The sequence below is a fragment of the Sebastes fasciatus genome, chromosome 10 (genome assembly GCF_043250625.1).
Source record: "Sebastes fasciatus isolate fSebFas1 chromosome 10, fSebFas1.pri, whole genome shotgun sequence".
Lineage (NCBI taxonomy): Eukaryota > Metazoa > Chordata > Actinopteri > Perciformes > Sebastidae > Sebastes > Sebastes fasciatus.
This window is the reverse complement of record NC_133804.1, coordinates 11,198,976-11,320,871: the sequence shown is the minus strand read 5'-3', so window position 1 is coordinate 11,320,871 and position 121,896 is coordinate 11,198,976. Positions and strand designations below refer to the sequence as shown.

The 121,896-nt window shown below is 41.2% G+C and overlaps 1 long non-coding RNA gene across 1 annotated transcript; it reads left to right on the top strand.

Annotated features, from left to right (window-relative positions):
• Positions 1-2,580: 2,580 nt before the first annotated feature.
• Positions 2,581-56,884, top strand: LOC141775100 (uncharacterized). The gene is made up of 4 exons (XR_012595554.1): positions 2,581-2,650; positions 10,316-10,517; positions 55,229-55,276; positions 56,394-56,884. It is a non-coding gene; the product is annotated as an uncharacterized LOC141775100 (long non-coding RNA).
• Positions 56,885-121,896: the final 65,012 nt, after the last annotated feature.

The following is a 121,896-nucleotide window of genomic DNA, read 5'->3' as shown; positions in this document are numbered from 1 at the left end:
TCATCATCATCATCAATATCAATCAATCCTAACAGTATGATTATTCCCGCAGATATCCAGGAAGACAACAGAGGTTTATGTGGTAGTCGATACATTGTGTGTTTGCAGCCCTCATGTATACAAAAGTCTGTTTTTGTTTCTTTCCTTCCCTGTCAGGATAGGATGATATGAAGATGTTAAGATTCTGTGAGTAACACGGACTGCTGTAAGGAGAAAAAAAAATATTATGACAGATACTAGGACTGTGTTCCCTGACAACGTGTTATGCATTTTATATATAAAATCCTCCTCGAGTGTCACAGCAGGACTGGAGATTCTACAAATCTAGTTCTACAGCTGGATTGTTGAATAATTGCTGAAGCACCATTTGTATTAGCGGCGCAGAGTGCCCTCTTAAACCTAGGCTCCGACTCTCAGACAGCCGCTTTAAGAGAGTCACGCCATGAAGGTCATCACTAATTCAACACTCTGCACCCTGACCAAGCAACAAAAATGTCCCCAAGAAAGAAAAGGAAGACTCTGTTTAACATATTTAATACCAACCGTGTGTGCGCGGATCTAATCACGGCCATTCTCTTTGAAACCCTAGAAAATGGTAATTAATTTTTCATGGTGTGAATTAGAATCCTAATTTGGAAATGTGAGATCAAAAGAAACAATTTCAATGGCTGGCTAGTGGAAGTAATCCTTAGTGGCCAAGGACAAGAGGCTGTGGTGTTCAAGATATCCCCAGTGGCAGCTTCACAGCAGAATGCAAAGGGGGATTTACTAGTTTTTGCTGAATCACATTAATAAACCATGTACCTATTAAGCCATAACAACATTCATAGGAGGAATGAGTCATGCTTATTTTTGCATTTTTATTTATTCTTTAAAAGCGCCTGCTTTTTTAAATAACTCTGAATTCCTATTGGTCAATGCACATACCCATATATTGTACTACATGTTTGACAAGTAGCTAAATGAGCAGTACATTGCAATAGGAGCAATTGCATTAGGTCGGGATCAGTTCTGCAGGCTGCATGGAAAGGTCGCCGAGGTTGTGAATCACAGAGGAATCCTAATCAGGCCTTGTTGCAACTCTAATTAATTACAGCCCAGAGGGCAAGAGATCACACAGAGACCTACAAGCTAGCACACATGCAAACACAGACTCACACACACGCAAAAAGGAAAACTGAATCCTTGGATTGTCTTACACTGCTATGCACATATCAGTCTGTGATGTTGAATCATTCAAAGAGTAAGTTGATGACGTGTAACTTAAAGCAGCAGTAGGTAGAATTGAAGCAAATATGATTAATTTTTTTCTGATTTTTATAAAATGTTCACTATATCCTGACAGTAGTGCATGAGACAGGTAATCTGAAAAAGAAATATCATGTGCCTCTGTGTCCTCCGGTGTCCTCCGATGCTCCTAACGGCATCTGCAAGATTTCACAGACCGGAGGAAAACAACCAATCAGAACCGAGCTGGAGCCTTGCCGTCTCTGAGCAGCTGTCAATCACTCACAAACTCCGATCAAACAGTCAAACTAGGCAGCGCTGATCAAATATGAATCAATATTCAGTTAGTGTAATGTCTATTTCTCACCTCAAATGTTTTCAGAAACATCTTGTAGTGTACTGTTTAGCTGTAAAATGAGAAAGTTAACTCCAGCTGCTGGACGGTGCTTGGTACTTCCTCAACTGATCTCAACATGGCTGCCGTGTTACAAACTTTCTCATTTTACAGCTTTGATCAGACTACGTGAGTGATGAGTGACTGACAGCTGCCTCTGTTGAATGAACAGCCAATAGGAATGCTCTCTGTCTGAAATGACCTGCCATGAGGAGCCATGAGGAGGTGCAGAAGTCTAGTTATATCTCAGAACAATTAAATTACAATATGCTGAAAGGTTATTATGGAATTTTCGGCCCAACGATGCCAAAAACATTCTGCCTAGTGCAGCTTCAACCTTATATTCCACTACTTCCCCTCAGCTTGCTGCCTCAGTAAGAAATGTCCTGTGTTTCCAGATAATGACTTTTGACAATATCCGAGCACTTGCCTGGACTTGTTGCGTCCAGCTGTTTTATGTGTGGGCAGCAGCAGCAGCAGCAAGACAGCTAAAGTTTGCACTTGAGAAACCATGAGAGTCACTGTTGCTGGTAATCAATTCAGAAATCAATGCCAGTATCTGTCAGTGTGATTTTCATCGGGCAAAACAGTGAGTCCAGAGAGAAATGTTTCCTATCAAATTCGAAGAACTGACACTAATACTTGACATTTTCAGATATATTTCTTTGTATTAGGTTAACTCCTGTCATTGCTGCCGGCCATGGAAAATGTCAACATGATGTCGCATCAACTAGCTAACAATAAACAGGCTACACCATCAAACAACAAAATAGAACCAGAAATGGACTGCTAACAGCAGCTCTTTAAAGGATAGTTAGACATTTTGGGAAATGCTTGTCTGCTTTCTTATTGAGTTAGATCAATGCCACACTCATGCAAGCAAAAAATATAAGTCTAGTTGATTGTCACATTCATTAGATCTCCTCCCTAGAGGGCGCTGTTAAAACATGTTGGTATTGACATTTTCAGAATTGGGGTCAGAGTTCACCTACAGGGTCAGGATGCAGGAGTAAGACACATGAAATTGAGGTGAGAGGACTTTTAATGTTTTTCATGTCAAAATCTAAATATCTAGCTCCTCTGTGTTTCTCTTCCAGACTTTTACACACTGGGTTTATAATAAAACAAGAGAGGAGAGCTATAGTTTAGATAGGTTAACTAGCTAGCTTAGGGTGACCATATTGTCAGAAAATTCGGACTTTCTACAACAGGTGGTGTTGGCTGTCAAAACTAAAAGCCAATGAGCTCTTTGATCAGGCACGAGCCAGGCGTTTCCCATAATGCCCTGGGTCTTGCAGTTGGTGTAGAGCAACTGCGGCACCTAGCTCTAAAAACTGCGATCGCCTCGATCTCATGAGGTTATCGTTGCCCACGTGTGCATGGCGTCAGAGCAAGTCGCCATCAAGTCGGACACAAATCTAACCGGCATGCATTGCGCAGCGATTACCGGTGATCAATTCTGCGCAGGCCTGGCTCATCTCGAACGAGCCTAATATTACAGTATCACATTCCCTACTTTCACCCCCTTTAATCACAGGGCTATCCCCCTGATGACTCACTGACAGTTTGGGAGTCCTGTAGAGAGTTTTCCTCAGAGGAAACTTATTGTGGACTACAGAAATTATTTTTCAACTTCAGTCTTGAACCTGAACATCATGTTGCTCGCTACAGCCACTATAATTAAAACTGTGGAGCTCAGACGACATTTTGGCCAGGATGGCGACACCGTCCATGTGAAAGGGTAATTAGCAGAGGAACTGTGTAGAATATTTAATCAAAACGACACGTTCGATGTGCGCATAAGCACGGAGGGTTCTGTGGTTCAAAATTGCACAAAATGTAACTAGCGGATCTGTTGTGTCTGTGTGTAATAGTGGCTTGACAGCGCGCAACATCAGTGTACACTATGCTTGCTCTCTGTATACTTATCTTGTGCACACAAATTAATGAATGAGTGGGACAGAATATGATAAACGTCTATGTAAGTATGATATTGTTATCATTTCTTTAAATTGTGGTGAAAACCGTGTGGTTACCGTATGCTTCTAGGCAGATTTTGTTAACTTCGAACAGAGCCAGGCTAGCTGTTTCCCCCTGTTTCCAGTCTTTATGCTAAGCTAAGCTAACTGTTGCCTGGCTGCAGATTCACATTTACTGGACAAATGTGAGAGTGGTATCAAACTTCTCAACTCTTGGTAAGAAAGCAAATTTCCCTTTTCCTAAATGTCACACTATTGCTTTAACAATTGGGGTTTCATTTTACATGACTCCTTAAAATTACCACTGACCACATATAGCCTATTCTAGCCCTGGATAAAAGACTTAACTCTGCAATATAATATGATGGCACATATTGACCACATTTTGAAAAAAACTTTTCAGAAAGGTTATTGTCTGCTTTAATATTGGATAGAGGAGAATGGTTGGTTGTCATATTTGGTTGTCACATTCATTAGATCTCCTCCCTAGAGGGCGCTGTTAAAAAATGATGGTACTGACATTTTCAGAATTGGGGTCAGAAGTCACCTATAGCTACAGGGTCATTTAAGGAGTAAGACATTTGGCATTAAGGTGAGAGGGCTTTTAGTGTTTTTCATGTCAAAATGTACATAAACAGCTCTTCTGTGTTTCTCATCTAGGCTTTTACACAATGGGTTTATAATAAAACAATTATCACCATTAAAAGGCTTGAGGAGAGAGCTATAGTTTAGATAGTTTAGCAAACTAGGCTACAACATGTGGTTGTTAGCTTAGTCTCTAGGAAAACAGCCCAGTTGGGGATGCTTGTCATTCTCTTCTGGGTTGGTTGTCACATGTAACTGATGGTGAGTGACGGATGAGGTGAGTATTATTATATAAGGATAAAAAATGCACTTATAGGAATGATTGTTCCTCTTTATGTTCTCTCAATGCAGGAGATGTGTGGTTGTTGCATTTCAGTTCAACTATTTAATTCATTTTTAAATAAGTAAGTAAGACTTTATTTATATAGCACATTTCATACAGGAGTTGCAGTTCAAAGTGCTTTACATAAAATAAATTAAAAAAAAAAAAACAAGCAGCAAGAGCAGTGCATGGAGTCAACAAAATCATGATAAAAATAATAAAACATTTTAGAACAGTAGAAATAGTAAAATATAAATAGTGCAGGATAAAATTCGTAGTGCAAGTTACAGAGAAAATGCGCTGGTAAAAAGATAGGTTTTAAGATGTCTTTTAAAAATGTCTAGCGTGTTTGCTTCCCTAATGTTTATGGGTAGTGCGTTCCATAATTTTGGGGCATAGTTGACAAAGGCCGCATCACCAATCTTCTTACGACTGCTTCTGGTGACCTCTAATAGACCTGCATCTGATGATCGCAGTGTTCTCGCTGGTGTGTAGTTTGTAAGGGAGTTAGCAATGTAGCTAGGTCCTTGTCCATTTAGTGCTTTGTATGTGAGGAGGAGGACCTTGAAGTCAATTCTGAAAGTAACAGGTAGCCAGTGTAAAGTAGCTAGGACAGGACTGATGTGTTCTCTCCTCTTAGTTTTTGTTAATAATCTAGCTGCAGAGTTTTGAATGAGCTGGAGTCTTCCAGTGGTTTTCTTGGGAAGACCAGCGAAGAGTGCATTACAGTAGTCCAACCGGCTGGATATGAAAGCATGAATTAGCTTCTCAGCATCATTTTGTTTTATGAATGATCGTACCTTCGCTATGTTCCTGAGGTGAAAGAAAGCTGTTTTGGTCACTTTGTTAATGTGGGAGTTGAAATTCAAATCTGCGTCCAGGATGACACCGAGACTTGTCACCTCAGGTTTAAGCCAGGCGGTTAAACCTCCGAGATTCGTGGTTAGCATCTCTCTTTTAGATTTGGGGCCGATAAGTAGAACTTCTGTTTTGTCCTCATTTAATTTGAGAAAGTTATTGTTCATCCATTTGTTTATTGCCAACAAGCAGTTTGTAATGGAATTTATGGCTGTCGCATCATTAGGTTCAGCTGATATATACAATTGTGTGTCATCCGCGTAGCTATGGAAATCAATATTATGTTCTCTGATGATGTCACCAAGTGGTAACATATAAAGAGAAAAGAGTGATGGACCTAAGCAGCTCCCTTGTGCAACCCCGTAGCAGTTTTCATGTTTCTTAGACATATGGTCTCCTAGGCTAACATAAAACTTCCTTCCTCTGATATATGTTTTGATCCAGTTCAGTACACTATCAGTGAGCCCAATAAGCTTTTCAAGTCTATTGATTAGGATGTCGTGATCAATGATATCAAATGCCGCACTAAGATCTAACAGGATAAGGATAGATACTTTATTTGCATCAGAGTTAAGTCTGAGGTCGCTAATTATTTTGGTGAGAGCAGTTTCAGTACTGTGATATTTTCTGAAACCTGACTGAGAGACTTCCAAGATATTATTTTCTTCAAGAAAGGAATTTAATTGGACTAATACTATTTTTTCCAATACTTTACTAATAAAAGGTAGATTTGATATCGGTCTGTAGTTTGCTAGTATACTGGTATCCAATTTGGGTTTCTTTAATAAGGGCTTTACAACAGCTGTTTTAAAAGCATCTGGAAAAACGCCAGTTTTAAGGGATGTGTTTATAATGTGTAGGACCGGACCTGAGACACTATCAAACACTCGCTTAAAGAATGTTGTGGGTATAGGATCGATATCTGATGTTGTAGAGTTACATTCACTGACAGTTTTGGAAAGTTCACCTAGTGTGATACATGTAAAAGTGCTCATGGTTACATTGCGGGATCTACTGATGTCAGTTTCACCTCCACTAGTAGTGATACTAGCTCTGATTGAAGTTATTTTGTTCATGAAGAATAGGGCAAGCTCTTCACACTTAGCTGCTGAGGATAGTGGGGGGACAGGAACAGTGTTTAGCAGCTGGTCAATGGTGGAAAAAAGAACTCTGGAATTTCCGGCGTGTTCTGTAATAATGCTGGAAAAATAATCTTTCCTTGCTAGACGGATGGTTTTGTTATAGGTAGATAGTGCATCTTTATAGATGTCGTGGTGGATAGTGATCTTTGTTTTTCTCCATTTTCTCTCTGCTGCGCGGCATTTTCTTTTCTTTTCACTAACATTTTTATTTCTCAGCCATGGGGAGGTTCTGCTTGTAAACTTCTTTTTGGTTTTCAGTGGAGCTACAGAGTTTAACACAGATGATAGTGCATCATTGAGGTTCTCTACCATTTCATTCAGAGAGCATTCATGACTAGTTGGCTCATATAGAGCAATCTGCTCTGCAAATTTTGCTGTAGCGTCATCATCTAGATGTCTTCTTTGGACTAAGAATTCTGTTGTGGTTTCTGTTAAGGTGATTTCCACATCAAAAAGTATACAGTGATGGTCAGAGAGGGGTAGATCAGTTATTGAAATATTATTGATGTTTAGTCCAGTTGTTATTACTAGGTCTAGTGTGTTTCCGTGCCGGTGTGTTGGATCTGTAATGTGTTGAGTCAGATCGAAACTGTCGAGGAGATTTAAAAGCTCAATAGTTCTTGGGTCTGCTTTTTTATTTACGTGGATATTTAGTTCTCCGTTTAGAACTACTTTGTCATATCCAGTGACACATAGTGATAATAGTTCAGAGAATTCTTGTATGAATATTGGCGAGTGCTTGGGTGGCCGGTATATAATAACAAGCAGTATTGATTCAGTTTTGAGCTCTATAGCAAGATATTCAAATGATGTAAATTCACCTAGCTCAGTGATTTTGAACAACAGTTTAGATGAGAAAATAGCTGCGACTCCTCCACCTCTTTTTGATTTCCTAGAAACTTGGTGGAAGCTGTAATCAGGCGGACACGCTTCTATCAGTGTTGCTGTTGCCGTGTCATCGTTTAGCCAAGTTTCTGTTAGACAGATGCAATCTAAGTTGTTTTCTTTGACCAGATCGTTAACTAGAAAGGTTTTGTTATTTAGAGATCTGACATTAAGAAGGGCCAGTTTCATCTGTGGGGTATTAATAGATAAAACAGGAGGAGATATATTTGTAACATGGATAGTTTTCAGACTTCTAGGACGAGTTTCAGGTTTATAACCACGCATTTTACCATGCCATTTGCTGTTTATGATGACCGGTATGTTTAATGAAATAGCATGGTGGCTGTCCTAACGTTGCTTTTCTTCAGGCTGAAAGTCCATAACACTGAGTTCAAGGTGGCTTGCTATCAGAGGGGAATTTGTTGAGGAGGTGAGGGACTGTGCAGGGCTCGTGTCCTTGCAGGAGGTTGTTTGAGTGTTCTGTTCTGTTCCATGGGAGGAGGTTTGGGATGAGTAAGTCAACTTAGACACAGCAGGGGTAGGGAGTGATGCTTGATTCTGGCTGTTTGAGGTGGTCGAGAGCGCGTGACTTATGTTTGCTGTTAGTAGCCTAGACCCTCTATGGTTTGGGTGGAGTCCATCAGCTTGAAAACGGTCTGCACAGTTCCAAAAGACGTTGAAGTTGTCAATAAATCTCCGTTTGTGTGTAAAACAGACAGATGCCAGCCATGTGTTGAAAGACAGGAGTCGACTGAAGGCTTCTTTTCCTCTGCGAAAACATGCAATCGGTCCACTGATGGATACATCTTGATAGCTGTTTAGTGTGTTCAGTAGCTGGGTGAAATGTTTTTTAAGTATCTCAGTGCCAGTTTTTTTTGTGCAGGATGTCAAACGAGCCAGTGTGGATGATAATCTTGGTATTGTTTGGTTTATTGTTGAGGATTGTTTTTATCTCTGACGACAGTTCCTCAACAGATGTGTTGCTAAGGCAGAGGTTTTCTGTCTTTGGCAGTTTAACATGTTCTGTCATGGCATCTCCAATCAAGACAGTGGCCATCCGTGGGTTGTTTGGGTTAGCACTGATAGCACCCTGTGCTGGACCATGGTTAGCCCCTGTGCCAATGCTAGCTGTATTAGCTTCTATCTGTTGGCTAGTGCTAGCAGCGTTAGCTCCTCTGAGTGCTAGTGGGCTATGAGTAGCCTCTGCACTTATGCTAGTAGAGTTAGCATACCTTAGTCTTGGACAGTCCTGTGGTACTGTTGTCTGATCAGGCTGGATAAGGGGTCGAAGAGTGCCCCGAGTGGTCCGAGAGGGGCTTGGAGTGAAATGGGGGACTCCTGGGCGCAGCAGATGAGGACGTGTCGGTGTTGAGTAGCTACCGTCACGGTGTGTCGGGGATCCGGGCCCTTTATACTCGTTAGCAGCGCGGCTAGCACTCCTGTGCCTTTTCGCCTTGGGTGTGGAGAGTTGTTCATCTTGGAGAGTCCCCAGTGGTTCGAATCTATTTCCGAGCGGGACAGGAAAAGAGGCGATGCGGGAAGAGTTTCTGCCTCGCTTTTTCCGTTTGTTGTCCTGGGTGTTAATCCATTTTCCGGGAGCGGGCCATGCCTCATCTGGTCCACTGGCCGGTGGGGAGAAAGCCGGCCTCAAGGGTGGCTCATTTGCCTGTAGCTTAGCCTCCGGGCTATTAGATAGCATGGAGTCAATAAAGTCTTCGGTCTCTCTGATCTCTATGAGGGTTTTGACTCTTAGCTCCAGTTCGGCTATCATCCGAGTGAGTTTTTCGCAGTCTGTACAAGCCATAGTCGCTGTGGCTCAGGTGGTGCATTTTTAAGATTGTCTCCATTTTATATTTTTCCACATTGAAATAACCTATGGAAAACCAACCCCATAGTGTTTGACAAACAACTCCAAGATGGGGATGGTTGTCACAAGTGCGCAAGACATATTTAACAGTCCCTATCTTGTGAACAGAATAAGCTTAAGTAGATTCCTCCCTTACACTTTAGGCTTCCATTACACATTGAAAGGGAATCTATAAAGGACACAGTTTTTGAGGGATTCAAATGAGAGTAAGAAGTGTGACGACCAACCCCGTTCTCCCCTACTGCACTTGTGTTTGTGGCAGCGGCATTAGAAGGCCATGTGTGTGTGGGAGCTCTGATTAGCAGCGGGGAGGCCAGCCAGAGGCTTCCAGGGCAGCTCTGTTTGCAAACAGAGAGAAGAGCAAGGGCAAGCCAAAGCTGGAGATCACAGGGCTGTGTGTGTGTGTGTGTGTGTGTGTGTGTGTGTGTGTGTGTGTGTGTGTGTGTGTGTGTGTGTGTGTGTGTGTGTGTGTGTGTGTGTGTGCGTGCATGCATAATGGCACTTTTTTGTAAATTTGACAGCGATGAGTAAAACCTTGCTGACTCAAATTCTGGAAGTCACGTCCAGATCATCATGTGCTGTAAAAATGGTGATCTTTGGCAGGCCCAAGATCAAAATGGACTGATCAAAAAAACAAAAAAAACAATGATGGTGATAAATCATTGACTAACAAAAAGGATGTCCACTGTGAATATGTTAACCTTGAGTTTAACATTTTTGCTAATGTGCTGAGTAGGTGAAAAACACTGACTTAACTTCAATAATGCCAAGTTCTCAAACTCATACTGATGCAGAGTACATATTTTCCTAATCGATTTGGGAGCAAATCCTCCACTGGAGGCAAACAGGACTTTAGTATTCATGGGGGCATGTGTGCCTCTCACTATGTTAATAATGCTGTCTTCAGACAGGCTCAGGCTATAATGAGGATTTGCGAATTCAAATCACAGTCTGCTACATATGTCAATGACATCAATATACCGCAGCTCGAGCTCTAACAGTTTCCTCTCCATTTCTGACACATGCCGACTTCTTGACCCTTCCCACCCCAACAAGGAGGCAGTGAGGAAGTTATCGCTGCTCCCATCAGATAATGACAAGATGACGACAAGATGATGACTGGCCTCTGGCCCCGGCTTCGTGGTTTACAGGAGAGCTGTTGGCGAGCAAAGGGCACAAAAGGAGAAGAAATAGAGAGGAAAATGGAGAGCACTACTGCTACTTGTCAACATATCAGCAAAGTGTGACGCAAGCACAGGTCGGTGGAATTCAATTCCCTCCACTTCTCCAAAATGCAATCTTATTTTTTAAATGTCTATTCCGGGTTTTCTGCACGGCTTTTTAACTGTGTTTTCCTACAATGAGACCCAATCTCTGCTTTAACTATGTTTAATAAATGTTTAATTGGATGGGTACATGAGAGTCAATCTACTTTAGCCAGCCCGCTCTCTGTGTATTGAACAGTAAGTGTTTATGTAAATGAGCGCTGGCTAGCAACTCTCCCTCTGGTCTGGTCTCAATGGATGCTATTTATTCACATGAAAAAAAAGGGAGTTTCGAAAGGCATTGTTTTTACATGTGCAAATTGTGTTTTTTTTTTTAAACTGTGGTATTAGCATGTTAGGTGCATGAAAACCTCTCTCCCTCATCTTAAGTGCACTTTCTCATATACTCCATATCATCATTATACAAAAGACTACCGAGCCGCAGTGTTTATTTGCTGCAACATCCCTAGGTCTCTCTTTAAGCTTCCCAAGCTACTCCTCTCTTTTACACTTCTAAATAGTTACTTTGAAGAATGAACTTCAGGTCATTATAGCCAAAGTACTTGATTAATTAAGTAGTTAAAGGAGAAAGCGCAGAGCAATGGTTTGCTGCCTTTTGGTCAACACTTGTTTGCTGCTGTTTATTAAAAAGGATCCTTTGGGTGAGGAGACCTCTTAAATGGGGTTAGAGCTTGTTGAAAGCAGCGTTTTCGCGGTGAATAATTGGATTGCGGCTCCGAGCGTGCGTGCGTTTAAGTGTTGGGATCGAACAGCGCCTGGGGTGTGTTTACCTGCGACGGCTCCATCCCCTCCCTCCCCCTCTCCTATCCTTCTTTTCTCCCTCCCACCATCCATCGCTCCTCTCTCCCCCTCTCTAATCAGTCTGATAAAGGATATCCTCTGCAGTCCCCCAGCCATAGCTCTGCAGCAACAGATTAGGCAGTCTGCACGTACGCACACACATCGTCGGCTGCGGGGGAGACGGTGGGCCGCTGGAAATGGCCAGGCAGAGGCAGAAAGAATTACAGATGGACAATGGTACAAGCAGCGGGCTGCAGATGTCAAGTGCACCTACACAGACACACGGATTGGTGATTTTATTCTCCTCTTCCCATACAATAAAATACACACACTCAGCATGCATTGCACATGCAGAACATTCACACCGACATATACACACTAGACTAGACTTAAAAAACTCTCAGACTTGAAGTACTAGCTAACAAGCAGGAGTGAGTGGCTCTGACAAATTGGTGTGTGCTGATGAATTTGTGCGTGCGTACTTTGGCTAACAACACTTGGAGTAATGAGCAGGTTGCCCCTAAAGTAACCTCTGCACGCTGAGTTACAGAGATGGATGCTGCCTCGGACGGACGCGGCGAAAGCACATGCTTCCACATTAGTAAGTTCGCAGAGGATGATGAAAGGACTTTCTATTTGAAAGCACGACCGGAATCCTCTCGGGGTCATGACAAATACCCTGGACTTTTATGTGATCACTCCAGCACTGGGCTATTTGTGTGCCTATAAACAGGGCCGAGTATACAGAGTAGAGCAGAAGAGCTCGTTCAATGGCTTTTACTATGCTAGGGATGTTGTGTGGAGACTGTTTGCTCATCTACAAATGGCGCGCGAGATGCCAAGTCACAAACATTAGTAGATGGTGTTGCTGATTTCAGACACGCTTTTTATTTACTCTGAGCATGAAATTGCACCACTCAAGCTGTTTGCGGCACTAGAGCTTCTGATTTTGTAACCTCCTGGTGGCACTCGGAGGCCTCCCAACCCATTGTTCCCAAAATACACTGCTGCCTCCGTGGCAAACCCATCATGCTTTACTTTGCAATGGCTTTTATAACTTCACGGAACAGGGCAGCGGAGAATACTTTACAGCGACGTCTGGCTAAGGCTGCACGTTCATTAAACGCACCAGCTTGCCGGTTTATGCGATTCTTTATCAAAACAATGAATGCAGGCATATTCTTTGCGAGGTATTTATATTGGACAATGCTTGTTCACTCAAAATACACTGTTGGCTCCCAAGTGAGACAAGGCTTGCTCTGTGAATCCGCTTGTGCATCATTGTGCCCTCATTTAGCCTTCCCCTGTTTGCTGAATGGAAGCTGTTACAAGCCCGGATTCTCACAAGCAATTGGCTTAAATCACACAACTTTTATGACCCGGCTTCCCACCCTGACACACCAGACTGAGTAAGATGACATGCTTTATAATTGGAGAAACGCTGCACCCGATTCACCTCTCGTAGCGTAGTAACTTGTGACTGTAGGAGGCTTTAGATTTACAGTTGATGGAGTTGTTAAAACACGAGTCGGTGGTGTCTTTAAAGCTGAGGGAGGCAGGTTGGAGCAAATATGATTTAAAAAAAGTTATCTTATAAAACGGTCACTATATCCTGAAAATAGTGCATGAGACAGGTAATCTTAAAAAAATTATGTGCCTCTGTGTCCTCCAGTGCTCCTGATGGCGTCTGCAAGATTTCACAGACTGGAGGAAAACAACCAATCAGAGCTGATCTGGAGCCTTGCCGTCTCTGAGCAGCTGTCAATCACTCACAAACTCCGATCAAACAATCAAACTAGGCAGCGCTGATCAAATATGAATCAATATTCTGTTACTAAAATGCCTATTTCTCACCTCTAATGTTAACAGAAACATCTTGTAGTGTACTGTTTAGCTGTAAAATTAGAAAGTTTGTGACCCAGCAGACATGTTGAGATCAGTTGAGGAAATACTAACTACCGCCCACCAGCAAGCTTTCTCATTTTACAGCTAAACAGTCCACTACAAGATGTTTCTGAAAACATTTGAGGCAAGAAATAGGCATTACAGTAACAGAATATTGATTCATATTTGATCAGTACTCACTAGTTTGACCATTTGATCGGAGTTTGAGAGTGATTGACAGCTGCCTCCGTTGAATGAACAGCCAATAGGAACGCTCTCTCTCTGAAATGACCTGTGATTGGCCAAATGTCTCCTGTCATGTGCTAGATTTGCCTGAAAACAGAGCCATGAGGAGGTGCAGAAGTCTATTTTTCTCTCAGAACACTTGAATTACAATATGCTGAAAGGTTATTATGGATTTTTTGGCCAATGATGCCAAAAATATCCTGCCTACTGCTGCTTTAATGCATGCTGTAAGGCTGTTTGTGCCGTGTGATGCTCCTATTACAACATGACACAAAGGAACACACTGATTCACAGTTTTGGCAGTGTTGGTCCGGCTCTCCTTGACCGCTGGTTTATGTAAGCAATAAAAGCGTGCCATAGCTGTTAAAAGTCAGAGGTTGTCATTATTTAGAAAGTTACCCTGAAACAAAGAGCAGGTTATTTGAGCTGAACAAAAACATCCTGGGACACGGAGTGAAACCAAGCTGAGAAGGAAAGTTTTTGTTGTCGATACCGGCGAAATTGGAAATGTACAATTACAGAATCATGTGGAGAAAGGTTAAACCTCTGTAGCATCAGGAGGGTGCATTTCTCCTGTGAGCGCACCCGCATTTACGCTCGCATTCGCTTTAATAAGTTCCTGAACTTCATCAAGACACGCGGCATGGCGCCATTATCTGCGCCCAGAGAGCCACGCAGGGCCCCAGTAGCTGATGGGATTAAGGAACAAAGGGAATCGTGGGATTAGTGGGGTACTGCAGAGGTAGCGGAGTCTGGAAGGCAACCATTTTGTTTACCTTTGTCTTTATTCTTTTATTCCATCTCCTCTATGCTGTGTTGTGACTCGCTGTCGGGGGGCGGGCGGAGAGTGATATCTTGTTTGGCTCCTGACAGCACCACTTGGAGAGGAAAATGAAAAGAGATGGTGATAACACGGAGACTCACACATTCACACACACCTCCCGCCGGCCTGTCCACCCCACGCTGTTCATAGGGCAATTCAGGCCTTGCAATTTAGGGCGAGTTAAAGTGGAGGGAAAAGCCTAAAATAGTGAGGCAAGGCGAAAGAGAGGGAAAGAGGAGGAAAAAAAAGGAGACCTGGGGAGTGATTGGTGGAATGGGTGAGGGACAGATGTAATTTTCAGGCAGCGGCAGGGAAGTGATGTAATTTTCCAGGATGCAATTTGTGTGTGTGAGTGTTTGTCTGTGAGGTGTGTGATGCGGGACAATGCAGATGCTAAAGTAGCACACAAACAAAACATCTCATTTTGGCACTTACATTTTTTTTTCTGGGAGACAAAAATTGATGTAAGTTTTTGTGATATAATGGCCACTTTCAAAATAAAAGGCGAGCTTTTCATCTTGTGTGTAGGCGTAACTAGTTTGGTCGCAAACACATTTGTCCCCAGACTATGTTAAATGAGCTTTCACCGAAAGATTGATGATTGTCAAGTAACTAATATTTTCCCTTTTTTCATCTTAACAACCCGGTGATAAAACAACATGCTCAGCAACCGTAATCTCCCGCAAATGAGTTTGAAATTTCGGGAAGGACACAATTGATATCGCTATCAATGTGAATTGTGACTTTTATTTTGCTTTCTCTGTTGGACTCGCCAAACTAATGTTGTGCTGGGACAACATTGTTTGATGCATTATGCTCCTGGCTGTCTTGGTAGACAATTAGTCTGACAGATGAATTAAAGAATACGAGGCCATTTTCTGCAGGAGACGAATCCCTCCTGCTGAAGCACATATCCATTTATGGGGGGGCCTATTTTCATATCATAGGAAGGAGAAACATTAAAATTTTAGCGTTTGGTAATTGAACGGTTTAATGGCAGCACTCTGAAAGTGAATCAAGGACATCTTTGTTTTTCAATTTGAACTTTAGATGCAAACTTTGAAAGCAATGACAATGGACAAAAAGTCATTTTAAAGGAAAAGGCTGCATTTTTCTTAAAGGGCCAGTGTGTAGCATTTAGGGGGATCTATTAGCAGAAATGGAATATAATATTCATAACTATGTTTTCATGAGTGTATAATCACCGGAAACTAAGAATCATTGTGTTCTCTTGAGCTTAGAATGAGCCCTTCATATCTACATAGGGAGCGGGTCCTCTTCACGGAGTTCACCATGTTGTTCTGCTATGTTTCTACAGTAGATCAGAACGGACAAAGCAAACACTGGCTCTAGAGAGAGCCTTTTATCTTTTTTGCCTTCCTTTTTGACGTTACCTGAAGGCCACCGTAGTTCTCCAACATGCTTGTGAAACTGCGGTAACGTGAGCCGTGCAGTGCAAAAACCGTGATACCGCCAGCCGACGCCTGACTTCCGTTGCTCCTAAAGTAGTGTTGTTATGGTAAGGATGGCCTCTGAGCGAAGTGAACGGCGTTACTATGGTTTTGCACTCGTTGGCTCTTGGAAAGGGAGGAGTGAATAGAGGGGTACCCACTAGATGCCGCCAAATCTTACACAGTGTCCCTTTAAATCCCATTAAAAGACCAATGATACATATATTCTACTAATAAGTATAGAGCGGTGCAGGGATGATGTATTTTCGTAGGCCAACCTGGAAGTTAGAATCGCACGGGTTCCCTCGACAAAAAGCCAACGGGATTTTTCCATTGTGTTTTGGATTATTGCAGAAAACAAGCTCTGTTGCAAACAAACGTTTATGATACGTACACGTTTTGTTCCGTAAAATAATCTCCACAAATAACCACCACTTTTATGATTTTTGAAGCGTAAATGCAATCGCCAGAAGTAAAAAGCTAATGTTAGGCTATAAATAAGCTACACCACGGTTGCATGAGCGCGAGTAAACACAACAAAGCTGTAAAGGCGGACAAGTCGACGTGATGACGTTTAGTAATCTCTTAAATTTGTGTTAACCACAGACCTATTTCAAGCATCTAACCAAAAACCCATTGAAAAAAAACACTGATTTTGAGACAAGGGAACCGGAAGTGTTAAAACTAATTTCCAGGTTTTAGGACTCATTCCTGCACCACTCTATTTCCTGTAAAGCTAATGTCAATATGGCTAATGTGTTAACAAACAGTTAACTGTTTATTCAGCAGACGCTGAGCAACATTAGCATTGATTTTGAGTCATGTTGAGTCGAATTTTAAGTGCGATATTCACTCTCTATTTTGGTCTCCACTAACTACAGAGGGCTTAAAGACACTAAGATGCTCCGTAGAGCTGAGGGGAACAGGAGATCATTTTGGGATTCTTACTGAATTTATTTGCAGTTATATTATAAACATACAACTTCCTTCTATACAGTTATTTATGATTCCCAGAAATGTATTTTTATTATTTATTTATTGCGAAGATTTTTAATTTTTAATCTTGTACTTTTATTGTTCTGCACCTACCCATATGCCACCTACTGTGTTCCCTCTGTCAATGATGATTGTGCAGTATGAATGTGTGTATATGTTTCGGTGGACTGCAGAAACTGAATTGCCCTTCGGGGATAAATAAAGCTCTCTGTATCTGTATCTGTATCTGTATCCATAACCATCACTAAACTGTCAAATGTTACAACCTTCATCCCATCTGGATATTCCCTTCTTGTCCACCCAGTTCACTCTCCAATCTTTGATTAAAATCAGGATTTAAGGCGTTTGTCATGTTTAATTCCTTCCTCTATAACCATGACTGATGGTGTTGAAATACTCCAAACAAAGCTGGTGATGTCATGCGGTCACCATAAACATGTCAGGGCCGGCCCCCGTTGTTGAACTGTCCTTTTACCTCATCCTTCTCTCATTATGCAGACAGCAGGTCAGCCGTGAGGTTAGAGGGTGTCAGAAGGAAAAGACAGATTCTGCTGGTTACACCTCCTGCTGGTCCGTGCATTAAACGGGCTTGATAAGCTTTATTGGGCTGTGTCATCATGTGACTAGTGAGTAGTTGATTTAATAAATCCTGTAGCCAGAGGTTACAGTGAAAGGCAGATGTATTATAAAAGCCACTCATAATCCGCTCAGATAATTGGGTACTTTAAAATAAGACCTCATAACCAATCAGGGATATAACCAATTTTTAAAGGTGTAAACACGCAGGTCATGACCTCCATGAAATCACAAAATCTATGTAGCCGAGCAGATTTTATTTGAGCATTCACCTGAAGATAAGACGGCGTTTATTGGTTCCTCTCGTGACCTCCTCGTCCTTGTGAATCTCGACGGGACTGTTAGTGTCTTGATGGAAGGTTACCCCTCCTAGTATAAAACACTCTCGCTTCTGCAACAACAACTTTATAGAACACCTGTGGGAGCGGGATTTTATGAGCTCGTCGGCTGCATGATTTTACATTTTCCAGTTGGCAAAGTGACATATGCTGCAGGAAACAAACAACGAGTCCTCGAGTCATCCGCGCCTCACGAGCCGCATGCAGATGGCTGCAGTCAGTCATGTTGGTCCATACCAAAACGCTGTGACCTTTATTGTCCTACTAAGATGATAAAAAAGGAACATACATTAAAATGGTCGTCTTGAACCATGGGGCCAATCCTCGTGAAGAATATTTGACGATTCTGCATTAATGCATCATTACATTTTTGCCGTAATCAAAGTCAAAACGACGAGTCAACAACAGTTCTCCGTATACGTGTTAATGCTCAATTATAGCACTCTTTTTTTAAGAGCCTCCAATAACTACGCCCATTAGCATGCATTTTGCATAACCAAGCTGGCGGAGGCTGACTTAGAAGAGCCGTAGTTATATATCTCCTTGCGGCGGAGCTCCTCGATTCTTTTGGGGGCAGTTGGAATTCTGCAGGAGCCCAGTTTTCATTTTCATGGCTGCATTTACATGCTGTCCTACTGTCTGCCCCTTTGAGTTATATTAGGGGGCTTTATCACCTGAAATAAAGCAGAGATAAATGTTGCTGAGAACGTGTAAAACACCGCTCTACAGTATGTGTGTGCATTGTGTGCGTGCGGGCAGGCACGCGTACGGCTATGTGTGTGTGTGTGTGTGTTATTTAATGCTCTAAATCTTGAGCCTGTATATGTGTGTGTGTAAACTATGAGCATTCTGCAGACTCGGCTTCTCACGCCGTTCTCGCGGTTCTGCTGAGGATGCGCTTTCCGCTCGGGGCTGCAGGAGGTCACTGTCTGACAGAGCGCGCACACACACACACACACAAGCACACACACACATACGCGTTTGCCCACGTTTGTACCGTTCCTGACATATGACACACATGTATGGATCCAGCTGCCAGTAAAAGAAGTCCATTCCCCTGGTGACATTTACCTGGGGTTACCAGAAATCATTAGTTAAGGTCAGTTTTATAACTTCTGAATAAGGAGGAGGGGATAACAGACTTGACTCCATCTATACCACTCCAGTGGGCTGTACTGTATAGCTGTATAGAAACATGTGTGGGTGCACTGAGTGAAAATGTCCTCTGAAATAGATCTGGCACATTTGATGAACGCTGTGTGGAATATATCTCTAGAAATACACCTCTTATGCTCAAATAGAACCACACGTATACAATTTGAAATTTGAAAACAGTTTCTCACTGTACTGTACCCCCTGTGTTAAGGCCCTGGATTCTGTTTGCCTGCACCTATGGTATCTTTGTTATCTTGTTTGTACTTAAACAGTTCTCTCAGACTTGAGCTCCTTCATTTGGGGATGTTTTGGCGAACTTTTGAATTCCTCCTGAGAGGCTGACTCCGCTCCCTCTGAAAAAAAAAAAAAAAAACTCTAGAGAATAACAGGGAGAAATCAAAGCGCTCTGCTCAGAAATATATGGTAAATACAAACACAATTGTGTGTTGTGTGTTTACATGTTTGCAGCTGAGAGGTAATAAGTACCAGTGGAGGGATTTAGAGGAGGCTGATGCACAAAAAATACAACTAAATTGCATTCTCAGTTATGTTTGGAAGGAAACGTATTTCGACGCGGATTACGATTGTCTTTTACATATCACAAATACCTTTGTAATGGTATGTGTCCACAGGGGCGTTTTTGGACACGACGGATCGGCTCGCTTCCCAGCATTGGACATTTGATGGGCTACTACTAGACACAAGGCACTGGGCACCTGATTAGATGAACACTTTAAGTCTTGGGCTGCTGCTCCCAGCTATCATACCGGAACCAATATGGTGGCTCATTGTATTACGAAAATAGTTCACAGAAATGTGTTTAGGTGAAAAATAAGCCACGCAGTTGCTGAATTTGTCTTTATTTTAGATCAACAGCGTTTAGTTTAAAAGTTTCTCGGGAGCTTCCAGAGGCGGCGAGTTGTGTCGGGTGCCCCTGATTTGCATAAAGTAGCCTAGACCTCAACTTTATGCGAATGAGGAGCAGCCAATATGATGTCATTAGTTGCGTTTTTGTTTTGGTTCAATGTCGTAGTCATTTTAAGCCAAACCATGATGTTTTTTTATTATAGGGTTGTCAAAGTTTAAGCGATAATACCGTGTTAACGCAAATTTGTTTTAACGCCACTAATTTCTTTAACGCAATCGTTATTTAAGAGGTTTTAGCGAGCTCAGTTTTAGAGTTAGAGTGAAGATACTGGTATCATATGAAACGAGAAAACGTAAGGAAACCATTGATACCAACCATGGGGGCTAAATAACGCTCCAAAGTTACGCTAAATTTTAGCAAGGAAAAACTGGCATGGCCATTTTCAAAGGGGTCCCGTGACCTCTGACCTCAAGATATGTGAATGAAAATGGGTTCTCTGGGTACCCACGAGTCTCCCCTTTACAGACATGCCCACTTTATGATAATCACATGCAGTTTGGTGCAAGTCATAGTCAAGTCAGCACACTGACACACTGACAGCTGTTGTTGCTTGTCGGGCTTGAGTTTGCAATGTTATGATTTGAGCATATATTTTATGCTAAATGCAGTACCTGTGAGGGTTTCTGGACAATATCTGTCATTGTTTTGTGTTGTTAATTGATTTCCGATAATAAATATATACAAACATTTGCATAATGCAGCATATTTGCCCACTCCCATGTTGATAAGAGTATTAAATACTTGACAAATCTCCCTTTAAGGTACATTTTGAAGAGATAAAAAATGTGCGATTAACTATGGACTATCATGCGATTAATCGCGATTAAATATTTGAATCGATTGACGTTTTTTGAGAGATGAGATTTTTTTACTAAACCTAACCCAGTAGTTTTGTTGCGTATTTGTTTTGTTTTGTTTCAATTTACAATGTTAATCACGTATTTAAAACTGTTTAAAACTGCGACCGTAATCCGGGAGAAAATATGTTTCCCTCAAAATGTATTTTGGTTATGCAGTTTTGTTGTATGGGAACATCCTTTTGTGGGAGACAGGGTTGAGCACAGAGGCCTTTCTGAATAATTATTTTCTGAATATCTTGCTATATTCCTCATAGGAAAGAAGAAGAGGGCTGCACGGTGGTGCAGTGGTTAGCACTGGCGCCTCACAGCTAGAGGGTTGCAGGTTCGAATTCGGCTTGGGACCCTTCTGTGTGGAGTTTGCATGTTCTTCCTGTGTTGGCGTGGGTTTTCTCCGGGTACTCCGGTTTCCTCCCACAGTCCAAAGACATGCAGGTTAATTGTGGACTCTAAATTGCCCGTAGGTGTGAGTGTGAGCGTGAATGGTTGTCTGTCTCTATGTCAGCCCTGCGATGGACTGGCGACCTGTCCAGGGTGTACCCTGCCTTCGCCCAATGTCGGCTGGGATCGGCTCCAGCCCCCCCGCGACCCCTAACGGGATAAGCGGTTGCAGATGGATGGATGAAGGAAAGAAGAAGAAAAATCACTTCACCTTTTTCATTCTATGTACACAAGCTTAATTTCGCACAATATATCTACTTACAATAGAGCTTCCACTGACTTGGGATTCAGTGAAGCTACGGTGCATAGCAATGAGGAAGTGCGTGCACAAAAGAAACCCCAACCTTTACAGCTCACAGACCCAAATGCCTTCATCAGAAAAGAAGCCTCATTGGCTCACTTAGAATCAGTTGACGGGAAGGGACAGAAATATTCTGATCATGTACCACTGGCGTAAGTTATTTCTTGCTCTCTCCCCCCTTTTTTCTCTGTGATCCACGTCTCAACATGACCGGACTGGAGTGTTCGTGCTGATTCATAAGTGGTTAACTGAGGACTGCAGAGGATCACCAGTCATTTAATGACACGCCATGAAACAACACCAGGACATAATTCAATATTACAGCGCAATCCAATTTAATCATACCTGGGGGGTAATTGATGTGGTAGGCAGTGAAACAGCGACACAAGTAAAATCCAATAAAGAAAGTAGAAGTAATGATAAAGTATCATTCTTAACAGCCTTGTCTAAAACATATTGTCTCTACTGTGCTTTCTGCCCACACATATGCACAAATGTCTGCACCTACAAGTACAAGAACAGAGAGCTTTACTATTGAAAACAGGAGTCCTTGCAATTCTTCACTTCTGATGCAAACATACTTTATTCTGATCCAGCACTGGCGAGCATAAGACGCTGTTCGTTTGCCAAGCTGTGCAGAGCTGAGTAGACTGTGAACCCTTTGCCAAGCCACGCAAGACAGGATTGGACTAGACCGGACTGGTTTCCCTTGTCGTGTCGCTGGAAGCCCACATGTATTATTTGGGGAACTAGGAACGGATACAGGCAGGTAGTACGCTGGCTATGCAAGCTTTAGGCTGTGAAGAGAGGCTTCTTCTTCTTCTTCTCTACTCAGCACTTCCTGAGGCCCGTGGAAAACAAACTTTGTTCCAGTCCAACACAAAAGAGATTTCCTTTCTGTCAGCACAATTCCCTGTTTTCGTTGGGTCTGAAATAGCCTTTCAATGGTTACACACACATTCTATTATCTATCATGCCACCGCACGGCGTACATTCGTGCTCATGTCATTCTAAGTGTACACATGGAGTGATGTGAAGATGTGTTCCAGAAAATGAAACCGGGATTGAGAAACAACAAGCAGTAAGATTCAGGGAGTTCTGCTATTTGGGCGGAGGAGAAACATTAGTAAGGGCTCAGGGAGGTGATGGAGAGGATGATTGAGGAATTGAAGGGATTTCTCAGTGTGTTCCTGCCTGAGTCCTCCCTGTGGTGAGTGGAATAAACACTTCAAAACCGCACATTTAAATGATTTGATAATTATACGGTGAGAGTCCTAATTAAGGTAACAAATCCTGAATATTAATGTCAAAATTTAACTTCACATTGAGTTGAACATTAAGTCCTGCGATTAAAAAAGCCCCACTTTCAATGTGTAGTGAGCTCCAACACTGCTGCCTGATATGTTTAGATTTCAAATCAGGGCTCCTACTTTATTGTTATGCATCAAAATGATGCCAGTAAGTGGTGCTGTGACGTTGATAAGGCTTGGTGGTGGACGTTCAGCAATAAACATGCACAGATGGAAAGTGCTCCCTCAGGCTTGATTTTACTTAGTAATGCTTACTTTGACACACACAAACTGTGTAATTCACAATTCTAAAGATGCGGGAGTGTCACTGAAACTTAAATAAAACAAGACAAAGTGTGTTCAGACAGAGATGGAAGCAAATTTTTGCCCTCTATGTGTCATTTGTGTCATTTTGACTGCTGGGCACCGTTTGTGCATTCTGTGTTTATTCGCCTCAAACAGCCAATGTACCAACTGTACAGACGTTAGCTCAAAGCTAACTTGCAACAGTGTGGGAGTGTGTGTGTGTGTGTGTGTGTGTGTGTGTGTGTGTGTGTGTGTGTGTGTGTGTGTGTGTGTGTGTGTGTGTGTGTGTGTGTGTGTGTGTGTGTGTGTGTGTGTGTGTTCAGCTCAGACTCTGACTGAACTCAGCCCTCACCAGACACTCCAGCTCTCTCTGTTATTTATTTCCCTTCAGTCTCTCCTTTCCCCCCTCGTCTCTGTATGTTTATGAAGCAGATTCATAAAAGCCCTGGGATAGGTGGAACATTTTGATCGAATTTGAAACACTTTGAACTTGCGCGGTCACATCATTTGCACATCCCCGGGCGACTTTGTGTCTAATCGTGTCGTTCCGTTGACTTTGTATGCATTGCCTCAAAAAAATTGCCTTGCATTCTGTTTGAACCCAAAATGTTCTCATCTCAACTTGTCACATACTGTCGCTTTGTCATGCCCCTTGACGTCCCGCCCCTTGACGTCACGCTATTTTCATCATCAAAACCATTATAGTTACCCTTGGCGTCACTTTAGGATTAGGTAACAAAACCACTATAGTTGGGTTTAAGAAAGAAATACATGGTTGGGTTTAAAACTACTACGTTTGTACACTGATAATGACACTGGATGTTGCTGATTGTAACATCACATGACGCACGGGACACGTGCAGTGGTCAGTGGTCTCCTGGATGAAAGTGCTGTGATTGTTGGACCCTCCCGCCTGTCCAGTGTGTCTTTTTCGCTCTTTAAACTATTGCCACGGATGGATTTACATTATAGTTAATAGAACGCCCGGTGCATTTCATACCGGCGCTAAAGGGTGCTGTGTGCGGCGGTACCGAAACGCCGACAGCCGTGACAAAGCCTTGGTAAGCCTCGGTAACGCCCTGGGAATGAGAACGGGCTGTTAGGCTGTATATAAGAAGTGGACTTAGTCACAGTGACGTCACCTATTGGTTTGTGGACTGACGTTTTGAAGCCTCGAGTTCGGCATTTTGACCGTCACCATCTTGGTTTTTGGCCTTCTCCATCTTGGTTCTTTGCAACCAGAAGTGACACAAGAGGGTGGAGCTAAGCACAACCGAACGCCGAATAAGACATTTTTCGGTGACCAAAAAAGTTATAATTAACTTTCATGTACTGAAAACACACTGTGAAAGGGTTAAAGTTCTAAGACGAAAACACGGACAACAACAAGACCGGACAACGCCGTGGTAGCGACCTGTCAATCACAAGGTAGCCACGCCCTAAAGCATCCCCTGCTTTATGGTCTATTTGACTCTAAATGGGACCATAATTTACTAAATGAACATCATGCTGTATTGAAGAAGACTTGAAACTAGCGATTGAGACCATAAACTCATGTTTACTGAGGCAATAAATCAAGTGAGAAGTAGGCTCATTTTCTCATAGACTTCTATACAATGGCACATGAATGTCTGTACAATTTCATGGTAATCCATATAGTTGAGATATTTTAGTGGTGGACCCAACGACCGTCATTACCATCCCTGTAGATCCAGCCAAGGCTAAAAATGCAAATTGCTCATACATCTTTAAATACAGTTTGTTTGTTTGTTTTGTCTATCTGCCTGTATATATCTCTACTCCATATAGCATTTATTCACAGGACTTTGACTAAAATGCTAATCACCCTGCAGTACACACTTTGAAAGAGATATCTGCATCATAAACACATAGATACCCAACGGACCGCAGACACCACGGACATGAACTTTGGGAAAAAACAAGTGGATTCTCTCTAAAATTGATCCAAATAAAATGAAACAATTGAGAGGTTATTGTGAGGACACTGGTGAATTCAGCGCTTTTTGTTCTTTTTAGCGGTTTATGTCAACTCTTTTGTACAGCTATCCCTGCAAGTAGTTTGTCCAGGGGAGTTTTCATATTTTATTCACATCAAGACAACATCTGCTAGTTTTTTTTTTTTGTTTTCACAGGAAGGAGTGAGAAAAGAATATCTTGCAAACTATGTTTCGAGATATCTGGAGAGTTGAAGTGTCTGCATGCATTTATCAAGTTTGTCAAACTTGCCACAGTACTCCACGAGGGTAGTTTGCTTGGTGTTCTCACTGAGCTACAATGTCACCCTGATAAATTAATTGTCTGCATTCCTTATGCAGAGACAGAGAGAAGGGAATGAGTCGAGTGAACAGTAGGGGACAGTAATTGGAGCCCAGAGTTATTGATTTAGCGAGAGTATCGCTACGGGAGACCTACGGCCAAGATGAGTTGTCTGTAAAACTCTGATTAGCATTTACTGTGCTAATAGCAGGCTTACTATAATCATGTTTTTATTTCCCTCACTATCTCTCCACACTTTTATTCTTCCTCCCCTCTTTCCTTTTGACTCCTCTCCACTCACATAATGTACAGTAAGTACTTTTCGACTTCCTCTTCCTTGTCCACCTCCCACCTCACGTTTTCTCTGTGCCCTTTATCTTGCTGCCTTCAGCTGAAGCCAACACCCCACAGAACCTTTCTGCTCTCCCACCCTGTGTGTCTAATTCCCTCGGGACTACTGAGAGCATATATGCTTGCGAGGGTGCACACACTTCTTCCAGCAGCAGTACAGTCATGTTTCTCTCCCTGGGCCCGAAGCCAAAGGCCAGCGCCGGTGTTTTACAACGAACTACCGCGGAGGAGCCGGTGGAACTGCAGCGACGGCACTTTCCCACCACGAGTCCCTGGCCTCCTCGCCGCTCCCCTCCAGCCCCGCAGCCCCCCTGGGGATCCGCGGAGATAAGGATTGAACATCTCCGGATGCCACTTTGCATAAATGTTTAATAGCAGGGAAAACATTAACATCAGTAATTAAAGCAGTAATTTAAGCTTAGACGCCATCAACAGGCGAGCTACTTCCACGCTGGAATAACACCACTGAAACACAGTAATTAGCTTTGCGTTGATTGGACGGGAGACTGGGTTCACAGAATGCCTGCTTGTGTGTGTGTGTGTATGTATGTGTGCACTTTTCTACATCTGCATGCACATTACAAAGGAGGGCGTACTTTCCGTGTTTGCTTACCCCCCTCGCAGGACAGCGTTTTGCAAATAGCTCGCGCTTGCACTCGATCCACGATTGATCTGCTGCTCCCCGCATGGCCGCGCTCGAGATTGATTGCGTGCGACCGTGTGCACATACACAGCCGCTGCGTGCATGCATGTGTGTCGAATGGCATTTGACATTGGTTTGGACAGTGTTTAACATTGGCCCGAGGAGGTCAAATATTGTCTAGGACTTCCCTAAGGAAGCTGATGTTGTCCTATGTCATCATCCATGTCCTGCGATCCTCCCCCCCCCCCCCCTCTAATTCCCCCTAAACTCTAGACTCTAACCTTTCTATCTGTCTGGGACCTCTGGGACAGTACCCTGCATTCTTTTTCATTAAAGTGCTATGATAGCAATATGGCTGTAAGGGGGGATGATATGTTTTGCTTTTTTCCACTGGCATCAAAAATCGTTAGGAGTGCAAGGAGGTCAGCCTGGCTCGTATCTGGCTTTTAATGGCTCCTTAAAGCTAAGCCCCAGGGATGGGGCACACACACATGCACTTACACGCACACACACACACACAAACTGCAGGGTGTCTGAAACCAAGCCAAGACCTTGCTCTCATCTCCCCTCTCTCTTTATTTCGCTCTTTTTTGTCTCATTCTCTCCCTCTCTCTAGCCAAATAGCTGCAGCCTTTGATGTATTGCAAAAGACTATTGCCGGAGCATCAGCGCTATTGTATGATTCTAACTCATCCTTGGCTCCAGTTGAATCTGCACTCATGATTGTTTCTTTCTCAATTCCATTCAATCTTTTTCCTTGTCATTCCGAAGCACGCATTTGTCTCCTTCAAGGTGTATTTCTATCAGAAATTCTTATTCATACATCAACGCGGCTGAACTTTTGACCTTTGACCTTTCATAAAAGAGCACTTTTCACTTGTGGCGGCACCCCGCCGCTTCTTCTCAGTATGCTGATAGAGTTTCTGTGCGGTTTAATTAAGCGTATTGAGTTTGCATCAGCAGTGGGGTGTTATATGGCCAGCTGGATACGCACACACACACTCGCATAAATACGAGCACATGCTCGCAAACACACATTCCCGCTCTGCCATGCGCACTCCCTATCCATCCCAGCTGACAGCTTGTTAATTGCCAGGGGGTTAACTGGAAGTGGTGGTGTAATTGCATCAGAGTTTTAATTTACCCTGGCCTCTTATTTATTTACCTAGCTGTAGATTTTAAAGCAGCATTAATCGTCCGGGTGCGTCAGGACAAAGTGGGGGATCGACAGGCTGGATGTCGGTCCAGATTCGGGCCAGACAACCTGTAGATTGTTCACTTAGACTTCGCAAGAAGGAATTACCTGCACTGGGATGAAATCTAACACAGCGCTGTGTACTTTCAAGGTGGAATATTTAAAGCTTATTGAAAAAAAAAGATAATAATTGAGTCACTGTGATGTTCTTCAAGGCTTCAGGGTCTTTTCTTCCCATACAGTGTTTTATAATCTATGGCAGTGATGGATGACTGGCCTCTGCATGGCTGTCTTATTACCAATGCTTTGTGCAGCACGACTACTCTGAAAAATACTGAATGTTGCTGCTTATGAGGCCTTGATGCTTGAATACGTGGCATTTTACAACTACACTGACTTATTTTTTTCCCCCTTTGCTTTTTTTCGCGACTGACCTCGGGGTAACGGCAAAGCGGGAAGGCCTCGGTGATCAAATTTGACAGGGACGAATCTTAAAAGTGCTGCTGCAGACTAACCTTTAGTTCAAGGCTCTGAGATGGAAGAGGGTTGGAGACACTTGAATACCTATGAACACACACTTGAGAAGAATGTCATCTCCTTGATCTATTTGACCAAGCTGGCTTTGAAAAACGACTGGATTAATTAGAAAATTAGAAAATGTGTTCGAGTTAGGACTTCTTTTTTATGTTGAAGGGTTTCTTTGTATCTGTGTGTTTGTGTGTGTGTGTGTGTATAGCTGTGTGTGAGTTATTCGTGTTTGTTCACATTGTACGTCAGAATGACACTGGGTGAAGAATGTCAGGAAATGGGATAAATTCCCAGAAGCAATCCAAACCAAATCTGCAGCTTGATGCCTTTATCTATCCAACCCCCTACGAGACCCCAACACACACACACACACACACACACACACTCTCCCCTATGAGCCCATCCATCCATCTCCTTGACATGATTGTTCCTCTCTTGTTACTTTATGTTCTAATCCATCAGCTATGAGTAAAACGGCAATTACACCCGGCCATCGATGCAGCCAGCAGACAGAGTCAGAATTATGGCATGGTGCATTACTGCAAATTGCTATTAAAGTTCCTTTTTTCCCTCTAGAGCATGGGGAGCAAGTGGAGAGTAATGGACACTCATAATAAGGCACATCATTAGGATAGATTTAGTCATCTCACGGTTTTAATTGCAGCTTGCAAATTTTCAATACATCCAAAGAGTATCCTGCAGAGTTTGAGTTGTGGTTTTCCTCTTCCTGCCCACTTTGGAGTCCGAGTTCTCAATTTGTCTTAACCGACTGTGCTGCTTCTGCCTACTTTTATCACTACTTTCTCTTTTTTTCCTTATCGTTTTAACCGCATATTTTCCCATGAAGTTATTTGCAGTCAACCAACAGCAGCTGGGGTGCATCGTTGCCAATTTTTACAAACTGACTGTTAATGATCTCATCTAGACTAATGTGCGCTAAAAGGTGAAACTGCAACATGAAATATGGCTTCAGCTCTTGATACATCAGAGTGATACATGAATCTCTGCAAGAACAGTCCCGAATTCAATTACTTAACGAGCAACAGAATAACCTACCAGCGTCATGCGTAGATGGTATACGGTAAAGAAATAAAAAAAAAGGAGAGTGATAGAGGATAGACGGAGAGAAAGGTGAAGTGATGAGCGGTGTCCTATAAGCCAGTGCTCGAGGAGATGGATGGTGTGTGTGTGGGTGGAGTTGTCCTTGGTGTGGTGCTGATTGTGTATGAGGTGGTGCTCAGCAGGACAGATGGTGCTAGTGGGCAGATGAGTGAATAATGATGTTTCACCACAGTGCAGTAATTACCTGCTCCTAGGCCCGCATGGCCGCATGCAAGCGTGCATATGGGTGCTCGCAAACACACAAACATCCACGCATGTCCTCATGAATCTTCACATACATATACTGTACAACATAAATACTAACATTTACTGACAACGCCGCTCTTGGGATTCATCGAGAGACATATCTGATGCAACGCTCTGCGATGCACTCGGTGTGGTGAAGATTTAAGCACATGTTTTATATCAAGCTAAATCTATGCACCTGCATGTGAAATCACCGCAATGAAATACGAGTGTATGGTGATTTTCATACCCACAGGACTCGGATATGTTGGGGTACTTAATGAATCCTACAGTTGGAATTTGGTGTCTATAAAAGTAATCTGTAATACAGTCATGTATATCACATTCTTTACAACCTCAGGGACTACCAATCCAAACATCATAATCACCTGACATGAATCTGAGTTTGGATCTATAAGGTCTTATTTGTGTTTACAATGTGGTGATTTCAGTTTCAATTTGATGGATGCAGTTTCTAATTTTGATTATAATTAGGGCTGTCAATCGATTCAAAAAGTTAATCATGATTAATCGCAAATACATCACACATATTTTATCTGTTCAAAATGTACCTTAAAGGGAGATTTGTCAAGTATTCAATACTCTTATCAACATGGGAGTGGACAAATATGCTGATTTATGAAAATGTATGTATATATTTATTATTGGAAATCAATTAACACAAAACAATGTCAAATAATGTCCAGAAACCCTCACAGGTACTGCATTCAGCATAGCAAATATTCTCAAATTATAACATGGCAAACTGCAGCCCAACAGTCAACAACAGCTGTCAGTGTGTCAGTGTGCTGACTTGACTATGACTTGCCCCAAACTGCATGTGATTATCATAAAGTGGGCATGTCTGTAAAGAGGAGACTCGTGGGTACCCATAGAACTCATTTTCATTCACATATCTTGAGGTCAGAGGTCAAGGGACCCCTTTTGAAAATGGCCATGGCAGTTTTTCCGCTACACAATTTAGCACAAGTTTGGAGCGTTATTTAGCCTCCTTCGCGACAAGCTAGTATTACATGGTTGATTCCTTAGGTCTCCTACTGGTTGGTTGGGGAAAAATGGTAACATAAAATTTCTAAATAATTTTTGATACTTGTCAAGACATTATTGCGTCAATAAAGTTGTTGGTATCGGAGTGTGATGGGCCTGTGCTCTTTGCACTTAAGTCATATACAATAAGTGTATGCATGGCAAACCATAGATAAAAGACATGTTCTATAAAAGCCCAGAAAACTAAATATATATTCCATGATGGGGATTTCTACTCAACTCGGCTTTCGGGGATTGCAAATATAGTTCACAACAACCCAATTCTCTTAATATTGACATATAAACAACAAAATACTGGAGACTAGACATTTCTTTCTTTCCCTTTTTAAAGCTGCTGTAATCAATATTTTTTTTACAATCAAATAACTGTGTGTATGTGAAAGGAGTCGCCTCACAGTGATGAATCCAGACATAATTATCACCCGACTCTGCAGTTCCCCTCAGCATATGGAGCATTTCAAGTCCTAATAACTTATTATTTTTGGTTTTATGACCCGCAACTTTACTGTTTTGATTCATTCTCACCACTCTCATCAGCGTCATTTCCAGCAGCAGCAGGCAGATGTTTTCAGTAAAAAAAGCTCTAATAAATCTAATGAACCTTCTCAGCACCAAAGAGCTGAGAGACAAAGTTAGCGACTAGCTGGTGAACACAGTGGAGCATTTAGCGGCTAAAGAGCCAGATATTTCCCAAGTGAATATTAGACTTACATTTATCAGTTCACACATGACTTCAAATGACTGCTAATGTTGCTCCATCTCTGCTTTAGTTAGCCATATTGGATTAAAGGAACAGTGTGTAGCATTTAGGTGGATCTATTAGCAGAAATGGAATATAATATTCATAACTGTTTTCATTAGTGTATAATCACCTGAAACTAAGGATGATTGTGTTTTCGTTACCTTAGAATGAGCCGTTGATATAAACATAGGGCGCAGGTCCTCTTCACGGAGTCTGCCATGTTGCACCTCCATGTTTCCACATTAAATCAGAACGGACAAATCAAACACTGGCTCTAGCGAGAGCCTTTTGCATTTCTGCGTTACCTGAAGGTCACCGTAGATCTCCGACACACTTGTGAAACTGCGGTAACGTGAGCCTCAGAGTGCAAAACCATGGTACCGCCAGCCGCCGTCTGACTTCCGTTGCTCCTAAAGTAGTGTTATTATGGTAAAGATGGCCTCTGAGCGAAGCGAACAACATTACCACGGTTTTGCACTCTGCGGCTCACGTTACCACAGTCTTGGAAAGGGAGGAGTGAGCGGAGGGGTACTCAGTTGGTTGCAATCTGCAACCACACTGCTAAATACCGCCAAATCCTACAAACTGTGCCTTTAAATAGTGATGAATATGAATAATGTGTTTACAGCATATTTCCCCCTGAAAAAAAATCAGTTTATGCAGGTTTAAAGAATATTTTTGGCCCCTTTAAAAATGTATTTTAACATATAATAGCAAAAAAAAGAAACATCTCTTTTGCCATTAGCTCTTGACAAGGTATCCATACTTGAGCAACTTGTAATTCTCTTTGAAGAAGAGCACTTCGAAGGTCAGTTCATGTGCAAAACAGCATTTATTTTGTGAAAGTTAGATTGCAGAAAAGTTAAACTGGTGGCGGATGAGAAAGATGGACTTGTGGTATGTGATGCATTTTATTGCCCTGCCACACACACAGTCTATGGTAAGACTACCAAACAGACTATTTTGTGCTGCTGGACTCATTGGGAAAAACTCCCGGAGTTTCAGACGAACCAGTCGTGCCCTGCTCCTCAATAGAGCCAGTCTTCTCTACCCTGTGTGTTGTCCTGGGTACCGATGGATTTAGTTTTATCAAGAATAAGCTTTACTTTATTTATTTACTTGTTTACTGACTTACTTACTGGGGCACAGCAAAATATTACTGTTGCCCCAATAAATGGGGTCTAACAGCACCCTGGGCAAAGACGCACACAATGGATATTTCCCTAAATGATTAATGCTCAACCATCTTAACTTAATATAACAGTTTTTTTAAGAGGCACCAAAGTGTGTCAGATTGCCAAGGGTCACGCTGACTATCAACCTTGCCAGGCACCTTTTCAGCTGCAGAGGCATTCTGTCCTTGAGGTGTAGAACTATTGTACCATGCTGTAATAAGCTTATATTATTTACCCTGTTGTGTAGTCTGCACTAATGGCTTGTTGTGGCTTCTTTATATTTGATGTTGTTTGCATATTCTCTCTGAAATCTCAACTTCCTGTCAGCTCATTTGCATATAGTTATTGTTGTCGCTTGACACTCTGGGGATTTGTCAGTTTTATATTCTTTTGACATGTAAACCACTGTTTATAAAATGTTTATTAACTGTACTATAGATTGAAAAAACACTGGTGCATAATGAAAACGGGTCAGTTGAGTTTTATTTTCATCTCACATGTGTTTTTTAACGATCAATACTTTGGGCATACACATTACTAGACACCAGCTGACTGACTTTTATGGCTGATAAAATATTTAAGGTAGTTGCTGCAGCATTTTATTCCCAGGTGCTATTATGTGGAATTTTTAATAAATCTCTCGGTTGAGCTGGATTTAAGAGTCTCCCCTTAATCCAACCCTGCAAAGATTCTGCCTTATTCACATGATTGTGTTCAAATATCAGTTTCCATACCCTTTGAAGAGTACTCTGTTTCGAAATTGAACAAAATAGAAGTTTGAATAAGCTCTAGAGCTCGGAGTGGCATGACCTCGTCCATTGCTGTGAAACACTAAGTTTAAAAAGTTTTGGTCTAAAACAGGTAAATTTTTTTGAAAATATTTAAAGCTACATTCAGTATTTATGTATTTGCACAAAACCAAGAGTTAAAAATTGCACTAATCAATATTTTTTTTATATTAAAGTTTCTCTATACGATATCCTGAGCATTAATATAACAGCAAACAACTATTTGCTATGTAAAGATATAGAGGGGTAATGTCTACCTGAGCAGAGAATGAAGTCACTCTCCCTCTGTGTGTGTTGTAGTCAGAGCTGCTCCATGCTTTATTGACATCGCCTGGCCGCCCTGTGTGATTTGAGTGCATGTGAGTGGCCGCCTTGCACTGCTCTCATACAGCCAATGGAGCTGTTGCGGAAGCGTAGCACCCACCCTCTGGTTCCCCCCCATGTTTACACTGTTAGCTTTGTCAGTAGTGTTGCCGTTGTTTTCACTGTTAGCACCATTAGCTGCGAGCCGCTGGCTCAGCCGTCACCATGTTGAGAGCCATGTAGAGTCAATGGAAATGCTCCCAATCTCGCATTTAGAACCTTTAACAATTCATCCAATGACTAGAAAGGGTGCTGCTCGTAGTTACGAACTGACAGTATTATCACCCAACTCCGCAATTCCCCTGGAGAGTTTAATCATCTTTTAGCTCATTGTTTTGGTTTTGTGGCCCACAGCTTTACAGTTTTGGTTTAGTCAACCTCATTTCTCGCAGGCAGCTATTTTCAGTGAAAAAGTTCTGATAAAGCCGACGTATAGTACCTGCCGAGCACCGAATGGCAGACACGCAAAGTTAGCACCTAGCTAAGTAACTAATCTTCTGACATCTGATCTAATCAGCTTGAACACACCTTGGAATTCATCAAAAGTCATAAAATCATTTTTTTGCAACATTTAGGAATATTAAGTGCCTGTTTGGCGGCCATTTTGAAAAATGTCTACCACTGCCCTCAGGGTCCAAATTAGCAGCGCCCCGATATCTACCCATATCATATCATATAAACCTACATCTCTGACAAATGTATTGCTTTTATCACAGTTGTTACGAATATTTCAGCTTAGCTGTCCAACTAAAGGTACATAGCGTAGCATTTAGCAGCTAAAGAGGCAGATATTTTCCTCAGTAGTTGGTAGAGACCAAAACAGAGCTAAAAGGACAGTGAATACTGGAGTTGTACTTGACTAATATTGCTCTGCTGGATGTAAATAGGCAACTGTTCGCTAACAATAAGGACATAATATGTCAATGCTGGGTTTACTGCTTGCTGCCCAGCCCCCAAGTGGAATAAAACAAATCAATTCATGCTTTAGAAAACAGCAAAAACAATGGCCAATCCACTGTCATGTCACTATTTGAATATGGTGATGCGACTGCAATATCTCTCATCCTGTAAAGCCAGTAATTACAGCACCAGATCCCAGGACTGGTTAGTCTACGATACTCCACATGCAAATGCACCTATGCACCTCACATCTACAGTAGAGATGCGAAGGAGCATATCACTCGCAGGTCACTAGTTAGCTATTCTACATTCTGCAGCTGTCGTCCCTCGGTCCAGACAGAAACCACTTCATCAAAATCAGCTGCTGGAAAGTCACACAAATTACCCACAGGAACCTACTACGGAGCTTGAAATAGCAATCAATTTCACTGCTATCACAGCTGATGTCATAATGGTAAACACCGCTGTGCATAGCTTATGCTAATGGCTGGGAGAGGGAGGAGGAGAGAGATGGTCCTTGGGTGATAATGTCCTTTATTGTGGTTGGTTAAGTGATGAGTGCTGGTGTGAGACGCCAAATAGATTTGCCCTTGGGACACGACAGTAGACTCTCATCAGTAGATCACTCGTAATAGTGATCTATACACCTGTTATAGATCATAGGATGATGGCTTTCTATTGCAATGCATAGAAAAGACCTCAGGGGCTTTTTCTTCAGAACATCTTAAAGACAACAGATGGGATCATGTTAACACTTTAATGTGCCTTTGTAGAGTTCTAACGCGAGCAATTACCGTCATGTACCGAGAAAAAACTTAGTTTTTTTTAAATCTCTCATCATTATGATTAAATGCTTCCATCTCACATCATTAACAAGGTCTCTCGCTTTCATGGCTCTTTGTAAGTTTTGTTGGCTGCAGTGATCTAATAGGATTTTGAATCTTTGCCAGTTCAGGCTCAGCATATGAAAAGAGGAGTAGGTAAAATGCAATTCAGGCTTGTTGTTTCTTCTCTCACAAGATTTTTGGAAATGAGAAAATGAAATCGGGCTGTCGGGATGTTTGTGATTAGGCTTAAATGGGGATGAAACAATGTGAGACTCTGAGCCTGCAGAGGCAACGACCTGTCAACAAGCTAGGCTTGCCGAGCACAGCTGCAGCCTCCTCTGATCCTCCCCCACCTCTCTCCCTGTCTCCTCTCACTCTCAGGGGGGATGTATCCTCATCTCAAAGGCTATACTGCGTCACTCACTCGACACATGCTATTTTCAGGAGGAAGAAAAGTTGCTAGTTTGTTCCTCCCTCTGATTTCCGCCTCTTTTCATCTTCACTCTCTCATCCCCTGTGGGCTGTGTAGCGTCGGTGGACTTGTTGCAGATATACCATATATGCTCTCGTCAACACAACAGACCCAACTTACATTATATCTTCTAGGAGCATCACAGAAAGCTCCCAGGAAGATACCTAAAGGCAGTGCGCCTCTGTAGCCGCTGAGCTGCTTGAGTGCAGTGGTTTGTTGGATAAAAGTGAGTGTACCACCTGCGTTTAAGGCAAAAGCAGCGGCGTACATTTATCCACTCTTGACAGTATTTTTATTCCTATACCTGTTCTTAACTACAAGTGTAAACTCGTATAAACTCAGATACTTTTCTACAATCAGGCACACAATCATGTGCTACAGATGTGAAAGAAAGAGTGTTTTAAAATTGATTTCTTTTGCAGTTACCCTAAAGTAGATCTTTTGTTAATGCCTCAAAATCTTAAAGTGGATTTCCAGCTGCTCCCTCAGGTTTACTTGTCTTCTTTTATTTGTCAAAAAGCTCCCCAAAGTCTTCTTTTTTTTTTGCTTTGAAACAAACACATGAGCAGGGACACATACACACTAACAGGTGGGACATGCATGGGAAAATAGAGAATGGAGGGAGGCTGGGAAAGTGCGGTACAGGTGTGTGTGTGTGTGTGTGTGTGTGTGTGTGTGACTGAGCCTCTTCCTGGACTGATCTGTAACTAAAGTGGCAGGTCTGATCTTGTAAAGGTCATCCATGACATCAGGGCTCGGCTGCTTTGGGCTTGATGCGTATTGGTGCTGATAGCTGCACCACTGGTGAAAACTCTGTCCTCTCTTTCTGTCTCTCTTTCCTTCCTTTTCTTTCATTCTCCTACTCACACACACACACACACACACACACACACGAATAAGGGCACGAGCATGTGCATAAGCAAGCCTCAGGTATTTAGTGTATATCTGAAAAGGTCAGTCCCACTCATTCACTCTCTTTACTGACCAGTGGGAGTGTGCGATAAAAGCTTTCATGATGTCCTGCCATGCAGGAGGAAGAGTGTGTGTTGGTTTTTGATTATGGCTGTTGTGTGAATGTGTGTGTGGCATTCAGGGTCCTTTCATTGGAACAAGATTTTGGAAAGGAACAAGTCAGGACAAAGTCAACACAAGCACAGTTACGCTAATAGAGATTTGGACCTTTCATAAGCCACATCATTCTTGTAAATACACTTTTTCCATTTCTTGCTGAGAGTTAGATGAGAAGGGTCATACGGCTCAAATAGTGGTTTAGTTAGTACCAGGCTTTTATTTGGAACCAGTTCATATTAGAGTTTTATTTCTAGTTTCCCCTGTTCTGTATTCACTGTCATGTTGCATTTCCACAACACTAATTCCATCAGCACAACAGAGTCATGTCATACTCACCACTCTGCTGACCTCAGTTTCTTTTCTCCAACAGAAATACATTCTTTATTCATGAATGAATTCCAGTCCTTTCGCTTTCCGTTTCTCCCGATCAATTTTGAGCTACCATGAATGCAACCCCTCACTTCCAGACGATTTTTTTTCCAGTCTGCCTTTTATTAGTAGGCTTTTAGTGTGAAATATTTCACAGGAAGTGATAAAGAGAAGAGGGAATATGGCGGATATGGCGTCGGAGCAAGATTCGGAGAGCGGAATAGGAAATGAGGACACAAGCGGAAGACAACTGAGTAGAAGCGCTGCTGGGTCTTTGTGGTAATCACATACAGGTGCTCTTTGGATCCTTTAGGTGTACTGTGCTTATTCAATCTTGTGAAGGGCTCATTGCATGGGTGGAATATGATCTCAAAAAAGTACGAAATGCAATTTTTGAAGGAGACTTGCATTTTGTACGTTTTTGAGATTATATACCAACCATGCAATGAGCCCTTCACAAGAATGAACACGAGAGGATTGGACAATAAAAGAGTTATAACTGTAGTGATTCCAGTCAGTCAGTTAGAAAGAAGAGGTGTGCTGTGTTGGGATGATTGCTGACAAGATTTTCAAGGAGCCACATGTGGTTGGAAAGTTTGTTGAAGGGAAAATTGTAGTTTTACGATTGGTCAGGATCGCAAGAAGTGGAAGGGTGATCATTGAGTGTGTGTTGAAGTAACAGCGGGCTAGAGCCGAGAAAATTCGATGAGAATGGACAAGAGAGGGTTTTGGCATTTATTGCATGGTGATAAATTGTGCTCTGGAAATTCAAGGCGAGTCGGAAAAGGATTAAGATGATGCTGCACGCTGCCAGGAGACATTTGTACGCTGTTGACATAACTGGAGAAGACCTAGATATTACACTGAGGAAAGGTTTTGTAACAACTCAAGCAACTGGGGCTGGGTAATGGAGTGGACAATGTTGTGACTCGTGAATGGGATCACTTTTGGTGGACACTGTAAATAGTTTACACTGAGAAACTGTAGGTGGCGGTAAGCAACTCCTGGATGGCAACCGCTATGAAACTCAACAGAAGAAGAAGAAGAAGAAAATGTTAAGTTTAATTTACAACAGCTTGATGCTGATTGGGAAAATCAGAAATGTGAAAAAAGGGAATTAATAGGTGGATGAAACAGAAACTCCGAGCAGTAAAGTGTTGAGTAGGACCTATGGCATGGCTCTGTTGTTGTACTGATGGAATTAGTGCCCTGGAAATGTAGATAATGCTTAACCTATACCATGTGAGTACTGTTGTTGTAGGCTATAGGTAATTTCACCCTCCTCTATATTTCTTTTTACCTGGCCTTTAATAAGTGGCTGGCCTTTATTTGGCTGGCCCTGTCCAAAAGTTAAAAAATCTGCCACTTGTTGCCTTGTGTTCAAATAGGAAGGATAGAGCCAGGTTAGCTGTTTCCAAGCTAAGCTAACTAGCTCCAGCTTCACATTAAAGGTGCTATTGTTAGCAAATTAATCACACATTTTGTATCTGTTTAAAATGTACCTTAAAGGGAGTTTTGTCAAGTATTTAATACTCTTATCAACATGGGAGTGGGCAACTATGCTTGCTTTATGCAAATGTATGTATATATTTATTATTGGAAATCAATTAACAACACAAAACAATGACAAATATTGTCCAGAAACCCTCACAGGTACTGCATTTGGCATATAAAATATGCTCAAATTATAACATGGCAAACTCAGACCCAACAGGCAACAACAGCTGTCAGTGTGTCAGTGTGCTGACTTGACTATGACTTTCCCCAAACTGCATGTGATTATCATAAAGTGGGCATGTCTGTAAAGGGGAGACTCGTGGGTATCCAGAGAACCCATTTTCATTCACATATCTTGAGGTCAGAGGTCAAGGGACCCCTTTGTAAATGGCCATGCCAGTTTTTCCCAAAAATTAGCGTATATGTTTGGAGCATTATTTGGGCCTCCTTCCAGACAAACTAGTATGACATAGATGGTACCAGTGGTTTCCTTAGGTTTTCTAGTTTCATATGATACCATTATTTCCACTCTAGCTTTAAAACTGAGCCAGCTACAACCTAAAAAATCGCAAGTTGCGTTAATGCGTTAAAGAAATGTGTGGCGTTAAAACAAATTTGCGTTAACTTTGACATCCCTAATATAAACAAAATTGTTTTAAATGATTAATTCACAATATTTTTTTTTAGGAAAAGCGATACTTTTATTTGGCACCTTTCTAAAAGCTCTGTGGATGTATTATTTAAAACAAATGATTGAAATGTTATCAATAAGACCTTTAAATTGTTATTTTCCCAAATCTCCAACTGTTTCTTTCTCTCTAAGATGTCATGTAAGGTTATGGTTTAAAGTGTGCAACGTTAGTCATCCTTGGTAGTAACCAGGGAAAGTGCTGTGTCTGGTGTGCTCACTCAATCCTCTCTAATGGCTCAAGGGCAGGAAGCCCTGTATTACGAGGGGACATGCAAACGCATGAAAATGTTTCCTATTGTTGACCTAAAGTACCCTCGTGCTCAGCCTCCCGCCTGCTGCTCTGTACACACTATATTTGTTCTGTGCATTTCAATAAACAGCAGCGTGCTCCTCAGTCAAATTAAGGTGAAAAGCAGAGTGGTGGAGTCGAGGGCCTCCCGTTAATGTTAAGTAGCTTTTTTCCCACCGGGGGCCCCCGAAGCTCCGACTGCTCTAATGTCAGACGCGGAGACTGAAAGGACTGGCTGGACTTCACCATGGCAACCGTACTCATCAAGAATTACCCAGGATGCTTGTTGCTTTTGATGCAACTTTTTCTCCTAAACCTCAGAAGTTCCCAGCCGCTGAGAGGTTTATTCCTCTTTGTTTGGTCCTCTCTCGCGCTTTTGCTGAGAATGATGAAATTTAGAGACATTTTTGCTTAACCTTCATAAACTATGATGTAGGGACTGCTGGCGCCACCCATTTTTTAAGAAACACACACATACACAGTCTATCTCCCTTTCCCTCACTCCCGGGCTTGTGTCGTGATGAAGGCTCTGTCACTCCATCCTTATTACCAGAACAGAGGTCAGTGCAAGTTTACCCTTACATCACTCAGACTCTGACAGCGGCAGCACTCTTTCGCTAAGAGAGAAAAAGGAAGAGACGTATAGAGAGCGGGAGAGAGAGAAGGAGAGAAATGATTCTAGTTTATGGGGGGCTATATTCATCGAAGCAGCCCTGTCTCCCACCGCCAGCCATTGTTGGTGTGAACTCAAGGAGTCAGTCAACCAGCTGAGTCCTGTCTGTGTTCGCCTGCCATTTAGTGAGATGTGGAGGCGCAGAGGAAAAAGAGGAACGAGAGCAGTACAGCACATATCACAGGAGGAAGCTTGGGCCTGAGTGCTTCTGTGTCCAGAATACCAACAGGAAGAAAAAAAAACACCCACAGAAGAGGAAAGCAGCAGAGAAAAGAAGGATCTCCCATATGCTGTATACTATTTGTTGTTAGCAAAACTTCAGAGAACATTGATTTCCAAGGAACTGGATGTGGGGAGCCATATTTTTCCACTTTACCTTTTCAAGTGTTTGTTTGAAGGGCGGGTATTGAAATCCTTCCTCTGCTGCACTATTTTCAGCACACCTGGAGGGCATCCAGCGCCGCTGTTGAACATATGTTAGCTGCTAACAATGTTTCCCATGCTCCTGTTTTTTACTTTCCTCCATTTGATCAATCGCTTCTTTATTCAACTTGACCTCCATTGTGAGTATTCCACTCCTCTCTGCAGGACCTGCACCTCCACCCCTCTTTACTTTTGACTTCTTTCCCCTTTAAGTTACTCTGCTTCCCCGGCGCTCTTTCACACCCTGTAGGAGAAGGGCAGCTCCGCTGAGATACCTGCGCCCAGGTTTCTTTCTAAATTCTTTTATCTCCCCAGGTAACCACACCTTCTCCTCCTTCCCTTTCCTCTGTCCTCCTCCTCCTTTTCTCTCTTCTTTTGAAAGGTATAAGCCACAAAGAGAGTCATAGTGCAACACAGAGGTCCTCTGCTCGCCTGAAGAGAAATGCAGGATAGGGAAAGGCCAAACTTTGTTTTATTATTGACATAATCCTAAAAGCTTGCGCCTGTGAAGCCAGATCAATTTTGCTGCACCTTATCCTATTATTAAAAGCTGGCCCGAGGGCTAAGGACACCCGATCTTACAAGGAGAAACAGAAGGAGAGAAAAACACACGGTGAGAGATGATGGAGGCACACAAACACCAACCCCTCTCTCCTGCCAGCTTGAGCTGATAAAACATGTATCTAGTATGAATTTGATTTTTCAATACTGTCATTAATAGATGAGCTAGCTGTGGCTTGGGCTCGCGGCCTGCGGAGCGGGCAGACCTGCTGTAATACTCACGGACAGGAGTGAAGATAGAGACAATCACGGCTGCTATGAACAACACTTCATCACTGTCACGTTTGGGCAGAATTCAATTTGCAGATGTCGAACTCGCCCCCCTCCGTCTCCATGGCATGTCTGGGTTGTGAGGAAAAGCACACACAGACACACATGTGCGCGCACAAAAACCCCCACGCATACACAAATGGTGCATGCTTGCTTATTATGTGCTTCTTACAGTACAAAGCTATATCAGGCAGAGATAAGTGTGTTGTTCAGAATAGTCGGGGGGGAAAGGGGGGATTGAAGAGGTGCACTCCAAACCCTTTCCGGTCCATACATATGATCAATGTGCTCTTTTGTGTGCTTCATGCTATGAGTATATATTGTGAGGGTTGTATCACTCACACGATGGGATATATAATTTAAACTGAAAATGAAATCCTCGTGCTCTACAGCTGTGAAAAAAACCCCCCAAAACATTAAAACCCCAGAGAAACTTCTTTAAATTGCACGAAGCACAATGTGTAATCAGTAATCAGAGGGATCTTTCACTGCAGGCTGTGGAATTTGAAAGCGGTTCAGTGTGCATTTTCTTAACAACAATAAAAGAAAGAATTTATGATTTTCTTAATAGTTTGATTTAGTAGACTCCAGAAAATTGCCAACGAGGAAAGAGCCGAGCATAAAAAGAAATCACCCATCCTGCAATTAACATAAATGATGGAAAGTTTAATCAACCGCCAGCAAATTATGATGTGACACCGGATGAGCAGCAGTTGAAATCGTGTTGTAGCGCGTAGACATGAAGTCCGTGTTAACAATACCTGTCATCTGTGTGATGTGTACGCTGGATAGTGTAGTGATGTTTATTGATTATTCCAGCAGGTTTTCAGTGCTCCATTATTAGGGCGTGTTGTGATTACTGCTCTCTGCCGACAGTGGCTGAATTTAATATTGATATGCTCATATGCTAAGTGATTAGCTCCAGACAAACACATTTAAGAGGTAGTATGTGAGGAAGAGACGTGGCTCATCAACATTGACTTTGTTACTTTTATTGGCATGGAATACTATAAAAATGTTTTAGATCACAGCCCTAGGTATGGGTACTAATGAAATATTCACTGGACGTCTACAGTTAGGTACGATGGAATGCGTATATGGAGTAAGGGAGAACCCAAGGGAGTGCAGATGCTGGTGCTATAACAATGAACTTTACGTTTTGGCCTGTAACTTTTGAACCGTAAGTCTCAGAAACGCCCATTTGTGTATAGACTGATTTTTTAATTTTGCCCAAATCTTTTTTTGTCTGCCTCAAATTTTGAGCAATTGTCACCAAATTTGGTACAGAAAATATTTGGATCAAGCCGAAAAAAGTAGCTCTTTTGGATTGTTGATGTTCCATACAGTTCTGCTATAGCTGACCCTCAAAATTAGCTCAAATGCTCTAGGAAGGGCTTATATTACAAAAAATGTCACTGGATCTCCTGAACGCTTTGTGTTATTGCGACCATGTTTGGTGAACGTGAGTAGATATGAAGTCTGAGTGACCATGGCAAATTTGGTGTCATTTTTTTTGACGGCCAATATAGCCGTTAATATTCCAGAATGCTGGCCATGTAGAACATTTATGAGACATATGTTTTAAATAGCCATATAATAACCTACATTTGACATAACTTGAAAATAAGATAAATGAAGAAGCGGTCTAAAAGATAAAATAATAGGCTATTCCGCATTTGTCAAATTCAAAATAGTATTGTTTGGCTCATAGGGCTGCTTTCTCTTCCCCTCTCTGTCTCTCTCTCAAACACGCACCCACTCAGCGAATGCAACGTCTCGCTCCTCGTCTCTGTAATTGTCTCAGTCCAAAGTCCAAAAGTCAAAATGTATTGAAGAAACATAGATGTAATCATTATTTATATCATCATTGTTTGTTTCGCATTTACACAGTCAGCTGGCTGTGTTTGGAGACCGTTTTTTTCAGTGTCCACATAGAACAGACAGCCAGCGGACCGTGTGGAGATATTAGCTGGATTTGCCAAAAAGTGTATTGGATTAGAAGCACATCGGACATTTTGGCCGTTGATCCTTTAATCTGCCGGACAACTATACATGATACTGGCAAAAAAGTAACGTAAACCCTGTTCGAGAACGGTTCATCCTATCAACTCCACGCTTGGCAGGTACAAGCAGCCATACTGCGGTTCTCGACAACGCTGCAAGCAGAACTTTTGGCGGCCAAGGAATTGTTCCGGACGGGCACGCGCTCTGAACGTGCACTTCACTAGTGTTGAATAATTACAGAGTGCAGAAGGGACTGCTTTACTTTACAGCCCACATACCGAAGACTGACACCGTTATGTGAGCACTTTCTCACTCACTTTAAATGCTGTGTTCTGATCATTTAAAAACATAAACATAACTATTTGATAGCTTTCGCTATAAAAGTTAATTCTCTCAAAAATAGCCTATACATGTATTGTTTATCATAAGTGTTTCCTTTAGTGAAAGTGACAAGAGTAGTAGGACTTTATTGAAGAAGGTTTAAAAGGTATTTCTGTGTCTACAGAAACGATTAAAATGACTAATGCAAAGCTTAAAATGAGCTGGCCAAATTCAAATTCATGCAACTTGAAATAAGCTTTCATGTTTCTTCTCATTACATGAATAATAAAAGTGGCAAGGCTGTCAAACTTCCCCAAATAAAATCGAGACAAAAAAAATCAAGTACTAATAATTGTAAATTACCTTCCATCTCGGCTTGTTTTCCTTTTACTGCCGCTCTTATTTGAAGAGCGGACTGGACAGGAAAACTCTAGGTTGTAATTCTGATATGACAGTGTACCATTTCCTTGTTAAACCAAAACACATTCTTCCCGTCAGCCGCACTTCTCCGCCGAGATTGTAAAATCAACACGTTGAGTAAAGTTCACGTTGCTTTCTGCATGTTTATAATTTATCGCGTACAATGGATTGTTTTTCTGTCGTCGAATTGACACAGTAATGGCTGCCAGTGATGTATTTGACCACTTCGCTTCTTACTTTCAAATCAACACACATAATAGGCGGTGATTACACCAGGCAAGCTGCACAACCACAGCAAACATTTCCTCTAAAGAATGGGGCTGCTTGAACCCATTTCAGCCCAACACAAATGGAATCGATTAATAATTGCCTTTTCTTCTCGAACAATGAGTAGTTATTTCATGTTGCCATTTGTGTGCCGTTTGATTTGTGCGACTAGCGAAGCAAAGTTTATGTGCGCGCGTATCCAGGGACTCAAGCCAGTGATTTGTTGCGTTGGTACCTGGGAAATGTATTCTTAATTGCGTCGAAACCTTGTTACACCCGCAGACTGGCAGGTCACAAATAACTGGCCAGCTGCTCTGTGGCTGTGGGCACACGGGGAGAGAGGAATATAAAATGGATGGATGAGAGTATGGGAGAGTTTCGGAGGGGAGGAGTACTTCATCCCCTCATCAGTGAGGCTGCAGGTGTCCTGCTGTCAGGTCTGGATGGACAGGGGTGTGATGTGAATGTTTGATCTACACCCCCTTTCTCTAGAGGAGATGTCGCCTTCAGGCATTTTCTAGATTCACATTTCCTCCTTCTGGAGCATGTTAGCATGCAGCAGAGTCCAAACAATACAGTAGACTAGTACAGTATAGGGCTGTCAATCGATTAAAATATTGAATCGCAATTAATAGCATGATTGTCCATAGTAATATCTGTTCAAAATGTACCTTAAAGGGAGATTTATCAAGTATTTCATACTTTTATCAACACAGGAGTGGGCAAATACTGCTTTTGTATGTATTTATTTTTGGAAATCAATCAACACAAAACAATGACAAATATTGTCCAGAAACCCTCACAGGTACTGCATTTAGCATAAAGAATATGCTCAAATTCTAACATGGCAAACTCAAACCCAACAGGCAACAACAGCTGTCAGTGTGTCAGTGTGCTGACTTGACTATGACTTGCCCCAAACTGCATGTGATTATCATAAAGTGGGCATTTCTGTAAAGAGGAGACTCGTGGGTACCCATAGAACCCATTTTCATTCACATATCTTGAGGTCAGAGGTCAAGGGACCCCTTTGAAAATGGACAGTTTTTCCTCTACAAAATTTAGCGCAAGTTTGGAGCGTTATTTAGCCTCCTTCCTGACAAGCTAGTTGATACCAATGGATTCCTTAGGCTTAGTCTCATATGTCATGTGACCAGATCCCAACAAACCAAATGTGGGCCAAAGAGTATGTTTGTGTGGGACAATGTAGGACATGTTACCAAAGCTGAGAGGTAGTCTACAATTTTGATATATTGTCTATCTAACTTCAATAATAAACATTTAAATTCTGCCCCTTATCTTGTAACACCTCTATGCTTTGTCCGAATGCATCCATAGATCGGCACATCTCTTTTTGATCCGCATGTTTCTTGTGAGACTCGCATGAACTGTGTCGCTTGATGTCGTAATCCCTCTGCGTGAAATCGCCTTCCACCGGCTTATAAATACTTATAAGTAGTTTTGCAGTCTTTATGTAGCTGCTCTTCCTTTTCCTTTTCTTCGTGGTAGTTTCCATCATATTCCGCCTTAATCTGCATAGCTTGTGACTTTTCGGTGACTCACAGTTTTCTCCGTTGGGCATAGCGTAGCAAAGACGGTGACAGGTTAACCTGCATTTGACCCATGCATGCACAGTTTGATTGACAGGAAACACAGCCCCATGATGACAGCCTTCCCTGCTTTCTTCACAGCCATTGGATAAAAGCCAAATTTTAAAAAAAGCATCTGTCCTGCAGTGGTTTGACTTTTGAAAACTAGTGCCAATGAAAATGTGGGACAGCAATATGTCGGACGTGGGACAAGGGATAAAAATGCTGTGCAGTCCCCTCGTAAAGTGGGACACCTGGTCACCCTATTCATATGATACCTGTATCTTCACTGGCTTCACTTATTCTAGCTTTAAAACTGAGCCTGCTACAACATAATAATTGCAAGCTATGTTAATGCGTTAAAAAAATTAGTGGTGTTAAAACGAATTTGCGTTAACGTGTTGTCGCATTGACTTTGACAGCACTAGTACAGCACAATGGTACGAGGAAGTTAAATAAAATGCAAGTAACTGTGGACTATTTGTTTTTGATTCTTATTGATGTATAGCCTGCAAGCGTTAAGCCATTATTGCTGTTGATTTATTAATGCATCTGTATATGTTTGGATGAGAAAAAGCATCCGCTCACTTCCTTGATCAGGTAGATCAAACACTACACAGGGGACACACCCTGTTCAAAATGTGCCATTGATTTCCAGCCCTATCTATGTCTCGGTGATTATGAACACGATTGGAGTGTTAGCTTAAATGGAAATGACTGATGTTTATTGGCTGCTAATAAGCTATTACCTCAACCTTGCTGCAAGCAAGAAGGCAATCCATGCTCATTTCACTTGCAAGTGGAAGGGAGGTGTGGTTGGGAGGGGTGGGAAGAAGGATGGGAAGGCAGTGTTGGTGGTGGTGGTGGGGAGTTTGGAAGTATTAGGGAGACAGAGGGCACAGTGAGATAAAAAAGAAAAGAACATCCGTGTTTGTATTTCAATGTGCTGAGAGTAAGCCACAGCTTAAAGCAATTTATATACCTGTGAAAAATGTGCCAACCATTTAATGGCTGTGGAATTAGCCGGGAATGGAACAGCACCTATTTCAAGGGCAGGACTGCTTGCAGATAAGCATCACCATTTACTGTAATATTGGAGCCAGAGGATAGAGTCCTGTTACAGAGGAGATTAATGAGGCCCTCACATGTGTGTGGGTGTACGTGTCTGTGTGGATATTGTATTTATATCTTTCCTGGAAATGTTAAGGTTTCCAGGAGCAAAGAAATGAATATTTCCTCGTTTTTGACACAGTACACCACACATGAATTGATTGTTGCCGCCGCTTTGAAAAAAAAAAAAAAAATCCTCATAACAGTGCCATCCAGTGGATGCAGCTCTCCTGTGCACCTTGTGTGTTCCAGCACTCATGATTGAGCCAGCATTTTTTTGACCTGCCCTGCTCTGGCTTATTTGCAATATTTGTGTCTGAACATAGACATACTCAAACATGCATGCACTCACACATACACCCACAGAGACACAAATTTCCCCCCTTTTTTTATCAAAAATGATAGATGAGAGTACAGTTTCTGGTGTATTGATTGCATGCTTTTATGGAATTACATCTTTGGAGCAGGTTGGGCTTTAGAGGGAAGACAAATCGGCCTGACTAAATGAGAGTAAGCACAATCCACTGTGAGCTGGCTAGAGAGATTGGGCGAGGGGGCACCTAACGGCCAGGACCAGTTCCAACACTGCAGACAGACATCCATCCTTCCTCTCCTCCTGCGTGTCATCACTCAGGAAAGACAAATAGCGGTCACCAAGTGGAGATTTTTTTAAATGGAATCCACTCCACTTCTCCTTCTCTGCACGCTACACTCACTGGTATGGAAGCACACTGCCGCACTGAAAGCGTTGGTTCAGCTTGATGGGTTTCTCCTATTGCCACAACATTTAAATGGACCCGCTCTATTTCCTTTATTGATTATTATGAAAGCATTTCATTATACAGGAAGTTATTTGGCCAACAAGCAATTATGAATTCAATACCGCAAATGTAAACTGAAATGTGTCTTCAAAGCACGTGTGAGAGGTGAAAAAGTCATTAAGCACGCTCTCCAAGCACAAGCTTCCCTAAACACACACACACGCACACACACATAACATTAAACGTACTGTAAGGGGAGGGGGGGGGAAATACTGCCATTTTTGGACATTTACTAATTCACTCACTTGGCTGGCAGTGTGGTGTTGGGTAATTTGGTGATGGCAAGGCAGTCCATTATCAGAATCTGAAATATGGAAATGGTGCTTACTTAAGCTGTTTCACATGGAGGGGCTGCAAACAGGCACTGAACCGGTGCCAACTAATTTGGAGCGATGTTAGAGCGCTGCTTGGATGGAATTTGTGGGCACGTCATTGCGGTGCGCCGGAAAAAGGGGCGAAAATCACCGTGTAGCTGGAGCCGATAAATACCTGTGACTATTGCAGAGTCATTGGTCCCGGGAATGAATGCAGATTGTTACCTTTCCCACTAAAGATAATGAGCCAGATGTTAGGGTTTTCTTTGTCCAGTGGGAAAGGGGCTACAGAGTCCACTTCGCCTTGAAGTCCTGTGCTCTGTCGGTCCTCCCGTGAAGTGCAACAGCCCAATCAGGGATGCCACGATGGAGCCAGGTCTCAAAGATGTGGGCACAACAGTCTCTAATCTCCAGTTGCCGGTCCTGCCCGAGTCCCATTTCATTCATTCCACTTTTCCTGCGACCGGACATCAGCCAGGAGCAGGCTGGGTAGTGGAACAGCCCTCCCTCCCCTCGCCGGCGTTGCGTTTGCGTTTGCCACTGATCGTCCCAAGGTCCGCTGAAGTTTGGCCTGCTGATTTTGCCGGCTCAGCGACAGAGTTGGAGCTGCAGCTGTGACACACAGCTCATTCAAAACCCTTAGTGCCTGATTGCTGCAATTTTCGTCAAAAGTCACACTCTTTTGCTGAGTCATAACACAGTCAAATCTGAACACAGATATGTGATACACATATTTAAAGATCCTGTGTGACGTACACGTTCCAATTAGGTATCTAGAGTGAGGTTGCATCGCAAATAAACACCCCAAAATCCTAGAACACTCCTTATAACTGCAGAACTTGCCTGAGAATTTTCACATTTTTAACTTTTCTTCAGTATCAAACTAATCCAGTGATGGTTGTTTTACATCCATGTGTACATTGCAAACTGAAACTGCTAATAGCTTATTCGACATATTGTTAATGGTGCTAATTTGCCAAAAATAATACAGGCAAAAGAAATTTGGCTCAATCTGTAGCTCACAGCATAGCTCACTGAATCCAGAGCAACATTATATTTCCTGTTAACATCCCCCAGCAGTAGTTCCAAAACTCAGTTTATTAAATAATGATGGGAGCATGGGTGGAATTTTGATTTCAATCCCCGCGTTTCCTTCTCCGATATTGATGTGTATCTCTGTTGTACACCGTACGTGCTCCAGTAACAAAGGCGAAAAGACAACTAATGGTTCATGGGAGCTACCGGCTGCCGCATCTGCATGCACCGCCGTTACCATGTGATGCAGTGTTGCATGAAGTATCTTTTTGTTGTATGCATGTAGACACCTGAACATTATGCTTACACTGTATGTGATTGTTGAATACTTAATTCTAAGACAATGGGCATATGCTGCTCTCCTGGGAGGGCTCTCCACAAGATTTAAGAACATGGCTGCAGGGATTTGTTCCAATGCTTGTTCTATGCCATCCCAAAGGTATTGGATGAGGTCCTGTGCAGGCTACTTAAGTTCCTCCACAACAAACTGGGAAAACCGTTTCTTTGTGGACCTCACTATTGTGCATATAGGGACATTATCGTGTTGAAACAGCTTTCCCCAAACAGCCATAAAGTTGGAAGCACACTATTTCTCAAAACCTTTTTTGGCTGGTGATCCTTTATGGTGAAGCAATGCCCACTCACAAATCCCTTTGTTCCAGGTTGCAGTGTTATGTTCCCAAATCGGATTACTTCATTTTAATCGTTGTTAAAGTCTAAAAAAGGTTATCCACAATTTCATAAGAAAAAAAAAGCTAAGATTTGAGAAATATCAAATAAATCGAATATCATTGTGAGTCTTGTGGGTTGGTCTGGTCTAAAATATCATTTTGGGTTGTAGCATAAAAACATTATCTTACTCGTAGCTAAGGGGCCTGTAGCCTGAACTATAAAAACCAGCCTTGGGCAAAAAGTATCTGTATAGATACCTTTATCCACATACTTTTGAGGATAAAGTGTACTATCCGTGAGCATGCCTTGGCTTCTTCTCCTTCATTTCGTGATTTCCTGTATCATCCAGAATGACTTTCACCGGGTATGAATGCATGACTGGGATAAAGTTAGCTTTAACCCACATGTTAGAAGTTATTTAAAATAGAGGAAGGATTATTCACTGGATTTACAGCATTAAGATAACTTCTGTCTTTTATACAGGATTTGGGTGGAAATTAACAATAATTATGTCACTGTCCTTCGAGACCAAACAAGAGGTAATGAAAACAATCCATCCGTCTTTTCCTTCTTTACAGCATAAGATGTAACATTTCTTGTGGCTGCTTCATGGACTACCGAGGCTATTGTCAGTGGTGAAATTGGTATCTCTGCCTCTTTCATGTGGCCAATTATCCACATGAAAAATACACCATTAAACAAATTTGACCCATGAATGCAACTCAAATTCCCTAGAGCTGTTTGCGCCCAACCTTATTAAACGTTTTGTGGTTCCTTTCATCATACTTTTAGGTAAATTCGGGTGAAAGCTACACCCACGCTGACTTCACGTGTTATCAGTAAATTCACTACAGTCATGAATGGGAATTTAGATGAGGGAGAGGGGATGCATTGCAGTATGATATTTTAACCTTTGAGCCATTTTCAGACGTGGATTATACAAAAGCCAGAATAACTAATGCTGGATCATAAACTGAAAACTGTAGTCAATTGAACACAAAATATAATGTGACATCAATGCTGCCTAAAACGAATCACATGAGTTAAAAAAAGTTTCACATTTTGCAGAAAACGGACATGTAACTTTTCTCCGGAATGAGGGGCGAAGAGGAGAAAAAATCAGAGGTAGATGCAAGGCAAAAAAGGAAGTGAAGATTTGTGCTGTTCTTAGCGCCTCAATCCCCTCGAGTGATCCTGGTGAGCGAGAGCAGAGAGAAAAGGGAGAGATGTTCCTGCTGCAATTTCTCTGCCTGATTTGTAACAGACCGATAAGCTTGGCAAGCATCCCTGCAGGACAACTGACCAATGGCGGCCCACTTCTTAAGCTGAGAAGGACAGGGAGGGAAAACACGTGCAGTATCACACAGACCGCATTCCCCATCTCTCAAAGTCTCTGATTGTCATACATGAACCGCCTCCAAGGACATACATTTTTTAAAGTGTGCCGGTCTGGTGTTATTTGTTTGCAGTGATTTGATATTTCTCCATATGAAAGCCCTGTCGGGTGGCGCGTCTTGCGAGCGACGTGGGGTTATCACATGCATTATACAAACATAAACAAAAGGAAATAAAGCGATGCAAAACAAGGGAAAATGATAGGTTGTGTATGCTTTTTTGTCTCCGATGTAAACAATACAGTCGGTGGTGTTAATGCAGTGGCTAAATACAGGCATTATAATGATGCCTGCAGATATCTCGTATAAATGGAAATGGGTTTAAATTGTGATTATTGAGCTGCAAAACAGAATGCAGGACCGCTGTGCTCAAAATTGTGCACTGGCTGAAGCCCCATTGCTCTGGACATAATTGTATTTACCAGTAATCATTGCCAGTCCCGATGGACCACTGCTGGCAAGAATATCTATTGGACGATAATATTGATATTCGATTTGCTTAACTGAAGTCGCTCTTCTTAAATAACATCCGTCATACACTGCCCTGCACTTGGTGTAGGGGGAGAGTGCGTGTGTGTAGGAGCAACGCTACAAGAATGATTTGTAAGGTTGGTCCTTTATCAGATATATCACCGGGAGCAAATTAAACCACGTGGAGTCAAATAGCCTCAATAAGAGGTCTGAAACGACTCAACACAATATTCTCCTTCTACCAGGAATCTATAAATGGCCCATTTAGCATCTGTGACCCCAATGCCTGCTACTGAAGGAGAGTTATGGCCTTTCAAAAGGAAACTATCATAGATTTTAGTGAAGTAAGAAAATGTCCCCAGGTAGCGCTAGAGCAAATGAAATTATGCATGACCTCCTCATTACTTGGCTTAATAAGTGATCTATGGACTGGGAACAATAAAGATCCAGATGTCATGGAGACATATGAACAGCAGAGATTAAAAAAAAAAAAGGTGATCCACGGAGCAATAGTCAGGACGGTGGGAATGCATGAATCTCCCCCTTCTTTCTCTTTGTCATTCACATACCCACATACCAAGGACTGTGATATCTGTCTCTCATTGGTATTCATTGACCCTGGGATGGAGAAATGGGCATCACAGTTTTCATTTAATCAGACTCTTGTGGGGATCAGCTGTATGCTTGTGTGTGTGAGCGTGTGCATGGTGGACATAGGCTGTCAGCAGATATTAACGCAGACTTGTCAAGGTGGAGGAGCAAAGAGGGCACGGAACCTGAAGCTGGGTTAAGTAATTGGATTCTTGTTCAATAAAAGTTGGGCTGAGGGTGTGTTTGTGTGTGTATATGGGTTCATGTGTGTATGTTATAGGAGGGGTTATAATTGGATTTGTGTGCTTTGTTGAGAGGTATCAGCATGCTTAAGACTTGACTTTAACTCAGATTTGCCTTGCAGGTGTGTGTGCGTGTTTTGGGGGGTATGTGTGCCATTAGTTATTTTCAAACTGGGAGGCGTGCCTCGCCAGGGGGCCGTGGGAGAGACGTTAAGGTGATGTGCGTGGGGTGAAAGGGACAGGTGCATGCCGATGTTCTGAAACAACGGTTAGTTGATGAAGTTTGGCCTGCTGATTTTGCCCGCTCAGCGACAGAGTTGGAGCTGCAGCTGTGACTCACAGCTCCTTCAAAACGCTTAGCGCCTGATAGCCCGCAATGTGCGACAAAACTTGCACACTTTCGAGTCATAACACTGTCTAATCTGAACACACATGTGTGATACACATAGTTTTAGATTCTGTGTGACTTACACATTCAAATTAAACATTCATAAATTCACTCAGAAATCCTAGAAAACTCCTTATAACTGCAGAACTTGCCTGAGAATCGACATGTTTTTAAGTTTTCTTCAGTATCAAAGTAATCCAATGATCGTCGTTTTACATCCATGAAACTGCTAATAGCTAATTCGACATATTGTTAATGCTGCTAATTTGCCAAAAATAATACATGTAAAATATATGTGGCTCATTTGTAGCTCACAGCATAGATCACTGAATCCATAGCAATATTATATTTCCTGTTTAAACCCCCCAGCAGTAGTTCCAAAAGTTTATTAAATAATAATAGGAGCAGGGGTGAATTTTGATTTCAAAGGTAGAGGGACACAATTATTAATACAATTTATTTTGCAAGTGGAATCTACATGTTATGGGTTATATTGGCCCTTTTAAAGGTATTTCAACAGGTAAAAAGGACTGGGTAGGCAATAATATGTTAAATATAACCTTCATGAATGAAATCCATGTTGGTAGACATAATAAGTTAATAAGTTACCCACCCTGTGCCAGCTGTGCGCAAATTACGCTTATCGGAGAGGTCTGATTGTGTGGCAATCATAGACTGTATATAATATGGACGTAGTCTCCGTGGTGTCACCTATAGGTTTCTAAAGAGCCGTCATGAAGCTCAAAGTGCGTGGCTCCGTCCTTCGCCATCTTGGCAGTGACGACACAGCCTAACTCCCGGCTCATCCAAAGATGGACAAAGAGGTGGATTGTCAGTGGAGCTGAGGCAGGCCCGGGTGACGCAGCTGGACAGCTAGCGGCTATTGACCTGGTACGGCACTCACCTGTCACTCAAAGCGACCATGCCCTTAATTATGCCCAACGTTAAGCCTTAATATAATTTAAACGGTTGAGTTATAATAGAGTTATATGAGTTATATAAAAATTCTACCCCCTGTACAGTTGTCATGAACAGGAATATTAGCTATAGAGACCAAAACCGTTTTTTTTACCAGGCTGTAAACATGTTTATTTCTGCTGTAAAGTTGGGCATTTTAACATCTCTATGGGGTCTATGGAGATTGACTCGCTTTTGGAGCCAGCCTCAGGTGGTCATTTGAGGAGCTGCAGTTTTTTGGCACTTGCGCGTTGGCTTAATTTCTCAACACAGGAGGTTGGTACTTGGTGCCAATGCTAAAGACTAAAAAACTAAGTCACATCCACTCCTCTCCAAAAAAATCTTCTACCACTGATGGGACAACATATTTCATGACTGATTATTTATAGATTGATTGAATTATTCCACCATTGTAACTGGCAGGGACATAGTTGGAAACACTGAACATAGTTGGAAACAAGTGGTGTGTGTGTTCTTCTCGAGGCAATTCATAGGCTACAACTATCAGTCAGCATATCTGTTATTTCTAAACATTCTCTCCTTTTTAAATGTGACACAGTTGGCTACAAAGTCTGACTATCAGGGTTCCCACGGTCATGAAATTCTTGGAAAAGTTATGAAATTAGAAAAACTGTTTTCAAGGCCTAGAAATGGTTTGGAATGAACAGAATGTTTTTGAAACATTTTGAACATACATTGTTTTGTCTATTGTTCATAGTCATAAAAGTCCCAAAACAAGTCTAAAATGACATGAGGGTCTGGTGCCTCCGGCCTTGCTTCCCCTTGTCATTAATACATCTATGCTGTTGCTTTGTCCTTGTTGCTTCCGGGCAGGGTTTCCCAGAGGCGTACATTCGTTCGTTGTTGCATATAAAGAAATCAACCAGTCAGGTCGTGCAGAGCAGATTAAGTTACACCTACATATATAAAGATTATAAAACAACGATAACACAGAGGCACTTTAGTCTGAACCAAGATGGCAAACTTTATTACTCCTTTCAACCTTGACAAAGGCAGCGCATACCAGATCCACTCTCAAAGCCCTAGAATATTCACAGGCGAGTATTTCGCATTTTTGATTCTTTTATTCATCACGCCACCGGTGTGTAAAGGCCTTTAGGTCAACTTGAACTAAATACAACTCAAAATTCTGATGACTTTATTTACTTTGTGTTTCTTTGTGTTTTGTGTTGCAGGTGGACTGGTGTTGACACGGTCTGTGGGAACTATGGAAAAGTCTTCAGGTTTGTCCAACTTTGACATACTATACTTTGTCTTTTTCAACATACTATACTATGACTGTTTTTTTAGCAGACTATACTAATATATGTTTTTCTACATAATGTACTATGGTATTTTTTATAGCAGACCATACTTTGACATTTTTTTCGACATATGTTACTATGACTGTTTTTTTATATACTATGTCTGTTTTTAATAGCATACTATACTATGACCTTTTTTTCGACATACTTTACTATGACTTTTTTTTTGACATACTATAATATGACTTTTTTTCGACATACTATAACCTTTTTTTCTCAACATACTATACTATGACGTTTTTTTTGACATACTATAATATGACTTTTTTTCGACATACTATACTATGACTTTTTTCAACATACTATACTATGCTGTTTTTTTCAACATACTATACAATGCTGTTTTTTTCAACATACTATACTATGACTTTTTTTCGACATACATTACTATGAATTTTTTTCCGACAAACTATACTATGACTTTTTTTCGGCATACTAAACTATGACTTTTTTCAACATACTATACTATGCTGTTTTTTTCAACATACTATACAATGCTGTTTTTTTCAACATACTATACTATGACTTTTTTTCGACATACATTACTATGAATTTTTTTCCGACAAACTATACTATGACTTTTTTTCGGCATACTAAACTATGACTTTTTTCAACATACTATACTATGACGTTTTTTTTGACATACTATAATATGACTTTTTTTCGACATACTATACTATGACTTTTTTCAACATACTATACTATGCTGTTTTTTTCAACATACTATACAATGCTGTTTTTTTCAACATACTATACTATGACTTTTTTTCGACATACATTACTATGAATTTTTTTCCGACAAACTATACTATGACTTTTTTTCGGCATACTAAACTATGACTTTTTTCAACATACTATACTATGCTGTTTTTTTCAACATACTATACTATGACTTTTTTTCGACATACATTACTATGAATTTTTTTCCGACAAACTATACTATGACTTTTTCGACATACTAAACTATGACTTTTTTCAACATACTATACTCTGACGTTTTTTGGACATACTATACGATGACTTTTTTCATGCTTAGTGTTCCATTTTTGCATCACAATATGGTGTGACACCTGCTTGGACCGGAAAGCAGTGCTGAGCGTGGTGAAAACTGCGAGGCGCTACAGGACTCTACGTTCCAGGACCAGCAGGCTCAGGAACAACTTCTTGCCCTCAGCTGTCAGCTTTACTCTGTATTTATTGGTCTACTGTTAGTTTTTATCTGTAATTACACTATGCATTATATATTTTATATTTATACCTGCACTGCTTACCATATCCATACTATGCAAGTGTGTTCTTACGGTTCATAATGCTCATACTGTATATATCTAGTTCATTGATACCCATTTTGTTTACCCCACATTATATTTATGATATATATATTTTATTCTGTACGTAGTCTGTACATTACTTGGCACTTGACCGCCTTTTGTATTTCTGGATAGACACTAGACTGCATTTCGTTGTCTCTGTACCTTTATTCTGTACAATGACAATAAAGTTAGATCTAATCTAAATTCTTTCTCTCTTTTTTCATCTTTCTCTCTTTTTTGACATCCTATACTCTGACTTTTGAAAGACTTTTGTCTTAAATTGAAGTATTTCATGGGAAAGTAATAAAAAAGTCATGGTATAGTATATCGAAAAAAAAGTCATACTATAGTTTGCCAAAAAGAAAAGTCAGAGTATAGTATGTCAAAAACAAGGTTAGAGTATAGTATGACGAAAAAAATGCCATAATATAGTATGTGGAAAAAAAGGTCATAGTATATCATGACCAAAAAAACGTCATAATGTAGTATGTCGAAAAAAAAGTAATAGTATAGTATGTCGAAAAAAATGTCATAGTGTTATGTCGACAGACTATGCTATGACTGTTTTTTTTACATACTATATTATGACTGTTTTTTTAGCAGACTAAACTAATACATGTTTTTCTACATACTAACTATTATATTTTTATAGCATACTATACCATAGAGTTTTTTCGACTTACTATACTACGACTGTTTTTTATAGCATACTATACTATGACATTTTTTTTCAAGATACTATACTATGATATTTTCATAGCATACTATACTATGGCATTGTTTTTGACATACTTTTATAGCATACTATACTAATACATTTTTATGACATACTATACTATGATATTTTTATTGCATAATATAATATGAAATTTTTTTAGACATAATATAATATGCTATTTTTATAGCATGCTATACTATGACTGTTTTTTTAAAACATACTATACTATGACGTTTTTTCAACATACTATACTATGACGTTTGTTATAGCATACTATACTATGACGTTTTTTTTCGACATACTATACTATGACTGTTTTTTATAGCATACTATACTATGAAGTTTTTTTTATTTATTTCCACATACTCTATGACTTTTTTTATTTTTTTCAACATACTACACTATGACTTTTTTTCCCCCTATCATCCTTAACACCGGTTCCCCCAAGGGATGCTTCCTTAGCCCCCTGCTGTACACCTTACTGACCTATGACTGCTCAGCTAAGTATCCGAACAGTCACATTGTGAAGTTTGCAGACGACACAGCAGTTATGGGACTCATTTCCCACAATGATGAGTCAGAGTACAGGCAGGAGGAGGAACAACAGGAGGCTTGGTGCAGAGCTAACAACTGCTGAATCAATGTGAAGAAAACTAATGAGATGATTGTGGATTTTAAGAGGGGAGTTACACCAGAATCACTAGGTTAAAAAACAGCTTCTTTCCAGAAGCTGTGAGACTGCTGAACTCTGCATCAATGTGCTAGTGCTTTACTGTTATTTTTATGCTGCCACTTAAGGCACAATGCTGCTTACTGTGCATCGGGCAAGTGCAATTGACGCCATTTGGCTAAATGTTCTCCCTTAGGCATACGATAGTATGACTTTTCTCGACATGTTATACTATGACGTTTTTTTTTCAACATACTTTACTATCCTATTGCATTTTTTTCGACATATTATATTATGAAATTTTTTTCTCAACATACTATACTATGACTTTTTTTGACATACTTTACTAAGACTTTTTATTTTGTCGACATACTATACTATAACTTTTTATTTCGACTTACTATACTATGACTTTTTTTCCCCAAAATAACTATACTATGAATATTTTTTGACATACTATACTAAGACTTCTTTATGTTTTTAACATACTATACTATAACTTTTCTTTGAATATACTTTTTTATTTTGTCAGCATATTATAGTATGACTATTTTTTGACATACTTTACTATTATTTTTTTCGGTATTTTATCGACATATTACTGTATACTATGTATTTTTTTAGACATACTATACTATGACTTTTTTGACACACTATACTATCACATTTTTTATATATATTATACTCCGACTTTTTTATAACTTTTTTCAACATACTTTAATATGACTTTTTCATGACATACTACACTATGACATTTTTAGGATTTTTTTCAACATACTACACTATGAATTTTGTATGACTTTTCCTGACAAGGTATACTAATACTTTCTTTTATTCTTTTCAATGTACAATATTGTGACTTTAAAACTTTTTCCGACGTATGATACTATCACTTTTTTATTACTTCTTTTTAACATATTACACTATGACTTTTGCAATACTATACTTTGAATTTTTTTTTACTATTGTGACATATTATACTATGACTTTTTTCGACTCATTCTACTATGACTTTTTCAACATGCTATACTATATTGTACACCGATTGTGCAATATTAGTAATACTCAGGTGAAATTTTTGTTCATACTGTGCAATACTTTCAGGTGAAATGTCATTCCAATCACTGTGCAATATCAATTTTCGACTTGTGCAATTGTGTTGTATTTGTAACTTTCAGAAATGCTTCTTAACAGCGACACCTGTGGCCGTGAAATCAACGAAAGTCAGCGTCGGGCTCGCGCTTGCTCGCTCTCAATATACTTGAACGAGCATCACTCAAAACAGTGAGGCGACACAAGTCAGCTAAAACCACAATATCACTCTATATTTCAGCTGCTTGGCAGTAATGTTAGCTGACCAGACGAAGGTCTCTCCATGAATATGATTTAGATCTGATCCTAGTGTTGGCTTTTCCTGCCTAAGTGCAGGCTGAGGCAGCGGGGCTCTCCAGTGTGTCTCCCTGCTCTCTCCGCCCGCAGCCGGAGAGAGCAGAGGAGACACCGGCACCCGGTCGGTAACGAGAAGACAACGTAAATTTCTGTAGAGCTCCGTCACTTCACAAGACACGGGAAAGCCTCTGTTGGTCTGGAGGAGCTGCAGCAGTTATTTCTGCACAAACGTCCCCTGTACATTCACTAGATATTCTCAGAGCTAAACTAACTCTTCTGCAGTGTGTAGTGAGCGCGCGTTCACGTCTAGAGGTGGAGCGAGCTGAGCTGTCTGAGTGAAGGCGAGCAGGCAGAGGAGGAGGGTACAGCGGCTACACACGAACACGCATATGCGAGCGTGCATGTGTGACGACCCGCTACATTTATGCGCGTTCAAAGTTACAAATAGTCCCTTTAATAGTCTGTTCATTGGCAATACTGTATATATTGTTTATATTTTTTAATATTTCCCATTGTTTATATTGTTCCTATTTTTATATTACCTTGTATTTAAATTGTTCATATTTTATATGTCTGTCTATTTTTTTTTTTCATTTTTTCACTGTGTTGTATCTTGCCTTTTTGTTTTTACTGATGCTTCTTGGTTCTGCACTATCCCCTTTGCTGCTGTACACTGCAAATTTCCCCACTGTGGGACTAATAAAGGAATATCTTATGTAAGGGATAATGTACAGCGAGCTAGTCATTGTTGTGAAAGAATCCCCGACAGGGCAATGCTGCACCCCGACACGCAGCGGAGGGGTCTCTCATCACCCTGAAGGGGATTCTTTCACAACATTGACCCGTTAGCTGTACATTATCCCGCTTATTACACGGCTACTTACTGAAGAAATCAATATTTTGATACAAAAACGGTCCACCAGAGTCCGACATCAGAACTGCGCCGATAGCAACTGTCTGCTATACATAGCAACGGTCTGTTATACAGAAATTACAGACCGCAGAACGCCATGATTGACCAATCAGAATTGAGTATTCAACACAGCCGTGTGATAACTCATCTTATCTTATGACTGTTTTTGATATACTATACTATGATATTTTTCAACATACTATACTACAACTTTTCTATGACTTTTTTGGACATATTATACCATGACTTTTTTGGACATACTATAATATGACTTTTGTATGACTATATTATTGCCCTGGTTCCATTCTACACAATCTACTAACAATAAAAAAGTCTAAAATACTGGTTAAATATCTTTAAAACAAAAAAATCTAAAACAATAGTAAAAGCAACAAGAGAACTTTACTGGTGTTTACTTACTCAGTAACTTGGTCCAGCATCGATCTCAGGCGGCTGAGCTGCTTCTGGCTAGCGTCCCTGTGGATCTGCAGCTGCATGTCCAGTGTTTTTCGAGGACAGAGACACAAAAAAAACACATTACAGACACACATTCAAATGAACAAATCATGTCATTTGACTGTTGCAGTTTCCAGCTGTGTACGGTTGGGCTGACCCCAATGCTTCAACGCTTTGAAGCTTCAATGGTTACCATGGTAATCAACTGTGAAATCAGTATTTGAATGCTTTTTTTTTTTTTTAAATAAATATATAAGTATGTAATAATGATGTACATATCCCCAAATATGAAATAAGGAATAATCCCCCAATATTATTAATTATTCACATTCAACATGAATTATTATTAGTTATTCTCAGATGAATATCACTGTTTGTTATGTCTAGAGGTGCGTGTGTTTACAGTAGTGCGGCAGCGTCACTGTCCCGGTCACTGAAACGGGGGCGATGGAGACAGACAGAAAAACATGTCAGACTGTTGCGTCGTGCCGTGTTGCACCCTGAAGCTTTGAATACCTTTGAATATTAAAATATAAAAAATAACAAAAATTGGTATTCTGGACGGCCCTAGTGTACAGACGGTAGTGTGTTTCAGGTCCACCCCTCCTAACCTTGATGTCCTCGTCTCCATCCAGTCTGCTGCTCCTCCTCTAACACCTTGAGTCTTTTCTCTGAGAACCAACAAAGAAGACAAATGAGCTCTTTAAACGGGCTGTAATTTCAGCTTCATTTATTCCGAAGTTTTGGACATCAGAGACAATGATATTCTCGAGGAGTGTAAATCACACTGAATGATTTCTGAATTTCCATGTCTATTACAGACCATATCCTATGATTTCATGAATTTTCAAGAAGTTCATAACGAAGGAGGCAACTGAATTTAAAATATGTTGTATGCTTTCAATATCTAACAACATTAAACACAACACAGCTGGTAATGAGAAAAAAATATCCTACCTCAGAGCTTCAACATGGAAAAGATGTTGTCTCAGTTGGTCTGTTTAACGTTCCTCTTCTTCCCGGAAGTCTTACATTGAGGACACATATCTACAAGGGTGTGACGAATAAAATCACCTGTCTTAACATGCAACATAACTGAGAGTTAAAGTAAAAATCATACAACAATAATACACTTTTATATGATGTATATTTATAGTCAGCATTGACACTGGAAAGTGTATTACAGACTAATGTAAACAAGATCCTGTACATACTCTACATACCTAAATGTTGGCATTTCAATCCGTCAAAAAACGCAAAGAAGAGGAAAAAGTGGACACTGGAAAGCGGAGAATTTTCTAAAATTGACAAAAATAACAGGATTTGGACAAACCTGAAGACTCTTCCATAGTTCCCATGGACCATGTAAACACCAGTCCACCTGCAACCGTCTAAAGCTTTCATCGTTTAGACTCTAAACGATGAAAGAAAATAAATTCATCAGAATTTTGAGTTGCATTTATTTCATCATACCAACCTTGATGTATGAAATAAAAGTGGATATTTGCACTGAAAAATGATCTTAACGTTAATTATTTTGATTTGTTATTATTATTATTATTAATAAATGAATATCCTCATTTTATCCGTATGGTTTGTTTGTTTATAGCAAACATAAACCAGACCGCAGGGATATTAGTATATTAATAGTGGGTTGCTAGTGCAGTTTTGAATTTTGAATCTCTTCCCTGTACATTGGTACACAAACTCCTTTGCATCAGCGGAGTAAGAGCAGTGAGCAAGGTGACCTGACCACACCGATCAAAGTGGGGGATGGTATTCGAGCAGACAACAGAAGTTTAGAAAGATACGACTGGACAAGATGGTCTTTTAAGTTACGTGCTCTTCTCAATGAAATTAGAGGGGTTTCGGAAAGAAGGATCACTTTGTAGGATGTGCCAAGTGTTGTGGGAATGTTTTCAGTCAAGATCAGAATGATCTCAGTCAAGGTCAGCAGAATCTCGTTGGGATACAAGTGCACAAACTCTGTATATCAAAAGTTTTGAGCAGTCCAGTGTCATTGGATCCAAAATCTTTTGCAATATTAGAAAAAAAAGTAAGTGTATGTTCAAGTATTTGGGCCTTTTCACTTGCAGCTTTAATTCTCTGGAGCTAGATAGGGAGTCTCTCATGTGCTAGCAAACGGTGGACAAAGCAGATAAGCAGATTATCACTGAGGCACACTCCTGTAGGCCCCAGTCAAGCGTGACTCTCTCTCTCTCTCTCTCTCATACGCAGGCACGCCCGCAGGCACGCCCGCACGCACGCACGCACGCACGCACGTACGCACGCACGCACGCACACATAATCCTTCTGTGCCTTGCAAAAAAAACTGACACATTAAAAATAATTTGTGAATAACTCTATGATCTTAATATCTTGAGATAAGTAGCGGCAGTGAAATCCTCCATTGATCCATCTACTGTCTCATCCTCATTAGTGTCGAGCAGACAACAGAGTATGATCGTCTTTCAGCTGGTCCCTGGGAGTCCCCACACCCTCTCACACCAGCTGGAAGTTGTAGTCCCTCCAGCGTGTCCTGGTTCTACCCAGCAGTCGGCCATGACCTGTCCAACCTCATAGCAGTAGTCCCAGGAGGTGTCTTTACCGGTCCCTGATCCACCTCCCTTACAGCCTGACCCTGAGGCCCTCTCTGATCCACAAGCTGTCATGGAGGTTGAGGCCAATCGACCTGCGGATAAAATTCATTTTGGCTACCTATGTCTCGGACCTTATTCTTTCAGTTACTGTCAAAACTTTTGAACACAGGTGAGGGTCAGAACAAAGAATTGAGTGGGGAAATGAGAGTTTGGCCTTGTGGCTCTGCACTCCCTTTGGCGCGGTGGTCCAATACAGCAGCTGCATTACTGTGGCCCTTGCACCAAAATGACAGTCAATTTCATCATCTATTTCAAGGAGAGAATCATGGTTTCAGATATCAAAGAACAGAGCATCATCCCCACAAAGAGGGAGACATCCTGTTACAATTGGGCAAAGGCTTTGGGTTTGGTTTCACTGAAGTTAGATGGGCTCAGGGGATCCTCTGCCTTTATCTTACATGAGTCATAGGGTTCAATGTTGTCACACACCTTAAAGTTAAAGGTAAGCAGAGAAAGACTCTCACACAGTGAAAGGGAATGTATATAGAAGTGCTAGAAGATACTGACAAAAAATAAGCAAATGTAACCTACAGCCGCCATAAGCTGGTCAGAATGTGACTGCACTGGGCAGTTTTCATGTGTATCTGTGAGAGTGTGAACACAAGAGCAGCTTCCGTCTTTATCTCAACATTAAAAAAATGATTGCAACTGCATAGACAACGGATAAATACTTGACAAAACAATCTCCCCACAAGGTCAAATGAGTAGCTGTTGATCGTATCACATGATCTTCCTCAGGAGATGGAGCTTGCCCAGTTGTGATGGAATTGTAGATGTTCAAATGTCCATGTTTCGGACCACCCTAAGGACATCTCATCCTTGTTGCCTTAAAAGTTGAGATATAAAACACATTTTGATTCTCACCACAAGGTCTATTCAGCTACTGAATGGTGTTTGAGTAGCAGAAAAGGGTGAAGGCATGATTTAAAAAGCCTGACATTGCTTGATATTGTGTCCTGAAATTATGCAAAATGGTCTTTAGAGGTATAAAAGGAAAATGAAAGAATTTCATGTTTGAGTTATATAATCCAAATTCCATACAAAATTAAAATGTGAGAGTACATGTAAAAGGTCTTTTTTCACACAAGACATTTTGACTTGTCACAGTAGGAAAAGCACATGTGTAAATGATAAAATGAATGATGGCTGAATTCCATTTAGCTGCTTCAGTTTCAAGGTCCTTGTATTGTGCATGCTGAGTTACTGCCACACTGTCATGGCCTACTGGGACACTTGAAAAAAAACAGTGCACCTGTGCTTTTCCTAGGATGACAAGTCGAAACATCTGATGTGAAAAATGCTTATCCCAAAGAAATGATGGAATGTTATGCCATTTTGTGGTTGTTTGGCCTAATAAAGTTGTACACTAAGTAAACTTTTGAATTGAGTTCCGTATCTTTTTGGTTTAGGTCAGGGTAGGATAGGAAAGGATAGAAACCACAAAGTCTGAAAAGATGTCTAATACGACTAAATAGTAAAAATACTATACTGTACTAAAAAGTACTTACATGAAATTGAATGACAAAAAAACACTTTCAAAGAAAAAAGGCCATTCCTGCACATACTTATCTCCCCTACATTGATTTCTTTGAAATGAGTTGACGTTTCGGTCTAAGGGACCTTTCTCAAGACATTATAAACTATCATAAAGTGACACAGTGCTTACAGACAGCTCATAATTGCATGATAGTCCACAGGTGTGTTGGAAATGTGTCCATGATCACACACAAAATAAGATACACCCAGTTCAAGTTTCCACCACACTACCCTCCTGTAAATATAGGCTCACAGAGGTACAGGCTCAAATCGAACAAAATACAATAGAATAGAGAAGTGACAGGATATAGACCAATTCTTTAAAATCCTACAAAAACAACAAGGGGCTGAAGAAGTCCATCTCTGTTATAAAATAGTTTATATCATGGTAGAATATATATATATATATATATATATATATATATATATATATATAGAACGTACAGGTCAATTATGAAAAATCTATTTAGGGATTTGGCAGCTGCTTGACTTTGTTTCACAGGACATTTTACAGAAAGACCCTGAGATCCAGATCCTCATTCATTCCCAAAGGTGTGAGAGCCTCTAATTCAGTAATCCAATATACATACAGGTATATGCCTCACGTCTCAGGAGGGCTTCTTTCAAGTTGCCACCTCGTCGGTAAATTTGTCTGTGTTGTTTCTTCTTTTCGTCTTTCTTCTTTCTTTGCATCTTTCGTTCCGCCCCGTCTTTGGCCTAAAAATAATTGGTGCACTCAGATTGCCTCTATAGAGTGGTGCAGGGATGACGTATTTTTGTAGACCAACCCGGAAGTTAGAATCATACGGGTTCCCTCGACAAAAAGCTTTGAATTATTACAGAAAATAAGCTCTGTGGCAAACAAACGTCTATGATACTTACATGTTTTGTTCCATAAAATAATCTCCACAAATGACCACTTTTATGATTTTTTAAGCGTAATTGCAATCGCCAGAAATAAAAAGTTTACGTTAAGCTATAAACAAACTACACCACGGTCGCATGAGCACAAGTGTACACAAACGAGGCTGTAACGCCAGACGAGTTGGCGTAATGCCGTTTTATAGTCTCATTTAACCACTTGTTAGTAACCGCCCAACACGGAAAAGCTTCAAAATTCACAAGTGAGATATTTACTGACGTATTTCATATTGCAAACAAAATGTTAAAATCTCTTTGCAAGACCTTTTTCAAGCATCTAACTAAAAACCCATTCAAAAAAAACATTGTCTTCCAGACGAGGGAACCGGAAGTGCTAACTCATTCCCGGGTTTTAGGACTCATTCCTGCACCAGACCAACTCAACTCCTCTCACCCTCACCAGAAGGTCATTTCAAATGTGGTCGATGGACACAATGCCAACATGCAACTAAGTGCATTTCCTTCTTCCATCCCGTAACAGGAAAAGAGTACAACATCCGGGGCACAATTTCCTGTATAACAAGTGGAGTCATATACCTCATCAAGTGTCCTTGAGGTAAAGTATACATCGGCATGACAACCAGATCTTTGAAGACTAGAATGGACGAACATCGTTCTGCTATCAGAAATGCAGTTCAAATTTCCAGACGCGGAGGCAACTTGAAGGAAGCCCTTCTGAGACGTGAGGAATATTGGATTACTGAATTAGAGATTCTTACACCTTTGGGAATGAATGAGGACCTGTTCTCAGGGTCTTTCTGTAGGATGTCCTGTGAAACAAACTCAATCAGCTGCCAAATCTCTAAATGGATTTTTCATAATTGACCTGCATGTTCTATTAAAAGTTTTTTCTACCATGATATAAACTATTTTATAACAGACATGGATTTCTTCATCCTCTTGTTGTTTTTGTAGGATTTTAAAGAATTGGTCTATATCCTGCCACTTTTCTCTTCTGTTGTATTTTGTTTGATTTGAGTCTGTACCTCTGTGAGCCTATATTTACGGGAGGACAGTTTAACTGTTGATTCTACTGTTATCTTTGCATGTTTAATGAAATACTATGATCATAATAGCTGTTTAATCAAAGTCTTGTCACGATTAATCGCATGATTGTCCATGTTTAGATTAATTGTAATTAATGCAAATTAATCACACATTTTTGAATCTGTTCAAATGTACCTTAAAGGGAAATTTGTCAAATATTTAATACTCTTATCATCATGGGAGTGGGCAAATATGCTGCTTTATGCTAATGCATGTATATACTGTATTTATTATTGGAAATCAATGACAACTATTGTCAAAACAAAAAAAACAGGTGCCATATTTAGCATAAAAAATGTATGCTCAAATCCTAACATGTCAAACTGCAGCCCAACAGACAACAACAGCTGTCAGTGTGTCAGTGTGCTGAGTTGACTATGACTTGCCACAAACTACACGTGATTATCATAAAGTGGGCATGTCTGTTAAGGGGAGACTCGTGGGTACCCATAGAACCCATTTTCATTCACATACCTTGAGGTCAGAGGTCAAGGGACCCCTTTGAAAATGGCTATGTAATTGCCAGTTTTTCCTCGACTAAATTTAGTGCAGGTTTGGAGCATTATTTAACCTCCTTCCCAACAAGCTAGTATGACATGATTGGTAACAATGCACTCTAGGTTTTCTAGTTTCATATGATGCCAGTATCTTCACTATAGCTTTAAAACTGAGCCCACTAAAAATCGCAAGTTGCGTTAATGCGTTAAGAAATTAATGGCGTTAAAACGAATTTGCGTTAATGTGTTATCAGGTTAACTTTGACAGCCCCAGATTTTGTCCTTGGGGGTGCCTGTCCTCCCAAAAATGTGTATTTTTGATTGTTTTTTTGTCTTTTTTGGTGTAGGCCTAAAATTATATTTTTGCATTTGCATGGATGAATTTAAAGCAATTCACATTTATATACTTATGTCTTAAGCACTGTGTCAATTTATGATAGTTAATGATGTCTTGAGAAAGGTCCCTGCGACCGAAACGTCGAATCATTTTAAATCAATCAATGCAGAGGTGATAAGTGTGTGCGGGAATGGCCTTTTTTTCTTTGAAATTAGGGAGAATTGATTCCCTCCACCACAAAAGGAGACAAAGCGAGTGGTGTACGTGCTGCCGTGTACTCATCAAAAAACTATAACACACCGGCTTTATCTAATCCACAGTATAATATTATGTATTGCCAATAATGATAATAAGCAATGGTTACCAATGAGTCCTGCTTCGAACTATTGTATAATAGTAGAATTTTATACAATAAATTCACTATGTATACTGTTTTGCAGGCAGCGCAGTGCAGGTCTTTGACTCGGTACAGAGCAGCACTCAGTCTCTATTACTGGAAGAGCAGGAGTGTCTGACTGGAGCCAGGGAAGCTCAAGGTAGCATCATAGATTTGACCAGTCAGTCGTGTAGAGCACTAAGTCCTTCATTTACTCCCCACATTCCCCTGCCTGCCAACCTCACACCAGTGCCCTCGTGTGCACACAAACACACACCCAAACACATGACTACACGCACTAAACACGACGTGCAAGCACACAGAAATGTTTTACGCAGGCAGTACGTCTGCTCATTCTCTCTCTCTCTCTACTACACACGCACAAAGCTACACACACACAGTCCTTGTTTCCCAACTCGCTCACTCCACCTCTTCACACACACTATTTTAGCAGCCTTGAAAAGCTGAATGGTGTGAAGTTGAGTGTTGGTCCATCTGTCTCCTGGGTGTTTGGAAGGGATGAGAAAGACAGTGAGCAGTGGGAGGGACATGGGGGGAGAAAGATTGGAAGAAGAAAAAGGGAAGGAGGGATTGGGGTCAGGTCCATTAATATGAATCACCAGCAGAACCCCACAGCGGATCCATCTGTGGTCGTACACCGCCCAGAAACAATTCACAGCCTAGACAACAGGACATTAATAGGTGAATAGGGGTAAAAAAAGACTTATGTCATGCATGAATTCCTGACAGATTCTGCTCGTGGTTCAAGGTTTCAGTGTTATTACTGTCTTTTCTCCATCACCGAGTTGCACGTAGAAGCCAATGTGATGTGAAAATCAAATGTTAGTGCGGCACATTTGTGGAATAAGACCTAAAATTGCAGAATGGATCTTGCTAGTTTTAAGGTGAAACTATTCTTTGGCACCTGCTGAATGTAGCTTCCAGTAAGAAGGTTCAGTCTTATATCTAAGAAGGAGACTGGAAGAGGCGCTTTATGGTGTAAATTTATTCAGCACAACATGACAGTAGAAGGGCCTCAGACTATTGGTGCTGAAATCAATATTCTCTTTTCACGGATACTTTAAACAGTAAATGCCCCTCTTTGAGGCAGAGCTACAGAGCCAGCGGCCAGTGTGTGTCACACACACATGCACACACAGGTGGATGTCAGATTGGGTGCTGAATAATGCAGGTCTACTATAGATATTATACATAGCAGAGTGGTAGATTTTTAGGACGGGGATTTTCTGTCATACGGATAGAGCAGCTATATACGTCATTGCGAAAAAAAAACAATCTGAATGCATTCATAATGCAAAATGCATGAGGGGAGAGAATAGAGCAAATAATTACTAAGAAATCTGAGTCTTCTGGCACAAAAATGCTTTTGTGAAGTAAATAAGGAGACCGTGGCATAAAGAGAAACCTTTTAAACTCAATCCCAACTGCGTGGCTGCGAAGCACTGTGCTTATTCAGCACAAGATATTGTAATGAGCACTAACAACCACACTGTTCAGCAGACAGGGCAGGGTTAAAACTGTGCCGCTGTTGATGAATTTGTGTTCTGGTTACTCAGATTTATGGATTTGGGGAAGGAAATATTACGATTTATTTGACAGGATAACCCCTTGAGATGTAGCATGTCATTTTCAAGGGGGTCATATAGACACAAATACAAAATTATAAAACACAGACGGACAAAAACAGCATGACATAACATAACATAACATAACATAACATAACATAACATAACATAACATAACATAACATAACATAACATAACATAACATACACTACAAATACACAGATACAGCTCACTCACCCTCTCCCACCCACACTCCCAGCCTTCAGCTCTTGTTCAAGAAAACAATGACCCGCATAATAAATGAATAACATCAGCATAAAGAACGACTGAAGCAATACGTCTTCAGTTTGATTGAAAGAATGCACAAATTTAAAAGCATGAACAGGCTGATTTAAGATGAGAAAATAAAGAAGTCCTGGAATAGTGGAAAGAGGTAATAGATCTCAGAGAAAGAGGAAGATTATTTCAATCAAAAGGAGCTTTGTATTGAAATGATCTGCGTCTGACTTCTTTGAAAATTCTGGGGACAAAGAAAAAGGGTTATTGTACAAATAATGCCAAAAATATGGACCTCATTTTCAAATTCACTCATTTTAAAATGACATGTATCAATCACTAGAGAAAGCAATAGCATCGCAGGTGCATTGCTAGAAGAAGAGCAACTTGAGTATCAGCTTTTGATGAACCCAAACAAACTGTGTGCTGAGAGGATTTCGTTGTGTCACGCTTTCAACAAAGAAGACTAAAGCAAACTGTCAATAATGTCGACTGGAATAATCTAAATGATACCAAATGTTGTCTTCCTCATTATGTGAAATGTGCACATGAAGCAGCAGCAGCTTCTGCATCATGTCCAGTCTGTGCATGCATGGATCCTTTGTACCTATATGCAATATGAATACCATATGGCCAGCAGTATTAGTGAAAACTACCATATAGACAGGCAATTCAAGAATACCAATTATTGACTGGATTTTGCTCAAAAAATGTCCATAAAAATCAAAAAAAAAATAGGGTTTGATATATAGGAGAATCTTAAAGATCAAAATGTAAGTGTTTTTTTTACCTGGTGCTTGATATCCCAGTGACTCCACTAACCATAAGGTGGGCAGGGATGTTTAGGTTGCCACTGTCTTGCTACTGCTAACTGTCATTAGAGGGTGTCAATCAAGCGTCACTCCAATAGAGTTAACTTAAAGGAACATTGTGTAGCATTTAGGGGGATCTGTTGGCAGAAATGGAATATAGTATTAATAAGTTTGTTTTCTTTAGTGTATAATTACCTGAAAATATGAGCCGTTTATATCTACATACAGAGGAGGTCCTCTTCACGGAGCCGGCCGCCATGTTTCTACAGTAGCCCAGAACGGGCAAACCAAACACGGGCTCTAGATGGGGCCATTCACATTTTCACGTTTCCACGTCGACCACCGTAGTTCCTCTACACACTTGGCACACGGGAGAAATTTCAGTTGGTTGCAATCTGCAACCTCACCACTAAATGCCACCATATCTTACACACTGCACCTCTAACTAACAGTTCACAATGACCAATGTCATATTTCATCTGTGCTCTGTGAGAAGGTGCTGAGGTGAAGCTTCTGATCCACAGCTGATCACTAAGAGAACACGATTCCAGCCTCCACATCAGAGGCAACAAACTGACTAAAATGTCATTAGTTCCCACATTAATGATGATCTCTTTGACGCCCAGATGGTTCAGTATAATTTTCTGGGATGAGACACAAACTATGATGCTTGGCACATTTATAAGTTTGCTCTTAACATCCCTAATTAGTGTGCCTCCAACAACAAGCATTAGTGATGGTATTGCCAGCGGTACAGCAGTGGCTTGATATGGAACCAACAGGACACACAGCTCTCCTTCAGTGTTTTACTGAATGATCTGCAGTCCCAGTATACAACAGGACAAGGATGATGAACATCAATGCACTCTCACATGAACAGCTTTCTCTCTGAGAATGCATTAAATGAAATCCAATAAAGCCTCTGCCACAATCCTTTGTCACATTGCAGGTTAAGTAAAGCGCACAAACACATGTACATTCAACACTGTCTCATATACCAACGTAAATTGTCTGGTTTAACCAGTCTGCCTTGCGCACAAGCGAATACTGCAGTTCCCGTATTGCAACAGACAGACAACAGAATGCGGCACAATCACAGACTGTATAAAATATGGACATAGTCTTCACGACGTCACCTGCGAGTTTTCTGAAGAGCTGTTGTGAAGCTCAAAGTGGGTGGCTCCGGTCGTTGCCATCTTGGCAGTGACGACCCAGCCTAACTCCCGACTAATCCCAAAATGGGCAAAGAGGTGGATTGTTGGTGGAGCTGAGGCAGTCCGGGTGACCTAGAAGAGGAGACAGCTAGCAGCTAGCAACCTGATAAAGCACCCACCTGTTACTCAAAGTGGCCACGCCCTCAATTATGCCTAACTTTAAGCCTTAATATAATTTAAACGGATAAGTTATATAAAAAATGTCAACAGTTGTCATGAATGGGGAAATTAGCAATAGAGACAAACACTGTCTTTTGTACCAGGCTGTAAAAATGTTTATTTCTGATGCAAAGTAGGGCTGAACGATTTTGAAAAAAATATCTAAATGTGATTATTTTTGACTGATTTTGCAAATGCGATATTATTTGCAATATTAGATTGAATGATAATTTTTTACATTATTGTCATTTTCAGATGCCCGAGCCACCTCAGCCTGTCCATCTCCTGCTCCCTTTTACCCTCACTCATGAAAAAGACCCCTAGATGCTTGAACTCCCTCGCTTGGGGCAGTGACTCACTCCCAACCCGGAGGGCGCAGTCCACCTTTGGCCTCAGACTTGGAGGAACTGACTCATACTGACCGCTTCACACTCGGCTGCAAACCGCCCCAGTGCGTGCTGAAAGTCACGGTCTGATGAAGCCAATAGAACCACATCATCCGCATAGATCAGGATGCCGCCTTTGGAGGTTTTCCGGGCACGGCCAACTGGTAAGAGGCCCCGGGGTAGACCCAGAACACGCTGGCGAGATTGTATATCTCGTCTGGCCTGGGAACGCCTCGGGGTCCTCCAGGAAGAGCTGGAAAACGTTGCCGGGGAGAGGGATGTCTGGAATCTCTGCTTATCCTGCTGCCGCCGCGACCCGGCCCTGGATGAGTGAAAGAAAATGGATGGATGGATGGATATTCTCATTTTCATTGAAAAATATTAAAATGATTATAATGTGATTTTTGCGGGGATCTGTACCAAAGAAAGATCTTTTCTTAATTCTGTATAATATTATGTGTAGGCCAGCACATCTCTGCAGCACCACAATAATTAATTTAAAATGGTATTTTGACACATTTTGCCTTTAACAAATATTGTGCCTCAGAACAAGTACCCTTTGTAACCATGGAAAGGCAAAAATAAAAAGGATCAATAACTTATATCCTTTCACCTCTTTCATCTCCCCCTAGTGTTGGGAACTACTTTCTAATCCGGCTTCTTTGTGAACTACAATTTCTTGTTTTCTATTTCTACACGTTTAAATACAGAAGATGTAACGTGAAGGTGTGGAGGATATGGAGTTGTTTAAAGTAAACTTTGATGGAGCATGGACTGATTTACTGATAACGTTTGATTAATATGTAAATTCCTACACACTGAAGACAAAAAAATGTCATTGAAGGACAATAGTCCTTCAAGCGCGACAGAGCCATAATGCTGTATAGTTGGGTAGAGAAATGCTGTACTGAACCTAGTTTCTTGATATATTGAAATTGCCTGAGCTTCAGCAATTTCCCATGGTATGTATCTCAGAGACTGTGTGTCTTTCTGAAAATATGTTCTCGGGCCCTCCACGACTGATTTGACGAAGTACCTAATGGCCATAATACAATCTCAAAACAAAGCAACGCAAGGACAGAAGGTGAATTATAAACCTTGAAGTTTACTCACAGATGAGGATGAATGAGGAGCTCCAGGGCTCGTCATGAGGGTGATGCATCACGTCTAGAGAGTGCTTTAGGTAGACTATAAAATTGTGCTGACTGTACAAGGTGGGAAAACAAAGACTTGTGCATCCAAATCATCCAGATCATGAGACTTCAACAAGACAGCCTTTCTCAAAATGTAAATTAGCATTCTCTGTGCACATGTTCCTCAGAAGTTTGCTCTACCCAGGACAGCTTGAGAAAAACTGCCACCTTGGCATTCTCAGTGTGGATAATCACAAAGACTGTGTGAGGGCTTTTCGCGCCAGTAATGTGCATCCAGGCTAAGATTACATCTCCCTCAGTCCAGTGTGAGTGAAAACATTACTGGGCGTATTTAGGGAAGCTGTCAAAGCTGTCCCTTCCAGACTATGTTCAATTCCACCTCCAGCCCCCAAGGGGTGGTGTATGGGAATTAAAGCTGTCTCATTCTCTCTCACCCACCCACCTGCACATAAATCCACACACACAAACACCCCTGTTGGCCATGACCCATCTGGTTCCTTTCTACTTCTGTGGATTCCCATGTCTGAAAAGGGAGCCGGAGCTGGTTAGCTGACAAAATTACATTTAATTACCCTCCAGCAACCAACCTACCCACATACCCAGACAGACAGGCAGAAAGACAGACACACACACACACACTGTCTCTAAGTCTTTCACCTTGCTCTCTGTCTCGCTCCTTCCTGTCTCGCTCTGACAGTCTTATGTAAGTGTCCTTAGGCGAAAGGGGGCAGAATCTCACTGTGTTTGCACACACACACACACACACACACACACACACACACACACACACACACACACACACACACACACACACACACGCACACGCATTTGAGCAAGGGCTTGTCCAGAACTAGTTTCTTTTTGGTGGAGGGTAAGCCGGTGAAATGGCCTGTCCATCCACTTTGGCTTGTTAAAGTCTTGGGGGAGTAGATTGACTGTGACATGTCCAGCCCACCTGTCTATGTGGAGATGGTTACATAACGAGTCAGTTTGAAGGTCTGGAGATTGGCTGATGGCTGATGGGTGTGTGTGAAGACACGAACAGGTTTGAAAATGTAAAATGAGAAGGCCAAAAAAGTGAAGGCTGAATGAATAATAAGTTAGAGGGCAAGATAAGTTTTATACAACTATGGTAATACGGTATACACTAGGGATGGAATGGTTCAGGTAAAAAAATCCGAACCGTTCGGTTCGCTAGTCACGGTTCGGGTCGTGTATGAATTGTTCGGTTCATTTGAAATAAGTTATGAGGCTGATTGTGTATTTTTTTTGTCACACTAGAAATCAAGGCCTATGGAAGGATGCTGGGACAGGGGAGGACATGGGTCTTGAGGTACGGGGTTTAACACATGCACAGTGTAACTGAAGCTGCGGTCGTGCGTTGCTATTGGCTCAATTTTGGCGAGAGCAGACCAGATTTTACTGCGCATGTGTTGATGAAGCGTGACCCAGCCCCCGTCACGGATGAAGTGCAGAGTGCGGCTGTCAGTCAGTTAAGGAAATGGCGAGTAGACACGATAAAGTACAGTTAGAGGATCCACCAGCATCGTTTTGCTGTGGTGGATAAAACGGCGACTGTGTGTAAGCACTGTGCAACACGTGTGGTTTATGCTAGCGGCAACACTTCGGGTAGGAAAGAGCAGCGGTGCCTTCTCCCCGCAGCATTTAAACAGCCTCTACATGCAGATTCAGACAGGGCAAAACACACAACTAAAGCATTGGGGAGCTCTATAGTGAAAGATTTGCAGCCCTGCGCAGTCGTTGAGGATGCTGGACTTTAGCATATGATTAACGTAACGTTACTTGAGCCGCGCTATACACTTAAGCAACACAGTAATTCCAGCAGCACAATCCCTGTAATGTGTTTTATATTTATTAATTATTTTTATAATACAGTGGCACAGAAATCCAACCATATTCCTTTCCAAATACTGCACTTTTTGAGTGGAAAAACTAATATTTCAATTAAGAGCTGATAATCAGGGAATTGAGACATACTGTACTGTATGTTATACTGCTGTTGTTTTTTGTGTAGTTCTGGTTGAGCTTATGCTTCAATTTATGTTGATGGCCTTAGTCTATAATTACATCATATTTATATGAAAATAACAAAGCTGTATTTTTTGTTTGCACTAAGTACTGTAGAAGACTTATTCTTTCAATTAAGATTTGACAATGAAGAAGTGTTTATGTTCCTTATGTAAGCCATACTTTTGTTAAGGCAAACATTTGTTAACTTATTTTTGCCAAATAACTGAAAAGCATGTTGAAGTCAGAACATGACCTCCTCGCTCTGACATAAATGTACCGAACCGAACCGAACCGATAACCGTGACCCCAAAACCGTGATATGAACCGAACCGTGAATTTTGTGAACCGTTCCACCCCTAGTATACACGGCACATGGAGCTGACACACTATGGGCAATAAGGCAACTTACACTCGATTTGTTTTCTTTTGCTTCACTATCAGCGAGGATGAAGCAAAAAAAAAAAAAAATGTGATCCTATTTTTTGAGCTGGGACTCATATTCAACTTGTCATTAAAGATATTTTTGGGACAAAACAGAAACAATGCTGTAATGCTTAAGCCGCCCACATATGATCAGCGGTAAAATCGCGCTCCACTGGCTGTGCCATTGTTTTCCTATAGGGATAACGTTGCCGCACTACTAGGAGGAAGCGCTACCCTTGGCGCTCGAAATTGCCACAAAGCGCTGCGCTCAGAGTTCAAATTATTTAAACTTTGATCTTGGTTGCTGCTGACTTTTCAAAGAGAAACCAATATGATAACAGCTGCAACTGTTGTTGTTACCTAGAAACAGTGAATGGCGTTCCTTGCACACTTTTTGATGGCATATTATACCTGCGCTGCTCTTCACCTCTGCGCCCATCCATTTATCAATCCATCTACTGCTGCATATGATAAGAAGGTCCTCAGCCCAGATAAAGATTGTCTGTGGTTCTATTGTTAAACAAAAAAAAGGAAATCTCAACACCTACAAAGCACTGTTTTTGCACAATTTCCCACACAATGTACTTTATCACAGTATAACAGCCACTAAATTGAAATAGTCAGACATTTGATTTCAGAGACTTTGAGGTAGGTCATGTTGCTGCCACAAAAAAATTAAGAAAAGATGCTATTAGTTAGCTTCTGGTGCTAGATTCTTCTGTACGTCCAACTGCAACAACAGGGTTTGCATGGAAGATGTGGAACACCCATCAGCAACTATATTTCCAAAAAAAGCCTTGTGACAAATCTATCAACATTTTGAGCAGACACGTAGGTTCTTGCACCTGCTGTGGCTTCTCAGCTCACATAACAGCTGCTGGCTATGCGAGATCAGAGCTAGGTTAGGTAGGTAGGTCACTTCAGAGCAGCGGCGGAGCGCGGCCTGCGGTGAGCTGTCATGCAATGTCTATGAAAAGCTGCAGCGTTCGCTCCCGGGCTCAGCGATTCTGCGGCCAAACTTAAAATTTGGGAAAAGTTTAACTTTTAGTTGCGAAGTGTGGCCAGAGAGTAGCTGCAGCCAATCAGTAAACAGATCCCGCCATTCCTTTGACATGTTGACTTATGTTACAAAGTTCCCTCCTGAAACACAAATGGTGAATGGACTGCATTTATATAGCACCTTTCTAGTCTTCCGACCTCTCAAAGAGCTTTACACTACAACTTTCACTCATTCACACACACATACAATGATGGCAGAGGCTGCCATGCAAGGTGCCGACCTATCCATCAGGATCTAATCTAACTACTCATTCACATAGCGATGGCACAGCCTTCGGGAGCAATTTGGGCTTCAGTATCTTGCCCAAAGACACTTCAACATGCGGACTCCCAGCCGCAGAAACATTTGGGCTAATTATTGCGGCGAGCTGTACTTCACCTGAGTGTGAATTCGGTGCAAGAGTCGGCCAAGGTAGCGGCTCTGAGGCTGTAGCGTACACAGCGGTGCTTTGAGCTAAATGCTAATGACAGCATGCTAACAAGCTAAAAATTATAATGCTAACTGCTGATATCTAGCAGATATAATGTTTACCGATAGACTGTATTTAATAAGTGGACGTATTCACCGTGACATCACCTATTGGTTTGTGGACTGCTGTTTTTAAGCCTCGAGTTCAGCATTTTGGCCGTCGCCATCTTGTTTTTTTGCAACCAGAAGTGACACAAGAGGGTGGAGCTAAGTACGACTGGATGCTGAATAAGACATTTCTAGATGACAATAAAAAGGCTATAATTAACTTTCATGAACTGAAAAGACACCGTGAAAGGGTTAAAGTTCTAAACGAAAACATGGACAACTCCCAGACCGGACAACGCCGTGGTAGCGACCTAACAATCCCGAGGTAGCCACGCCCTAAATCATACCCTGCTTTATGGTCTATTTTACTCTTAATGGGACCATAATTTACCAAAAGAACATCATGCTGTATTGAAGAAGACTTGTGATTGAGACCGTAAACTCATGTTTACAATGTTTACTGAGGTAATAAATCAAGTGAGAAGTAGGGTCATTTTCTCATAGACTTCTATACAATCAGACTTCTTTTTGCAACCAGAGGAGTCGCCCCCTGCTGGCTGTTAGAAAGAATACAAGTTTAAGGCACTTCTACTTTGGCTTCACACTAGACCCCAAAGTTGCCCACCCATGTTTACCACGCTCACAATCTTAGTTTAGCGTGTTAGCATGCTGACATTTGCTAATTAGCACTAAGCATAATATACATAATATATTGAGACTAATGGAAATGTTAATTTTTATATATATTTCAGCCAAAGTGGGCCAAAGTGGTGGACTGGCCGACTGATAGAACAACATTGCCATCCCTAGAAAATGAATAAGCTTAATTTGCACAAGTCAATGACAATAATGTGCTGTTGCTTCCAATTTTATGTGGATGAATGCACTCTGTGTTTTAAGCTTTAGTATTTGCAGCATATTTAGTGTGCATATGGCTGGCTCACATTAAAAATGTAATAAAGTGTTTACTAAGATTGCAGAGCGATTTAGCACAGTGACAGCACAATGATTCTTTGCAGCAGTAAAACAAAGGTGTGATTCAAGAGCCCGGGGCCTAGCGGTGCTAACAGTCTGGCAACGCCCGTGCCTATGGCCTCACGTTCCATGTGAAGCCTGGTGACCTGGATAAATCAGTTGAGGCCAGCCTCAGGCAGCTGTGAAATGTGTAAGTGTGTTTAAAAAGGTGTTAAAACGGTGTGGTAATGCCCTTGGTTTCTTTCAGCACTAATGTGTACACCCCTGCTCAGACATCTAAATAGCATCATTTTCAAGTGGCTATGCACTGAGTGCCTGTCTTCACCATTGGCCACCTGTTGCATAGTAAATAACTCATGAAATCATATCCCAGTACTAGACAATTGCAACCAATTACAAACACAACCTTCAGAATACACCTCGCTACATTGCTCAAACTATGAAGAGCGTATTCACAACAGCTCCCTCAATATGTTCCAGACCACAACACACGAAATATCAAGCATCTTGACAAGTATCTCTTATCGACTTTGAAACAAATCTGATTGTATCTCAAACAATACCGCTTGCTTTCAAATCACATCATTCCAAACCGTGCTGGAAAAAAAAAACGTCACAAAAGAAGAAAACAAAACCTCACCGCGGTGGTTAGATTTGAGATTTTTTTTAACAAGAAATTGACTTTGTCAAACGCCTCGACAACTCAAAATAGCACAGATTTCCTGACAATGATAGCATGCAGTTGAAATGCTGTTTTATTCTTGATTTTGAATGGAGCCCTAACAATAACAGGTCTAAAATTGGTTGTATGGAACGGACTGGCAAAGTAGAATATAAGCGAAAGTGATTGAGGGACAGAGGAGAAAAGATTGACGGCTGGACATTAACAGAGAATGAAAAAATAGTGAAGTGGTTGCTGAGCTGAGACAGGTGGATACTAATACAGAAATGGTGTGAAGGCAGCGGGCTGTGGAGGATCTGCATGTCAGGTATCTTAAGCAGACAGGAAGACATATCAGTCAGTCTCTACCTCCGAGGGGCGGGGCAGGACTGTGTCCCCTATCTGGATCTCTTCTTTCAGTCAGCGTAAGGGCGGAGCCGGGGTCAACATGTCCGTCTGTTAGGGGACAAGCACATCCGTCACACACGCACGTAAAAACATACACAACTGGAGATGAGCTATATGAAAAATGTCACAGGTGACAGACAGCAATCTGTTTTTGATAGAATAATATATGTGTTTGGTTTCCTTTCAACATTAACGTTCTCATTCCTACCAAGACCTGTGTCCACCCCTCACACAAATCCAGGAATGGATCATTAAACACATCAGCACTTATAGTAACCAGCCACAGCTGTGATTTTTCATATAATCAGTGGCGCATGGCAATGCTTCCAGCCTTGAGGACAGCCAAGGCGTACACTCGCTCGCACACACAAACCGTAAAGGACAACTTAGCTCAGGTAGTGCAAAGCAATCTTGGCAGCCAGCCTTGGCATATTCGCAGCCTTTTACTATCAACACAGAGAAACGGGGGGCTGACTCTCCCAGCGCGCTGGCAAGGTAAGGTGTCCTTGGGTAAACCGACGTACAAACTGCAGACAGGAAGAGATGATATTCCGCTCCTAGATTGTAAGGCCACGCCAGCTGGTTTATGGCTCCGTTAATTTAAAGTTGGCAAAATGACAACTCTAAGTGTCACTCAGGAGAAAGAGCGATGGAGAAAGTAAAAAAAAAAAAAAAAAAAGTTAGAGCGAGAATGAGCAAGAATCAACAAAAGCTAGACAGAAAACTCAGACGTAGCAACAGATGCTGAATATTGTGCTCATTTATTCAGGGCCTGCTGTGTTAATGGCTATGTAAATCTGCTGGTCTCACAGAGTGGTAGAAACTAGCATTGGCAGGCCTCAACAATGCAGCCTAATTGGAGATAAGCCTGAACAACAAGCCTATAGCATGGTCTCATAAATTACAGCTCCTACGCCGCCCAGTCCATTCCTCTTCTCTTTTTATACAACCCCTCCTCTCTTTTCCTCCAAGCATTCATTGCTTTTTGCCTCAACTTTCCTGCGTATTCCTTTTTAAAAATCCTTTTCTCTTATCCCTCTCTGTCACAGGACCATCCTCCACTCCTCCTTCCATTCCTCCCCCCACTACCCCTTTTTCCTACTTGCCCCGGCCTTCCCAGGGTTGTAAAGAGGGCTGTGCAGATTGAACAGTAAATTAAATTAATGTAGGCCATTTCTCAATCATTTTTCATCCCCCTAAAATGATTAAGGCTGATGTAAGAAGTTCATTAAAACAGAAAACATTAGGCTCATTAAAAAGCCATTAAAACTATCGCGGAGAGGTGATTTATGCCGGAGTACGACTGGGGGAGGAAATGATTGGACGGGGGGAGGGAAGGCGAGTCCGAATGGGAGGAAATGGGAGACCAAGGAAGTTGATGGTGGGGAGTCAGCTTTTTAAAAAAAGAAGGCCACAAATAGTAAACTCATAGGATTAGAGAGGAATGGAGGCAAAAAAGGAAACAGTAGGTGGCGAACATTAGAGGTCTTTAAATGTGAGGACGCATCCTTTCCGTTGCACCTGAACCGGAGCTCTGACTGTTAAAGAGAACAGGTCCCTCTGTCTTTCTAATGTCTTCACACTAAGTCAGCAGAGCCTCACACCAGACATCATTAACTGTTCTTAACTCTGCCCATTAGGCTCTGGCATTTACCAAACTAAATGTCATTGTTCCCAATCATCATCTGTACAGCAAGACACAATATGTATGCGCGAGACCACATGCACGTGCAGATGCACTCACGCATATTAATGCCTTGAATTTCACCCGTCTAAGTAACAAAACTCCTCCAATTGTCTTGTTCTATATATTCCATCCTTTGTGAGTTACATCTGTTCGGAATACGCTGCGTTTCAGCAAGATAGCATCTCAAAGCCCATTCTATTCGTTTGACAAGGCAGGGGGAGAGCTTTCAGCCTACTGTTGCAGGTACAAAGTGGCGAAGAGAGATCGGGTGGAGATGGAGAGGCGGAGGGGAATATTTTGAAGAAGGTCTTTGAAGCAGCAGGCAGCGGTTCTGTGTCGGATAGATTGGGCGGCGTGCTAACGTAGCAGCCGGTGACTCAGACAACAGTGAGCCAGGCTTCCAGAGCTCAGCTCACCTGGAGAGGCTCAGCAGATCGGATGGTTAGATTCTGCTCACTCTCCGTCTAGCTGGAGGCAAGGTTTCACTGATATGTCTTCTGCTATCAAGCAGACAAGCTGTCTGTGATACTAATGCAGCACTGCATATTTAACTTGGCAAACACAGCCAGACCCTGTTATATTTCTCCTAATATTTAAGCTTTAGTAGAAATTTGACCGAGGCTTTGGTTAAAGCTGCAGTAGGTAGAATTGGAGCAAATAAGTTATTTTTATAATATGGTCACTATATCCTGACAGTAGTGCATGAGACAGGTAATCTGAAAAAATCATGTGCCTCTGTGTCCTCCGGTGCTCCTAATGGCATCTGCAAGATTTCACAGATCGGAGGAAAACAACCAATCAGAGCCGATCTGGAGCCTTTCCATCTCGAAGCATCTATCAATCACTCGCGAACTCCGATCAAACTAGGCAGCGCTGATCAAATATGAATCAATATTCTGTTACTGTAATGTCTATTTCTCACCTCAAATGTTTTCAGAAACATCTTCTAGTTTACTGTTTAGCTGTAAAATGAGAAAGTTTGTGACCCCGGAAGCCATGTTGAGATCAGTTGAGGAAATACCAAGCACCAGCCGGAGCAAACTTCCTCATTTTACAGCTAAACAGTACACTGCAAGATGTTTCTGAAAACAGTTGAGGCAAGAAATAGGCAATACAGTAACAGAATATTAATTCATAATTGATTAGCGCTCCCTTTTGATCGGAGTTCATGAGTGATTGACAGCTGCCTCCGTTGAATGAACAGCCAATAGGAACGCTCTCTCTCTGAAATTACCTGTGATTGGCCAAAGTCTACCCTCACGGGCTAGATTTTTTAAAGCCTGAAAACAAAGCCATGAGGAGGTGCAGAAGTCTAGTTATCTCTCAGAACACTTGAATTACAATATGCTGAAAGGTTACTATGGAATGTTTGCCCAATGATGCCAAAAATATTCTGCCTACCATCGCTTTAAACACTTTTGTGTCAGGCTCTACATAGAAGAGGAAGACACTATTTGCATGTTTATTATGTTTCTTCCCTTACTTTTAATTCACCGTTCAGTTATGTTTCGTATTTTATTTTTTCCTCCTCCATGTTTTACTTCCTTCTCTATCTCCTCATTTTACAGAATAATGGTATAGAACTAGCTGGACTTATCAAGAGAGAGATCCCTCGCACATTATTCATTCTGATTCTCTAAAGCATGCCCTGTCAGTTTGCAATTTATTCAAATATTCACTGTTCTCTTTGAAAGTGGAAATGCATACATATTGTTACCGTCGGACACATAAAGCATGCAGAGCAGGCTTGAAGGGCTGGTACACTGCAGCTCTTTTGCTCCCTCTAGGTATGCTCGGCTCTGCTGCATTTCCTCCTTTGAAGACAGAAGAAACCTTTCCATGCAAATGTGCAAGTGCGTGCAAACAAACACAAACAAGCTCCCACTTTCATGCAGATGTTTTTGTGTTTAAAGAGAATTCCAAATAGTGCCATACGCGGGGCCAGTTGATGCTTTTAACCCGAAGGGAGACCGTTGCCTGCTTCCTAATTGTATGTGAAGCTGCCAACTTTTTTTTTTTCATGGTGTGTGTGTGTGTGTTTAGTGTCTAACCATCCAACTGACAAAGACACACTTTGATTTATTGACAAACAGTTGAGCTAGTTAGCGGTCTGCAGACATGGACAGAGTTTGTGTGTGTGTATGTGTGAATATGAATAAAGGGATGAATACTGTGTGTGTGTGTGTGTGTGTGTGTGACGGTTTATCCCACACAGAGAAACTGTCAAAGATGTTTTTGGCTTTTGGTCTCATATCTAATTTGCAACAGTTCAAAGTGGCTTCACTGAGTAGTTATATATTAACCCTGTCTCCAAGAAAATATGCTTCTATATTACTGATTTGCAACAACAAATACGTTTTGATTAGGGCTATCAAAGTAAACGCGATAATGACGCATTAACGCAAATTTGTTTTAATGGCACTAATTTCTTTAACGCATTAACGCAACTTAATTTTTTTGTAGCGTGCTCAGTTTTAAAGCTAGAGTGAAGATACTGGCATCATACGAAACTATAAAACCTAATGAATCCATTGGTACCAACCAAGTCAACATCATAGCGAGACTAAATAACGCTCCAAGATACGCAAAGATTTGGCTAGGGAAAACTGGCATGGCCATTTTCAAAGAGGTCCCTTGACCTCTGACCTCAAGATATGTGAATGAAAATGGGTTCTATGGGTACCCACGAGTCTCCCCTTTACAGACATGCCCACTTTATAATAATCACATGCAGTTTGGGGCAAGTCATAGTCAAGTCAGCACACTGACACACTGACAGCTGTTGTTGCCTGTTGGGCTGCAGTTTGCCATGTTATGATTTGAGCATATTTTTTCTGCTAAATGCAGTACCTGTGAGGGTTTCTGGAGGCACTCAGAGCTAAAAAGGAAAGATGGCTGTCTGGGTTAAGCATTGAACAAGTCAACAGAGACTGAAATCATGAGACTTGACATGATAGTTTGACATTTAACCAAACCCACAATCTTTCATAGCCTTTAAGCAAAAGTTTGACATTTTGGGAAATACGCTTTTCTGCCTTCTTGGCAAGAGTTAGATGAGAAGATGATGCCACTCACATTTTTGAACCCAAAGTATGAAGTTATACCACCAGCAGCCAGCTAGTTTACCTTAGCATGTAGACTTGAAATGGGGGAAACCAGGCAACCAGAAGAGACTTCAGGAAGTCACTGGTCCGATAACATAACTCCCAGTAAAACGCAGAATTGACAACTCTTGCACAAAGACTGGAAACAGGGGGACTATTTTTTGTCTGGAACCAGAGACCAGGCAACCAGCAAAGACTCCAGGAAGATACTGGTTCCAGCCAAGAAATAGCCTGGCACATACAGTTAACTAACGTAAATTAGAAAATTTCAGTTAGGTTTCTTTTTTTATTTTGATTAAAAAAAGTGAGATAATTAGTGAGTTTTAGAGGTCCTGGTTGGATGATTTTGTTATTGTTTTTTGTTTTTGTGAGAGTGCTATCAATCTCATCTAACTCTGGGCAAGAAAATTAATAAGTGTATTTCCCAAATTCTGCAACTATTTTCTTAAACAAATGGCTTTTTTTGCCTAAATCTAACCTCATGAGGTACTCTGATGCAAACCTTGGACTGGTCTGATTTGTGCACCACCTCCCTACTCATTCTATTTGGTACAAGAATGTAGCATTACGTTTCTTGAGAAAATTCAAGTAGAAATTACATTTCCTTCAAAACATATCTGGCAAAATAAATTAGTTGTATAGAAAGTAACTTCTAGGAAACAGGGGTTGCATATATAATGGCAAATTATTCATTTGATCTCTTTCTCTCATTGATGTCTTCAGTTTGTTTTGAAACTTTCTCCCGACTTTTACGTCTTTTTGCCTTTCCTTTTACAATTCCCCCCATTTCCCCTGTCACTCTCTGTCTTTGCTTTTATTGCATAATTTGTTCACAAAATCCTCTGATCTGTTCAGCTCCAAAGGATCCTGTTGACACATGAATTATGGAATTGGACAATGTTCAACATTGTTTCACACTCCTCTTTACATTGTGTTGCTATGCATTTATTGGTATGAAGTGCAAATCGGAATAAAACATGACAGGGACCCTGATTTTTAGTTGCAAAGTCTGATGCAATGTTTGCTTACAGCTGTTCTGTGCAGCTACTGTGCGGTTCTCCTTTATACACACTGCCCCCCAACAGAGTTGTGTATAATGATGCATATATGCAAACATACTGTCACGCTCAAATATGTCTCTGTGCGTATAAACTACAGAGATGCACTATCGGGTGAACACATTAACACTGCTTGTGGTTTTGTTGTTGCTGTGCAAACATAGTTTAGAGCTTTGTTGAGCCCCACAGAGTAAAACCACACTTGGCTGCATATTCATGGCAACTGCATACATTTGTGACTTTTTTTTTAGTCTGTATAATTACCACTGATTCTGGGTGCAACTTGAGTGGTGTGTATGCATGTGTGTATAGCACTTTCTGTCAGGAGTGGTCAGCATGAAACACAAATACACACACACACACACACACACACGCCTTACCCAGGCTCAATATGTCCAGTGGACTCCCTCAACCCTCCGATGAGTGACATGCACGACCAGCTTTAGATTTTTAATGAATTAGTCATAACTGCCATCATCAATCAATCAATCTATCAATCTCTCAGTCACTCCAGCAGGGCTGCCATTGGGGGCATGCATTATGCATAGTCTGTTAGTCTGAAAAGAAGGCAAACTGCTCATTTCACATGCATATGTTTGTGTAGAGCTCGAAAGCACCTTTTGTACGCTTATGAAGCGTTAAGCTCTGGCGAAGCTAACTGCGAGGCACCAGCTGCATGAGTGAGTTTAGCTCTGATGGAGTGACTAGCGGCTATCTTGACTTCCTGACAGCAGACCATCAGGTGATTTGCTCTGTGCTTCTCTGTCCAGACTGATACCCGTCACCCTTGATTTGGTAGCTGGACAACTTCTACCTGTTGTGTGCTTGTTTTTCTCACTGTTTTTTTATGTGAGTGATATATTTATTGAGGTTCAATGTTTGAAAAACTTAATACGTTTATAAGCAAATGTCTTCCACAGAAAAGAATAGAATAAAATGAGCTTATTAGTTGCATTGTTTGTATTCATTTTAGGGATGATACTGATGTTCGTCCAATATTTGCCTTGTTGACTGCCATCGGCCTATCGGCAAATAAGATGACATTCGCCGATGGCAGTGGCCGATGTTTACCAGTTGTGTTGCATCAATTTTGCGCTGACAAAATTCTGTGTTGGTTATTTGCGGTCGGTCTCGGACAACAGTAACCAGCTGCTGATTCAGAGAAGAAGCCGCTGACTGGACACGACTCTGGCATGATGGCGGGTAGCCTACCGTTTGCATGTGTGGTTTTGTTGATCGCGGATGGCGTTGTTCTTTCGGACGGATAAAAAAATAAAAAATGCTTAAATGGGTCGGCAAATATAGTTGGGCGGCCATTAATATATGGGTGGCCCGCCAAAGTCTATGTGTGAGAAACACTGCATGTTTCCAATCGCTTTTACATTTACATTTAATTGTAATTATGTAATGTTTCATGAAATAAATGTTTTTGTAGGGCTATGTAAGTACTGAAACATTCTTATCATTGAGTAGGAAGATGTGTAGCAGCTGAAAAGGCTTTTGAAGCAGTTATTTAAAAAACAAAAGAATCTTTTCCATGTGAAAGAAGGTTATATTAAAGGTTGCTTCATACATTTATATGATTGAATTTGTGCTCATTCAAAGACTTGCTGAGTGACTTTAAAACAGCTCAGTTATTATTAAATAATGAAGAAATCTTTGTTTCCCTTGCACAAAAGGTGGATAAATAAAGGCAAAGGCAAAATAAACAAAAACATCAGTATTGGCCCAGCATTTCACAATCGGTAAATCACTAATTTTATTCATTTTGACATTTTTTTTACTGAAGGGCACACTTATCTCAAGAATTGTGTGTGTGTGTGTGTGTGTGTTTTATGTATTCATCACGTAGTGGGGACACTCAACTGATCGTTTGTCATCATCTGAAAGATAAGTCAGGTGACTTTCTATATTTTTCTTAATGTCAACAAATCCTACGAAAAGGCCAAAATAAACTATGAATTGATCTTACAAACAAATATTGGCAGTGTATCGAAAGCCTGATATAGCTTACTCGGTCATTGACCTCCATTGTTGTCCAAAAACGATTAAAAACCCACCAATGAGCCACACAGTTGCACTGGCTGACATGTGTCTTTATTACTATGAACAGGATCACTGTAGTTTATTTTGATTCAATTCCACAAACAATCAATTCTGCTGCCGTAACTAATCTTTGGTCTCTGTTTGTGTGTTTGTCCTTCGATTTTCTCAAAAATCCACTTCACACTTGGCGGGCGTATTGTGAGGACCCAAGGTAGTGCGAGCTCTTGAGCTCTATGGGGCATATTTATTAGTAGTGCGTTATGTATACACTTTTGTAGTGTATTGAGAAGGGACGCCTATTAACTGTAACACCTCTGAATGGCGTGCTGGGTACAGCTCACTTTCCGCCGCTTGCTAGAATATTAACTGTTATGCTATGTTGACACTATGAACGTCAAAAGCTGCAAAACAGCCAGGTGTGTGCAGCTACATTGTCGCCGAGCCATTGTTGAAGTGTTTCTCAAGCGCTCGTTGACGTAGTTATGCTGTTAAATTACACTGGGAACTGGCTAACAGCAGGAATACATTTTTCTTCCATTGTGGGGAGAGAGAAAAGGGGATTGGAAAAATGTTGAAGCCACTTCAACTTTGATTTGTAGCGTCATGTCAGCGGCTTCCATTGAAAATGACTTGTAGACTGTTGCTCTGTCGCATGAACATAGCTTTACGCCACCGAATGGCATGCTGAGTACAGCTCGCTCTCCGTCGCTTCCTACAGTACATTCAAGAACAGATAAAGAAATAGAGACTGGAGAGACCAGAGATCAAGGGAACATTTCGATCGTTCATCCGATCCAATTCACACTTGACGGGTGTATTGTTCAGGACCTAAGGAAGCGCAGTGTTGAGCGTGAAGTTGTTTGGGTGATCAGTGCTCAAGAAAGCTGCAAGCAGCAATACTGGAGGCTAGGGGTTGAAGGATCGATTGGAAAATATCGATTCTACAGATACCAACGTCTCATTTTCAATATCGATTTTAGCTTTAATAGGATCGATACAAAAAAAAGGGATCGGTTTCTCTCTTCTACACTCATTTGTATTTCATCAAAGAGTAGAAAACAACGTTCCGTTGTACTGTTTGCTTCTCACTGCTGCTCTTGTGTATTTCACGGCTCTGAATAATAGTTGAGGGTAGTTTGTGCTAGTGTTTGTTATTTGCACTAAAAACATTTTAAAACATACATTGTTCTCAACAAATACATGTTTGCACTTTGTTTATCCAATTTACATTAATAAAAAACATGTTTCCCGAAAGCAACATGAAAGTACATAAGCCGCTTTTAATTCTAAAAAGTATCGGTAACCATGTCGTATCGGTATCGGCATCAGCAGTTCTGGCCCTTTATTACTTGGTATCAGATCAAAACCAAACTTTGTGGTATCGCCCACTGCTACCGGATGCCAATCAATTGGTCTGTTGCAAACAGGCATTAGTGTGTATTAAGCTGAAAATATTCCCAATCAAATGCAGTATTTACTCCTGTTTAAGTAATGTTTACTAAAATCTACAGTGCCCAGGGAAATTGCTTAACACTTTTTACAAATAAAGCAATATATTTGTGGGAACATATGGTTGGAGCAAAAAGTATTGAGAGACTAACATGTTGGCTGGTTTTGGTCTTCTCATTGGATCAGCAATTATGATTAGTGTTTAGTGCAAACTTTCAGGGAATTAAGGCAATACACTGTCTTCACAAATACAGGAGTAAAGGTTTGTGTGTGTGTGTCTGAGATTCATTCATGTGGAGGATAATTGCTCCAGCATTTCATCCTTACAGAGACATAAACAGTGCAGTGAGTGGTCGGAAAATTACACATTAACACCAACACTAAAGTGTGATTCCGAAAAAAAAAGACAATGCTGTTATTTCTCAAGACTGTTCCAAAAGGGTTATTCCAGTGTCAGTCGATTCACTCTTTAGAGATGAATGTGGTACATATTTAAAGAGTGAATGTAGTCCTGCACTTATTATGTTCTTTGTTCTGACTGTCTCAACTCGTTGGAATCACAAGGAGCTTGTTACAAACTCTGAGGTCAAACAGCGAGATGAAATATGTAGTGTGTATCCTTAGCAAAAAAATGCATTGACTTGCACACTTCACACCTCGGCCCCCCGTCCTGCTTTTGGTGGATTCATAATTAATGATCTATAAATGAATAATGCATTTTCATTTCACCCACTCCAGTAAAACAAGAATTTGTGGCGTGTGACCATGTCCACTGAAGTTAACAAAACTGTTTGCTTCCCAACAATGGATCCCCTCCTCTCCTCTTTCCTCCTCTCCTCTCCTGTTTTCTCCTCTCCTCTCCTTTCTTCTCTTGTTACCTACTCTCCTGTTTCCTCATCTCCCCTGCTCTCCTCTCCTCTCCTTTCCTCCAGTTTTCTCCTCTCCTCTCCTTTCGTTACTTACTCTCCTGTTTCCTCCTCTCCTCTCCTCTTGTTTCCTCCTCTCCCCTCTTCTCTCTTATTTCCTCCTCTCCCCTCCCCTCCTCTCCTCCCCTCTGCTCTTCTCTCTTATTTCCTCCTCTCCCCACCCCTCCCCTCCTCTCCTCTCCTTTCGTTACCTACTCTCCCGTTTCCTCCTCTTCTCTCTGGTTTACTCCTCTCGTTACCTCCTCTCCTGTTTCCTCCTCTCCTCTCCTCTCCTCTCCTCTCGTTTCCTCCCCTCTCCTCTTCTCTCGTTTTCTCCTCTCCTCTCCTCTCCTCTCCTCTCCTCTCCTCTCCTCTCCTCTCCTCTCCTCTCCTCTCCTCTCCTCGTCCCCCCCCTCCTGCATGGATTTTCTAATCCTAGCAATACATTTTCTATACACCTGCTTACCTCCATTCACTGGAATCACCTTTTTTTGTCCCCACACTGATCATCCACTTGCTCGTACCATCTCCTGCCCAAAAGAGAGACGATCCATTAATCAGCAAATAGTGCATTACCTTTGTAATTAACATTCAACTGAGTTTCACCCAGTAATATTTCATTAGTTTATATGCAAATAATTTTGAGCGATTGCCTCATTTGGTCTGTGAGTGCAATGATATATTGGTCCGATGAAGGAATGCGTGTGCCTGTGTGTGTGTGTGTGTGTGTGTGTGTGTGTGTGTGTGTGAGTGTGCATGCACTCATACTGTAGGTTAACGCATTTTCATGAACTCTCTCTATCTCTCTGTCTCTGTAACACGCATATACTTTCTCTCCGTCGCAAACACACATATACACAAATGCATACATACAGACACCCACACATGATAGATGGCTCGGCCATATATCCTTGTGCAGGGTTTTTAAAGGCATTAAGCTCTTTACTCACATTGAACTAATTTTAAATTCACTGCACTCCATCAAACCTGAGTTGACTGTTAAAGCAGCTCGGTCAATTCCTTCTCGGTTTACCTGCAATATACCTGCAGATACTTGAGGGTTGCACATCAAACAGCTGCCACTTCTGCATGTTTATTTAAATCAATGAATGAGAAAGCTTAAAAAAATAATGCTTTTACTAGTAATTCTGCAAGCTCAGTACCCAGTGTATATTTTACCATCACTGCTTAGTCTTGTCACTTGAAGGCCATTGAGGCTTGTTAATGAGTCTACCAGTTTGCACTTGCTGTATATCTGCAATCATTATAATGGTGCTCATTCCTCCATTGCACTTGTCTTTGGAGCAGTAGTGGAAAGTAACCAAGTACCACAGTAAAATACACAGTGCACATAGGCTAACACTGAAAAGAAGGTTGTTTTATTTTTGATTCTTAAAGGTGCAGTGTGTAGGATCTGGCGACATCTAGCGGAGAGGTTGCAGATTGCAACCAGGTATCCATGGATCTGGGTTACGCCTGGATTGTGGTTGCTCCTGCTTGACACCCACTACTACTATCATCATTATCAGCCTGTTTATTATTAGTAGTAGTCATATTTCTTTTATTATTACTGCTATTATTAGTAGGAGTAGTCATTTTTCTATTATTATTACTACTATTACAGTTTTTCTCGATTGTTTACACACATTTTCTGAAAGCATGCCTCATACTCTCAGAACTCTACACACAAATCAAAAAACACACACACAATGGGCAAAACCCCTCAATTCTCCTGCAAAATGAAACTTTACATTCAAAACAATGTTATTTCTTCTCAAAATGGTATTTTGTTTTCAAATGACACACACAAACCATCATATGAATAGACATTTATAAGAACCAGTTGAACACTGATGTGCTCAATGTAAAACACTATGATGAATGGAAAACACTTCTTCTCCATTCATCATAATGACTTAGGCCTTTTTTTTGTTCAGTGTTACACTTACTACAGACAGTACATACATAAGTGTGTTGTAAAATATTTTAGAATATTGTTTTTATACTCAGAACACACAAATACACGGTAACAAATATATTTTATTTTCCCCACAAAAACAATGTACACAGTGTACATCCCAACCAACACAAAGTTGCACATATAGTGGTCTACATACAAAACAACAGAAGAATTTACTGTATACAGTTACAGTAAAAAAAACTATGCTGCATCCTCTCTTCTGTTTCGGTCTGACCACAGCACCTCATCCACATCACAAGCAATGTTTTCCCTGGCCAAGCAGCGGGGGAAATATCGCTTAGCATGTCAAATCCAGCCATGAAAAGCATCAACTGATTGCTAATTGTAACACTGTGTGACAGGTGTTTGCCCATGTGATGAGTCAGTGTGCATAGTAGGGCAATTGACTTTAGAATTTTGAATGACAGTGTGTTCCTTGTGAAAACGAGATTTTCTTCATGAAAATTGTGCCAAATGCAGAGAATTGTGTGTAGTGTTTTGAAAAAAGTGTGTTTTAGAACTGCAATTTGAGTGTAAAGCAGGAATTGTGCTTGTAGTTTAGCAGAATTGGTTCAGGGGGTTGGTGCATGAGTTACATGTTGAGGTCATTATGTGTCAAGTACCAGTATTTGTGTGTAAACAATTGAGAAAAACTGTATTATTATTGATATATTACATCCACTGCTATTGATTATTGTTATTAGTCCTATTGTTATTACTACTTACAGCTGCTGTGCTATTATTGTGGTTGCTGTGCATCGCTCTCTCTGTCTCTCTCTGTCTCTCTCTCTGTCTCTCTCAACCCAACCGGTTGAGGCAGATGGCTGCCCACCCAGAGCCTGGTTCTGCCCAAGGTTTCTACCAGTGCTCATGGGGGATCTCTTGTTGGGTCTCTAAATTATAGAGTACGGTCTAGACCTGCTCTATATGAAAAGCATCTTAAGATAACTTCTGTTTTGATTTGATGCTATATAAAAATAAATTAAATTGAATTGAATTGAAACAACTGAAACTTCTCCCGTGCCAAGCGTGTAGGAGAACTACTGTAGAACTATGGCGGCCAGCTCCGTGTGCAGATATAAACGGCTCATTCTAAGGTAACGGAAACACAACGATTTGTATTTTCAAGTGATTATACATACTTATTAATATGATGTTCCATTTCTGCCAATAGATCCCCCTAAATGCTGCACGCTGTCCCCTTAAGTAGATTTTGTGTATTTATAGACTTTTACTGTAACATTTTAAATACAGGACTTTTACTTATAACAGAGTATTTTCATCTTGCGGAATTGCCTCTTTTACTAAATGACAATTCTGGTGTATTACAACTCAGATCTTATTTTTGTAGGTTTTGATCATCATCTATCACTTAGAATGACATTGAACTTTAAGGAATAGTTTGACATTTTAGGGAAAAAACAAACAAACAAAAAAAATATTGTTCACTTTCTTGCCGAGAGTTAGATGAGAAGCTTAGCTTTGCATAAACACTAGAAAAACGAAGAAACAGTTAGCCTGGCTCTGTCAAAAGGTAACAAACCACCACCTTGCAGCACCTCTAAAGCTCACTATTTAACACGATACAACGTCCTAGCTTAATCTTCTCAAAAAACTAAACGTAAACACAAGTTACACATTTTGTTACCTTTAAGAGCCAGGCTCTCTGTCCCCCCCTGTTATCAGTCTTTGTGCTAAACTAAACTAATTGGCTGCTGGCCATGGCTTCATACTGAACAGACACATATGAGGTATTGATCTTCACATGTAACCTCATCAAGACCAACATTTATCACAGTTTGCAGACCAACAAGAGCATTCATTTTCCGGAGCCCTCACTTCTGTTTTGACCTTGTTTTAGATAAGTTGCCTAAACTATTGCCTTGTCTACAACCTGTAAGACCATCTGAATAACTGTTTTTCCTCCGCTGGACTTTGTTTTAGCGATGTCACGGTGCTCTTATATCTCAGCAATTACTATACCTTTATGAGTACAATATTAGAACAGAAACGATGGCCAGAGCTATGAAAATAAGACCCAAGATGTGATAAACCAGAGTTAGAGAATCTGATATTTCTACCACCACCACTTAGGGCAGAGATTGAAACAGAAAATGTCATTACTGTATGTCTAGTATTATGATTAGAATAAAAAGTATATGGGCTCCAGACAGAGTCAATATATTGCCCAGATCCAGGGCCCCTGCTCATCTCTGGGACCCCTAAATCATTAAGGGCCTCCTGCCAAACTGCACCCCTTCCAGTATGCAGTCTGGTATGACATATGGTTTCCTGTCTTTCTTACTTGTCCTCTTTTCATATACAAAAAGCCAATAAATCCAATAGACTGACCTTAGAAAGAGGGAGAGAGAAACAGTGTCTGCATGTGTGTGTGTCTCTGTGTACTCATTTATAATGCATGCTGTCAAAGAAGTGGAATTATATTGGATGTGATGCACGTCAGAAACTGGTCGTCACGACAACTCAAGACAAGACTTAACAGGAGGGGACAGATAACTCCTCCGTATGTGTGTGTGTGTGTGTGTGTGTGTGCGTGCATCCGACCATGCCGTTTTCCAAAAGAACTTAATGCATGTGGCTGCACTATCTTTGCTTTGTCAGACTAAACCACTTTATCGAAGGTACTCAGTGACGGTTTGTAATTATATGGGATCAGGCAAGGTGAGGACAGGAAATAGATGGAGTTGAGATCACCTTTAGCAAAATGTTACAGAATTCTGCAAAATTGCATTAAATTTTATGTCTAGCCAGACACAAATTGCCTGCCTCACTGGATTTGCAATGCTGATAGGTATGTTAAGGCAGGAATATTACAGCTCCTTCATGTTACAGTTTTGCATTCCACTGAAGTACACTAATATTTGCTCTCAGTCTGAGGTTTGTACTTTTTAACCAAGTGTTACAAACAGTAATAAATGAAATTTGCATGCTGCTAAACGGCATTGAAATGGAAACGTGTTATGTAGTACATGCAGTTACACATAAAGACTGCTTAAGGCTTCTTAAGGCTTACAGAAAATGATGACTAGGGGTGTAAGAAAATATTGAGTATCGCAATATTACGTTTTGTCATAATGTATCAATCCTCAAAAACACACACAATTTTAAATTAATAGTTTACATGCAAAGATTAACTTTTGAGAGCAGTATATATACTGTATATATATATATATATATGTATATATTATAATACATATATATACTATATATATATGTATATATTATAATACTTTATTTAATTTGCAAAGATATGTGCCCTCAAAGTAGTACTATGATGCTGGATGTTAAAGGGACTGTGATAAATGCAAATGGGGATTAAAAAGTACACTTTTTTACTCAGATTTTATGTATATAGGGTTTGTTCTTTATACAACAGTTTTCCTAAAATCAGATTTTAAAAAATGCAATATATCTGCTTACTAACAGTATTGCAATATATCGCCATATATTGAACACAACCACTGTATCATGGTACATATTGTATTGCCAGATTCTTGCCCAAATACACAAATCTACTGGCTAAGCGTATATTGGGAACATGCACATGTGTTTAAAAGACAGTCATTGCATACACGTTATTTAAATATGTAAACCGCAAGATTTCAGTCCTGGTGGATTTGGTGACACCTGTGCTTACAGGTGGTAACAGTAAGTGTGGTTTAATACAACAGCTAACACTCCTTTAGCAGCTACTCTGTCAGAAATACAACAGATGAGGAACTGGTGTGTCTGTTTACAGTGCAACCAAACAAACTCACCCTGTACAAGCTGGTTAATAATAGTTGCATCTGAGGTCTGATTTCTATCTGCTGTGCAAAAATGGCCATTGTTTTGTAGATGCAATCTGAGTGAATGATAATCACTAACCTCATGACAAATACATTGTGTTTCCTGTGACTGCTTCACAACAAAAGCCACTTTGTGCTTTGCCATTTGAATGCCTTTAATGTGAAGCAGCAATAGGAAATGTTGGATTGCATTAGCAGTAACTTAATACAGTTCTGATACAGCGTAAAGACAGTGAACAGTCAACCAGTGAGGCTGACATCAATGAGAAAATAAATGTTAATCCACTACGGGAATGACGGAACCCGCCACCAACAATGAAAACTACAACATAGAAAGGTAATTGCATAATGTAAATACATCGAGGACTTATTATGCTTTTTTCCAGGTGCATACAACATGTTTCAATGCTTTGATGTTCACAAAATGCTTTATGTTTCTCATACCGGCTGTGCTGCAGCACCTCTTTTCAACCTCTGTCTGAAACGCTTTGTTTGAGCTCCTGCCCCCACCTCCCCCCTCCCGAAAAGCCAAGCTAGGCAAAGTGCGTTACTTGGTGACATCACCACGTTGTAGAAGAAAGGGCAAGACTTCAAGCGAGGCGTTTCAAGCAGTTCAGAAGAAGTGTTTCTGTGTAGGAGAGTAACTGCCTTTGGTGTGGACTTTGGGCTTTGTAACATTGCAGACCTTTTACATGCACATAAAACTATATAACACACTAAAGGAAAAGGAAAAAAGCACACAAGCATAATAGGTCTTCTTTAATGTCAAATTCAGTTTGTGTGCAGCCAGATCAGTGCCGGTTTTCAGCCCCACATAGAAACTCTCCTAGAAACACCAGTGTGTACCCTCTGTGTGCCTCTACAGTATGTCAGCATCTGTTCGTGCGACACTCAGGCAATATCATTACATGACAACTGCCAATGTGTCCAATCGGGCTGATTCATCGGCCCCGAGTCTGGGGGCTTGCCCGGGAAAGAAGGCTCTCCATCAAGCTGGAAGTGAGCAGACGCTGGCCTGAAGCTGACAGCTTTCCGATATGCAAACTTTCTGTGTTTATTTATTTGCTTCTTAATGACCTCAGGTTCAAGCCAAAGGGGCATTTTTTTTTCCGTCTCTGAAAAAAAAGAAACAACGCAAGTCATTTTTCCTGCTGATCATTTGTCACTGGCACATCAAAGTCAGGGACCGGAATAACTTTGACTGCAAAGTTTGCTCTACACTCGAGATGGATGCCTTTGAAAGTTTACCCTTTAATACCAATAAGTGCTTATGTCATTCCTGCCCCCTCCGACACACATACACACACATTTGCGTTACCTCTGCCCACACACCTTCTCCCTCCCTCTCCCTCCCTGCTTTAATCAGAGTAATGCCAACCCATCACGGCACTATGGGCTAGGTTAGACAACAAGACGGGTAATGAGATTACACACAGGCTACAGCACTGCATGCAGTTAAGTTAGCAGAGGGTGGAAGGGGCCAGCCTCCTCTACTCTGCCTTTGTAAGCTTTTTGGAAGGGCATTCAAATGAGTTTGGCTGAGCACAAAACGCACGAGCCCTGTCACATCACGCCTCGCTCTGAAAGCGGCTGCTAGTTACCTGTGGCACTTTCTTGACTCGTCTCAATTGAAGAGAGGATCGGGCCGGCTGTTACTTTGATGTGTTGTTATAACTTCCCCTCAGCCCTCGTCTTCAAGTGACTCTTGAAGTTGCACTGTCTCAGTCTCTCTATGCATCAGACTCTTTGGCTCTTTTCTGCATGTTAATGAACTCCGCAATAATCCCTGTTGGTTCTTATTTTGGCAGGGGTAGGCTCAGGACAGACAGCTCACTGCTTCTTTTATTTTTTTTTTCCCCGAGTCTTTCAAGATGGGCATGCATGTGTGCAGGTTTTTTGTTTTTTTTTATGTCGGTGCCCTTGTGTGTGTCTGTGCGGCGAGTGAGAATAGGGTGAGTCAGAATAACTCATTTAGATGAGAGGGGAGCGAAAAAATGGCATCCTTGTTTTAATCCTGAACAAGACTAATTAAACCGCTCTGTTTGCTCTGCCAAAGATCACTGTCTCCGCGTCTTATTGGAGGAGAAGGTTGTTACCATCAGACCACTAGAATAATCATACCGCAGCTGTTAACCAGGATCTGCCTTTTCATCACACATCAGCACCTGGACTGTGTTTGATCTGACTGCGTGCTCCCCCCTCTGGTTAATGTGTGTGTGTGTGTGTGTGTGTGTGTGTGTGTGCATGGATGTATATGTTTGTGTACATGCTTACATGCAGGGAGGGTTAGAGAAAACTATTTCACATGAATCACAAGTATGGTAAACATATTACGAATGCCGGGAGTGTGTGTGTGCGTGTATGGGAGGGTGTTGATGTGTTTGAATGTGTTTCACCGAGTAGGGGATACTAATCTCGTGGGGGGTCAGACTATAGCAGGATTAGAGGGGGGGCAGGGAGATACAGGTGCAGGAGCACTTATTCTGCATGCTGATATGTGTGTGTGTGTGTGTGTGTGTGTGTGTGTGTGTGTGTGTGTGTGTGTGTGTGGTAAGCTTCTCCTCTGTTCCCAGAGGACAGAATGAAACTTCAAAGGCATCCAGATTATCTTTCATTAATGCAAATCAGTGCATTTGAAATGAAGTGAAATATATGAATGCAGCGACAGAGATTGTTGTGGAGTGGATAGCTTGGCTTTCACTCACCCTCTCGTTTATTTTTTCTCACTCTTCTTCACACTCTTGGAACTTTTTAATGCACCTTTTCATTAACACCCACGACGTCAACATCACGGATGGGGTGGTCCGGCTCGCCTCGGGGCTTGAGCGATCTGCATCCGAGTGAGTGTCACAGATGACCACAGCGGTGGATCCCTCCAGGTGATCTATCAACCGCGCTAACCGGACGTCGGGGACCAACTAGCAAATGCAACAATTGATCGATGTGCAAAGTGTAATTAAAAGCACTGCGCTAATAAGCACCCTGGGAGCGACAGCCAGTCCGCATGCGCGGTCAAAGCACGGGAGAGAAAGGGGAAGATGGAGAGATGATGGAGGAAGAGTGGAGGGGGGGGGGGGATAGAGCGAGGGATAGAGCGAGGGATAAGAGGGATGGAGATGGATACGGGAGGTATTAAAGATGAGTAGAGTTAGAGGGAGGGGAGCATGAGATGCTGGAGGGCCGGGATGAGTAGGCCTGGGTGAGAAGATCAAAGCTCAAGTGTTACGATGGACAGATTGAAAAGCATGGGGTCGGGGGAGGAAGAGGAGGGTGCTGCTGGCTGAATATCTAACAAGCAGGAAAAAAGGCAGGAAGGAGAGGAGGTCAGGGAGGAGGTTGACTTGAATTGGCTGCAAAAGGGAAAACATCATCTTTGAATTATGAGGTTTTAGAGGCCAGATGTGTGTGCCCAACCTTTACAATTTTAACACTGTTTACAATAGGGATGCGTCGATCCCATACTCAGTATCGGTATTGGCCCGATACTGGCCAAAATCACTGGATCGGATAACGGAGGGGAAAAAAAAGTATAATCCGATCCATTTCCGTCACATACGCTCTTCTATGTTGGCGTCTGTGCCGCGGCTGTCCGGGGCTCAGTCCAGCACATACGCTCTTCTTAGTCGGCGTTGCCAGGTCATTTGCTGGTGCTAAAACCCTGAATGTTCTGAGTGTAGCCCCGACAGAAAATGTAATGTGTGTGAATGTGCGATAGTGTTTGTTACAGAACCGACTGTCAACTGTAAATGCAGGTCTCTAAACCAACTGTGTGTGCTGATGGTCAGCGTTGAGTGACTTATGGTACATGTCCACAGGGGAGTTTTTTATCGTGAGGGATCACCTCGCTTCCCAGCATTGGACGCTTGATGGGCTGCTACTAGACACAAGGCACTCGGCACCTGATTGGACGAAGGCTTTCCCTTGTGGGCTGCTGCTCCCAGCTTTCAAACTGGAACCAACGTGGTGGCTCGTTAGTAAAATTTCTTCTCTTATATCACAAAAATAGCTCACCGAAATGTCTTTCTGAAAATATTTTATGCGAGAAATAAGCCATAAGCCATGCCGTCACTGAATCTGTTTTTATTTTGGATCAACAACGGTTAGTTTAAAAGTTTCTAGGGAGTTTCCAGAGGCGACATATTGCTTTGGACGCCTGTGATTGGAATAAAGTAGGCTGGACCTCAACTTGCAAACGAGGAGCGGGCGACGTCACGGTCCGTCACTCTAATTGTGCTGCCACATAGACAATGAATGAGATGCGTGGGAAAGGACGGATCCTATGGATATGTACCATTATAGCGGGGAAAGGAGAGGAGAAATGGCAGAGCGTTTTGTCTTCTTCATAATTGTAGCTGCCATTTTATTTTATTTTACAAACCTCAAGTTACAAAACATTACGTTTTGGCATCGCTCTAAAACAAATTAAAACGGTAAACCACTCATTCTACTAGAGGCGAAACCTCTAGGAGGAGAGAGAAAGACAGACAGACAGACAGCAGCAGTAGATGATGGAGAGGTAGGCAGTGCATGCACTACACTGAACATTGTGTGCATGTGAGTGAAAGGAAACCCTTTTAATATTTCAATAAACTAATATTAACATACAGAGATGGAAGAAAAACTCAGATCTCTACTTAAATAAAAGTAGTAATACTACAGTGTAAAATACTAGCTACAAGTAGAAGGCCTGCCTTCAAAATATTAGGCTACTCAAGTAAAAGTACATAAGTATTAACATATACTTAAAGTACCAAAATAACTCATTATGCAGAATAATATATATTATATTATTGTATTCTAATTATTGATGCATTAAAGTGTTTATCACTTTAATTTGGCAGCTGGTAAATGTGGAGGTAAATTTAATGACTTTATATACTACTGGGTAGTTTAATCTATAATAATACATCATAATTTATAAGTTCATTACATTTAGTATTAATAACCTGAATCTGCAAAATAACTAAAGTTATTACATTTATTAAACTTAGTTGTTTACCTCTTGAGCCCTAGGGTGCTGGAAGGTGTGGTTCGCCTAGACAGACATACCTAAAATAAATCAAGAATAGCTCCACAACTACCAGGTCTATATGCATGATCTTGGTCTCTATGGATAGGTAAGACCTCAGATAATTCATCCCCAGTGTGAGTAACATTGTGACTGCTACTATGCCTGAGTAAATTGCGATGAACCAAAGGAAAAAATATATTTTTTTATCCTCGCCTAAAATGTTTTCTAGATTAGACAGTGGATAACACCATTATAGCAATGATGCCATGCACAGAGATGCCAGTGAATTCATTCAGCAACTCTTTGACTACAATTGTACCAAAGAAGAAATAAATACTGAGCACATACTGTGTATTCTACAAAGGTTTTATTAAGGATAGGACCAGGCGGACTCTCCATTTGGCCACATGGATACCCAAAGTGTGCCAAATGGGTTTTCTACCTCTTGAAAGGGAATCTGGCTATAAAATACGACTGATATCTACTACAGGAAGCGATGCGCACACAATGGATCCTTTGGCTATGACATTTACCATGTGCATCATCAGATTCTACCATTGCGCACAGTGTAAAATCAATAAAACACAACTAAATTGTATAATTTTGACTCAAAATGGAGTAGTTTTATTATAATAATGAAATATCAAGTAAAACCTAGATAATAAAAAATAAGATCAATAACAGTGTAAATAAGAAGACAAAAAAAGAAAGTCAAGTCTGTACATTCAATATAAAAATAAGTAAGTAAAAATTAAATTTCTCATGCGTTGATTTTGTAACTAAAATATAGAATTTATTGCCAAACAAACATTGTTTGGACAAAATACACTTGGAGTGTTGTTTTAGTAGCTTGAAGGCCTCGTCTTTTAGAAACAATTTAGAATAAAGACCACCACAGCATTTTATGAAACTTTTAAAGGCAGCGTTTTAACACACAGCTCAGCCGAACCCGGTACCGAGGCTAAGAGAGCGAAAAAGACGGTATCGGATTGTTATCGGATTCGGCAGATACTCAAGGTTGTGGTATCGGTATCGGACATTGAAAAGAGGTACAATCGAGCCATCTCTAGTTTACAATCCAGCGTGGACTCCAAAGATGGAGCGATGGATGGAGTAAAGAAGACTTAAAACGCAATCCTTTGTCTCCCTATCGCATGCTATCTCTTAATGGGCTCCACCGTCATACACAACCTAATTAAAACCTTAAGTCTCGGCAACAATGAATCACAAATGCAACATGTGTGGGTTGGCGTGAACACAGACACACACACACACACCAAAGTCATAAACCTTGGGTGGGATATTCTTCTAAATCCCTCCGTAAACAATTAGGCAAGTTATAGAGTGTTTAATGAGATAAAAGCAGATAAAACCTTGTCTTTTGTTTGTCTGTCCGCTGGGACCTCGAGCTAGGAGTTAGTTTGCGTTATCGGGATGCCTCCCATGAGGCGGCTGCACGGCTGGAGAGCTCCAGGCATTAAAAACGCACACCGCTCCGTCTCAGGTTTGTGTGGGTCCGCGCGCGTGGGCGTGCGTTTCAACTTCAGCACGACGCTCCAGGTACGAACATATCAAGTTTATTCAATTTGTCTTTTTTATTTGGCTCTGCTTCTCGCTTTTTATTCCTCTCTCTCTTTCCTGGCCTCCTTCTCACCCCCCCAGCTCCCCAGCCCCGAATACATGTAAGGCATCTTCTCTGAACCATACACACCTACAGACAACAGCACAGCAGAGGCACGTTTCAATTGCCCAGGAGGCGGCAAATTAAACAAGGCCGTGAAGGAGAAATTCCTCCCTCTCCCTTTTCATTTGAATTTGTGATTGCTTGCTGTGGTGCTGCTGTCTGCCGCCACACATTGGGAAGCATGAAATGAGAAGAGCTTTAGTGTTTATTGAGACTCACGCGGTGTTAAGCGGACAGGATACAGTGAAATCTCATTTTCATTCATACCAGCCAGAGTTCATTCAAAAACAATGCGCCAGGAGCTCTGCTACAACGGCCTCCGAGAATCACCCAAAAGAACTGTTACCGCCGCCGCTTTCTTTCCCTCTGCCCATCTGCCTTGCCTTTTTTATCTTCGTCTTCACCTCTCATATCAATTCCCCTCTCAAAGCCCGCGCTCGCTAGTTATCACACATCATCCGCTAATCGAGAAAAAAAGAGGCCTGTTCTGTCAACAACCTCGCAAAGATCCTATCTGCCCTCGACACATGTCTGCAAACATTTTGCCCCATAAATGATTCATGTTTTTTTTTATGCATCTGATGGCGGAATTCATATCCTTGTTTACTTGTTCCCCCCCGCCCCACTTTAAATGTGCTCTTTATGTAAGACCGCAATTACCAGCGTGCAGACTAGCCAGGGAGGAAACAGCAGAAATGTCACCACACTCGACTGAGCTAAACTGGCTAAACGATGACAAGCGCTCTCCCTGTCAGACAAACTGACTAACAGGCATCAGGGTTTAACGTACACATCACCGTCCTTATTAGGAGAGGCTAATGCGGACGTTCGTCTCGGCAAATTGGCGAGACATCAAAAACCCCTTGCGATACGGGAAGCGGGTAGAGGTGGCGGCGCGTCAGATCATAAACCCTCATGACCATATCATCAAATGGTGTGTATGCGCGAGGGTCGTATATTTTTCTCCCCGTCATCGCAGGAAAGATCACACATTCTTTCAGGTTTTTATCCTCACCACAGAGCAAGTTGCACTCACTGCTACTTTTAAGGTTATGGGTCGCTGCCCTTTATACTACAAATAACAGCTCTGGCTGCAAAGTGTCCCTTGACTTCTGATTTTTTGGCACTATAGCAGTATTCCTTTGTCAGTTTCCTGTCCCACAGCTTCAGCTGTCTTTTTTCCCCCCCCTCCTCCTTCACCCTCTCTACTCCCCCCATCCTGATTTGTGTCTCGGCTAATGACACATTCATCTTCGGTCACCTTCAACACGCTGCCTCTCAAAGCAGTTCTTGACAAATGCTCTCGCTTTCTCGAGGCCTCCGGTGTCAAAACATCAGAGGGTAGAGTGGCAGTGTAAATACCAACAACTGATGCTTCCTCCAGGATAATCACCACTGCTGCTGGCCTGCTCCTGGCACTCAGCGCCCCGCTCAGCTTCTGCCTTTGATTTGCAGCAAGGGAGGGCGAGGGGGGTTGTCTTATCTGTGCGCGAGCAAGCTTGCATCTATGTGTGATTAATCTATACTGAGCGAAAGGTAGGGTGCAATCAGCGCTCCATTTGGGAATAGCAAAGGGGCTCTGTGACCATGAAGGGGAAATGGGAAATGGGAGATGGCGTGTCCAGTGTTTTGGCAGGGTAATGGAGCCTAAGAAGTCATTTAGGACCAGCTCTGCCCTGTCACATGCCTGTCACACCGCTGGCTCAGCAGTGTCAGATCCGATGTGCGTCTGGTTGAGCGCCGCGCGGCAACGCTGGCATCTCCCATAGTCCCGCGTCACTCAAAGACAACACACATCACAATCAAAAAGTACACGCGCGCAGACACACATTGCATCACGGAAAAAAAGGCAACGGAGCTGCACCGGCCCCGTCAAGCCATCAAATCTGTCCCCGCCAGATAAACATCCTCTCGACACTGTGACATTTTCCCCCGACGCAAGCTGAGTGGGAAGGCTGCCCGCGTTCATGTGTTTGTGTGTGCACGTCTGTCTGAGTGTTTTATTTATGCATGCAGAAATAACAGGCCTTTTATATAAAGAGCAAAATTAATGTATGACCCTGCCGTACCGGGTAATAAATCACCCCTCGTGAAGGATGAGCGTTTTTGTTTTTTTTCCCCTGCTCCCCTCCCTAAAATGTTACCATTAGCATTTTGTTGTGTTGTAAAATGATTGTAAGATTTATGCAAAGAGAATTAGATGATGCCAAGTGTTTCTGACACGGTCGTGAGAGTCGTGTCAAATTCTCCTGTTTTTGATCAATGAGAAAAGAGCAGCGAGTTGACTTCATCCGACTTGACGTGTACTTTTAACTCCCTGTCAAGCTAAATTTAATTAAATGATATTCGTCTTTTTTTAAGCTATACGAGCGGCTATATTTGTCTTGCTGCCGCACTTTGGACCGAGCATTACACAGTCTAATGGCTCTGACAAGAAACTGTTTTCTCCTGTCTTCAGAAATGGGAAAAGTTATCATCCCCATCAGTGTCTGCAGTATAATTTTTAAGGGCCGGCCTTTTTAAGGCATAAACTAAATCATTTTGATGCAAGATTTGTAAACCACTTTATACCCTCTTATCATTCATATTGTTACCCAGACTCCAACGCAATCAATCCACAATCGGAGAGCTTTAAGCGCAGCAGTGCATCTCTCGGACCACCTCCAAAGGTTTCATTTTCACTCTCCGAAGTCCTTCCTCTTCCCTCCGCTCCGCTCGCCCTCCTCCTCCTCCCTCTCCGCACCCTGCGCGAGGTTGAATTAATGTTTGACTGTGGGAGACTTGTAGATGGCAAATGTTCACATTCATTATGCATGACTTCCATGTTGCCGTTAATTTCTCGGAGCCAGCCAAGTCGAGGAAATGATTTTGTACATTATGTTTGTTTAATGAAATTGTCACACTAATGGAAGCGAGGCTGAATAAGATGGAGATGACTGTTCTGTTTGTCGTTTTTATGACCTCTCTTCTTTTTTTTTATCGCAACCAGTTTTCACATCATCACCCTCGCCCGGTATTTATGGACCAATGCAATACTCAAGGAGTTGAGGGAGACAGTTGGAAGAATGCTGCTGGATCCCTGAAAAGCATTCATCTGCTCACAGTTGGTGGTGCCCTCAGCACGTTCTCATTCATTTATAGCTATATTGAATGTCTACGTGTGTACGAGCAGACACACCTATCTGTGAGTTTGTGTACAGCTTGCACACATACTCACATTCACTCAAAGTCTACATGTGTTTTGATAGCTGTGGAATCCTGTGTGTGCTGTGGCTTGTGAATAATTTAGCTGTCTGTAAGCCTTCTCCGGCCATAGATCTCTCTAAGCAAACATGCTTTATCTCACCCCTCACTACACCTGAAACCAGACGGTGTAAATCTACGATCCTAATCACCGCTCCGTGTTTTCTTCACCTCGAAATCAGCCTTTACGGGCTCTTACATCAACTGATAAACACTAACTTGTTGATTAGCCGCAGCTTGTGCCTCTCATGTATTCCCATTACATTCGAGTCACAGCGCTAAACATCAGGTTTGAAAAAAAGAATAATGACAGACAATCTTTGGCAAATCAAGAAAGCTGTTAAACGACACTTATCGCTGTTCTGAAGGTATTTCCAGAGTCTTCAATATATTCAGTACACTGCATGATGAAAAAGATATTAGAGTGTATTTCTTATCAAGGTAGCTATGAAATGACAATCTATATAAAAATGAAAATGCATATAAAAGCTTTGTTTTGTATGAAAATACAATATCATGATGGATGTAAGTGACATCAATATAGACAAATATAACCAGCGTTGTGCGGCGAGCTACTTGAAACATCATTAGATGTTTCTCATTGAAAAAGAAACTTTTCTAATCACTCAAACAGTTGTCGGTTACAATATTGTCTTTAAACAACTCCGAAACCTCCACACCCACACGTCTGATCTTCTGTTTTTAACATGCTTAGAAATAGAAAACAAGTTGTTTATCAAGGTTAGAACATCAACAGTTTACATTAGCTAATGCTAGGTACACACTATATGATTTTTTGATGGTTCTAAAGATTATCTTTCCAGATATTCCTGTGATGTGAGGTATGTTTTTTACATCCCCGATCTGCTTGGAAGCCCATCCTGGACACACCGATGTTCAATATCTACGATCGGATATCCTGTTGTGTGTGAGGAACAGCGGATGACGCAGTCACGTGGGAAAGAACAAAGCCAATTATGAACCAAGCTAACTGAAGAATAAAGGACAACAACCGCAGTCATGGCGGACGTGGCTGATGCATACATCGAAGCATAAAGTAGTAGTGAGATGGACCTCAGAAATGGAGGACCAAATTGTTGATTTGTGGCAACAGCTTAAGTGTTTAACATGCCTCCATGACTTCATCCATACTTTTTATTTTTTCTTCGTGAGTTTCAGTACAAAGTAGTGCAAAAATTAACAATGCTAATTCTTCTTGCCTGTGGTCCACCATGTTTGTTTACACTAAAGTCCCATTTGATCATGAGAGATTTTTCAAGATTTCCAGTTTTGAGAGTCAGGACTGTTCATGAATGGAATCTGTTAGTGTGGGGGTGTGCTGTTTAGGCCAAATCCACCAGCCCAGTCGCACAGCAGTTTGTGAAATAGTCATGAAATTTAATGTAATGATTCGTGTACATAGACACAAATTTAACATTTGTTTTGGGATGGTCAACATGAAATCAATTCATGTCTAATCCACGAAATTGTAAACTGGGAGTATAAAGAGGAGGAGGTCAGGGTGGATGGGTGGGTCAGGTTTCGTCACGTAACTTCCGTACTTAAGTTACGCCACTTCCGTTGTTATTTAAACCCAAAACGCGACCTTTTAATAAACTTAAATAAGTAGTTTTGTTGCCTAAACCTAACCAATCTGTTCCCATCTTTTCCTAAACCCTAATTAGTTTTATTTTGGAAAGACTGGAGCGGAAATTCACACGTGCGTCACAATGTTGCTGGATATTCGTAGGAAAACGCACTAAAAATATGTCGTTGAAAGTCGAAAAAAGGGGAAATTTGTTTCTATGTACTATAACTATTATCATTATTATCACTATTGCTGTGAGACTGTGTTGTCTCCCCACACTATAGGAACAAAACTGTTAAAATTATCATAAAATGTAACATTTTCAACAGCTGTTAAGATTTAAACATGACTTGGATATGAGTGATAAAAATGTTTGTATAAATTGAGCATGGACATATGCTATTTCCAGCTAGTATCTTTGTTGGGATTGGGAAACGTTGCAATTTAGGAAACCCCATTAGTCCACAGTTTTTCTGTATATCAGGTGGCAGAGGGATTTCTTTTTTCCATCCAGATGGTTAAAAGGGTCTTTGAAGAGTCTTGAAATACCTTCGCAGCAGCAGTGTAAGTGCTTAAATGAGCTTCTGGGTTTTTCAAAGATCACAAGCTATTTATTTTTGGACGAATTAAAGTTTAGCTGTGTGAATAAAATCTACCGGTAAAACATGTGCGGCACAAACTGGTGCTACTTGTTGATCAGGTTTAATGAAGGACTGCCTTTCAAAGAAATCGCAGGATTATAAATAATGCATAGGTACTTATTTTTTTAAATGTGTGAAAAGGGTAGATTACAACCCCCTGCAGTGTTAAGGATCCCGTATCTACACGCTGTAAATTTACATTTTCTGACAGTTTTGATTATTGTCACTGTAAAGAAATGTTACTGTATTGTGCGGAGGGAAAAAAAACAACCATTATCCCTCATATGCCTCTTCCATTTAACTTTCACATATCAACGTTAATCCTTTTGTACACAGAACCTTTTGTGCAAACACCTAAGTGTATGCATATGTGAACGTGTGTGTGCGTGTGTGCGTGTTTATTGCAGTGGTGCTGATGCTGCCTCTAACCCAAAATCCATCACTGAGTCCAGCCATGCGATTACAGCCTGCCATGGGAAACGCTGACTACTGCTGCTACTCTATTAGGCAAAGTGCTTGTGTGTGTGTGTGTGTGTGTGTGTGTGTGAGGGAGAGAGAGAGAGAGAAAGAGAGAGAGAGAGAGAGAGAGAGAGAGAGAGAGAGAGAGAGAGAAAATGGGTATTATCCCAGACCGGGTGCTAAGTGCTTCTCACTACCCTCTTTTTGGTCCAGGACCATTTTCTCACATGCCGCACCGATCCTGAATCAGTCCGTCCTGCAGAAGAGTGAGATTACCGTATGCTGCATTGCAACGGATTGATTTCTACTCTCTCGCTTTCCATCTTCTTTCCCCCCCATCCTTTTGGTGTCTCCTCTTCTAGCTTTGTAGATAAATACTTTGCCAAAAAGTCTTTTCCCACTTTATTTTTTTTCTTTTAAAACATCTGCTAGATATGTGGAAACGTCTGCATAGTCTCCGTGTGTGCATCTATATATATTGCATACCACACGTGTGCGTATGTGTGTCAGTGTAGGAGGCCAGGCGAGCTGTGAAATAGGGATTGATGTGTCCATTTGAAGACAGGTGTTTAGAGTGTGACTGAGGGCTGCGGCAGCGTCACTCCGCCTCGGTCTGCTGCCTCCGTCGGCGCGGCTCCACCACCGGCTTTGATTACTTGTTGTTATTGGAGTGTGAAATCTGAATATGCTTTTTCATCACTCAAAGTTTGGCTTGTGTTGGTGCAAGGACGCGCGTGGGCAACAGCAGAGTGTTTGGTTTTTATGATGTGTAGTTGGTCTGAATTTGTGCTCTTAGTCGTGGTGTTGCAGAGTTTGAACTCTTGGGTGCTTTTTTCAGATTTTATTTAAATCAAAACATTCAGAATCGACCTCATCTTTGCAAGTGGTTTTCTGTGTCTTTTAGGGGTGGCATAATGTCAGCCTTTTTTAAATGGTTCGGTTGGTCTGCCACTTTGGTTTCAGACTGACGTTATGTGATGGATTGCCCTTCAACTTTAGACAGACATTTGTAGTCATCAGAGGATGAATCCCACTGACTTTGGTGATCCTCTGACTTTTCCGTCAATGCACTTGTTGAATCAATTTGTTTATAGTAATACTGTGCAAGACCATGGTCAGCTTGTACTGCCTCGTCCTAGAACTAATGCATTACTACGATCTTTTATTTATAGATCGATTTCTCTTTGGAATGATTTGCCTCAGAGTCTCTGCTGCATTGTTAGTAAATCAGCGTTCACAACTAAACTCAAATTTCTCAAAATCTAAGACTGTAATTTGTTTGCTGTGTTGGTGGTGTTTGTATGTTTGTTTAGTTTGGTATGCTATCTCAGGTGGCCTATTTGTAAGTTTTATCTGTAACTAGTTATTTCAAAGGTTCTTATTCTTGTATTTGCGTTTTGTATGGTATTTTAATGTGTTTGTATGCACTTAATGTGGACCCCAGGAAGATTAGCTGGTTGCTATGGCACCAACTAATGGGGATCATTAATAAAATAAAATAAAATCGCCTAACACTACCATGAGGTTGACTTTTTTGTGTGTGAAATATATCAACAACTACGGGATGGAATGCCATGACATTTTGTACAGGCATTCATGGTCTCCAGATGATAAATCCCAATGACTTTAGTGATCCCCAGACTTTTGATGTCCTGCCAACAGGCCAACGTTTTCACTTGTCCTGTGAAACATGTCTAGCCTACTTGATTTGCACAACCGTTACACACCGGGGGCGTGACGAATAAACGACACGAAAATGCAAAATACTCGCCTGCGAATATTATACATCTAGGGCTTTTATTGTGAAAGGTAAGAACAGAAGGAGTGGATCTGGTCTGCACTGCTTTTGTCAAGGTTGAAAGGAGTAATAAAGTTTTCCGTCTTGGTTCGGACTATGGAGCCTCCGTGTTGTTGTTTCATAAATATAGGTGCAACTCAAACCCGCTCCACACAATGTGATTGGTTGATGCTGTTATTCGTGATGCAAAAGCACAGAAATGGCACTCTCATTCAGGAAAAAAATGACGTTGCGTTTTTGGTGTGTGATATTCATGTTCTGTGTGAAAGTACTCATTACAAAAACAACAGTGCGGAAAATTATATTGACGTTCAAATTAATTGCACGAAAAAAACGCCCCCATTCATTTATTTTGGTATTGTAAGGGAGTTGCATTATTTTGGATTAAAGTTGAAAAGTGGATCTCAGTCTACGAATCAAATTTCTGTAGTTGTCCTTTATTTATTATGTTTGGTGATTTAAGGGAAGATGAAAAAGGAAAAGACCTGAACAACATCATCATTATGATGGGGAAAGCATTTATATTTAAAGCTATAAAAAGAAATAAAGAACAGAATATCATTTTTGAGCGTGGGTGGGATACTTTGAGTCAGGGTGAGGATTGGAGTTAAACAAAATTAATACATAAATAATGTCGATAAAGATCAACTAAAAGGGATGTAAATATGTCCTTTTTTTGTCTGTATAATAGAATAGATAATTGTGTAAGCGAATGTGTCTAATTGGATATGTATATGAATGAGCGTGTAGATATAGACATGTGTATATACTGTATGTATATATATATATCTATATATGAGGTTGGTTGTAAGTATATGAATATGTATGTTTATGAATATGACACTGCACTATTACAACGGGTAGTACTTTTTTTTCTTTCTTTCTTTTCTTTTTCATATGTTTCTTTTTGTTTGGTTATATATGTTGTTGCTGCTGTCTGTATGTCCCTTTAAAAGGATCTGTATGTATTCCTTTAACCTTAAATAAAAATAAATAAATAAATAAAAGAAAATGCCCTCAGTGTGTAAAGGCCTTAATTAGTAAATGTTACCGTGTTAACACGTTAACCTAAGAAGGTAAACATTATACCTGCTAAATATCAGCATGTTAGCATTTTCATTGTGAGCATATTAACATGCTGATGTTAGTATTAGGCTCCGAGCATCACTGTGCCTAAGTATAGCGTCATAGGGCCGCCTGCTTGGTTTTTATTTAAAATCAAAGCTATTTTTGCAACCGATTCTCTTTTATTTTTGAGTTTACATTTCTTTCTACTTGAGTCAGATGCTATTTGCCATACCTCTCTGTAAGTATATCTATGGGCTAAGACTTCCTCTAAATGACCTCACGCTGTAAGCTGACAGCCAGACAGCTGAGCGTTTAAATAGCTGGAGTGTGTTATAAAAAGACAGAGAGCACCTGGTAAAAGTCTATTAATCTTCAGGTGCTTGGAGGAGACATTCGTTATCAGAGCTCGGGAATTAAACATGAGCATGAATTCTTCAGAGGCGCAATATAAAAGAGTTGGATAATTTTAGAAGGGATCACTCCACCTGTAATTTTAGCTCCCCTCAAAGGCCTCTCTGTCTCTGCCGTTTAGAACTAATCCCTTTTGGAATTTGAAAGCTGTGTTCTCCAATATGTATTCACAAAGTGGATTAAAGAGACTGAATAGTTCAGGTTTTGTTTTTCATATGATTAAGTGAAACCTGCGAGAGTGATTAGATTTCCCGGCAAAGGGAAGAACGTGAAAGGTTAAAAAACCATGTATACACTTGCTATTATGCCAGCAGCATTTGCAGAAGGAGCATTTTTTGACTATGAAATGACAAATATTTGGCAGAGTGGTGACTGCGGCTGATCTTGAAACAGGTTTGCAAAACAAATGCCTGCTAATGACATTAAATATGGCTGTGATTCAATCTTTGTCAGTAAGTGAAACCTGCTTTTGTGTGTGTTTTTTTTCTCTGAAATGCACGTCAAGGCATCAGGTGTGTTTGTGGGAGGAGGGAGGATTTCAAAGCGGTGTTTACGGCATTTCGTGGCGCCTGTGATATCGCAGCGCAGCGTGATTGATTATTCTGACCGTGGCATTGACTGCTTTACACCGATTAGCCTTTGACCTTATAGGTGAGAGATCACATCAACCGCTGGGAGGATGATAGGTGGGAAACGGGATGGCCCTAATTTACCGTCCCATTATCACAGCCCTGTCAGGAAGGACTGGGGGGGAATGGGAGAGGGGAGGGACAAAAGGACAGAGGGAGAGAGAGAGAAGAGAGGGATTAATCAACAAGGAAGGCGGATGAGAGAGAGCATAGCGACTGTAAAACGTTGAGAAGCAGGAGCCAAAATTGTCGCCTAATTCTGATGTTTATTTTATCTGAGGTGGCAGGTGTGCCGTGTCCACAACCTCGCCGAGCTTCTCTGGTCTCTTCTCGCTGGCTGTATGGCTCGCCTAGAGATAAGACTGTAATGAAGCCGGATGGGAATAACACAGACCACCAAAGGAAGCCTTCGGCCAGAAACGTCCGCTTCCATCCCTCCTCCCTCGGCTACCCTTTGTCTCACAACATAAATTTGCTCCTTCATCCCCATCCTGCTGGCTCTGTTTGTTTAGGGACTGCCGATGAAGGAAAATAAGTTGCAGCAATTCCCAGCGGGCAGTCGAGCCCGACTGGAAGCTCCGTGTTTGTGTTATCACTCGGACAGCTTCAAGCTGGGAATTTAAATGTGGACTTCCAGAGCTAAATGATTCAGTCTGACATCAGTTAGCTTTACATCATCTCAGGCTAATAGACGACATTCAGGATCACTGGATGTCATTCATTCCCTTTGAGGAACAGAAGGTTGAAGAAGAGGATTTAATCAGCAGAGGTCTAATTAGCTGCAGCCTAATGAGGAGAGGTGTCTTCTGGATTTTACTTTCTCTTGTTAGTGTCATCACACACGTTACCCCAGTGTCTTTTATTTTGACAAAGCTGCAGTATCTTTAATAGGGGGTGGGAAAAAAAATGTTTTTTACCTTTCAACACACGATTTTGAAATAGATTTTTTTAATGCCAGAATTTATATATTTGCTTCATTTGAGTGTAAGCGGAGGTAGAAGGAAGTTACTGCTTTCATTGTTGTAGTCTGAGTAACGTGACGTCATATCTGTTCCGTATCTGTCACCAAAACAAACCGCAGCCGGACACAGCGAGCCGAAACGATAAAGTACAAAATGTCGGAAGGGTCTGCATGGATACGACCTGCACCCTCACATTTTAAATCTAGCGTGGTAAACACTACACATACAGCAAATTATGGAAACACTTTGGGTTTCACACATTGTCAGGAAAAGCAGAGCTAGACATGATGGTTAAAGCTGCATTCTAACTCTGTCATGGACAGGAAACGTTATTGTATTGCGGTAACGTGCGGTCAAGTCATCCGTCACTCTCATCTCCGTGGTCAAATCAGCCAACGCTACATCTGTAGAGCACCCATACACTGACATCTATGTTAAATGCATTCAAACGGCCCCGATGGAGCTGACCATGGATGTATAAAGAGAACAGAGCTTACGGGAGAGCTAGCAACGGACTTGGCAAAGTTAACAGAAGTATACACATGTGACTACGTCTGGTCTTCAAAATAACGTGTTAACAAAAGGAACTGTATACACAAAATACATATATGGAAATAAGACTGATTGGATTATATCAACCAGAAGCATAAAACTTTACATGTCTCCTATAAAATAAAAAGAAAATACCAGTAATTTGTGAGCAAAAATGTCTTTATTCTTTTTTTTTGGGGGGTTGCTGGAAAAAAATAAAGAAATAATGCCAGACAATAACTGATTCATTTGACTTCAGGACAATTCTCTGACTACATGCTGAAAATCAAGCACTTTTACTCTATTAATTTAGATTTTTTTCCAAAGAAAAAGTCCCTAGAAGTGTATGATTCAACTTTTTCCCATGGTCCAGTGTTAAAAAAGTAAAAAAAACAAAAATCGCAATAACTCGCAATATCGAATACTTGTAGAAACGCAATACTTCTAGTATCGAATCGGGAGATAGGTGAATCGTCCAAGCCCTAGTCTTTAATAAGAAAATTGAAAATTCAAAAAGTGTAACACCTTAGTGTTTGTGTTTTCCAAACCTTTTGGGTCGCGACACCTTAAAATTGAAACAAAGTCAACTTGTGACCCCTAATCTCCGGTTATGGCTTTCGTGTGGACGTGATTTATGAGCAGTTCAACCAAAGAATGATGTTTCATATTTCATTTGGATTTTTTTGCTACAAACTACTTTTTTTTTAATCATCCCATCTTGTGGGAACCACCGCCATACAGCAGCTCTTCTCAACCACCTCGCCGGGGCGGAGGAGGAAATATGACCCTGAATACATTCAATTTGGATTCATAATGACAGGCAGTGATGGGTGAGGGTAAGCAGGATATTTATTCTGGTCATTACAGCTGACAGTGGCAAAATACATATTTACAGACTAGTTTACTTTTTCTCCTTTTTTTGTCATGTTATGTTGTTTTTAATCTCATTTATTTGGAAAGGTGGTCGTCAGAATCAAAAGTGAGTTACAAAAGGTTGAGACCTCTGTGTGATGATCAAAGCTCACTGGTAACTACTTTATGTGCGTTGATATCTCATTTATATCATTTTGTATTAATGCAAGTCAGCGGCCTTTACTGCTTACAAATGATTATCAATTTGAATCTAAATTGAGCATTACAACCTAAGGATCAACATTTACTAGCCAGTGATTTTGGTTGTCGGCTCCCTAAATTCTACTGATCCAGGAAATGTTTGAGATGTCTAGTTTTTATAATAAAAATAATGATAATAAACGTTATTTATATAGCGCCTTTCAAAACAATGTTAAAAAATGCTTTACAGAGGGAAAACTCAAATAAAAACAATCCGCACCGCCATTAAATAAAGATCCAGCAAATACAAGTAAAGTGAATAGAATAGAATGAAACACTCTTCAATAAAATGAGATAAAAACAGGGAAATAAACAAATAAAACATAGTGAGACTGGACAAATAAAACTTTGGGCTGACATTAATAAAAGGCATTTTCAGAGAGAAAAGTTTTCAGAAGTGATTTGAAAGATGTTACTGATTCTGAAAGTCTGAGCTCTTCAGGCGGGGAGTTTTAAAGCTGAGGGTCTCTGACAGCTAAAGCCTGGTCACTTTAGTCTGGAGGGACTCGGGAACTGCCAGAAAGGCCCTGCCTGCCTGAAGATCTGAAGCTGTGCTCTGGCTGGTCGGGGAGTCCGTATTATAACTAGGAGCTAAAGCATGAAGTGCTTTAAACAAGTAGCACTTATTGTGGATTTTAAACCCCCCCCCAAAAATGCTTTAAAAGAGCAAGATCAAAATGGATTATGGAGATGTTATGATAAACTTCAAGGCTTGACGGTTAATTCTTAACCTTGGAAAGAGGAGTTGACAAAACAATCTCAACTAAATGTCCACTTAGGCCCTGTTTAGACCTGGCATTAACATGCCTCTCCACATGCCACTTGAGTGACCACTTTTGATCGGATCGGATTGACTAAAGGTACATTTTGAACAGATAAAAGATGTGCAATTAATTTGCGATTAATTACGATTAACTAAGGAAAATCATGCGATTAATCGTGATGAAACATTTTAATCGATTAACAGCCCTAATTTTGATATATTGCTTTAGCTTATAAAGAAAATACTGTTGTGCCGACAGGATACAGTAGAGCACGGAAGCACAGAAGACAAACGTCTGCCTGTGTATTCACCTGAGGAGCACAGTGAGATCTCGCGGATCCAAGCGAGGACGTCAGGTGAGTAGGCGGTCCTTAGCCACTGCTAAAAGAATGTGGCCATATGCGGCCCAGAACATCTCCGAATGTGGTCTGAGCATTCGGACCTCAATGCGTCCTCAATGCGTCTTGAGTGCATTCACACCTGTACTTAGAGCTGTCCACTTGTGAATGGATCACTCAGGACGAATGTTAATGCCAGCCTGAACAGGGCCTTACTCACTTGTTGCAGAGCTTTCGAATAAAAAAACTAAACTTTTAAGCTTGCAAGTCTTAAAAGTGCTCAAAATAATGGAAAGCTTCAAGATCAACAGCTCTGTGACAACTGAGCCGGCTAAATCTGCTGACGAAGACCATGGGTGTGTGGTACCAACTAAAGATACCAACCTGCAGACTGATAAACTCTGACCTGACCCATTACCCTGTAAAAGGAGCAGAAATCATAGGCTGCCTGTCAAACCAGATGCTTCATGCAATTTTGGTGCAGCCTATAGCTGTCATTACTTTGCAATGACAGGTTTCACATCGCAATATGCCATGACATTGAGAACCCAACACTCAAAACCACACGCCATAGCGATATTTAACCCACTTAAGCTCTCAAATGCATTCCAACGTAGCTTAGAGATGCTATGTGTGTGTGTGCGAGCATCATACACACTCTTTCAGGTTGGCAGAAAAGACAGTTGCACTGCTCGATGCAGCAGGTGTAAACACAGACGCGCTGACAGCACCGTGGGTCTGAAAGCTGGCTCGGTGAGGCTGTGTGTGTGTGTGTGTGTGTGTGTGTGTGTGTGTGTGCTGATGTTTTTAGGGAGAATGGATTTCGCATTAGTGCCCTTGTTTCCTTTTCCTCCCCTCCTTCTCCCTCTCGCCCCTCTATCCCGCTTCCTCTCTCCTCCTATTATTCTCATTCTGCACTAGAGGGCCGTCAGCGAACCCTGAATGCATTATGCTGTCTGCTCCATTGTTTGTGCTGTTTCTCTGCGCCTGTGCCCCACTCTCTCCCAATATTTGTTTTCATTAATCACAATGGGTGCCTGCTGCGGGTGTCTTGATGGCTTTTTTTGGTCGTCTTTTGTTCCGCGGCGCAGCTTTTGTCTTTAGGCATTGGCTTTCTGTGTTTTTGTTTGTGCGGCCTCTGTGTTTGTGTAGGCATGTGTGTGAAAGCGTTTGTGCACGCAGGTGCATATATATATACCCACATGCGAGTGCGTAGACAAAGATAGAGGTGGGAAGGAACAGGACGTCACGCACATTTCACTGTCCTCACACACGGTGTCGTATCCCTCATCCTTCTCATGTGTGTCTCTGATCTGGGTTCATTACCGCCATTTTCAGAGGAACAAGTTGGTACAGAACGGACGGTTATTCTGTTACAATGCTGCATGCGCACACACACATTCTTATACATATCACATTAATAGTAAAATATGATTTATTGATTGAAACGGATGCATTAAGTCAGAAAAAGTCTTCCATATGGTAATATATGCGGCTGTTTTTAATACAGCTAACCAAGAGAAGCCATAAATACAGTCTATATTGTACGACAAACAGGTGGTTAATTTTGCAACACATACATCTATGAGCTCAAACTAAACATCTCCCCTGCCTCAATTATTGAGGATCTGGTTGGTGTGTTTGTCCCAGACGGGTGGTGTTGCCATAAGGTAGATAAATAAATAATCTCTGAAGAAATATTAAAACTTGTCTGTTGTTTTCTCCACCTCCTGCTCTCTGTTCCCGTGTTCCCTCTTCCTTTTACTCTCATTCATCCTTTTTATTTCTCGTTTTTGCGTCTTTTCCTTACTCCGCTCGCCTCTCTTCCTCTGATGTGTGACTCACAGGGTTTTTAACTCTCTTTTTGTGTTTTTTTTGTGGCGAGTTCTCTGTATCTGAGCCCCAGAACACACACACAGGTGTGAATGCCTGAAATGTATGGATTTGCCCAGTGTTAAAATTTTCAGCTGCTCCACAGGATCAATTCCAATTAAATATCAAATAGGGTTTCTACTTTCTTCTCATTCTCTGGCTGCTCTGCAGTCTCACAGCAGCGTTTGGTCCAGAATTTATCTGCTTTCTTCTCTTTCCTTAAACCTTGTCTGACTCTGATATTCCTTCTTTCTATATGTCATTCAATCTCTGGGTTATCACTAGGGCTGGGACAATACGCCTATCTCCTGATTCAATACTATCACGATACTTGGGTGCCGATTCGATATGTATTGTGATCTTTTAGTATTGCGATTCTACAAGTATTGCAATTTGATACTAGATGATTGCATTTCCGGCAGAAAATGCGTGTGAATGCTGAGAGCTGAAATCAGGGTTGGACTGGGACAAAAAAATCGCCCCTGTTACTTTGGCTCAGACCAGAGATTCAGAGACTTTATTTCCTGAATTCTGGTGACTTTAAAACAATGAAAATAACAAAATAATAAGTACATTGCAACAGCATTTTTATGTTAAACTTCTAATTTTACCTTTAAATCTCAGGAAAGAAGACTGAATAATTCGCCCCTCTGGCATAAACTTTGCGTGTGAATATCTAGCATAAACTAATGTTCATCAGCTATAATTCATTTTTTTGCCCCTGCTGTCCCTTTTTTAGGATTATACATGCTGTACAGTGCCAGAAACAGGTTAAGAAGAAGTAAATTTGACATAAATTGGGTGAAATACGAATTGTGACCCAGAGAGGGAACCGGGAGAGGGCAATGAAAAACGGAAGTCTCCCAGGAAAATCGGAGGCTTGGCAAGTATGCTGTTTTGGCCCATCTGCCAGATACTGGGATATGTCTGGGAGGGAAAAGGGATTCAGTTATAAAACTATGAGTGATGGTTGTTAATTCATATCTTACTGTACAGTAAGTCACAATATCAATGATGCTGAATTCCTTATTAAAACATGTTGTGAACTTCAGATTGGTCTCATACAGTATATCAGTAATACATTAGATCATCATTAATGTTTGTTGAGTCTTATCGGACCTATCACATTCAGACAAATGCGCTTCTGATGTGAACAGCCAGGCTTCAGCTCGTGCAGAAATTAATAGCGCAGTGCTTCCGTTCACTACGAGAACGCACGCGGCGCAAATACGCTGGCTCTGCGCCGTTATGTATCACCATTATGAATCTCGCAGAGAACCTGATATGGAGAGGGCAGAGGAGAGAGTACCGGCAGCTTATGAGAAGCTCCGGTACGCATGAAAAAGTCACGGTACGCCAAGGAGTAAAATAAGTAAATTACTGCGTATCGCTACGTACCGGCCCACTTCGAGCACTGCTCATCTCTCATGACATATGTTGAACCAGGCAGCTAGCCCTTACCGCAAACTCTACACTCGCTCCCTCATCTCGCTCCCTCTACCCCTCACTGTGGCCGCCCAGCACAGAGCGATTGGGCCAGCCCTGTTTTATGGGTAAAAAAAAAGACATACCTCGGCCCAAAAGGACGTCGGCCCACCGGGAAAACGCCCAGTATGCCAGATTCAGATGAACTGAATTGCAAAGCATTGCTGAAAATACAGAAATCTTAAAGCATAAATGTGGAATAGACTTCTAGAAGGTAGTATTTGGGTGGAATACTCCTTTAAAACTAAAAGTCGTTAGACGGAAAGTATTTTCATTAGAAGAAGTTGAGGAATAAAGATTTGCATAACAATACTGTGATCTGTGAGCTGCTGTGCGATTTATTGCGTTTTTTGTTAACTTGTTTTAATACTAGACCATCGGGAAAAGTTGAATCATACAAAAACTCTCTAAATTGATGCAGTAAAAATGTTAGATTTTTTACCATGAATGTAGTCAGAGACGTCCTGAAGTCAAATATATCAGTCATTGTCAGGAATTTTTAATTTTTTTCCAAAACCCCAAAATCAAAGAATAAAGACATTTCCCTCACTATGTGGTGGTATTTTCTTTTTAATTTATAAGGGATGTGTAATGTTTTATACTTCTGGTGAATATTATCCAATCAATCTTATTTCCATATATGTATTTTGTATATACAGTTCTCTTTGTTAACACCTTAGTTTGAAAACCGGCATAGTCACACGTGTATACTTCCGCTAACTTCGTCAAGTCTGTCGCTAGCTCTGTTGTCAGCTCCGTTCTCTTTAAACATCCATAGTCAGCTTCATCGGGGCTGTTTGAATGCATTTAACATAAATATCAGTATATGGGTGCTCTACAGTTGTAAGCACTGGCCGATTTGACCACAGAGATGAGAGTGACGGCTGGCTTGACCGCAAGTTACCGCAGTACGATAACATTTCCTGTCCATGACAGAGTTAGAAAGCAGCTTTAGCCATGATGTCTAGCTCTGCTTTTCCTGCAATGAGTGAAACCCAAAGTGTTTCCATACTTTACTGTATGTGTAGTGTTTACCACTTTGGATTTAAAATATGAGGGTGCAGGTCGTATCCACATGGACCCTCCACCATTTAGTGCTTTGGCTTGCTGTGGCTTTGTTTTGGTTTTTGAAACGGATATGACATCACGTTACTCAGACTACAACAATAAAAGCAGTAACTTCCTTCTACCTACACACAGACAGACAAAAGTCTATTTCAAAATCGTAAAAAAAATATAAAATTGCAATACATAGGTGAATTTTTTTCACCCCGAGTTAATAACAGGGTCTTCCGAGCAACGGTACAGTGTGGAATAATCATGAGGAATCATGTAGGTGTCCACAGAAGGATGCTGTGTTTCTAGGGACAAATGCAGTCCTACTTTGTCAGCCAAACAAACTAAGGGACAGTGAAACAAAGAAAAAGTTTTACATAGTTAAACAAAATGTTATGGGTAGAGAAAGAAATGGGAAAATAGCCATTGGTACATATCAGCTGCACAGTGCAAGTTGGTAAATAAAGCTTTCTCTGACTTTAAGAAAAGTGGATTTGAAAAAGTGTCATCCGGTCGGTGACAGCTCTACACTTACCTCCTTTCTTTCACTTTTACACCCGCAAGTTGCATCATGGTGAACACAAACCTGTGAGTGTGTGTGTGCGTATATGTATTCATGTAGTGTCTATCTGTATTTATGTATGAGTGTGTGTGGGGGGGGATACTTGAACCCAAATCCAGTGTGTGTCAGATGATGTGGCAACAGTGGACTAGGCAGCGAGAAGCCTTTTTTTTTATCTCACCCAAAGCATTTCTTCTGGATAATATGTGTATGTGTGTATGTGTGTGTGTGTGCCTGCAAGTGTGTCAGTGTGTGTCAGCTAGAAGTGGAACTGATAAGAGCTCTAGGGATATCTCTATCCTCACACTCTTTTCCAACAAGGACCATTCTTCCAAAAATGGATATCGAACATTGAGGCCCTGACCTGATTACATCACCTAAGTACCTGTTGCGATATTCCGTACATGAGCTCTTCACCGCTGAAGTTAACAAAAAATGGACTCAGCATAGTTCCAATTTTAAAACATTCAAATATGATTTAAATTTGACTGCTCTCTCTAAATCCAGGGATTAGACTGCATGTCCCAAAGTATGTGGACACTTATATATTAGACCCTTATGTGATGTGCTGCTACTCTTACGGGAAAGCTTTTTACCAGAGATTGAATTTGGAAACTGTTGGTTAAAGGTCCGGTGTGTAGGATTGTGTAGGGGGACCTATTAGCAGAAATGGAATATAATATTCATAGCCATGTTAATCACCTGCAACTAAGAATGGTTGTGTTTTCGTTAGCTTAGAATGAGCCCTTCATATCTACGTAGGGAGTGGGTCCTCTTCACAGAGTCCGCCATGTTGCACCACCATGTTTCTAC